At 31.7% G+C, this 144,179-nt stretch overlaps 2 protein-coding genes across 2 annotated transcripts; one reads left to right on the top strand and one right to left on the bottom strand.

The window, feature by feature from the left end:
- Positions 1 to 32,231: 32,231 nt before the first annotated feature.
- On the top strand, positions 32,232 to 110,811 carry LOC135143768 (transcription factor hamlet-like). The gene is made up of 2 exons (XM_064075710.1): positions 32,232 to 32,670; positions 106,605 to 110,811. Exon 2 carries the CDS (start codon positions 106,624 to 106,626, stop codon positions 107,965 to 107,967), a length of 1,344 nt encoding a protein of 447 aa, XP_063931780.1. The 5' UTR covers positions 32,232 to 32,670; positions 106,605 to 106,623; the 3' UTR covers positions 107,968 to 110,811.
- On the bottom strand, positions 44,217 to 48,580 carry LOC135143762 (uncharacterized protein DDB_G0284459-like). Its single transcript, XM_064075701.1, has 5 exons — positions 48,203 to 48,580; positions 47,858 to 48,146; positions 46,789 to 46,912; positions 44,339 to 44,462; positions 44,217 to 44,267 (listed from the first exon to the last, which is right to left on the bottom strand). The coding sequence occupies exons 1-5, from the start codon at positions 48,578 to 48,580 to the stop codon at positions 44,217 to 44,219; spliced, it is 966 nt and encodes a 321-aa protein (XP_063931771.1).
- Positions 110,812 to 144,179: the final 33,368 nt, after the last annotated feature.

The raw sequence follows: 144,179 nt of genomic DNA, 5'->3' as shown, positions 1-144,179 counted from the left end.
ATTTTTCAATTTTGCGGAATGTAAATTCTTCGATTTTTCAGTGCACTGATTTTCCAATTTTTGAGAATAATTTTTTGACTTTTAAAATTACTGATTTTGCGACTTTTCAATTTTTCTATTTTCCGATTTTTTATATTTTAAGTTTTTCAATTTTTCAATAACTAACGTTTCGATTTTCTATTTCTCCATTTCTCTATGTTTCTATTTCTCAATGTTTTAATTTATTAGTGATTTCCCCCTTTTTCGATTTTTAAAATATTTTAACCTTTCGATTTTTCGATTTTCCAAATTTACGATTTCTCAGTTTTTCAACATTTTTTTTTTATTGGAATTTCGATGTTTCGATTATTCCATTGCTCAATTTTCCGATTAAATTATATTTTTCGGTTTATCGGTTTTTTTCATTTTTTGATGTTTCGATTTCCTGATTTTTAAACTTTTTGTTATTCCAAGCTCGACATTTCGATTTTTCAATTTTTTGTAATTTTTTGAATTTTCAATTTTTGGTTTCCCGATTTTTCTATTTTCAACGTTTCAATTTTGGTAATGTTTTATTTTTTCACGGTATTTTAATTTTTCGAGTTTTTAAGTTATAGGTTTTTCGATTTTTTGATCTTTCGTTTTTTGCGATTTAGATTTTGTGGTTTTCGATTTTTCAAATTTTAGATTTTTCAATTTTCCGGAATGTAAATTCTTCGATTTTCCAGTGCATTGATTTTCCAATTTTTGAGAATAATTTTTTGACTTTTAAAATTTCTGATTTTGTGACTTTTCAATTTTTCCATTATTTATATTTTAAGTTTTTCAATTTTTCAATAACTAACGTTTCGATTTTCTACTTCTCCATTTCTCAATGTTTTAATTTATTAGTGATTTCCCGCTTTTTCGATTTTTAAAATATTTTAACATTTCGATTTTTCGATTTTCCAAATTTACAGTTTCTCAGTTTTTCAACATTTTTTTTTTATTGGAATTTTTCAATTTTTCGATAGTATTTTTTCGATTTTGCGATTTTTTGATCTTTCGATTTTTCAATTGTTCAATTCTTTAATTTTTCTTTCTTTCCAGTTTTCAAATTTAAGATTTTTCAATTTTTTGATGTGCCGATTTCTCGATTTTCGGGCGATTTCAATTTCTCGATCTTTTCATGTTCCGAATTTTCAGTTTTTCAATTTCCCCATATTTCGATAACTTATCTCAGAGATTTTTCAGTTTTTCGTTTTCATTTTTTTTTTTTTCTTAAAATTTACATTTTTCGGTTTTTGGGTTTTCTGATTTTTTGATATTTCGATTTCCCGATTTTTAATTTTTTTGATATTTCAAGCTCGACATTTCGGTTTTTCAATTTTTAAAATTTTTCGATTTTTTGGTTTCTCGATTTTTAATATTTCAATTTTGGTAATTTTTCATTTTTTGGTGGTATTTTTCGAGTCTTTAAGTTTTAGGTTTTTCGATTTTTCAAATTTTCGGTTTTTCAATTTTCCGGGATGTCGATTCTTCGATTCAAGATGGATGCCAATAGTAGTAGTCAGTCCGGTTCGTCTGCACAAATCTGCAGAAAATGTAAATCAAAAGTTGTCAGTGCATTAAAATGTATATCGTGTGATAATGTGTACCACCTTAGTTGTGCCAAGAGTGTATCTTATATAAAGATTTTGGACAGTAAGTCTCTAGTTTGCTGTGATAAAGTGAAAATGTCTCCTGTTGTGTGCGAAGATTCTGAGTTTTTTGAAGCAATGGAACAAATGTGTGGTCCTGAGAAAAAGGTTGATATTACTGTTTTCAATTATATTATTAAACAAAAAGACGAAATTATAAAGGAGCTAAGGGATCGTGTAAAAACGCAAAGTGAGATGATAGACATTTTGATAAAAAGTTCGAACAACTTGGGAGGCTCCACTGATTGTAGTTTATCATCAATGGACGCTTTTTCGAGTAAGTTAATGAATAAAAACGTGAGTGGTGTGGAAGTAAGAAAAGTGGTAAACAAAAGTGAACCTGAAATACGGAACACTATTATAAATCCTAATACGAATTTATGTAATGAAGTTGATCTAAAAAATTCTTCAGACAATGGTAAAAATCCTTCTGAGAAGGTGGAAACAGGTGATACTTTAAAACGTCGGCCGAAAGTAAGCAAGTTAATTATTGGCTCAGCAGATATAGCTTCTAGTTCAGGTTCGTCAGATTTGTCATCGAGTGATCATGATTTCATAGCTGTTACCAGAAAAAAAAGCAGTCACATACATATTACAAGAGTAAACCCTAATGTTGATGTAAACAAGATCACTGATTATATCAAATTTAAGTTAAAATCCCATGAAGAAGTGCTGAAAAGTGAACGTCTTCCTGACTTTAAGCTTATTAAATTGGACTCTAAATTTCCTGAGTTATATAGTTCTTTCAAACTTACTATTGATTTTGTATATCAAAATGATATTCTGGCTGCATCTTTTTGGCCCAAGGGTGTAGCGGTAAGGAAGTTTTTTCAAGCGAAATCCATACATTTTCGGCAAAATCAGGTAACATTAGAAAACACTTAGACATATTCTATCAAAATACACGTGGTCTTAGGACAAAAATTAGTGAATTTAACTCTAGTGTATTGTGCAGTGATCATGAAGTAATCGCTCTAACTGAAACGTGGTTGGTTGACAATATTTTTAATAATGAACTTTTTGATGATAGATATGTGGTTTACCGGAAAGATCGATCTCCGATAGTTACTGCCAAATCAAGAGGTGGTGGTGTTTTGTTGGCTGTAAACAAAGATATCCCCTCTCGTGAACTTATTATTGATGTAGAAAATCGTGAAGAACTCTGGGTTTTATTAAGCTTAGCTAATTTAAATCTTATGTTATGTGTTGTGTATTTTCCACCTGGTTCAACATACGAAGATTATATAAGTCATGTTGACACTGTAGTATCTCTCTCCTCTGCTTATTTTGATCATTGCATTTGTATAATTGGTGATTTTAATCTTCCAAATTTAAATTGGTCATATGACTCAAACCATGACTATCTGGTACCGACAAATGCAATATCGTCAACTGATATATATATTTGTGATAATTTTGCGGAAATGAATGTCCAACAGTATAATTCCATATCTAACTCTTATAACTCCTTATTGGATTTATGTTTTTGTAATACTAGATTAGATATAAAAAAATGTAATTCTCTTGTTTCTGAAGATTCTTATCATCCAGCGTTGGTTATCCGACTCCTTGATTTGTTTATTGATTATTTAAAAAATGATGTTTCTCCTAGATTTTTCTATGAATTTGGAAATGCTCCATATGAGCTAATAAATACCCATTTAAGTCTTATAGATTGGTCACAAATGAACGCGATGGAAAAGTTGTCGGATGCTATATATTTTTTTTACTCTAAAATAAATTCATTAATTCTTGAGTATGTTCCTTATAAAGTACAATCATGTTCAAATAGGGGAAACTTTCCTTTGTGGATAGATAAACAAACAAAATTATTGATTTTTGAAAAAAAGAATGCTCATAAGAGGTATAAAAAGAGTAACCTTTATTCGGACTATTTAAAATTTTGTAATTTAAGAACCATATGCAAAAAAGCACTTACTTCTTGCCGAAAGAGATATATACTTAATATAGAAAAAAATATTTGCTCAAATAGCAAGTATTTTTGGAATTTTATAAATTCAAATCGTTTAAATCATAATGGTTTTCCCAGTACAATGTATTATAATAATAAAAATGAAACTTCCATTCAGGGTATTGTAAATCTTTTTGCTGAATTCTTTCAAGAAGTGTATGTTTCTAGTTCAAATCACAAAAAATCTGTTAACATCATGAAATCTGTTTTGGATCTAAATGATATATTTATTTCAGATGAAATTATTTTAGACAAATTATTAAAATTGAAATCTTCAAATGCATCTAGTCCGGATGGGATTCCTGCTAGTTTTGTTAAAAATTGTGCTCAAAATCTTTGCTTTCCGCTAAATGTATTATTTACAAAATCTATCTATGAAGGTGAGGTTCCCGACATTTGGAAATTATCATTTCTTAAGCCTATTTTTAAAAAAGGATGTAAGAGTGATGTATCAAATTATAGAGGTGTTTCTATTGCGTCACCTATAGCTAAAATATTAGATAACATAGTAACAGATTCTTTCTCTTATCATGTTAAGCAATTTATAGTAAACGAGCAGCATGGGTTCCTAAAAGGCCGTTCCACTGAAACAAATTTATTTGTGTTTACTGATTTTATTGTAAATAATTTAGAGTTAGGTAAGGAAGTTGATTGTATTTTTACTGACATGAAAAAGGCATTTGATCGGGTGGATATAACATTGCTTCTGGTAAAACTGTCTGAGCTTGGTATTGGAAATCCTTTATTAAATTGGTTAAGTTCATTCTTGAATGACAGAAAACAAGTAGTCGTTATAAAAGAAGTAAAATCTTGTAATATAAACGTAACGTCTGGTGTTCCCCAAGGATCACATTTGGGTCCAGTTTTGTTCTCTTTATTTATAAATGATGTAATAAATGTTGTTAAACACAGCAATATTTTACTTTTTGCCGATGACATAAAAATATTTCGATTGATTTCTAGTACGGGTGATTGCAGTTATCTTCAATCTGATTTGGATAGATTCTATAATTGGTGTATAAATAATAAGATAGAATTAAGCATTTCAAAATGTAACAGTATTAGATTTAGCAAGAAAATAGAGACAAATTTATTTGATTATTTTATTTCGAATTACAAGTTAAATCAGGTTTGCCAGATTCGTGATTTAGGTGTGATTCTTGACTCAAGACTACTCTACTCTGTTCATATTAATGAAATTATTTTAAAAGCTAATAAATTATTAGGTTTCATTATACGTAGTTGCAAAGAATTCAATGATGTTCGCCCGTTGTTAATCTTATTTAATTCATTAGTTCGCCCTATTGTCGAATATTGCTGTGTCATATGGTGTCCTTTTTATCAAGTGTTTATAAATAGATTAGAAAATATTCAAAAAAAGTTTGTGAGATTTTTGTGCTTCAAATTTAATGTGTTATATTCTAGAGTAAATTACTTAAATATTCTTATTTATTTTGGTCTATGGCCATTAGAATTACGTAGGTTAATGTTTGATGTGTTTTTTTGTTTTAAAATTTTAAATTCTTTGATTACGTGTCCACCTTTGTTGGAATTATTCTCATTGTATGTTCCGCAACGAAATGTAAGATCTACTCATCTGCTGAGCATTCCATTCCATCGCACTTTGTATGGTAGGGAATCAGCTCGTAGCAGGATCAGTAAAAGTACCTTAACACTAAGAGATATTGATATTGTGGGTGTCCCTTTTGTATCGTTTAAACGTAATTTGAAAAATGTTCTGTTAGATAAAGTACATATGTAATTTCTCCATTTATAATTGTTAGTTTATTGATATTTGTAAAAGGTACAACAATACCGTTAATAAAGTACATACATACATACATACATACATACATACATTTTTCAGTGCACTGATTTTCCAATTTTTTTATTTTTCTCTTCATGATCTGACAAGCATCATCAGATCATCGCTTTAAGTGCGAGGGACGTACCGTATACATTTTTAGGTCGATTTTGATTCATTTTGAAAGAGAAGGATTGGAATAGAAAGAAAATTTCATCAACTTTGTGGTCTTCAGAATTTTGGAAAATAGATTTCAAAATGTGTCCAAAATACCCAAAATGTGAGCTTAAAATTTGATTACTTAAAATTAACGTTAGACAATTCTGTCAGCATTGCCACCGGTGTTAAAACTTCGGTATCCGACCAGCTAGGATTTAGAAATCAATACGGTGTTAGCTAGTGTAAAAAAATTCCATGCACCAATTCGGTAACGACTTTGAAAAAACTCGTCAACTTAGCATACAGAACTGAGCAGCGTCCAGCTGCTCGGCTAATTTATAGCATTGGTCTCAATTCGTGTAACAAGCCGTCATTTTCCGGCTACTTAGTATTCAATAAGTGCGACCGTAAAGGAAATAATCAGATTATAACACCGTAAATAAATCCCTCGCGGGCATGCGTTACGTGAATTGTTCGTAATTTAGCAATTTGAATCTTAGATCGGCTAATGAACATAATAGCGCCAGTTTCTGGACCACCTGTGGATTCGCGCACCTCGGGCGCATCCAAGCCCCGACCGCAAGGCTTAAGTCATAAGACTTAAGTCGGTCCATATTTGCTCAACCCGGTTGCACAAGACCCAATTAAGAAGCCCACTGCGTACAACAAATTACGAATAATGATACCCCGATTAGACTCGTTTAAATCCATCGGACGGCTCCGGCTTGCGAAACACCTCATGAATAGCGATGAGATGGTAGCGTAGGGTGTCATCTTCGCTTCTGTGTACCAACACCCAGCACACGTCTTGTAAATCAATCCGTTGCGAAAGAAGCGCGCTAGTTCTTCGGAAGCCGCCGGGAGTGCTGGGTGTGGTACCAGCGCTACCACGGCACCCAGCGGGTGTCGTTCGCGTTTATGGGCGAAAACGCCAACTTGCTTATTTGCAGTAAGTCACGGAAAGCGGATGCAGAGGTGGGAGGCGGCGAGTTATGAAGCCGTAAAGTACGGGCTGGAGCCAGGGGAGGCGGCGAGGACCCGTGATTCATCGACGGGGTTATTTCAGAAAAATTACATTTTTACATAACGATACAGTTTTTTTGATGTTACAATTAACAATCAGATGTTTTTGTATGAAAAAAACTTCTTTCCCCATCAACATATATAATTATCTAATTGATGTTTACCTCAAAGCACTAATATAATCCGGACCTAATTCTACATTAATATCATGTACTAATTCGCCACTTCAAATTAAACTGATGTTTTCTAGGACCTTGTAATCAGAGTTTTCTGTAATTAAATTTTCCAGTTCTTCTGTTTCTCAGTTTTTTTTGATTTCTCTATTTTTCAAGTTTCCGATTTTTCGGTTTTTCAACACCTCAATTTTGAGAATTTTTCAATTTTTTGTTTTGATTGTTCGATTTTTCGATTTTCCGGCTTGGCGGATTAGATTTATCGGTTTTTCAATTCTTCAATTCTTCGATTTCTCAATTTTCCGATATTTTAGTTTAGCAATGTTTCAATTTTCTGATTTGCCATTTTGCGACTTAAATTTTTCGAATTTTCAATTTTTCAATTTTTGGCGTTCCTAAGTTTTTGATTTCTCGATTACACGATGCATCGATTTTTGATTTCTCGATTTCTCGACTTTTCACTGTTCAATTTCGCTACTTCACGATTTCCCGATTTGTCGGATTTTCAGTTCTTCAATTTTTCGATTTTTTAATTTCTCAGGTTTTTGAGTTTACAATTATTCGATTTTTCGACTTCTCGATTTCTCAACTTTTTAAAGTTTCAATATTGAGATTTTTTTAAATTTCACCTTTTGGATTTTAAATTTTTGGATTTTTTGATGCTTCCATTTTCCTGTTTTGAATTTTTCGATTGTTCAGTTTTTCGATACATATTTTATTGTTTCGACTTTTTGAATTTTTGATTTTCAATTTTTCGTTTTTCAGTTCTCTGATTTTTGTATTTGTCGAATTTTCCAATTTTTAAATCTTGTATTTTTCATTTTTTTTTCGGTTTCTCGATCTTTCGATTTTTCAACTTTTCGGTTTTAGATCTTTCTTAAATTAATTTTTTAAATTTCCGATTTTCGACTTTTTGATTTCCCAATTTTTAAATTTTGTACTTTTCAATTCTTTGATATTTAGATTTCTCGATCTTTCGATTTTTTAACTTCTCGGTTTTGATGTTTAAATTCTTTAATTTTTCAATTTTTTTGATTTTACAATTTTTCGATTTTTCAATTTCTCAGGTTTTTGAGTATACGGTTGTTCGATTTTTTCAAATTTTCGATTTTTTGGCTTCTCGATTTCTCAATTTTTTAAAATTTTATACTTTTCGATCTTAAATTTTTGGATTTTTTGATGCTTCCATTTTCCAGTTTTGAATTTTTCGATTGTTCAGTTTTTTGATACATATTTTATTTTTTCGATTTTTTTAATTTTTGATTTTCAATTGTTCGTTTTTCAGTTCTCTGATTTTTGTATTTGTCAAATTTTCCAATTTTTATATTTTGTATTTTTCATTTTTTTTTTCGGTTTCTCGATCTTTCGATTTTTCGACTTTTCGGTTTTAGATCTTTCTTAGATTATTTTTTTAAATTTCCGATTTTCGACTTTTTGATTTCCCAATTTTTAAATTTTGTACTTTTCAATTCTTTAGTGTTTAGATTTCTCGATCTTTCGATTTTTTAACTTCTGGGCTTTGATGTTTAAATTTTTAATTTTTCAATTTTTTGATTTTACAATTTTTCGATTTTTCAATTTCTCAGGTTTTTGAGTTTACGGTTATTCGATTTTTTCAAATTTTCGATTTTAGGACTTCTCGATTTCTCAATTTTTTAAAGTTTCAATATTGAAATTTTTTAAAATTTTATACTTTTCGATTTTAAATTTTTGGATTTTTTGATGCTTCGATTTTCCAGTTTTGAATTTTTCCGTTGTTCAACTTTTCGATACATATTTTATTGTTTCGATTTTTTTAATTTTTGATTTTCAATTTTTCGTTTTTCAGTTCTCTGATTTTTGTATTTGTCGAATTTTCCAATTTTTAAATTTTGTATTTTTCATTTTTTTTTCGGTTTCTCAATCTTTCGATTTTTCAACTTTTCGGTTTTAGATCTTTCTTAGATTAATTTTTTAAATTTCCGATTTTCGACTTTTTGATTATTATTAAATTTTTAAATTTTGTACTTTTCAATTCTTTGATTTTTAGATTTCTCGATCTTTCGATTTTTTAACTTCTCGGTTTTGATGTCTAAATTTTTTAATTTTTCAATTTTTTTGATTTTACAATTTTTCGATTTTTCAATTTCTCAGGTTTTCGAGTTTACGGTTATTCGATTTTTTCAAATTTTCGATTTTTCGGCTTCTCGATTTCTCAATTTTTTAAAGTTTCAATTTGTAAATTTTTTAAAATTTTATACTTTTCACTTTTAAATTTTTGGATTGTTTGATGCTTTGATTTTCCAGTTTTGAATTTTTCCATTGTTCAACTTTTCGATACATATTTTATTTTTTCGATTTTTTTAATTTTTTGATTTTCAATTTTTCGTTTTTCAGTTCTCTGATTTTTGTATTTGTCGAATTTTTCAATTTTTAAATTTTGTATTTTTCATTTTTTTTTCGGTTTCTCGAACTTTCGATTTTTCTTTCGACTTTTCGGTTTTAGATCTTTCTTAGATTAATTTTTTAAATTTCCGATTTTCGACTTTTTGATTTCCCAATTTTTAAATTTTGCACTTTTGAATTCTCTAATGTTTAGATTTCTCGATCTTTCGATTTTTTAACTTCTCGGTTTTGATGTTTAAATTTTTAATTTTTCAATTTTTTGATTTTACAATTTTTCGATTTTTCAATTTCTCAGGTTTTTGAGTTTACGGTTATTCGATTTTTTAAAATTTTCGATTTTTCGGCTTCTCGATTTCTCAATTTTTTAAAGTTTGAATATTGAGATTTTTTAAAATTCTATACTTTTCACTTTTAAATTTTTGGATTGTTTGATGCTTCGATTTTCCAGTTTTGAATTTTTCCATTGTTCAACTTTTCGATACATATTTTATTTTTTCGATTTTTTTAATTTTTGATTTTCAATTTTTCGTTTTTCAGTTCTCTGATTTTTGTATTTGTCGAATTTTCCTATTTTTAAATTTTGTATATTTCATTTTTTTTGGATTTCTCGAACTTTCGATTTTTCGACTTTTCGGTTTTAGATCTTAGATTAATTTTTTGATTTTTCGAGTTTTCAATTTTTCGGTTTCTCAAGTTTTTAATTTTTCAATTTATTTATTTTTTAAATTTCTGATTTTAGATTTTTTGATTTCCCAATTTATCAATTTTTCGATTTTTCAGTTGGATTTTTCTACTTTTCAATTCTTTGATGTTTCGATTTCTCAATCTTTCGATTTTTCAACTTCTCGGTTCTGATGTTTAAATTTTTTAATTTTTCAATTATTTGATTTTACAATTTTTCAATTTTGTTATTTCTCGATTTATTGAGATTTCGATGTTTCGATTTTTCAATTGTTCAATTTTCTGACTTTTCGATTTTTCAGTTCTCAGATTTTCCAGTTTATCGATTTTTTATATTTTAAATTTTTCAATTTTGGACTATAAGTATTTCGATCTTTCGATCTTTCGACTCTTGGATTTCTTGATTTATCGATCTTTTATGTTCCTAAATATTTCTGGCTGTTTTAATTTTTGTAATTTCTCGGTTTTTCGATTTTTCAGTATTTCGATTTTACAATTGTTCTGGTGTCGATTTCTCATGTTGGTTTTTCGATTTTTAAAATTTTTGGACTTTTATATTTTTCACGTTTTTGGATTTTTCAAGTTTTCATTATTCTTGATATTTCGGTTTCTCGAACTTTTGACTTTTCGGATTTCGATATTTCAGTTTTGTGCTTAATCGATTTTTTGATTTATCAATGTATCAATTTTTAGATATGTATTTCAATTTTGGGATTTTTCAATACATTTCCAATTTTAAAAATTTTTCGATTTTTCAATTAATCTGTTACTCGATTCCTTTGTTTCAGTTTTAGGATTTTTCAAAATTCTGAATTTTTTCATTTGAAATTTTTGATCTTAAATTCTTCGATTTTTTAGTCTTAAATTCTTCGATTTTTTGATCTTTCGCTTCTTCAATTTTTCAATTTTATTGTTCTCGATATTTTCAGTTTTTACCGTTCCCAAGTTTTATATCTTTCGATTTCGTGATTAATCCATTTTTCGACTTCTCGATTTTTCGACTTTTTGTTTTATCTATTTTTTATCTTCCTAGTTCTCGATTTTTAGACTTTTCAATGTTGGATTTCTCGACTTCACGATTCTTCTATTTCTCAGGTTTTCAATTTTTTTTTTTAGATTTTCAATTTTTTAACTTCGCAATTTTTTAGGTTTTTGATTTTACAATTTTTCCACTTTTTGATTTCTTGATTTCTTAATTTTTCAATGTTTCAGTGTTCAATTTTTCGATATTTTAGTTTTGGAATTTTTCTGGTGTCGATTTCTCATGTTGGTTTTTCGATTTTTAAAATTTTTATACTTTTATATTTTTCAATTGTGACAGTTTTTGGATTTTTCAAGTTTTCGTTATTTTAATTTTTCGATTTGTTGAGATTTCGGTTTCTCAAACTTTTGACTTTTCGGATTTCGATATTTCAGTTTTGTACTTAATCAATTGTTAAATCGATTTCTCAGTTTTTCAATTTTTCAAAAAAAAAAATGTTTCCCTTGGTTATCTATTCTAAATGTATTGCATATGGGATTTTTTGGGCTGCACTTCAGGGACGAGAGAACATAACCTTCATCACTTAAATAACCTACTAGATTACATTGGTAACGCCCACAAGCATCGGAAGTTTCGTCCACTACAATATAAGTATATATTAAAACCTCCCCAAACTGAAATATGGAAAAACGCATAAATCAATAAATAAATCGAAAAATCAAAATTGGAACAATGAAGAATTAAGAAATTGAAAAATCGAAAATCCGAAAAATCAAAAATTTCGAAAGTCAAAAACTCGAGAAATCAAAAAAATTGAAAAATTGATAAATCGAAAATTCAGAAATTTAAAAATCGAGTATTGGAAAAACCAAAAAAACAATAAATCGAAAAGTCTACACTAAAAAATTATTACCTGCTAAGATAAAACTGATTTTGGCAAATCAGATACCCTCTAAGAAAAGAGAGGGTGGGTGGGCGGGGCTAATACCTGCTAAGGTAAAACTGATTTTGGCAAATGACATACCTTCTAAGAAAAGAGAGGGTGGGTGGGCGGGGCTAGTATCTGCTAAAATAAGACTGATTTTGGCAAATCACATGCCCTCCAAAAAAATACAGGGCGGGTGGGCGGGGCTAGAATTTGAATAAGATAAAACTGATTTTGGCAAATGAGATACTTTCTAATAGAGGCTGGGTGGGCGGGGCTAGTATTTGATAAGATAAGACTGATTTTGGCTAATGAGATACCCTCTAAAAAAAGAGAGGGTGGGTGGAGCTAGTAGCTGCTAAGATACAGTTTCTTTAATACTAGCAATAGTGTCATTGAAAGCGTCGGCGTCGGGTACAAAATTTTTTCTCAGCGTTTTTTAAAAACGCTTTGAAACAAATAAATTGCATCTTTTTAAGAGGAATCTTTTTCTTTGAATTTCCGGCAAGAGATTGTTTCAAGGAAATTTGCGACCTTAAAAAAGTTAAAAAAGTATTAACAATATGTAATATTCATTTAAAAAAAAGCACTTTTTTCGCAGAAAACAATTTCGTCAGTTGAAACAAGTCCAGGATAATCTTTTATTCACAATTTTATTAAAGTTGTTTTCACTTTGGGCATTTTTCACAAAATTTACTACCACCGGCCTTCTTCAATGTCTCGTTATGAATCTTTATCTTGTCAGTCAATGTCAGGAATGTAATAGTGTATGCTCAGTTGACATATGCCTAATTAAAAAAGAATAATTCAGATATATACTAAAGCATTTATTTGTCATATCTAAAATGCGGAATTTTCTTAAATCACTTCAAATTTTTAAGAACTTTTTACTAACCTGCGCAAAATAATAATGCAACAATTTAATGGTCCGCGTGCACTGGTCACAAAAACACGTAATTATATAATTAAAAAGTGGATAAAAATAGTAACAAGCAGCAAATAATAAAAACCGAATTTATAGTAAACAACGTAGAAATCGGCGTTCAAAAGTGAAACATTCCTCGGACTTTTTCCTGTGAAACGCGTTCTTATCTTCTAAGAATCTAAATAAGCTCTACTTGATCGATCAGTTTGTGTGAGGTACGTACGAGAAATGGGTCATGGACTCGCCAAATGGTTTATCGAGCTGTCATGGGACAATTTGCGCGGCGGGTGGTATTAATATGGGTTGTTAATTGGTGGTAATTACAAGTAAGAGCAGCTGCACCTAGACACGTTCGTGCTTCGCCTCAGAATCGTTTTTATCGGTGTAAGTTTAGGATTTTCAGGCCGATTTTTCCCTTCTTGGAATTCAAGGTTTTTTTAAAAGCCTTGAGAGCCGATATTAAGTCCACGTGTTCCTCGTTTCGTCCGAATTTGCATAACTGCTGCAGCTTCCAAAGCGAGTAACATCGATAAGAGTTTACGATCTTATTAAAGCGACAACATTTGAATAAAATCATTTTCGATAACCTTAAAATGCGACTGGAATTTTTCGGCAGCTCGAATCTAGTGCGATATTCCGAGAACCTGTTTATTAATGAAATTTCTCCGCGTGGCGACCGATCGCTCCCTTTTTGCCGCGAAAATTTTCGTTTATTTGTTAAAAATTTTCAGTCTCTAATCTGAGCATAAAATCGTTAAAAAATGCAGTCCAGCGCTGATGCTTTTTCTGAATCACCAGTAGAAAGCAAGCCAATCAACCAAAAAGCTGGCAACACGGAGGAAGTTCTTTTCAAAATTTCAATAAACGTAGTAAATACACCCACCGAAAAACTTAATTGTTTTCCGTTTTCTCCGAGAAAGAACGCGAACATTAACACCGCCAATCCCTAATTGAGCAATTAACCATCGCTCATTATGTCAGCGAATTAGCAACGCAACGAAGGCCCCTCGAGTGGGAGGAAACGTCGGAACATTAATCAAAATAACAAATTTTAATAAACCGCGATGGAGCAGAACGCGAAACCCACCGAAAGATGTTATCTGTTATCTAAGTCCTCGTTACGTGGTCCTTTCTTCAATGGAGCAATTAATCACCGATGGTGTCGATCTACCAGCGATATGCCCCAATTCTCGGTGACCAGTCCTTTTGGTCAACGTACTCGTACGGTTTATTGCTCCGCTATTTTTCTAATAGTCTAACTTATTGGCTTTTTTGCCGGCGCGTGTGAAAGTGAGATGGTTTCTTCTTGTTAACGATTTTCCTCAGGGGGATCGCTTGCTCAATGGGAAGGCGGGCATCCTTTTACTACATTTAAAACGAAACGAGAAAAACTCCCCCACCCCGACTATCCCACCCAGGGGGCACAACTATTTTTAATGCCTAGGATTGTACAAACTAAACAAACCAAAAAGATGGGAAAAGTAGGTTTTATTATATGGTGACGCCTTCGAAAATTTTCAGAAAATCTACAGGGGTAGACTTCAATCCAGAGAAATAGTTTTCGATATCGAGCTTCTGAAATTTCGCCTATTTTTTAAAATATCATACTAAAACCAATTTAACAAAATTTTGAGCTAGAAAATCTCAAGTTTGAAAAATCATATTTCTTCTTGTTGTCGAATTAAGTCTACACATACTAAGAAAAAAAGGCAAAATGTAGCCCCGCCCACCCGCCCTATCTCAATTGTGATGATTTTTTTTATTCGACGTGAGCCAACGGAACGGAGCTTAACTGCAAAACCCTTGTTTCTCTTTGAGGAATTAAAAACATACTCTTAAGTATTGTGTTGATCAAAGAACACTATGTATATTGAGAAAAAAATAAAGCCCCGCCCATACCTCGTTGTCACATCGAGGGGCGGGGCTTAATTGCAAGATCGATATTTGTCTACAAGAATTTACCATTTTAAACTTGTGTTAATTGTGATGATTTTTTTATAATCGTCGAGAGCCAAAGGAGCGGAATTTAAATCCAAAATTCTTATTATTTCTCTCTCTACAAGAAATTACCATGTAAGACATTTTTTTGAGTATCGTGTTATTCAAAGGATACTACGTATATTAAGAAAAATTAAAGCCAAAGATCAAGTCCCACCTATAAGTGGCCTGATCTAAATAGTATTGAAGTTTTCATTCGTTGACAGACCTAGGGGTGAAGTCTAAATGCAAAATTCATATTTCCTTATAAAAAATTACCATTTTAAATGTGATTTAAGCATCTAAAAAAAAATCATTACAATTGAGATGGGGCGGGTGGGCGTTATTTATATATTGCCTTTTTTTCTTAATATACATAGTATTCTTTGAACAACACGATGCTCAAAAACATGTTTTTAGGTTTTATACGATTTTTTCCTGATTTTTTAATTTTTATGTCAATTTTTCGATTCTTTAGTTTTACATACAAAGAGTAATCACTGGAATGAAGAGTGGGTAGGTGGGCGGGGCTATTGTTTGCTTATACAAGAATCTGTAAGAATAAGTTATCCTTACTACCGCCCACCCACCCCTTCTCTCATTTTTTTTAATAAGATATAAATCTTTCAGCAAATAATATAACAAAAATTAAGTAACTGCTTAGTACTTTCTAAGATAAGACTGACCGTAAAATTACATACCCTCTGAAAAAATAGAAGGGCGGGTGGGCGGGGCTAGTATTTCTTAAGATAAGACTGATTTTGGTAAATGACTGAAAAATAGTAAGAATAATCACTGGAATGAAAAGGAGGTGGATGGGCGGGGCTATTGCTGGCTTATAAAGGACGCTGTAAGAGAAAGTTAAACTTAGCCCCGCCCACCCACACGTTCTGTAGTTTGTTTCTTCTAAAATAAGAAATAAATGTTACAGCATATTTTATAACAAAAAAATACGACTAGCGCTTTTTTTAACAGCCTACATTTTATTAATTCCCATTCACACTCTAAAAAAGGACATATAACTAACCCCGCCCACCCGCCCCGCCTTAATTTCAGTGAATCATTTTCTCTAGTCCGAATGAAAGATTGATCTCATACTGAACAGAAATAAAACCGTAAGAATGAGAACAACGCGGGTGGGCGGGGCTAGTACCTGACAAGATAAGACTGACTTTAATAAGTGACTTAATCCCTAAGAAACTAAAGGGTGGGTGGGCGGGGCTAGTATTTCTTAAGATAAGGCTGATTTTGGTAAATGACTGAACAGTGTCAGAGTGATCACCGGAATGAAGAAGGGGTGGGTGGGCGGGGCTATTGCCTGTTTATAAAAGACCCTGTGGAAAAAGTTAGACTTAGTATTTGCTCAGATTAGACTAATTTTGGCAAATGCCATACCCTCTGAGAAAATAGAGGGCGGGTGGGCGGCGATAATACTTGCGAAGATAAGACTGGTTTGGGCCAGTGCCATACCTTCTGAGAAAACAGATTTATTTTTTATTATAATTTGACAACAATCGGCCCAGTATTTTCGGAGATGATCTGTCTAATAAAAATCCGGGACGCCAGACAGACGGACGGAGAGACGGAAGCGGGAAACCTATTTCTTCGTACTCTAGGGGTCACGAAAGGTCAAGAAAACGTAAAAGTAGAGAGTCGGTCGACGGACTCGCTTACGCTCGGGAAGTAAAAATGCTATTGAATTTGAATGTGTTCGGAATTTTAGAAAAGTAAGGAATTTCCATATGTTGAAAATCTTAAATATCTCAAAAATTTAAAAAATACAAAGATTTTTGAATGCAGCGACCAGAATTTAAAAATTTAAAATTACTTTAAAATGGTAAATTTTTATAAAGAAATATGGATTTTTCATTTAGGCTTTACCCCTCGGTCTGCCAACGAATGAAAACTTCATTATTATTTAGATCAGGACAGGTAATTTTTTCTTAATATAATTAGTAGGTATTCTTCGAATAACACGTTACTCAAAACATGTCTAACATCGTAATTTCTTCTAGAGAAATAGCAAGGATTTTGCAATTAAATTTCGCTTCTGTTGGCTCTCGACAATAAAAAATATTAAAATATTGTAAATTGAGATAGGGCGGGAGGTCGAGACTTATATTTTGCCTTTTTTCTTTTTTCTTTCCCAAATCTTTGACTTAATTTTTTTCTTAATATGTAATATACATAGTATTTTTTGAACATTACGTTACCCACAAATATATTTTAAATTTCTCGTAGAGAAATAAGTATTTTGCAGTTAAGCCCTTGGTTCACGGCGAATAAAAAAAATCATTACAATTGAGATAGGGCGGGTGGGTGGGCTTACATTTTGTATAAGGAAATACCGATTTTTGCAATTAGGCTGCGCCCCATAATTGCAAAACCCATATTTCCTTGCGTAAACCATTGTAACCATGTTTTAATTTTCTTTTTATGAAAAGATTGCCATGTATATAAAATAAAAGACAAAATATCCGTCGGCCGACTCTCTACTTTTACATTTTCTCGACCTTTCATATCCCCTAGAGTACGAAGAAATGGGTCTCCCGTTTCCGTCTGTCTGTTTACCTGTGTGTCCGTCTGTCTGCCGTCCCATTTTTTTTGTAGGTTTTTCCAGAGTGATTCTTCTGTAAGTATTATCTGGTTGTGCGATTGAGTTGTCGTTGTCATCCCTTGGTGCTTGGTAACAGGGGCGGGTAGCGCCCACCACCCCCCCCCTTTACGCCGCCACTGGGACTGACACATACATTTTTCGAATGGGTGGAATTCGATCCAGATAAATGATGTCCGATGCTGACTTCTGAAATTTCGCCTATTTTCCGAAATATCCTATAAAACCAATTTAATAGAACTTTGAGCTTGAAACCCTCAAGCTTGAAAAATCATATTTTTGAAATGGACACTCAGATTTCAAAGGGACTTGATTTTTATGAAAATCGTAACTTTTTTATGTTAAAGAAAAATCCAAGTCTCCATACGAACCGGGGTTTCCTCTGGGCACAAGTGAAAGTATCACAGTTTAAGTCCAGCTCAAAATTTGCTCAAATTTTTCATCTGATTCGGTTCGTGGGTTTAGAAAATCTTTGAAACCTATAAAAATCGGTTCCTTTAGACGAAAAACACTATAACAACAAGTTTTATACATTCCAAACGATTTGGAAAATGACATTTTTGTACTTCTTCCAACGTAAATACTCAAAAGCATTGAGATATAAAATATTCAAATGCTTTCGAAATTTCTCAGAAAACTTGCAGGGGTAGAATTCCATCTAAAGGAACAATTTCCGCCATCGGGCTTCTGAGATTTTGCCTATTTTATCGTACGAAAACGAATTTAACAAAATTTTAAGCTAGAAAACCCCAAGTTCAAAAATTTTATTTTCCGAATCGGTGCTCCGATTTCGAAGGGGTTCGATTTTCTTGATAATCGCAACCTTTCTGTGTTCAAAGAAAAATCCAAGTCTTCCTAAGATCAGGAGTTTCTTCTGATCACAACTGAAATTACCATCGTGCAGCTCCAGCTCAAAATTTGCTCAAATTTTTTATTTGATTCGGTTCCTGACTTTAGAAAGTCATTGACACCTGTAAAATGGGCTTCCTCTAGTCCCAAAACAGTAATATCCCAAGTTTTTGTACATTTTGACCTTCTAGTTTGGAAAATTATGTTTTTGTATTTCTTCCAATGTTAAGGAAGGACGTTTTAAATTTCTTGTTGTCGAAATAAGTCCACATATTATACTGTGAAAAACAGGCAAAATGTAGCCCCGTCCACCAACCCTATCTCATTTGTGACGACTTTTTTTATTCGTCGTGAGGCAAGGGGACGGATCTTAACTGCAAAATCCTTATTTCTCTACGAGAAATTAAAAAAAGGTTTTGGTGTTTCGTATTGTACAAATAAGAATACTATGTATATTAAGAAAAAACTAAAGCCGAAGATTAGGCCTCATCCATACCCGCCCCCGACATCAATTCTCAATTGTGACGAATTTTTCATTCGTTGTCAGATCGAAGGGCGGGGCTTAACTGCAAGATCGATATTTGTCTACAAGAATTTACCATTTTAAACTTGTGTTAAGTTGTTTGTTCTGAAAAGACAACTACGTATATTAAGAAAAAAGGCAAAATATAAGTCCCGCCCACCCGCCCTATCTCAATTGTGATGATTTTTTTATATTCATCGAGAGCCAAAGGAGCGGAATTTAAATCTAAAATTATTTTTATCTCTTTACAAGAAATTACCACGTAAGACATTTTTTTAGTATCTTGTTATTCAAAGGATATTAAGAAAAATTAAAGCCAAATATCAAGTCCCACTCATAACTGTTCTCATCTAAATAGTAATGAAGTTTTCATTCGTTGGCCGACCTAGGGGCGGGGCCTATTTGCAAAGTCCATATTTCCTTACAAAAATTTGCCATTTTAAACGTGTTTTAAGTTTCTAAGAATAAAAAAATCATGACAATTGAGATCGGGTGGGTGGGCGGGACTTATATTTTGCCCTATTTTCTTAATATACATAGTATTTTTTGAACAACACGATACTCAAAAACATATTTTTAATTTATTGTAAAGAAATAAATATTCTACAGTTAACCTGAGTCCCCTTGGTTCAAGGTGAATGAAAAAAATCTTCACAATTGATATAGGGCGGGTGGGCGGGCTTACATTTTGTATAAGAAAATATCAATTGTGCCTCTAGGTCTGCCAACGAATGAAAACTTCATTATTATTTAGATCAGGACAGGTATGGGTGGGCCTTAATTTTTGGCTTTAATTTGTTCTTAATATACATAGTATTCTTTGAATAACACATCGTAATTTCTTCTAAAGAAATAGTAAGCATTTTGCAATTAAATTTCGCTCCTGTTGGTTCTCGACGATAAAAAAAAATCATCACAATTAAGATAGGGCGGGTGGGCGGTGCTTATATTTTGCCTTTTTTCTTAATATACGTAGTCCTTCTTTCAGAACAAGAAACTTAAAACATGTTTAAAATGGTAAATTCTTCTAGACAAATATTGATCTTTCAATTAAGCCCCGCCCCTCGATATGACAGCAAATGAAAAATACATAAAAATTGTGAATTGAGATCGGGGTGGGTATGGGTGGGTCCCAAATCTTTGGCATTATTTTTTTCTTAATATATAATATACATAGTATTTTTTGAACATTACGTTACCCAAAAATATATTTTACATTTTTTGTAGAGAAATAAGTATTTTGCAGTTAAGATCCAACCCCTTGGTTCACGGTGAATAAAAAAAATCATTACAATTGAGATAGGGTGGGTGGGTGGGCTTACATTTTGTATAAGGAAATATCGATTTTTGCAATTAGGCTGCGCCCCATAATTGCAAAACCCATATTTCCTTGCATAAAAAAAGGCAAAATATTAGGAAGTATTGTAATGAAGTCCGCCGGCCGACTCTCCACTTTTACACGTTCTCGACCTTTCATGACCCTTACATTACGAAGAAATGGGTCTCCCGATTCCGTCTGTCTGTCTATCTGTCTGTCCGTCTGCCTGCGTTCCCGATTTTTTTTTTTGTATGTTTTTGCAGAGTGATACCTTCTGTGAGTATTTTCTGGCTGTGCGAGTGAGTTGTCGATGTCACCCCTTGGTACCCCCCCCCCCTATACGCCGCCACTGGGACTAATACATAAATTTTTCAAATGCCTTCGAAAGTTCTCCAGAAAATTCCACGAATGGAATTCGATCCAAAGAAACGATTTTAAAATAAAAAAATTAATTTTTTTCTTTTTTTTTTTTTTTTTTTAAAATCGAAAAAAATCTTCAAACTGTAAGTTGAAAAAATGAAATATCCAGAAATTGAGAAATTCGTATCTAGAAATTGAAAATTCCAATGAATGAAAATGTTTTAAAAACCAATATATATATCTGAAAAATTCTAAAATTGAAAAAAACAAAAAAATTGGATAAGCGAAAAACTGGGAAAGCGACAAATTGCACATTAAAAAAAATGGAAAATGGGAAAATTTAAAATCAAACGAAAAATTGAAACACTGAAAAAATAAAAATCAACAAACTTAAAAATCGAAAAATTCGGAAGAAGAAAAAATAAGCGAGCGAATCGAAAAACTGTAAAATTGAAAAAGTGGAACACTGAAATATGGAAAAATTGAAAAATAAAATGTCAGAGAGCCAAAGGAGCGGAATTTAAATCTAAAATTATTTTTATCTCTTTACAAGAAATTACCACGTAAGACATTTTTTTAGTATCTTGTTATTCAAAGGATATTAAGAAAAATTAAAGCCAAATATCAAGTCCCACTCATAACTGTTCTCATCTAAATAGTAATGAAGTTTTCATTCGTTGGCCGACCTAGGGGCGGGGCCTATTTGCAAAGTCCATATTTCCTTACAAAAATTTGCCATTTTAAACGTGTTTTAAGTTTCTAAGAATAAAAAAATCATGACAATTGAGATCGGGTGGGTGGGCGGGACTTATATTTTGCCCTATTTTCTTAATATACATAGTATTTTTTGAACAACACGATACTCAAAAACATATTTTTAATTTATTGTAAAGAAATAAATATTCTACAGTTAACCTGAGTCCCCTTGGTTCAAGGTGAATGAAAAAAATCTTCACAATTGATATAGGGCGGGTGGGCGGGCTTACATTTTGTATAAGAAAATATCAATTGTGCCTCTAGGTCTGCCAACGAATGAAAACTTCATTATTATTTAGATCAGGACAGGTATTGGGCCTTAATTTTTGGCTTTAATTTGTTCTTAATATACATAGTATTCTTTGAATAACACATCGTAATTTCTTCTAAAGAAATAGTAAGCATTTTGCAATTAAATTTCGCTCCTGTTGGTTCTCGACGATAAAAAAAAATCATCACAATTAAGATAGGGCGGGTGGGCGGTGCTTATATTTTGCCTTTTTTCTTAATATACGTAGTCCTTCTTTCAGAACAAGAAACTTAAAACATGTTTAAAATGGTAAATTCTTCTAGACAAATATTGATCTTTCAATTAAGCCCCGCCCCTCGATATGACAGCAAATGAAAAATACATAAAAATTGTGAATTGAGATCGGGGTGGGTATGGGTGGGTCCCAAATCTTTGGCATTATTTTTTTCTTAATATATAATATACATAGTATTTTTTGAACATTACGTTACCCAAAAATATATTTTACATTTTTTGTAGAGAAATAAGTATTTTGCAGTTAAGATCCAACCCCTTGGTTCACGGTGAATAAAAAAAATCATTACAATTGAGATAGGGTGGGTGGGTGGGCTTACATTTTGTATAAGGAAATATCGATTTTTGCAATTAGGCTGCGCCCCATAATTGCAAAACCCATATTTCCTTGCATAAAAAAAGGCAAAATATTAGGAAGTATTGTAATGAAGTCCGCCGGCCGACTCTCCACTTTTACACGTTCTCGACCTTTCATGACCCTTACATTACGAAGAAATGGGTCTCCCGATTCCGTCTGTCTGTCTATCTGTCTGTCCGTCTGCCTGCGTTCCCGATTTTTTTTTTTGTATGTTTTTGCAGAGTGATACCTTCTGTGAGTATTTTCTGGCTGTGCGAGTGAGTTGTCGATGTCACCCCTTGGTACCCCCCCCCCCTATACGCCGCCACTGGGACTAATACATAAATTTTTCAAATGCCTTCGAAAGTTCTCCAGAAAATTCCACGAATGGAATTCGATCCAAAGAAACGATTTTAAAATAAAAAAATTAATTTTTTTCTTTTTTTTTTTTTTTTTTTAAAATCGAAAAAAATCTTCAAACTGTAAGTTGAAAAAATGAAATATCCAGAAATTGAGAAATTCGTATCTAGAAATTGAAAATTCCAATGAATGAAAATGTTTTAAAAACCAATATATATATCTGAAAAATTCTAAAATTGAAAAAAACAAAAAAATTGGATAAGCGAAAAACTGGGAAAGCGACAAATTGCACATTAAAAAAAATGGAAAATGGGAAAATTTAAAATCAAACGAAAAATTGAAACACTGAAAAAATAAAAATCAACAAACTTAAAAATCGAAAAATTCGGAAGAAGAAAAAATAAGCGAGCGAATCGAAAAACTGTAAAATTGAAAAAGTGGAACACTGAAATATGGAAAAATTGAAAAATAAAATGTCAGAGAGCCAAAGGAGCGGAATTTAAATCTAAAATTATTTTTATCTCTTTACAAGAAATTACCACGTAAGACATTTTTTTAGTATCTTGTTATTCAAAGGATATTAAGAAAAATTAAAGCCAAATATCAAGTCCCACTCATAACTGTTCTCATCTAAATAGTAATGAAGTTTTCATTCGTTGGCCGACCTAGGGGCGGGGCCTATTTGCAAAGTCCATATTTCCTTACAAAAATTTGCCATTTTAAACGTGTTTTAAGTTTCTAAGAATAAAAAAATCATGACAATTGAGATCGGGTGGGTGGGCGGGACTTATATTTTGCCCTATTTTCTTAATATACATAGTATTTTTTGAACAACACGATACTCAAAAACATATTTTTAATTTATTGTAAAGAAATAAATATTCTACAGTTAACCTGAGTCCCCTTGGTTCAAGGTGAATGAAAAAAATCTTCACAATTGATATAGGGCGGGTGGGCGGGCTTACATTTTGTATAAGAAAATATCAATTGTGCCTCTAGGTCTGCCAACGAATGAAAACTTCATTATTATTTAGATCAGGACAGGTATTGGGCCTTAATTTTTGGCTTTAATTTGTTCTTAATATACATAGTATTCTTTGAATAACACATCGTAATTTCTTCTAAAGAAATAGTAAGCATTTTGCAATTAAATTTCGCTCCTGTTGGTTCTCGACGATAAAAAAAAATCATCACAATTAAGATAGGGCGGGTGGGCGGTGCTTATATTTTGCCTTTTTTCTTAATATACGTAGTCCTTCTTTCAGAACAAGAAACTTAAAACATGTTTAAAATGGTAAATTCTTCTAGACAAATATTGATCTTTCAATTAAGCCCCGCCCCTCGATATGACAGCAAATGAAAAATACATAAAAATTGTGAATTGAGATCGGGGTGGGTATGGGTGGGTCCCAAATCTTTGGCATTATTTTTTTCTTAATATATAATATACATAGTATTTTTTGAACATTACGTTACCCAAAAATATATTTTACATTTTTTGTAGAGAAATAAGTATTTTGCAGTTAAGATCCAACCCCTTGGTTCACGGTGAATAAAAAAAATCATTACAATTGAGATAGGGTGGGTGGGTGGGCTTACATTTTGTATAAGGAAATATCGATTTTTGCAATTAGGCTGCGCCCCATAATTGCAAAACCCATATTTCCTTGCATAAAAAAAGGCAAAATATTAGGAAGTATTGTAATGAAGTCCGCCGGCCGACTCTCCACTTTTACACGTTCTCGACCTTTCATGACCCTTACATTACGAAGAAATGGGTCTCCCGATTCCGTCTGTCTGTCTATCTGTCTGTCCGTCTGCCTGCGTTCCCGATTTTTTTTTTTGTATGTTTTTGCAGAGTGATACCTTCTGTGAGTATTTTCTGGCTGTGCGAGTGAGTTGTCGATGTCACCCCTTGGTACCCCCCCCCCCCTATACGCCGCCACTGGGACTAATACATAAATTTTTCAAATGCCTTCGAAAGTTCTCCAGAAAATTCCACGAATGGAATTCGATCCAAAGAAACGATTTCCAATACTGACTTCTAAAATTTCATCTATTTTTGGAAATATCCTACTAAAACTAGTTTAACAAAACTTTGAGCTGGAAAATCTTAAGTTTGAAAAATCATATTTTTCGAATGGGCACTCAGATTTCAAAGGAACTTGATTTTTCTGAAAATGGTAACTTTTCTGTGATTAAAGTAAAATCCAAGTCTCCATACGCACCGGGGTTTCATCTGGGCACAACTGAAAGTACCATCCTGTAAGTCCAGCTCAAAATTTGCTCAAATTTTTCACTTGATTCAGTTCGTGGGTTTAGAAGGTCTTTGAAACCTATAAAAATTGATTTCTGTACACACAAAATACTAAAATATACCAAGTTTTACACATTTCAACATTCCGACTTGGAAGAGCACATTTTTGTACTTCTTCCAACGTAAACACTCAAGAGTACTTAAAATATAAAATTTTCAAACGCTTTCGAATATTCTCAGAAAATTGGCAGGGGTAGAATTCGATGCAGACAAACAATTTCGGATAACAGGCTTCTGAAATTTCGCCTATTTTTTTAAATACCGTACGAAAACGAATTCAACAAAATTTTCAGCTAGAAAACCCCAAGTTTCAAAAATTTTATTTTTCAATCTGGTACTCCGATTTCGAAGGGATTCGATTTTCTTGAGAATCACAACTTTTTTGTGTCAAAGAAAAATCCAAGTCGCTCTAAGATTAGGAGTTTCTTCTGATCACAACTGAAAGTGTCATCGTTTAGCTTCAACTCAAAATTTGCTCAACTTTTTTATTTGATTGGGTTCGTCGCTTTAGGAAGTTGTTGACACCAACAAAAAAACCAACCTTCCGATTTGGAAAATTATATTTTTGTATTTCTTCCAACATTAACATTCAGAGGGAGGACTGAGACATGAATTTTTCAAATGCCTTCGAAATTTCTCAAAAAAATTACATCCGTGGAATTCGAACCAGAGAAATGGTTTGCGTTGGTGGACTTTTGAAATTTCGGCCTAATTTTTAAAATATCGTACTAAAACCAATTTAACCAAACCTTGAGCTATAATTAAAACGCCAAGTTTCAAAAATCAGATGTATTTTTCAAATGGGCACTTAGATTTCGAAGAAACTTGATTTTTGTGAAAACTGCACCTTCCCTGGATGGATTTTGTTGACACCACTTTATTGATAGCTTTCATCATCTCGTGAATAAACGTATGCTTAATTTACTTGTTGTATAATATTTATACTTATTAAAAAAAAATCAATTTTTCTCGGAGTGATTTAAATTGACTTCGATCTTTCTATGTAACGGTGCTCCCCATTTCTACTTTTTTTTTCTTTCTGTGCTTTACACTTGATAGCAAAAACTGGCTAGTTAAGCATATGAAAATTCGGCTGAAGACTCGAAGAGAAAAAAGTGATGATATCATAACAGTTAAAAGAAATCGCCCACACCATCCAACGTGACAATTTTTGAGCCTTCCGATTTCTTTTAAAATTTACGACCTATTATCGCAAAATTCAGGCCAAGAAAGTTCGACGTGAATATCAAAGAGGTGAACGGGTTAAAAAAGCCTTCCCAACTGCTTAAACAAAACTATCTATTTTGAAAAAAAAAATTATTAACTAACTGAATTTGTTAAATCTTGAATTCGGTTTCGACCCGAATCGACTCAAAATTTGCATACTTTCTTTTACATTTTGATCAGTTTGTCGCTTCCTGCAATTTTAATTTTTGCATCAAGCATAATCAAAAGTTGAATGCCCTGCTGCATATTCGTTCTTTTTGTGTTTTCGTTCGTGATGAGGTGGCATTCTTCTGCGATTGACTCAAAGACACATTTATAACTCCGCAATTTCAAAATAATATTGTCATTGTTTCTTGCTGAATTATCGTCACACAAATTACAAAAACGCCTCAATTGTTACCGCACTTTCGAGCTCTTTTCACCGCAACAACTGGTTTGGTTTTATGACAGATGATTCACTTTGGGTTTAAGAGGTGATGGGTGTTGGTGGAAAAAATCGGTGGCGAGGAAAAGGAAGCACGTTGGCAGCGAGATAAATTTGTCGCGGAATTGCTTGCATTGAGCGGAGCGCAGGAACACGATTTCCTGGGTTTTGTGCGGGGACAAAAGTTAATTTATGGGTGGAGGATAGCAGTGACCTGATAAAGAGGTTTAGAGGAACTGCCAAGCTCGCAAACAATGAGTTATGAAGAATGAGATTTATTTAGTACGGAAGTTTAGATCTGGTTTCAAAGTGACCATGATTAGGATTAAACCAAAAAGATGCGAAAATTAGGTCGACGCCACACAAGTTAAGGTTTTATTGTAAAGTGAGGTGTAACATGTTCTACCGAATGTTCTAGTACCAAAAAGGTAATTAGCGCCATCTGTCGAGTGTTCTGCAAATAACCAGTTGAAAAATCGAAAAACTAAAAATACGGGACAAAATTGAAAAATCGAAAAACTGAAAAAACGACAAATTCAAAGAAGTGGAAAATGGAAAAATTGAAACCTTGAAAATCTAAAAATCAAAAACCGGAACATTGGAGAATCGAAAAATTGAAAACTGAAATATCGAGAAATTAAGAAATTAAAAGTCTAAAAATTGGAGAATCGAATAACTGAAAAACAGATGTAAAATCCAATATTTGAAAAATGGAAAAATTCTAAAATCGTAAAATTGAAAAAGTGAAAATATTTTAAAATTCTAATGGTTATACAGGATGCTAAAAAAATGGTGGACCAACTCTACGATACATTATTAAGTACACAAGTCTAAGTTCGGGAAAAATCATTAAAAAATTCCTTACGTCGATTTGACGTTCACTTACAGAAACAAAATATCGATTCAGATCGATAAATCAAAAAATTAAATCCACTTTTCCAATTCCCCCTAAACAATTTTTAACTGATTTCATATATCGAACACTAAGTAGTGAATTAGAATATGGTGAAATATTGAAAGTAAAAGTCAAATCTTGAAAAGCTATATTTTCTACATTTGTGCCCAAGAATTTTTTAAATTATTTTTTCTCTGTTCTATAAACAGTCCTCAATAATGTATACTTAAAATGAAAACTAAAAAAATTGCATATCAGAAATTGGAAAAACGAAAAATTAAAAAATTGAAAAAAATTGAAAAATCGAAAAGCTGAAAAAACGACAAATTGCAAAATCAAAGAAGTGGAAAATGGAAAAATTTCAAAACAAACGAAAAATTAAAATACTGGAAAACTAAAAAATCGAAAAAACTAATGAATAGAAAAATTAGAAAGAAGAAAAAACAAACGAATCGAATCGAAAAATTCTAAAACCAGAAACTGTAAAATCGAAAAAAATCTTCAAACTGTAAGTTGAAAAAATGAAATATCCAGAAATTGAGAAATTCGTATCTAGAAATTGAAAATTCCAATGAATGAAAATGTTTTAAAAACCAATATATATATCTGAAAAATTCTAAAATTGAAAAAAACAAAAAAATTGGATAAGCGAAAAACTGGGAAAGCGACAAATTGCACATTAAAAAAAATGGAAAATGGGAAAATTTAAAATCAAACGAAAAATTGAAACACTGAAAAAATAAAAATCAACAAACTTAAAAATCGAAAAATTCGGAAGAAGAAAAAATAAGCGAGCGAATCGAAAAACTGTAAAATTGAAAAAGTGGAACACTGAAATATGGAAAAATTGAAAAATAAAATGTCGAGAAAAAGAAATTAAAAATCTAAAAATTGAAAACTGGAATAAATAAAAAGTTTAAAAATCCAATATTTGAAAAATGGAAACATTCTAAAATCATAAAATTGAAAAAGTATTTTTTTTAATTTATACTCTTAATTGTTATATATTCAAAATAAAAACTAAAAAAATTGCATATCAAAAATTGAAGAAACGAAAAATCGAAATTGAAGATTCTAAAAGTGAAAAAACGAAACTTAAAAAATAACAAAAAATTGGCATCGAAAAGCTGAAAAAACGACAAATTACAAAATCAAAGAAGTGGACATTGGGAAAATTTCAAATCAAACAAAAAATTGAAACACTAAAAAACTAAAAATCGACAAACTTAAAAATTGAAAAACTAATGAATCGAAAAATTCGAAAGAAAACAAATGAATCGAATCGAAAAATTGAAAAACCCAAAAATTGTAAAATCGAAAAATTATAGTATCTTTAAAACTGTAAAGTTAAAAAAATGGAACACTGAAAGATGGAAAAATTGAAAAATTAAATGCACAGAAATTGAGAAATTCAAAATCTAAAAATTGAAAATTCCAATGAATGGAAATATTTTAAAAACCAATACATATTTGAAAAATATGTATTGGTTTTTAAAAAAAGTTGGTTGTGCTTGAGTACCTGTTGGAAACAAAGTTTATTTATTTATTAAAAAATGGAAATTTTCTAAAATCGTGATATTGAAAAGTGAAAAATTTGAAAAGACTCAAAATCCTAAAATTGAAAAAAACAAAAAAATTGCAAAATCAAAAAAGTGGAAAATGGGAAAATTTTAAATCAAACGAAAAATTGAAACACTGAAAAACTAAAAATCAACAAACTTAAAAATCGAAAAAACTAATGAATCGAAAAATTCGAAGGAAGAAAAAATAAGCGAACGAATCGAAAAACTGTAAAATTGAAAAAATTGAACACTGAAAGATGGAAAAATTGAAAAATCGAATAAATAAAAAAGTTTAACAAGTCCAATATTTGCAAAATGGAAATATTCTAAAATCATAAAATTGAAAAAGTGATTTTTCTTAATTATACTCTTAATTGTTATATATTCAAAGTGAAAACTAAAAAAATTGCATATCAAAAATTAAAGAAATGAAAAGTCGAAATATTGAAATTGAAGAATCTTAAAATTGAAAAAATGAAAAATTAAAAAACTTGGAAAATCGAAAAGCTGAAAAAACGAGAAATTGCAAAATCAAAGGAGAGGACATTGAGAAAATTTCAAATGAAACAAAAAACTTAAAAATTGAAAAATTAAAAAAAAAAAACAAATGAATCGGAATTGAAAAATTGAAAACCCCAAAAATTGTAGAATCTTTAAAACTGTGAAGTTGAAAAAATGGAACACTAAAAGATGGAAAAACTGAAAAATTAAATATCCAGAAAATTAGAAATTAAAAATCTGAAAATTGAAAAATCTAATAAATGATAAAAAGTTTTAAAATCCCATATTTGAAAAATGGAAAAATTTTAAAATCGTAAACTTGAAAAACTGAAAAAATTTTAAAATTATGCTCCTAATTGTTATATATTTAAAATGAGAACTAAAAGAATTACACATCAAATATTGAGGAAACGAAAAATCGAAATTGAAAAATCTAAAATTGAAAAAAAGAAAAATTAAAAAATCTAGAAAAATATGGAAAATCGAAAGCTGAAAAAACGACAAATTGCAAAATCAAAGAAGTGGAAAATGGGAAAATTTCATATCAAACGAAAAGTTGAAACACTGAAAAACTAAAAATCGACAAATATAAAAAATCAAAAAACTAATGAATCAAAAAATTCGAAAAAAAACAAACGGATAGAATAGAAAAATTGAGAAACCCAAAAACTGTACAATCTAAAAATTACAGAATCTTCAAAAATGTAAAGTTGAAAAAGTGGAACACTGAAAGATGGAAAAGTTGAAAAATATCGAGAAATTTAGAAACTAAAAATCTAAAGAAGCATTGAAAAATCGAAAAACTGAAAAAACGACAAATTGCAATTAAACGAAAAATTAAAACATTGCATTGATTAATAAGACATTTATAAATTATAAACAAAAAGAAAACAACAAAAGAAAAATCCATTGAATCCTAGCCAACTAATTCCTGCCTTCTGTATATGAAAGCTAGTCATGTTTTCAAATTTTTATAATTTTTTGTAAAAGTTAGTCATCAGTACTTGCTACGATAAAACTGATTTTGGCAAATGACATATCCTGTAAGAAAAGGGAGGGGCGGTGGGCGGGGCTAGTACTTGCTAAGGTAAAACTGATTTTGTCCAATCACATAACATCCAAGAAAACAGAGGGTGGGTGGGCGGCGCTAGTACCTTCTAAAATAAGACCGATTTTGGCAAATGACATACTCTCCAAGAAAAAAGAGGGTGGGTGGTACCTGTTAAGACTAATTTTAACAAATGACGTATTCTCTAAGAAATTTAATTAAATTATTATAAGAAAAGACACTAGAGGCTTCAAAGCACATTCAAATTATTTCCAAACAGGAATACCTACAACCTCAAGATTGTTTTAAAATTTTCAAAAAAAGAACGGGGTCCCAAAATGAACTCAAAAACACCAAAGTTCCCCAAAATTCTTTCAAATAATTTATAAAAAAAGTATCCATGGTCTTCCCACTGCGGTATTCAAGACTTTTTCAAATTCGCAAAAAGTAAAACACTAAAAGCTCAAAAGAAGAAGACAAAATTGAAAAAACGAAAAATTAAAAAATTCGAAAATTGAAAAATTTGGCTTTAAAAAAGAAAAATTATTACAAACTCCAAACAAAAATTTGCTTTTGTAAAGTTATATAATTCTGGTAGGAACTATTTACCAATTCTTTGTCTTTAGGTTTGAATATCGGTATGTCAATTTCTAACGTAGGATGATAATCATCTTCTGTTAGACGTGTGTTTCTCGTATTTAGTAACCTTAGTATCCTGTTTGTTGTCGAATACCAAATACAATAATCTATCCATTTTGTTCATAACTGAATTCAATTCCATTAAATTAAAAAACCACATAAACAATGAATAATAATGAAAGACTGAAGAATTTGGTAGCTAATAGGACCAATTTATAAATTCAGGAAAAGTAAAATTACCTAAGATAAGCAAATCAGAACCATACAGACGGTAGACAGTAATGATTCAAAAAAATGTTAGTTTATTTTTTAGCTGAAAGTATTTTAATAGGTAGATTACATTGAGTAGAATCAGTACAAATGTGCATATTTAGATTAGTTAAATAAGAAAACAGTTTGACTTTTTCCAGGTAGGGTCTAACAAGAAAAAAGGACTGTTGATTTTCAAGTCGAACTTTAATTTTGTTAAAATCCCCCAGCATTAAGCTTGAAGCAATCTATTTTTACAATTTTAAAATTTGACCATCCTTAACATTCGTTGAATCAAAGATTAAGATTTGTGCACATTAGTCTAACTGAAATATCGAATCCACATTAACATCTCCAGAAACACCTAGAGTGTATTCCTCTTTTGTTGCCTTCTCTTAAAACATCCTTTTATAACATTGAAAATAGCTGATGTGACGTCTCTACAGAAGTATCTAGTAATTTTGAGGTAAGTATAATCAGTGAGTTGAGATAAAATCCTGTATTAAGGACCAACAGTGACTAGTTTTCCCTAGTTTACTTAAATGATTATTTGAAAAAAAGGTCCTGACGTGATGGAAACGAATGGTTAAAAAAATGGAAATCTTACTGAGACGTACGTGTTATTAATCGTGTTATTAATTTCCATCTAGAAATCGAATCAATTGATCTTTATTAAAAAAAATAATAATAAAAGCTGCACCTGCAGTGCAATTTCAGTGCTTACGATGAATTCTCGTAAATCTACAACGTCCTTCCTGCTCCGTTGATAACTCCAGTCTCGTTGTAATTTAAACCAACACACGTAACACCCAATCCCATTACTTTGCTAAATCAATCAAACGGCGAAAAAGTCGATACGCCGCAAAACGCCTCGACTTTCCCTAATTTTTTCATCCAAAGCGCTGCCGTATTTTTCGAATTCCTGCACCACTCACGCCAGCCCACATCCCGCAATTACTACCATTTCCCGAGAAACCGTTAAACAGCAGGAACGGCGCGAGTCCGGCAGCAGCAGCGGCAGCGGCAGGGCGTGTCCACTTTTACTATCTCAATTCCTGCGAAGGGTTCGTCGCTCGACCCAGCATCCAAGTCTCCTTCCGAGCGCTCGCGATCCTGCGGCCGCCGCATCGAACCAGGAACTGGTCAGTCCACCCAAGAAAACGGTATCAAGTGAGGTCCATCCGCAAAACACTTTCGATCTCGAGACAGCAGAACTAGAGCAATATCTTGTATAAGCCGCTAGATATCGAGAGCTGCGGACCAGTGCTCAGTCGGACGTCGGTGGGAACGCACGCTTAGCGCTTTTCGCGATCCTGCACACGTGTGTACCATCAGAGTACCATCGGACCATGAGATGGTAGTGCGTCTTGTGCCGGCGTCGGATTCTCGCAGTGACTAAAGTGTCGGATTTTCAGTGAGTGGAGATGGGATTTGTGCTCCTGCTGAAATTTTGAAAAGTGTTTGTGAATACGTACGGAGTAAGGTCAGTACAATTGTAACCTTCGGAGATTAATTAATTAGCTGCTAATTAAGATGGCTGAGTGATGACACCGTGTGAAACATCGCTGAAAAAGCTCGACAAGGAATGGCCGATCTATTATCCTTTTACAACCAAAGTGTCGTAAATTGCGTCTAACAAGCGTAATAACCACTTAAAGACTCTTTAATTGCTCGACTGACGCTTAGCGACGTTTCAGCGAATTTCTTCATTATTCGACGCGAAACTGAAACCGAAAACCCAATTTTACGAGAAACCTGAAGTCGGAAAGCCGACTTTTCACATTTGTAAAACAGCCGGGGTCATTATGAGGACGATTTAAGTCGGAGTGTAATTCCACACTTTCGGTTAAGGTTAAAGGTGCCTCGGAACACTTGGAATAAAAATAAATGAAGTGTTTGTTGAAGAAATCGTGTTGGTACGAGCTGGTTAATTGTAACACCTGTTGTTGAGTCGGTTCATAATTGAGCATAAATCATCAGAGCTCGAGAAAAACAGTTTTCTTTTTGTTGTTTAATTGCGATTTTCGTTGTGCGAGAGACGTAGTGAATTTTTGCAAGATTTTGAGGCTTAGTTCGAGTGGATGGCGGACAGGTGGCGCTTGAGCTTTGTGTGCTTTAGCGACGATTTTAATCTGATTTTAAAGGCCAAGTTTCGCTTCAGAAAGCCGAAAATTAGAATCTTAGGAAATTTTATGAAATTTTCAGAATTGGCCATTTTAAGAAAATTAATACTAGTAGAACGATATTACAGACAAATCTAATTTTATTTAATATACTGAAGTGTACCTTCAACATGTCAGGCTAAGTTTAATAGAATGAGCTTTTGCGTTGTATTGTATTATAATTTTCGAATTTTCTTCTTACATATGTATCTACATTTTGTTGTTACAAGGTCAAGTTTTTAGCTGTAATTTTAAATTGTTTTATTTTTCAAGAAAATGAAACTCCTGAACCGGTCAGTTTTTCGTGTTTATAAATTTTTATTTGTACTAAATTATTTAGATTGTCTTAAATAACGCCCCCTTCAGAGAATTTAATTTTACTCATTCTTACTGTAACAAAAATGTTCTTGAAAATAAGGTATTAGTAAATAATAGGAGTAAGTTTTTTCTAAAATGATTTAAGTGGTTCTGATTAACTGTGACATAAAAAGAAGCTGATTTTTGGAAATTATTTTGTGTTTTCCCTCGTTTTAAATGTATAGAATTGTCTTAATGACAAGTCTACTTTGAATAAGTTCCAAAACTTATTTTTTTTTTTTTAATTCTGGAGAGTTTAAAAATTTCCTGAAAGCACTGTTAACTGAAATTTCGGTCATTTTTCATCAAACTGAGTTTCTCTGTTGCAAAATCATTTGTTCAAAAGTTTTTTAATGAATTATTGAAACCCTGAAATTGTTTATTTAATTTTCTTACATAATTACAAATGAAATTTAGAATTCGTAAAAATAATAAAATAAAGGATTAATTTGATTTTAGACTAGAACCTTACGCTTCTAAGAAAAATTATCTCTTTTTAAATTTTTAGGAATTATTTTGTGTATGTAAGAATTTAATTCCAATTTAGATCCATGTTTATCCTCGTTTTAAAGGCATAGAATTAAAAAAGTCCACTCTGAGTAAGTTGCAAAACTTAAAAGTTCTTTTTTTTTTAATTCTGGAGAGTTTAAAAATTTCCTTTTCTGAATAAAAATGTTAAATTCAAATTTAGTTAAAATTTAAATCAGTTTAAAGAATTAATTTAATTTTCGACTAGAACGTTGGAAAATGTAAGAGCTGAACTTTTAACGAACAGCGTAGCTGCCTATAAGGACTGCCCATATTGTTCTAGTTTTCTCTTCTCCTCGCCAATCGCCTGAACCTTTTTTGCCTCCCGTATCTGTGCCATCGAGTCAAGGTCCGTTGAAAATTTCAATTTTCGTCGACAGACTCCGATTTTCCGCTTCTTGAGCATCGTCCGAACGAACGATTAGCGTAGAAAGCGAGTATCCTCTAATCAAGTAGGCCGATGTCACAGCCACAGCCGTCTCCGATACGTCCGCCCGCAATCCGCCACGGAAAAAATTGCATCAAGTCGAAAGCCATCAGTCATCATTAGTGGTCTATTCGAAAAGCTGGAACGATGCTATTTTGTAACCGCCTCAATACCACCGTGCAAATACGACGGCGAAATTTACATGAAAAGAACGCATTTCTCATAGTTATAAAGACGTTGTTGCGACACTGGATAAACGACGAACAATACGGTTGCCTCACTGGGAGGATCGATCTGATACGGACGAAAACACAATACGAGCCGGCTTTCTGAGATTTTCGGACACTTACATGCGCCCCCGCGGGTCGAACACATACATTTCGGTCCTTCGAGCCGGATTCTCTTGCACATTGCTCCTTCGAGCCGGATCGTTAATTACCCGTTGCGCCACCGCCCGCACGTTTCGGTCGCTTATGGCTCGTGCCGTCCCGCGTCACGTGCGACCCGCGACCCGTGACGTCAGCCACCCCATTGCCCCATCGTTCTTTCACCTGCTGTCGCAAGCCCCCGCGGAGCGTCGTTTAATTGCTTTCCTGGCACACGACAATAATGCAGCAATTATCGTCCTGCAGCCTCAGCGCCGCAACCTTGCTCCACAAACTCCAAGTGTAATGGCTCGTTAGTGGTATTGTTGGGTTAATGTTGCGTTACGTAACAATGGCGGGAAAAATCCGATGGGTTCCGAGCAGATAGCGGCGGCGAATTGGGCAAGTGCGTTATTGTTTTGGGGTAATTAAAAGGTGATCGGATGGTTCAGGGTCGGACGGCGGCTGCGCGGCTACCGGGAGGGTGCGGGCTTTCTAATTAAAGCGTTTGGAGGATTATGGGTGTGGAAAGCCCGGATGGGTGCTGATTTATGGCGCAGAAAACAAACTAATTTGAAAAGTCCAGATTTCGCAAGTCAGCTTTTACGTGGCGTCATTAGAGAGCGAAACGTGCGAGACACCTCTGCAGGATTGGAAGAGCACGAAAGCTCGCCGGTGGCGCAACCTTTGCAGGAATAATTAAGTCGAGTTTGGTCGTGAAAAGCTCCCGTTGGTTTATGCGTGACCATGATTTTGCTATTAAATCAATTAGTGAAATGTTGTGCAAAAACGAGAAGGATATAGGCAGCTTTCGGGGAGTTAGCAAAAATAACGATTTGAGATTTTAATATTTTTTTAAGTTAAATTGCCAAAAGGTAAAAAATTGAAAATTATTGTTTTAATCAAATAAAAACAACGTTTTTACAATTACTATGAATCGTTTTAAAACTTGAACAAGAATTATTAGAAGGCATTTTAAAACTTGAACAAGAATTATTAGAAGGCATTGTTAAAATTTTATTTTAAATTACTAACAAACTAAGGGATTCCTCGTATCTTAAATTTGATATTGATATCCTGTTGTAAACTAGCAAAATTTTGCATTTCTAATGAGTGTATTTACATTGTAGTGAAATTACTGATGGCAAAGAAAGATTAAAACTACGAACTATGCGTACCTACCTAAACGAAGGAATGGGGCAATAATTCCATTATTATTTAACATGTTAAAGTTTGATATAGTAATATTTATCTAAACTGACAACAAAATAAACAAAATGAGTGTAATCTTAGAAGAGAGTGGAAAAATGACTGAAAAAAATTATCAACATCGGAACACAAATATTACCTTGCGAAGATTTGAAAATAAACGAAGACAAACTGCATTTTGTGTCAAGCTAAAACAAATACAAAAGTAGATATCGTGATAAAATAGAAAAAACTAAAGCTTATTTGTGAATACTGAAACTTAAAAATGTTTAGAACCGCTGCCTAATTAAATTTATCGAACATAATTTAAGTTATCAGATTTAAACATATATACAGGAATTGTATGCAGGTTAAATTTAATATTTACGTGTTATTTAGTTTAATCCTAAATTAGACTTTTAAGTTCCTGGAAGCACAAGAGTAAATTCAGAGGTGCCATTTTAATTTTTTTTTTTTTTTATTCTAAATTTTATTTTTTATTTACTTTGTTTTCTGAAGGAAGAAAACACAAAAAATAAAGAAACAATATGATAGTAAAACTTGAAAGTATAAAGAAGTCTTAAATTTTTCTATAGTGTAGTGTCGAGAACTTGAAATTCGTGAATTCTTTTTTGAAAATTAATTAATATTTTAGAACCGGATTTATAACATGAGGAGGAACCCGGAAACAGTTATTTTTGTTAAAAGTGCCTAAAATACAGTTTTTACGGACAAATTGTTGCTATTTATGGCTCCAAAATAGCTCATGAAACCGCAAAAACTTTTTTAGACATTTATTAGTTAGAGCAGCAACGATTAGTTCGTAAAAATTGCATTTTAGTTACTAGTCCGAAAAATAACTATTTTTTGGATCGAGTCTGAAAAGGAGTCATTCTACGAACATACATGAGTCTGTAAAATAGCTATTTTTGGGACCAGATTTTTTAAGTTTTATGTTTTCGAAAGTATTCACATTTCAACGTTCAAAAATATTTCACAATTTATGGTAAAAAAAATTAAGCAACATATACAGGGTGAGTCACTCCTCAATAACTCATTAATTATGACTAAAGGCATAAAAAAGTTAGGTACGAACTTGACGAGTTCCTTGACTTTGACATTCGACTATGCAGAGTATTTTGTTTTTGGGTAACAGCACACAACTTAGTTTTTTTTATAGAACACCCTGTATATTTTTATATATTCTCATGCCTTACAATCAGAGTTTATTTTTGGAATTCCGATAGGACGTTGTCAAAGCTTCCTTTTATTCCAGTTTATGGAAATATAAATACAGTCTTAACATACATACATACTTTGTATGGAGTACACCCTGTATTTAATTACATGTCGTTGTGTCTCATATAAAAAATGCAATAACCATCAACTTCAAATATAGAAAATACTTGACAAAAAAGAAAGAGGGAAAAAGCAGAATGGTGGTAATAAAATACGAGGTGTTCTATTTGAAAAAACTGAAATATGTATATCTTCTAATAAATTCTTTTTTATAAACACATCGTCCGCGATGTTTTTGATATTTCAAAAATAACCTGTGAATATAAACCCAATTAGAATATCTAAAAATATATAGGATATTCCTTTTGAAAAAACTAAGTTGTGTGTTAATTCTTAAAAACGGAACACTCTGTGTAGTTGAAAATCATTTGGGTGCATGGTCCTCCAACTTTAGAATTTAAATCTTTTTTTCTGTTCCTAATAATTGAGATGGAGGAGCGCGCTCTCAGTGAATCACCCTGTATATGTTAGAACTCAAACCCTAAATAGTATAATTTTCATTATTTTTTTAAAAGTTATTAAATGTATTGTTTTTCAATAAAACAGAACACCAAAACACTGTTGAGAAAATATATGAAAATGTAAATGTAAAAGAAAAATGAAACAACAAAAAAAATTGATATATGTATATCTTCTTTGACTTCTTCTTAAGTTTCAGTCATACGCAATGTTGCCATTTTTAAGATCTGTGTTGCAATAGTTTATGAAGAAATAAATAGAGGTGCGCGCGTTGTTGTATCCATTTAATAAAATTTTAATATACAGAGTGTTTAAAATAAACTCAAAACGTTACAGTTTTTAAATATTATATTTTTTGTTCCCCTTCCTTCAATATGTCGGTGTCTCTTGAAAAGAAAAAAATCGCAATAACCATCAACTTTAATTGTAGAAAATATTTAACAAAAAAAAGAGAAAACAACAAACAGAATAATAGGGGGTACAACATACAGGGTGTATTTGAAAAAACTGAAATATCGAAAATAATTTGGGCGGGTAATTTGGTACTTTACATCGTTTTGTTGCCGAAAAACTGAAGAATCGAAAAATTTCAAAAACCTGAGAAATGGCAACATCAAAAAATTGAAAAATCAAAAAACTGAAAAATCGGAAAGATAAAAATTTAAAAAATCTAAAAATTAAAACGAAAAATTGAAAAATATTGAAAAAAAATCCAATACTGTAATCGATTAATCGCGAAGATGAAAACTTAGAATCGCCAAAAATTGAAAAATCGAAAAATTGAAGAACTGAAAACTTGAAAAATCCCGAACCGGAAATATAGGAAAATTGAGGAAACGAAAATTGATAAAATGGAAAAATCGAAAAATCAGGAAATCGAAACAACAAAAAATCGAAAAATATTGAAATATACCAAAACTGATATTAAAACATTGATAAATCGAAAAATCTAAAAACTGAAACATCGAAGAAAAATTGAAGAATCGCAATAAACATTAACTTTAATTATAGAAAATACTTAACAAAAAAAAAAGAGAAACCAAAAAACACAATAATAGACGATAATAAAATACAGGGTGTTGTATTTGAAAAAACTGAAATATCGAAAATAATTTGGGTGGGTAATTTGGTACTTTATACATCGTTTTGTTGCCGAAAAACTGAAGAATCGAAAAATTTCAAAAACCTGAGAAATGGCAACATCAAAAAACTGAAAAATCAAAAAACTGAAAAATCGAAAAGATAAAAATTTTAAAAATCTAAAAATTAAAACGAAAAATTGAAAAATATTGAAAAAAAATCCAATACTGTAATCGATTAATCGCGAAGATGAAAACTTAGAATCGCCAAAAATTGAAAAATCGAAAAATTGAAGAACTGAAAACTTGAAAAATCCCGAACCGGAAATATAGGAAAATTGAGGAAACGAAAATTGATAAAATGGAAAAATCGAAAAATCAGGAAATCGAAACAACAAAAAATCGAAAAATATTGAAATATACCAAAACTGATATTAAAACATTGATAAATCGATAAATCGAAAAATCGGAAAACTGAAACATCGAAGAAAAATTGAAGAATCGCAATAAACATTAACTTTAATTATAGAAAATGCTTAACAAAAAAAAAAGAGAAAACAAAAAACACAATAATAGACGATAATAAAATACAAGGTGTTGTAATTGAAAAAATTGAAATAATTTAGGTTTAAGGTCCTTCTGTTTCTAATAATTAAGATATGGAGGAGGCGTAGACTTGTAAATTCTGATTTTTTTTGCAATTATTGTGAAAAAGGACAATGTTCTAACAATTCCCTATCAAGATCTAAACAATAAAAATTAGTGAACACAAAACCAAGATTGTGGCAATAGACAAATTGTAAAAGGTAGAAACGCTGATCTAAAACGAGAAACTAGAACTAAAATGCATAAATTTATTTTTACGAATATTCGCGGAACTTTACGTCGTTGTTTTGTTCGCTCTACAAACAACACTCTTAATGGGTTTGAACAGTGTAGATTTATTCACTCCGTACGTCAAGCGTTTTGATTTTCTTCTCGGCATCTGCGTGTTATTTATTCGCAGCTTTCAATAAGTCTTGTTAAGCCCATCGCCGTAATTCCCATTTGCAACATTGTGGTCGTGCACGCGGCTATTTTACCAGTCGACTTAGCCGTAATTTATGCTGAAAACTCCTCTTCCTTTCAGGTCAGATAAGCTCGACCATCAACCGGTTTTTCATCCACTCGACTCGCTTTCAACCCAGAAAATCGCCCAAACCGAGCAATTAAAGCCGCCGATTTCGCAACAATGCCCGATCGTGATCGGTCCCGAAATTCCTCCGGTTTACGCATGCAGAAGAACTTTCTACCGATTTTATCACTTTACGAACTCACAAACTAATCGATTAATTAATAAATAACGAACGGTACTTTCGCTACCGATGGCCGAGGAGGAAAAACGTGAACTTTTAGACCTCTTGATCTGTGACAAAACGTTTTGAGCGGATAATCTCGACTTGCTACACTTTCTAAATAATTACGTGTTGACATGTCGTCAAAAATTACCTATTTGCGACCGTTTAGCGAAAGTCGCTATTATTCGAGAAAAAATACGGACGTCGGCCGACAAAAAAGGGTCCGGATTTCGACCCGAATATTTCAGATAATGGTAAAAACGAAATCGCGACTCCTTTTGTCTGGGGGACAATGCAGACGACAGTCTACTTCCCATGGCGTATTAAGTAATTCACTTTTCATATTCCCAGCGGGATGAATGGACATGTTAGCATAAATGATATCGTAAAAATTTCGTGTTGTTGGAGATAAATGGAAGAATGCGGGAGTGAGGCAATCGGACGAGGAATTTTGCTCTTTACGCATCTTGATAAATGGTGAAACTTTTCGGCGCAACGTTGCCATTGCAGGAGTCGGATTGAGGATAACGGCGCAAAAAATGCCGCAGGTTTTATCGGAACGGATCGGACGGTGGTTCTACGCAACGAGAAAGTTAACTCCAAAATTGTGTAACGGCGTTAGTTTGCAAAAGTGAGAGATTATTCGATTCTTGTCGATCCACACCATGCTCCAGAATCAATGGAAGTGTTATAAGTTATAAGTAACATGAAGTATATTTAAAGCAGATACCCAACGGGGAAAATCCAAAGATCGAATAATAATCGAAACTAAAAAAAAAATTTAAATATCTACAATTTAAAAAAATAGACGAATTGAAAAATTTGGAAATTGAAAAATGCTCAAAACTGAAATCTCGAAAAATTGGAAGATCGATAAATCGAGATAACATAAAATCGAAAATTCGGGAAATTAAAAAAATCGAAACATCGAAATCTCTATAAATCCAGAAATCGTAAACTTGAAAGCTCGATAAATCGAAAAGCTGAAAAGTTGAAAAATCGAAACATCTACAAATTGAAACATCAAGAAATCAAAACATCAAAAAAAGATCGAGAAATTGGGAAATCGAAAGGAAGAAAAGTCGAAAAACCGAAAAATCGAGAAATCAAAATAGCATAAAAATAAATAAATTACGGAAAAATTAAAAATTTAAGATTAAAAAAAGGATAAATCGAAAAATGAGAAAATTTAAAAATTGAGAACTTAAAAGTAGAAAAATTTTAGAACAAAAAAATTGAAAAATCGGAAATTCAATTATTTTAAAAATCGAAAATTTGAAAAATTGAAAAATTTTAAACCGAGAAGTCGATAAATCGAAAGAGAAAAATGGGAACATCGAGAATTGAAAATGAAAATGCGGAAAAATTGAACAATCGAAAAATTTTAAAACAAAGCTCAGTAATCGAAGAATTGAGGTCAAAAATCTAGAAATGGGAAAATTAAAAAATCGAAAATTTTAAAAATTAATTAACTTGAATAAACTGAAAATTTAAAAACACCTAAAATTGATTAATTGAAAAATCGAAAAATTGAAGAACCGAAAGCTTGAAAAAGCGCAATCGAAAATATCGTAAAATTGAGAAATCGAAAAATGAAAAAACGCAAATTAACAAAATCGAAAAATTAAAAAATTGAGAAACAGAAACATCAAGAAACCGAAAATTTGAGAAACTACAAATTGAAAATTCGAAAAATCGAAAAATTTAAGAATCTAAAATTTAAAAAATGGAAAATTAAAATACCAAAAATTGAAGAATCGAAAAATTGAAAAATCGAGAATTCGCAACATCAGTAAATCGAAAAACTGAAAACTCGAGAAGCTAAAAAATAATAAAAAATCCAAAAATAGAAACGGAAAATCGAAGAATGTTGGAAAATTCGAAAACTGACAAATTTAAGAGAAACTGATTCCAAAAATTGTGAGACTGCGAAGACAGAAACTCGAAAAAGCGAAAACTTTAAAAATCGCAAAATTGGAAAAACAGAAACCTGAATAATCAAAAAACTGAAAAATTGAAAAACTGAAAAATCGAGAAATCGAGAGGTCGAAGAATCGAGAAATGGAAAAATTAAAAAATCAAAAAATCTAACAGTGGAAAACTCAAAAAATCGAGGAACAAATTTAGGATCGCCAAAAATTAAAAAATTGGAAAACCGAAAAATTAAAGAACCGAAAAATTGAAGAAATGGAAAAATAAAAAATCGAAAATAAACAAAATGGGAAAAATTGAAAAATCAGAAAATCGAAACATCAAAAAATTGAAAAACTGAAACATCGAAACGAAAAATTAAAAAATTTAAGAATCGAAATGTTAAAAAATCTAATATTGGAAAAATCGAAAATTTGCAAAATCTAAGATTAAAATGCTGCGAAAATGAAGAATCGTAAAAGTAAAAAAAAAAAAACGAGAAATCACAACATGAAAAAATCGGGAAAGTAAAAAATCGAGAAAGGAAAATATTGAAAAATCCAAAAATCGAAAACTGAAAAATCTAAGAAAAATTGAATCGAAAAATTGAAAGAATGAGAAATCGAAAAATCGGAAATTTTAACAATTGAAAAAACGAAAACCTAAACAATCGAAGAATTGAGAAATTCATACATTGAAAAACTGAAAAATCGATATTTCGAAACGTCAAGAATGGGAAAATTAAAAAATAGAAAAGTCGCAAACTCAAAAAAACGAGAAATCGAAAATTAGCAAAATGTAAAAAATAAAAAATCGAGAAATCGAAACGAAAAACTGAAAAATTTAAAAATCGAAATGTTAAAAAATCCCAAAACTGAAATATGAAAGAATTAGAAGTAAATCGATACATCGAAAAACTGAAAAATCGGAGCAAAATTGAAGAAATGAAAAATTGAAAGAATAAAAAATCGAAAATATCGAGAAATTCAAAAATCGAAAACCTAAAAAATCAAAAAATTGAAAACTCGCGAAACGGAAATACCGGAAAAATAAAATTCCAGAAATTGAAATTTTTAATCAAAACGAGAAATTGCCAATTAATAGTTTCAAATTATTTAAATGGAGCACATGTATTTTCTAGCAGTTTTCAGCTTTCTGCTTGTACCAATTTTTTTGAGGTTTTTTGAAATTAATCTTGGGGTAAACTTCAGAAATCTGGTTTTAAAATAAAGCTTGTGTAGATAAAAATTAGGAGTAAAATTTTGTGAATTACAGCATGTCGCGTTTTTTGAAAAAGATGAACCGACAAATTTAATCAAATTAATTTTATAAATTTTTAGATACAATAATGCAATTTTTTTATAAAAATCCATACCGATTTTTCCTTTGTTCGAAAGATTCTAGGTCTGTTAAAGTAAATCTTATTGCGTTAGCTTTAAAATAATAGTAAAATTTGTTCAATAGTTCATACAATAAATACAATTTTGATTTTTCTACCCGATATCTAGATGTCTAGGGTGAATTTTAAAGATGACTTCATCCAATTGATGGTGGGGACGATGAGCCAAAATGTCAACATCTATATTTGAATATCCAGTTTCATTTTCACAATAACTCCTGGGCGTTTTTCCCGTCGCGCGAGAAAGTATAAAAAAAGTTGTGCAACGCCGTTCTTTGGCAAAAATCCGAGATTTATCGATAATCCTTCGCGATATTTCATCCGGTAAACGCCTGTCACATCACACCGTGATTAAGCGAGCATAGGAAAGTAAATCTTGTAGCTCAGAACTAACATTTATCTGAAAATGGAGTGGGTGTGCCATTGTGATACCCAGCGTTGTGGAAAAACATGTAGCGAATTGACCAACTGACCTAGAGAAGCTGGCAAAAAAGCCCAACCGAAAAAAACACAAAGAGTTACTTTTCAACAGCCTCCAGCACGCGCACCGTCCTTGACAAATACTCTTGCTGGAACGCCCAAACGTGAAAGAATCTCTGCATTATCGCAAGGCGTACTGTCCAAAATCGAGGTTAATTACGGCCGGCATGAGTAAGCACAAGAGTCGAATCTTCGTCAAAACGGCCCCAATTAGAGCGGATTTATGGAGGAAGTCGTAACGTTCGGAAAAGCAGAAAACGGCCGCAATTCGTGTCACCGCCAACCTACGTGACAAAACTGGTTAATTTTGTCGCAATTAGCTAATTCGGAATTCGTTTCGGATATTGCGAAGCTCGAAACTCGAATTAAGCGACTAAAATGCTAATAGATGCGCCTACGCCCACACGCCATTCTGCTAAAACGTCCATGAATCATGTTCCGATGGAACATTAAACAGGCATAAAAAAGAGATTTGTTTAAATAAATATTTGCAATAGAGATTCAGATTACAATAAAAGATGTCGGCTTTTAATCGGCGCGATTAATCAGGGCTACGCCCCTGAAATTCCTAGCGTCGATATACAGGGTGGTCTTGCGGGGACGACTAACTAGGTTAATTTCTGGCTGACTTATAAGTACGGTTGGTACTGAGGCCATCGAAGCAAAGTTCAAGCGAGCAAAAGGTGACAACAGTGGCGTGAAACTGCATTCAATTGTGAAAGGTTTGTGTCATTTTATTAATGTAACAATTTTGTTTAATGTTGGGTAGGATTTATATCGTGTAAGTGGTTCTAGCTTAACGATGCAAATAAATTTGAAGCGTCATCTGGACCATGACTTATAATATTACTCCGAGGCGAGATTTATAGGCTCGTAAGCGGTGTTTGTTACAGATTCGGAGCGATTTTTGCCGAGATTCAACTCGAGAAAACATTAAATTTATTGCAAAAATCCCATTAACCTGGTATTTTTGGTTAACTTTTTTATGGCTTATATGCGCTCTTAATCAAATGTATGTAATACATTATGACAAGAATAATATCCACAGCAACTGCGAGTCGAAAAGTTATCTCTCCATACAAGCTTAAGTATTTAAAATGTAATCAATTTACACTTTTTGAACGAGACATTGGAGAAAGGCCAAAGATTAGAAATTAAAATTGTACCGCTTAAAATTTTAATGTATTAAGTAGATGTTAATTTTCTGCATTTAGTTTGTTTTATTAGTGAATTTATACAAATTAACAGTTAAAAAAAGAAATACCCTGAGAATATTGAATTTTTGTTTATATTTGTAAAAATTCTATAACAACACCGCGCTTATTTTTCATTCCCTTTAACACTTATAATATTTTCAGCACTTTTATTGGATACTTGTTGTCTTTTTTTTTTCTTCTATTTAAATTTCTTCTCTCCACTTTATTTGTTCTCTTCGTTCTTTCTGTTCGCATTATTCTCATTGTTCTGTCCCTCTATGCTCCCTGTTCCCACTATTTTCTCTGTATTATTTGTTCTCATTGGTTTCTCTATTCTCTCGGTTCCCCGTTTTCTATGTTCCTCTTGTTCCTTCCAATCAATCCATTCTCTATGTTCGTAGTGTTCCTTCTATTTTTGCCACTCTCTCTATTCTCTCCGTCCTCTTTGCATTCTCTGTTCTCTCCATTCTTTCTACTCCCTCCGTTCTCCCCGTTTACTCTATTTGCATTTTTCTCATTGTTATCTCTGTGCTTTCCGTTCTCTCTGTTTTCTCCCCGTTATCTCTTTGTATTCTGTTCGTTCTTTTCGCATTGTTCTCTCTATTCTTTCCATTCTATCCGTTCTCTTTGTTCCTTCGTTTTCTCCTTTCTCTTTGATCGCATTATTCTCGTTGTTATTTCTATGCTTTATGTTTTCTGTGTTCGAAGTGTTGTTACTCTTTTCTCTGTTCTCTTTCTTCTAGCTTATTTCTCTATCTCTCTGTTCTCTTTCTCCTCTTGATTTTCGCCGTTATCTCTGTCCTCTCTGTTGTCTTCTATTAGTGTTATTGTCGTTGTTACTTCAGTGCTTTCTGTCCTCTTTGCTCTTTCTCTATTCTCTCCATTATCTTTGTGCTTTCCGTGCCTTCTCTTTCTTTGCACTGTTCTCTCTGTTCTAACCGTTCTGTCCATTCTTTCCGTTCTGTCCATTCTTTCCGTTATCTCTGTGCTCTTTATCCTCTCTGTTCTCTCTGTTCTTTCCGTTATCTCTATGCTTTCTGTCCTTTCTCTTGGTTTTGTTTTCTAAAGTGATCTCTGTTGTCCCCATTCTCTCTGTTTCCTCTGTTTTTCCATTCTCTCCGTTCTCTCTTTTCCCTGTGCTCTGTGTTGTTTCTGCCCTCTCTGCACTCTCTGTTCTCCCCGTTCCCTCCTTTTTGTCTGTTCTCTCTCTTCACATTCTCATTGCTAACTCTGTATTCTATCTGTGTTGTCAGTGCTATCTCTTCTCACTCTTTCCTTTCTCCTTTTTGTTCTCACTGGTTCCTCTGTTTCTTCTGTTCACTTTATACTCCCTGTCTTTGCACTCTGTGTTCTCTCCGTTATCTCTTTGTGTCCTGTTCTTTTCACATTGTTCTTTCTGTTTTTTCCGTCCTACCCGTTCTCTCTGTTCTCTCTGTCCTTTTTATCCTCTCTGTTCTCTTCGTTTTCTATGTTCTCTCTGTCCTCTTTGTTCTCAACGGCTTCTCTATTCTCTCTGTGCTGTCTGTCCTCTTTGCCCCCTGTATTGTTTCCGTTATCGCTGTGCTTTCTGTTGTCTCTATTTGCACTGTTATTTCTATCCTTTTTATTCTATCTGTCCTCTCTCTTATCTATGTCCTTTCTATCCTCCTTATTCTTCATTCTCTCCGTTCTCTTTGTTCGCATTGTTCTCGTTATTATTTCTGTGCTTTATGTAATCACTAATTTTCTGTTTACTCTCTTCTCTTCATTTTCGCCGTTATCTCTGTTCTCTCTGTTGTCTTTGCCTCCTCGGTTCTATCCCTTCTCTCTGTTCCCTTCGTTCTCCGTTTTTCTCTATTCCTTCCGTACTCTCCGTTTTCTCTGTTCGCTTTGTTCTCATTCTTATCTCTGTGATCCTTATTCTCTCCGTTCTCGGTTTTCTCTGTTCTCCCTGTTCCATCCGATGTATCCGTCCTTTGGGTTCATAGATTTTCCTCTGTTTTCTCTGTGCTCTCTGTTCTCGCTCTTTTCTATATTCTCTTTGTTCTCTCTGTTCTCTTCGCAATCTCTGTTCTCTCCATTCTTTTCATTCTATCCATTTCCTCCATTTTCTCTGCTTACATTTTTCTTATTGTTAACTCTGTGCTTTCTGTTCTCTCCGTTTGCTTGTTTTCTCCGTTCTCTGTGTCCTTTGTAATCGCAGGCCTCTCTATTCTCTCCGTTATCTCTGTGCTTTCTGCCCTCTTTCTTCGCATTGTTGTTTAGTTGCTCTCTGTTCCCCACTCTCTGTTAATCCTTTTTTTCCATTCTCTCCGTTTTCTCTTTTCTCTTTATGCTCTCTATCGTTTCTGCACTCTCTGTACTCTCTGTTCTCCATTATTTCTGCCCCCTCCGTTCCCTCATTTCTCTCTGTTCTCTTTCTTCACATTCTCATTGTTAATTCTGAACTCTGTTTGCTGTGTTCTCAGTGTTCTCTCTGTTTTGTCTGTGTTCTCGCTTCTTACTCTTTCCTCTCTTCTTTTTGTTCTCACTGATTTCTCTGTTTATTGTCTCTATTCTCCTTGTCCTCACCGTCATCTCTCTCCTCTTTATCTTCTTTCTATTCCCTCTATTCTGTACGTTTTCCCTATTGGTATTGTCGTCATTATTATTTCTGTGCTTTCTGTACTCTCTGTCCTCTTTGCACTCTCTGTTTTTTCTTATTCTCTCCGTTCTCTGCGTCCCTTTCTGTGCTCTGTTTTCTGTGTTCGAAATGTTGTCATTCTTTTCTCTGTTCTCTCTGTTCTCTTTCTTCTTTTATTATACACTATCGTTTCTGCCGTTATTTCTGTCCTTTCTGCCGTCTTTACCCGTTCTGTTTTCACCTTTCTCTGTGTCCTCTCTATTTCCTCCATTCTTTTCGTCTTCTTTGTTTGATTTATTCTCATTGTTACCTCTGTGCTCTCTGCTCTCTCTGTTCTCATTGTCTTCTCCATTCTCTCTGTCCTTTCCGCTCTCTCCGTCATTCCCGTTCTCTTTGTTTTTCCTGTCCTCTCAGTTTTCTCGGTCCCCTTTGCTCTCTCCGCTGTTTCTGTCCTTGTGTTCTCTCCGTTACTTCTATTAGCATGGTTCTCATTGTTATTTCCGTGCTCTGTGTTCTTTGTCTTCGCAACGTTTTCTGTTTTCTCTCTGCTCCCTCTTCTCGCTCTTTTCCCTGTTCTTTCTGTTCTCTTCCTCCTCGTCGTCATATCTATCCTCTCTCTTCCCTCTGTTCTCTCCGTTGTTTCTGTTCTTTCTGTGCCCTTTGTTCCCTCAGTTTTAAACTTCTATTTTTAATATTTTGATATGTACAGAGTGAGTCATCTAAAAGGGGATACCTCGAATATTTTTTTTTATTTATTAGGCAAAAGTAAGAAATACCAGAATTACCAGAACTTAACTTTTTTTTTCAGATTTTGCAAATTTTTATCTAAATGTAAAAATGAGCTTTATTATTAGCTTCATTATTTAATATTCGTAAATTATTAAAATTTTTCTTAAAAAAAAAACAATTAATTTTCTGACTAAAATTTGATAAAATGTTGGATTAGATTGTTTAGGAAAGCATAACAAATCAAAAAATTTCATTCATCTCAAAAATAAAAGTTTCATTACTTAAGTAAAAACATGTTTAGAAAATAAAGCACAGCAAATACTTTAAGAAAACATCATTTTACAAAGGCAAATAATGCAGAGTATTTTTTTTCAGTCTTATGGAAAAATAAAAATTCAGATTATCAAATTTAAAAAATGCTGATTTTTTAATATTATTATTATTATTATGGTTTCTCTCAAATTTTTCACGCTGTTGAAGTGCATACGTAAAAGTTATTCAAAGTGTTCCTTTTTGGCTAACTCACCCTTTATTTTTAATTATGGGTTATACCGAGCGTTTGGTCTCGTCGTATTACTGTGCGTTTATATTTATGTGGATGACCAAAATAAATTAAAATTAATTAACCAGGAAAACGTCGGTCTCCACACATTGTTTGTTAACTTAGAGACATGTTTCGGAAGACAGTCCTCCAATCTTCAGCCTACGCCTTGTATATTGAAAATTTATGAGATGCGAAGACAGAACGGCGACGTTATTTTCTCCTTGGCGACACGCGTTGGAATTGACGTCTTCTTTGTTGTAAACATTTTTGGAAAGACCGAACTGAAGATTTCCCTCAGCGCGCTGTTTTCGTCACTTTTCTTTATAAACCGCCCATTCCGTCCCATCCGTTGCAACAATTTGCGGCACATGCACCCATCTCCGTTGCATCTTTATTGCACTCCGATGCATCCTTATGCAAATCGAGCTCACCATTTCTCCGCAACATCCTCCATCCATCCAATTTGGAACGGAATTACGAACACGTCTCAGATATGTGGATACCATGTAAAACACGTTCGTGCACAAAGATGTATTGCACTGCTAGATATTAACGCTGTATAATCCTGCCCAGGATATAAATACTCCGACTACGCGATATCTAGATCTAGTAACCTATGACCCGCGTACACCTGTCACTATTTATTACGTAAGAGCACGTTGGCGCAACGCAACGGAATCCCGATAGGTGTCGCTGGGATGATTCGCAGAAATAGAAATCTGGACGCGATTTGAATATAATCGTGGATTAACATATGTGGGTGTCCATTGTGATGGCACAATGGCGGTCTGTCCTACCATGGCCTTTCCCAAAAGCGCCTAACTGTACCTAAACCCGGAAAAAAGAAGTGTCAAATGGGTTTTTGTCGCTCGAGAATTTCTTGATTACGTTCTACATAGCTGCGTGGAAAAAGCCACTTAATAAATAGCAATTAAGTAGATTGAGCGTTTCGCTGCTCGGATTTAATAGAATGTTACAAAGTTGACTTGCGACGTGGACGTTATTGTCGTCTGAGTACTCGCTCGATTTATTTAACGAGAAAAGTGACAATAACAGCACCGTAAAACGTCATTGTTGAAGTCGTATCCCTGGCAAACGGCGCCGTAAATTCTAACCTCAAATCCTCGACATAACCTCTAATTAGAGGCACGATTTACGCAGCCGAAACGTCAGGGTAGTCGCCACGGTTGCCAATAACGGAACTTAATTAGGTTGGTATCACCGCTTAATCGCCTCGTTAAACCTAACTAATGGTAATCGCCTCTCTTACTTCCCTAATTAATCCTAATAGCGGCTGCGCGATCTGGGTGGCATATGTAAATCGGGCTTTAACAAATGTCAAAAAACGCCCCGTGCGACACCGGGCGACAAACCATTAGTCGCCCGAAAAGTACACAGTAGTGGCCCGTTGCAGCGGCCTGCGGCGCGCCGCCCGGCGTCCCTCAAGGCTCCGTCCAGTTCACTGAACCTCAATTAAGCCGGCGTTTGTCACTAGTTCCTGCAAGAAAATCGCTTAATATGTCAGTCACTCGCGGCCGCCATTTAATTGCAGATGACAGCTGCATATCTCGGATCTGAGACTTTGATGTTAATGTATGCAAGATAGCATGTCCGTATTTATGGGTTCGGTGCGCAGCGAGCGATTTGTATGCGAAGAAGGCGAAGGTTTTTTCAGAAGTTTGTCTCCAATTTCGAGGAGGGTGGTGGTAGTACCGAATATGTCGACGGTGTTGTTGGTTAATTGGTGGAGTTATAATGGGCGATAATTATAGCTGCTGTGTGTGGAGAGGATTTGTCGGGTCGATTATGGTTAATTAATTTAAGTGTGAGGAATTAGGTATGCAAATTTGGAGGTTGTGAGGTGCGATATAAGGTGGTTCGGTGTTGCGCAAGGGTTCTGAAATTTAAAACTTTTGACTGAATCTTGAAACCTTGAGGTCTAAACTTAAAAGAAATTAAGACCTTAGAACTTAGTGTCTTGAACAAAGAAGACAAAGTGTAGGTAGAAGAAAATATATTAATGATAATAATTAGCCCATTCAGGTTTCCATGTTTTCGAAACAACTAACACCAAACCAACTAAAAAACACCTATTCATAAAAAACCCGAATCATCTATGTGACTAATCTCAGGACCCATCCACGCCCATCGAAAGCGTTTTCTCCTGTCGTCGATTTTTTGCCTCGTCCATCCTAAAACAGCAAAGATCCATCAAACCGGCAGCCGGTAGAAACGAGATGACAGCTAGTACCGAGTGATAGTACCATAAACTAGATCAGATCGAGATTTAGCGGCGACGAACTTAGCCATCGATGTCCAGTTTCTCTTTCTGATCAGGATGCGTACGAAAGTGGATCACGCATGCCGTAAGCATGTGATTGTGGTGTTTTAGTCCGGTCTTATTAATGTAACGAGCCATAAAAGTCGGCGGTAGCGTGGCGGTAAATCCGTTCGGTAAACAGCACATTTACGACTTTGATTGGCACCCGTGAGCGCGATTGATGGATGGACGGACGGAGCGAAGAGCGAGGCTGCGGAGGCGATGGCCCGGAGATTAACGAATTTGGAGGAAAGAAGGCAAGTTCGAGCAACTTGTTCTTTGTTCAGCACTATTCTGTGGAAGAGTTAGACAGAGTTTCAATAAATGCGTCTCCCAGGATTTTTCTTCGTTGACTTTGGGTTTCCGTCTGATCTCGATATCGCTTGAAAAAAAATACATATATTTCGAATTAACAAATTTGAGTCCAAGGATCCTCCTCAAAAAATATTAAAACGCTCTTGCAAAGAAGTGAAAATTTTGAAAATTTTTTTCAAATTTTGAAACAAGTGAATAATGTTATAAAAAATACGATCATTGAAAAAAAAAGTGAAAACAGTTCAAAATTATTAAAACAATTTTCAGAAAAAATTTGAAACACGGAAAATAAAGTCGGGATTTCAGAAAAAATTTAATTTTAGGGTGTTAAAAAATATTTTACAAAATAAATAAATAAAATAAAATTTTGAAGTGAAATTTCGAGAAAATATAATCCTAAAAATGAAAAGAAGCAATAAACCAAAATGAAAACTTTTGACTGGATCTTAAAATCTTGAAGTCTAAACTTTTGAAAAAGAGCCAAAATTTTGAAAAATAAATTCTATATAGTAATCTTATGAAAAATATGATCATCAAAAATAGAAATTTTTGAAAAAAAACTGAACTTCCAACGACAGATTCTAAGTGATGAAAGGCTAAAAACTGAAAAAAGATCTTCAGAAAAAATGTGAAACACGAAAAATAAAGACTAGATTTAAAAAAATCTAAATTTTAGGTTGTTAAAAGAGAAATATTTCAAAAAATGAAAAAGAAATTGAAGTTAAACTCCAGAAAAAATGTTAAAATGCTAGAAAAATAATGGGGAGATGTTGAACAATAAATCAAAACGAAAATATTTTATTCATTCTTAAAATTTTGAAGTCTAAACTTAAATTAATTTAATGAGATCTTAGAATTTGATGACTTGAACTGTAAACATATCTAAAGGCTCTTGAAAAGAAGTAAAGATTTTCAGAATTGAATTCAAAATTTTGAAAAAAGCATCCAATGTTTTGAAAAATATGGTCATTTAAAAAGCAAATTCTAGAAAAAGATCCGAACTGTTAGGGGCAGACTCGAAGTAATGAAAAGTTCAAAATAAATAAAGAAATCTTCAGAAACAAATTGGAACACGAGAAATGAAGACACGATTTAAGAAAAAACCTCAAAATTTTAGGTTGCTAAAAGCCAAGTATTTCAAAAAATTAAATAAAATAAACTTTTGAAGTGAAATTTCGAAAAAAAAATATTAAAATGCTAGAAAAACAAAATAGAAGATGTTGAACAATAAATCAAGAAGAACATTTTAGCTTTTTAAAAGACAAATATTTCAAAAAATAAAATAAAATAAAGTTTTGAAGTAAAATTTGCAGAAAAAAGGTTCAATTGCTAAAAAAATTATGGGAATCAGAAGAAAACTTTTGAATGGTTCTTAAAATTTTGAAGTCTAAACTTGAAGAAATTTGACTAAACCGACTTAAACAAAAATATCTAAAGGGTGTTGAAAAGAATTAAATATTTTGAGAATTACATTCAAATTTTGAAAAAAAAACTATAAGCTTATGAAAAATATGATCATTTAAAAATCAAATTCTAGAAAAAAATCAAAAATGTTGGGGGCAGACTCGAAGTGATGAAGAGTTCAAAATTAATAAACAAATCTTCAGAAAAAAATTGAAACACGAAAAATAACGACGCGAATTTGAAAAAAAAAGTGTAATTTCGAGAAAAGAATATTAAAAAAGAGAAGATGTTGAGCAATAAATCAAGACGAACATTTTCCATTGGATCTTAAAACATTGAAGTCTAAACTTAAAAGAAGTTAAGAACTTACACCTTGATGCCTTGGACAAAAATATCGAAAAGCTTTTGAAGAGAAGTTAAAATTATAAGCAACAAATTCAAATTTTGAAAAAAGCTTATAATTTTAAGAAAAATAATATCACTAAATAATAAATTTTACATAAACAATCTGCACTCTTGATGACAGACACGAAGTGATGAAAATTTTACAGTTAATAGCAAAATCTTCTGAAAAAATTTCAAACACCAAAAATAAAGATGACAATTTGAAAAAAAAGTCAAAATATAAACAATATCAAAAATTAAACAAGTAAAATACACTTTTTACGTGAAATTTCGAGAAAAAATATTAAAATGTTGTAAAAATGAAAATGGTAAGCCATGAAGCAATACGTAAACTTTTCATTGATTCTTAAGCCCTCAAGTCTAAACCTAAAGAAAGTAAAGATCTTGGAACTTGATGTCTTGGACAAAAATATTGAAACACTTTTAAAAAGTAGTGAACATTTTTGAGAAACATTCAAATTTTGAAACACGGAAAATAAAGGCCAGATTTCAAAAAATAACAAAATTTTAGGTTGTTAAAAGCCAAATATTTCAAAAAATAAAACAAAAAAAATTTTGCAGTGAAATTTCGAGAAAAAATACTACAATTATATAAAATTGAAAACAATATGTTGTTAAAACTATCGAAAGACCCTTGAAAAGAAACCAAAATTAAACGAGATTTTAAAAAGAAAGTAAAAATTTTAGCTTGTTAGAAGCCAAATATTTCAAAAAGAAAATTAAATTAAATTTTTAAGTGAAATTTTGAGAAACATTTTTTTATTGATCATATTTTAAATTGTGTATCGAAAGCCTTCAAAAACTATGACTTCATTGTTAATTGCAGAGAATTAACCAGTGCTCTTCAAGATTATTATAACATTATTTTGTTAAATGACGTTCCAATTATTGTAATTATTTAATTATTTATTGTACTATTTTGCAGAGTTCGTTTTTTCATTTTTCTATTTTCATTTTGTAATTAAATTATTTCCTGTAGTTGGGTTTATAGATTACCCATTGGAAATAAATTAATTAATTAATTAGTTTTTATGTGCGTACAGTTTGATAACATATTGCCAAAAAAAATCTATGATAGGTGATGCCGTTGAAATTCAGATAGAACGCTTACGGTTTTAATAATGAAAATGTCGAACAAAAGAATTTATAGTCATAACTGTTGTACGCCTAATAAAGATTCTTGTAATTTTCTAAATTAATATAAAGCTATTTAATTCAGGTCATTGATCATAATCAATTCAGTTATTGTAATAAATTATTGCTTATTATTATTTTAAATTTTTTAAACTCATTTAGGTTTGTAATAATAAACGTGAGAATTTTTGGTTAAACAATTTAACCAATATCGAAAAATAATAAAATCCAGGTAACTGGGTAGTTGTAAAAGTAGCACATTATTCTCGTACCTACAGTTCGGAATAGACATCGCCTCTCGGGCCTTTAGAGTGGACTTTCCTAAAGTGCTAAAACTGTCCTTAAAAACACCCGACGCAGACGAGATTGTCAAGTCGTGAGAAAAAGCTCATTTTGAACGCAAGACAGGAGTAATTTTTTTCAAACGGTACAACAAAAGGACACTCGTAAGAGTCTTAGTCATCGGGTACCACTTCAACTTTCCTTATTTATCATAGAAAAATTAATCCCGATTTGTACCGGTCGCACGACATCGCCAACAAAATGCACATGGGAACGCCGGAGGAATAAATTAAAAATTCCGGCTGATGTAACAGCTTCCAACATGTCATTTTCGTAGATGTTGTTCGAATTTAACACGTCCACTATCATAAATCCATTATAAACAGACATCTTTATAAGAGCCGGTCACAAATTTCATGTAGGTAGTCGAAATAATTTCACTCCGAGTGGATTTTACAAGAGATTAAGATTTTTATTCGGACGATTTCGTACCGGATTACCATAATAATGATGGGTGCGTTATTGAGACATCCATCGGGTGTTTTGGAAGGCGAGATCGTGCCGCAACGGGGAGATGAAGACATAATTCGGTGAATTTTCTGATTCGGGCGAAGATTAGGTCTAAATGTCGGAACGAGGTAAAGTACTATGTAGAGAGCCATAAAGCGAAATAACAACAACTCCTATCGCAATAAATAACTTAATAAAATTACCATAAAAATGATTGTTTTAATAACCGCACCCACGGAAACGGCCGCTGGTAGGTTTTTCATCGACGTTTTGACATTTATGCAGTCGGTGGTACTATTTCCAGAACAATCGCGCATACAAATTGCATTAATTACACCGACTAACGACAACCGAGTGAATGTCATCCTGGGATGTAAATGTGCGTCTCGTATCGAGTAGGCCATGACGAGGTTAGGGCTGAATCACACCTAGTATTGTTATTAAATAAGAATAATAACATATTATATGTTAATGCAATCCATACGCCGTTTGAAATGTGACATCCTAGACTGTTTAAATTAACATTTGATTTAGGCGTCGACTCGGCTATGGGCTGAACGAAAATCATTGTTCATATGATAATGCGAGGTTATGTAATTTGAGTTTTTACGCTATCGCGCAACGAAAAAACGAACGAAAGTGTGCGCCGACCCTTAGATCATCCGCTTAATGTTAAGCACGCCTCACGGAAAAAACGCAGACAATGCACACGTTGATAAAGAGATAAGGAGACGAAGTGGCCCCTGGCGGACACGACCTCCGAATCTCCGATTCTCCGACTTTTCGAACGAACTTTTTCGATCGATGAAGATGTCACGAGGACAATTAAATTTTGTTTGTATTCAACGAGGGACGCATTATTCAAATTAGGGCAATTATGCGGAGATTACGACATCATCGTGTAATTATGTAAAAATTATCGGAGCGGAGGATCAACCTGTCCTCCTAACGTTCGTCGAGCTCCAGCTTCGGGTGGAGCGAGTTCGGGCTTCTAATTTGCACCTGAAGAGGTCGGAGATTAGTGAGTGTCAAATTTTAATTGAAACATTACGACACCGATTGCGGTGGGGCGTCGAAAAAATGTGATGCGAGATTTCTTGGAATTCTTGGGTTGTTTTAACACGCTTTTACCACTAACTGTAACTCGACGCGTGGAATCAAAACGAACCGAGGCCTTCGCCGAGGGCGGATTTTATCTTGTGGTTTATTTAATGTCTGCATCACGTTGGAAACAGCGTTGTTCAGCGAAGATGAATAAGAATGGAGTTTGAATAACCTTCAGGATCAAGATTTAGACGAATCGACATGAAACGAAACAAAAAGCTGAACCACTTCTAACCAGATATGAGACTGAATAAAAAAACACTTTCGTCATATCACAAGTCATTTTCGAGATTTTTTTCGACTAACCTCTGCCTCGATTGCTGCGGTCTTTTCTTTGACTGATTTTCTCTTTTTCCAACTAACGAGTGATAAAAAAAGCGTTTAGTGACGTGTTGATCGTCTTTTGTCAGGAAAACGTATGTCTGCATTTAAATCGACACGGTATTTAAAAAAAATACGGAAATACAAACGATAGATGTAACAGATGACGATGAATCTGTATACATTTGGTGGTACAAACAAAATTTTATTGAAAATTGCCAAAAAATTTGGTCTGTTGAGGAAAACTCAAAGTGGTGAAAAGTTCATAATTAATAAAAAAAATATTCAGAAAAAATTGAAAACACGAAAAATAAATCGAGATTGTGAAAGAAAGTCAAAATTTTAGGTTATTAAAAGCCAAATATTATTTCGAAAATAAAATACAATTTTGGAGTGAAATTTCAAGAAAAAATATTAAAATGCTAGAAAAGTAAATTGTTGAGCTATAAATCAAAACGAAAATTTTTATTGGTTCTTTCTTAAAACCTTGAAGTCTAAATTTGAAGGAAGTTTAAGCTCTTAAATGTCAAAAACCTTTTGAAAAAAATGAAAATTTTGAGAAACACTTTCAAATTTCGAAAAACGCGGATAATTTTATGAAAAATATGATCATTTTAAAAGAAATTTTAGAAAAAATCTGAACTCTTGAGGCCAGATTCGAAGTGAAATTTTTCGAAAATCTTTGTCAAGGGCCATTAGCAATGTTTCGTGATTACGAGAATTAAAAAAAAATATATTTTCAAAGCGAATTTTTAGAAAATCTTATTCGGGGACCATTATTAACACTTTGCATCCCAGATTTTTTTGAAGATTTCTAAGCAATTTTTCAAAAATTTTAATTTTTCAAGAGCTCCTACGTATGAATTTTTTGACAATTTTTCGTGATTACGAGATATTTAAAAAATAAAATCATTTTCAGGCCGAATTTTATTCGGGGAACATTATTAACACTTAAAAGTTATCAATAAAAAAATCTGCATGAAAGATTTGAAACACAAAAAATAACAACGAAATTAAACACAATATTAGGTTTTTAAAAGCCAAATATTTCAAGAATAAAACAAAATAAAAATTTGAAATGAGATTTTCAGAAAAAACACTAAATTCTAGAAAAATAAAGAGATGCTGAACAATAAATCAAAATGAAAATTTTTGATTGGTTCTTAAAACCAATGTTGAGGACGGACTCGAAGTGATGAAAAGTTCAAAATTAATTAAAAATCTTCGAAAGAAAAAATTAAACACCAAAAATTAAGACGAAATTAAAAAAAAGTCAAAATTTTAGATTGTTATAAAACCCAAATATTTCAAAAGTAAAAAGAATAAAATTTTGAAGTGAAATTGGGAAAAAAAGTATTAAAATTCTAGAATCTAAAATCTTGAAATCTAAACTTACAGGAAGTTAAGATCGTAAAACTTGATATCTTGGACAAAAATATCGATAGGCGTTTGAAAAATACGTCAAAATTTTGAGAAATAAATTCAAATTTTGGAAAAAGCGTATAATCTTATAAAAAATATTGTCATTAAAAAAAAAATTAGAAAAAAATCTGAATTCTTGAGGACAGATTCGAAGAGTTGAAAAGTTTAAAATACAAAAATCTTCAGGAAAGATTTGAAACTCAAAAAATAACAACGAAATTTTGAGAAAAAAATATTAGGCTGTTAAAAGCCAAACATCTCAAAAATAAAATAAAATAAAAATTTGACACGAAATTAAAAAAAAACATTGAAATCTGATGCTGAGAAATAAATCAAAAGGAAAATTTTTGATTCGTTCTTAAAGCCATTGTTGAAGACCGACTCGAAATAATGAAAAGTTCAAAATTAATTAAAAATCTTCAGAAAAGAAAGTGAAACACGAAAAATAAAGACGAGATTAAAAAAATCAAAATTGTACATTGTAGAAACCCAAATATTTCAAAAGTAAAAAAAAACAAAATTTTGAAATAAAATTTGGAAAAAAGTATTGAAATTGTAGAAAAATAAAACGAAGATGTTGAGCAATAAATCAAAACTTTTCATGCGATTTTCTTGATCCTGAAATCTAAACTTAAAGGAAGTTAAGGTCGTAAAACTAGATGTTTTGGACAAAAATATCGAAAAACTTTTGAAAATAAATTATCATTTTGAAAAAAATATAAACATATTATGAAGAATATGATCATTAGAAAAAAAATTAGAAAAAATCTGAACTCTTGAGGACAGATTCGAAGCAATGAAAAGTTTAATATAACAAAAAATCTTCAAGAACGAAATTTTGAAAAAAAAAATACTAGGTAGTTTGTTAAAATGCAAATATTTCAAAAATAAAGTAAAATAAAAATTTTTTACTGATGCTTAAAACCTTGAAGTCTAGACTTAAAAGTTTAGATCTTAAAACTTGATGTCTTGGACAAAAATATCGAAAGGCCATTGAAAGGAAGTCAAAAAAGTAAATAATCTTATGAAAATCATGATCATTAAAAAACAAATTTTAGAAAAAAATCTGAACTGTTGAGGACGGACTCGAAGTGATGAAAAAATCAAAATAATTCAAAATCTTCAGAAAAAACATGAGCCACGAAAAATAAAGACAAAATTTAAAAAAAGTCGAAATTTTAGGTTGTTAAAACCCAAATAAGTATTTCAAAAATAAAAATTTGAAGTGAAATTTCAAGAAAAAATATTTAAATTCTAGAAAAATAAAGAGATGTTAAGCAATAAATCAAAATGAAAATTTTTGATTGGCTCTTAAAACCAATGCTGAAAAGTGATGAAAAGTTCAAAATTAATTACAAAATCTTCAGAAAAAAAGAATGAAATACGAAAAATAAGGACGAGATTAAAGAAAAAGTCAAACTTTTACATTGTTAAAACCCAAATATTGCAAACATTTAAAAAAACAAAATTTTAAAGTGAAATTTGGAAAAAAGCATAAAAAATTCTATAAAAATAAAACGAAGATGTTGAGCAAAAAATCAAAACTTTTGATCCTTTTTTAAAATCTTGAAATCCAAACTTAAAGGAAGTTATGATCTTAAAACTTGATGTCTTAGACAAAAATATCGAAAGGCTTTGAACAGAGGTGAAAATTTTGAGAAATAAATTCAAATTTTGAAAAAAGCCTATAATCTTATGAAAAATATGATTTTATAAAAATTTTAGGGAAATATTTGAACTCTTGAGAACAGATTCGAAGTGATGAAAAGTTTAAAATAAAAAAAAATCATCAGGAAAAATTTGAAACTCAAAAAATAACGAAATTTTGAAAAAAAAATTAGGTTGTTAAAAGCCAAATATTTAAAAAATAAACATTGAAATGTTAAAAAATAAAGAGATGTTGAGCAATAAATCAAATTGAAAATTTTTGATTGGTTCTTAAAACCTGATGTCTTGGACAAAAATATTGAACGGCTCTTGAAAGGAAGTCATAAAAGCAAATAATTTTATCAAAAACATGATCATTAAAAATAAATTTGAGGAAAATGTCTGAACTATTGAGGGGACTAGATTTAAAAAAGTCAAAATTTTACATTGTTAAAACCCAAATATTTCAAGAGTAAAAAAATAAAATTTTGAAGTGAAATTTGGAAAAAAAACTATTCAAATTTTAAAAAAATAAAAGGAAGATATTGAGTAAAAAATCAAAACTTTTGTTCCGTTTTTAAAATACATATTGAAATCTAAACTTAAAGGAAATTAAGATCGTAAGACTTGATGTCTTGGACAAAAATATCGAAAGGCTTTGGAAAAATATGATCAAAGAAAATTTTGTTTAAATCTGAACTATTGAGGATAGATTCAAAGTAATGAAAAGTTCATAATTAATTAAAAATCTTCAGAAAAACAAAGAAACACAAAAAATAAAGACGTATTTTTACAAAAAGTCAAAATTTTACATTGTTAAAACCCAAATATTTCAAAAGTAAAAAAAATAAAATTTTAAAGTGAAATTTGGAAAAAAGCAATGAAAGTCTAGAAAAATAAGACGAAGATGTTGAGCAATAAATCAAAGCTTTTGATCCGTTTTTAAAATCTTGAAATTTAAACTTAAAGGAAGTTAAGATCATAAAAATTGATGTCTTGGATAAAAATATCGAAAAGATTAAGAAGATAAATAAAATAATTAAAAATGTTTTGAAAAAAATCTGAACTTTAGAGTACAGATTCGAAATCATGAAAAGTTTAAAATAAAAAAAAAATCTTCAGGAACGAAATTAAAAAAAAAAATACTAGGTAGTTTGTTAAAATCGAAATATTTCAAAAATAAAATGAAATAAACATTTTTGATTGGTTCTTAAAACTTTGAAATCTAAACTTAAAGGTAGTTTGAATCTTAAAAATCGATGTCTTGGCAAAAAATATCGAAAGGCTATTGAAAGGAAGTCAAAAAAGCAAATAATCTTATGAAAAACATGATCATTAGAAAACAAATTTTAGAAAAAAATCTGAACTGTCGCGGACGGTCTCGAAGTGATGAAAAAATCAAAATTAATTCAAAATCTTCAAAAAAAAAAAATGAACCACGAAAAATAAAGACTAGATTTAAAAAAAAAAGTCAAAATTTTACGTTGTTAAAACCCAAATATTTCAAAAATAAAACAAACTAAAAATTTGAAGTAAAACATTTAATTCTAGAAAAATAAAGAGATATTGAGCAATAAATCAAAATAAAATTTTTGATTGGTTCTTGAAACCAATGCTGAAAAGTGATGAAAAGTTCAAAATTAATTACAAAATCTTCAGGAAAAAAAAGAATGAAATACGAAAAATAAGGACGAGATTAAAGAAAGAGTCAAACTTTTACATTGTTAAAACCCAAATATTGCAAACATTTAAAAAAAAACAAAATTTTAAAGTGAAATTTGGAAAAAAGTATAAAAAATTCTATAAAAATAAAACGAAGATGTTGAGCAAAAAATCAAAAACTTTTGATCCATTTTTAAAATCTTGAAATCCAAACTTAAAGGAAGTTATGATCTTAAAACTTGATGTCTTAGACAAAAATATCGAAAGGCTTTGAACAGAAGTGAAAATTTTGAGAAATAATGAAAATTTTTGATTGGTTCTTAAAACCTTGAAGTTTATTTAGAGGAAGTTCAGATCTTAAAATCTGATGTCTTGGACAAAAATATTGAAAGGCTCTTGAAAGGAAATCATAAAAGCAAAAACATGATCATTAAAAAACAAATTTGAGGACAATTTCTGAACTGTTGAGACTAGATTTAAAAAAAAGTCAAAATTTTACATTGTTAAAATTCTAAAAAAATAAAAGGAAGATATTAAGCAATAAATCAAAACTTTTGTTCCGCTTTTAAAATATTGAAATCTAAACTTAAAGGAAATTAAGATCGTAAAACTTGAAATCTTGGACAAAAATATCGAAAGGGTTTGGAAAATAAGTCAAAACTTTGAGAAATAAATTCAAATTTTGAAAGAAGCGAATAATGTTATGAAAAATATGCTCAAAAAATTTTTTTTTAAGTCTGAACTCTTGAGGATAGATTCAAAGCGATGAAAAGTTCAAAATTAATTAAAAATCTTCAGAAAAAGAAAGAAACACGAAAAATAAAGACGAGATTTAAAAAAAAAGTCAAAATTTTACATTGTTAAAACCCAAATATTTCAAAAGTAAAAAAAATAAAATTTTAAAGTGAAATTTGGAAAAAAGCAATAAAAGTCTAGAAAAATAAGACGAAGATGTTGAGCAATTAACCAAAACTTTTAATGCGTTTTTAAAATCTTGAAATCGAACCTTACAGGAAGTTAATATCATAAAAATTGATCTCTTGGATAAAAATATCGAAAGAATTTTGAAAATAAGCCAAAATTTTGAGAAACAAATTCAGATTTTGAAAAAAGCGTTGAATCTTATGAAAAATATGATCATTAAAAAAATGTTTTGAAAAAAATCTGAACTTTAGAGGACAGATTCGAAATCATGAAAAGTTTAAAGCTAATAAAAAAATCTTCAGGAAAATTTGAAACCCAATAAGGACGAAATTTTGAAAAAAAAATTAGGTTGTTAAAAACCAAATATTTTAAAAATAAACTAAAATAAAATGTTTAAGTGAAATTTAAAAAAAACATAAAAACGCTAGAAAAATAAAGAAATGTTTGGCAATAAATCAAAATGAAAATTTTTGATTGATTCTTAAAACCTTAAGTCTAGACTTAAAAGAAGTTTAGATCTTAAAACTTGATGTCTTGAACATAAATATTGAAAGGAACAAAAGTTCAAAATTAATTCAAAATCTTCAGAAAAAAATTTGTGAAAAATATGATCATTAAAAAAAATTTTTAGAAAAAAATCTCACCTCTTGGGAACAGATTCGAAGTTATGAAAAGTTTAAAATTAATAAAAAAATGTCCAGGAAAAATTTGAAACACGATAAATAGCAACGAAATTTTGAAAAAAAATTAATAAAATGTTAGAAGCGAAATATTTCAAAAATCAAAAAAAAAAATAAAATTTGATTTATGACACCTACTTTTAAAACACATAAAAATTATTCAAAGTCACCGTTTTCCAATTTTGTCCCATTTCTGAAGTACGATTCTAACAAAAAAGCTTTAATTTCGTTTGATAAAATTATTTTAAACTAACACAGACGGCTTTTCGTGGTTGGCCAACTTTGGATTTTTTGCGAAAATTTGGATATATATAGTGAAAAAAAATTAAAGCGGATTCGTAGACCACAAGTGTATAACATTTAACTCACTTTAATATATAATCTTTCGAGATGACGTCATCAAATTTTTGGTGGAGATGATTTGCCAAATTTTGGTTAGGGTTTTACCATCTACATGATATTCCTAATACACATCAAAAATTTGGTCACACTCGGTCTAGTAATTTTTAGTAACTGTATATCTAATAAAACTTTCAAGTCTCGATTACTATACTAAATTTTGCTAAACCTATTATGTTACTTATTAATTATTATTATATTAATAAACGATAAATTTCCGTTAAGATTTAGTATTTTGATTGTCTTTATGAATGTATTTTTTTGTTCCAGGTAATGGTCCAGCCCTCAATCGGGTCTTTTCCCACTGCAGCATCCTCCAACACCCACCTGCCACCTCTGGTAATATTCTAACGCCACACCGAAAAAACCGACTTTTAAATCCCCATCTAATTATACGTCTCCGTCCAGCTGCGGGTATCCACCGATAAATTAATGACCTAACTGTATTGTCTCCATCTGGGTGTTTCCGTTTGCATATCGGCAATAATAGCCTCTCCACCGTTGCAAATAAATATCATCTCTCGTTCTCGTTAGCTGGATCAAAAGGCTCGCTTCCGCTATCGAACCTCTGCGTCTAACAAGATAATTCATTACGTGACCCCTCCTTCCTGCCATTATATCTGGCATTTAAAAATAGCAATTAACCGAATATCATCTAAAGGTTGCAGTAGCCTCAGCTCCCCATTACCAACCGATAATTTCAGCCACGAAAAAAACGCGCCTCTTGTATGTACCGTTCGAGGAAGACTTTTCCGACGTGCTGCTCTCGGATGCTATTTGCTCCACTGAATCCGAGGAATTTGTTGTTATTCGTGATTAAAACTGGGCGGACTGCATAGCCATTCTATTTGCTCGCCTTCCTGTCATGTGCAACTGTTTCTTTACTTTATTAGCGTCGTAAGTCCTCTAGATAGCAAATCACGGACAGACTTCCTGCTGGATGGGAAAAAACGGCAGGACTGAGAAATGGGCTGCAGGAGAGAAAAGTTCTTCTGGGAGGGGCGAGGCATAGCGATTCCGAGAAGTGGAATTTTCTTGAAAATTTCGATTCATGTTTTCTGAACGTAAGCTAACATAGTATTGCAATCGAGTCCATTGGACGAATCGCTACTTATATGGTTTCTCGACGTTTGATGACCCCTAGAGCAAAAAAATAGGTCTCCCGTTTCTGTCTGTCTGTCTGTCGTCTATTAGAAGTTTTATTAGCCAGATACTCTCCGAAACTACTGGACCGGATAAACATCCCCACCAACAATTGGATGACGTCATCTCCAAAATTTATGTTAGTAAATATTTCAATTTTATAAAATAAGATACTCCTTCACATGTGGTTTATGAATCCGGCTTCAGATTTTTCGAAAACAAAATCAAAATTTTATAACATTTTGCAAATTGACGTTGAAACTGCAGAAATGTTCTAAAATCTTGCAAATATTTTCATAGTTGGTCACAATTTATTCCTTTATCCCTTTCCAAAAATTGATGACGTCACCACAAATTTTTTTGTAGGAAAAACTCAGCTGAGACTTTAAGATTACATACCTACATATTTTTATTTCAACTTATAACGGTTATAAAAAAATAAAATTTGCAAAATCAAATCTTATGATTTTTCGAAAAATATAGATTTATTTACCTTAGACCAATATTTTGATAACTATTACAATTTTTCTGTTTTTCATTTTTTTATTTTTTCAATTTTTCAATTTCTCGACTTACAAATATTTCAGTTTTTCGTTTCTTCAATTTTTTGATGTTCCTGATTTTTATCTTTCGTTTACCTGATTTCTTGATTTCATTTTCTCGATTTTATATCACAATTTTTCATTCTTTTATTTGCTTTATTTTTTTTTGAGTGTTTATTTCCATTTTATAATTTTTTTGTTTTGTTTTTCAATTTCTTGATATTACAATTTTTCATTTCTCGATTACTCAGTTTCTCAATTTTTGATTTTTCGATTTTTCAACTTTTCTTTCCTCAGTTTGTCAAGTTTCTGATTTTTATTTTTCATCTTCCCAATTTTTTAATTTTCATTTTCTCGATTTTATTTCACATTTCTTCGTTTTTTCATTTCCTTGAGTTTTTCAATGTTTCTTTCGATTTTATAATTTTTCGTTTATTCAATTTTTCTAAATTTCAATTTTTGATGCTTTAATTCCTCGATTTTCCAATATTAAAATTTTTTTTTTCCAATTTTGCACCTTTTCGATTTTTAAATTTCTCAAACTTTAACCTCTCGATTTTTAAATTTTTCAATTTACAATTGTTCAATTTTGAAATTTCTCAAAATTATAATTTTTCAGTTTTTCGCTTCCTCAGTTTTTCAAGTTCTTGACATTTATTGTTCATCTTTACGATTTTTTTGATTTTCATTTTCTCACTTTTATGACAATTTTTCGTGTTTTCATTTCTTTTATTTTTTCAATGTTTCTTTCGATAATTTTAAGTTTATCCAATTTTGCAAAATTTCAATTTTTTATGTTTTAATTCCTCAATTTTGAAATTTTTTAACCTTTCGATTTTACAATTTCTCCATATTACAATTTTTCATTTTGCGATTTTTCGTTGTCTACACTTTTAATGTTTCAGTTTTTCAGTTTTTGTTTCATTTCCTCAATTTTTTAAGTTCCTGATTTTTTATTTTTCTTTTCCCGATTTTTTTTTTTTTATTTTTATTTTCTCGATTTTGTATCATAAGTTTTTACATTTCATTTATTTTTCTTTTTTACGATTGTATATATTTTCGTCTGTTTAATTTTTCTCAATTTCAACCTTTGATGTTTTTTGGAGTTATCGATTATCCGATTTTCCGATTTCTTTAATTTTTGAATATTTTGATTTATCAATATTTCGTTTTTCGATTTTTCAAGTTCTTGTTTCCCAATTTTTAGACATTTGAAATTTTTCATTTTATACTTTTTCGTTTTGTCAAATAGGAAAACTAAAAAATCGGAAAAAATTGAAAAAGCAAAATACCGAAAAGACGAGAAATTGGAAATTCGAAAAATTAGAAAATCGAAAAATTGCAAATCGAAGAACTGAAGAAACGAAGAACTAAAAATCCAGAAAATCGAAAAAATTAATGAACCGAAAAATTGGAAAGAAGAAAAAAGAATCGAATGGAAAAATAAGAAAACCCAAAAATTGAAAAATCGAAAAATTATGGAATCGTCAAAATTGTAAACTCGAAAAACTGGAATCTTGGAAGATCGAAAAATTGGAAAATTAAGTATGGAGAAATTGAAAAATTAAAAATCGAAAATTTGAAAAATTGAAAAATTGGAAGTCGAAAAGTTAAAAAATCCAAAAACCGAAAAATTTCGCACGAAGAAATAAAAAATTGAAACTTTCGAAAGTTGGAACATGGAAAAATGAAAAATATAAAAATGAAAACTCGAAGAGTTGCATATCGTAAAGCTGTAGAAATAAAAAAAACTAAAAACTGAAAAATTGCAAATCAAAAAATTCAAAAAAATAAAATTAAAAAAAAAAACAAAAAATTATAAGATGAGAATAATGAAAAATCGAAATTTTGAAAAAAATGAGAAATTGAGTAGTCGAAAACTTGATAAATTAAATACTGAACACTAGAAAGAAAAAAGAAGAAAAATAATTACTGTAAAATTGAAAAATTCAAAATTTAGAAGAGTCGGAATATTGAAAAATCAAAATTTCTATAAATCAGTAAATCGAAAAATTCAAAAACTGAAAAATTTAAAAACCGACACATTGAAAACTCGAAACGAAACATCATAACATCCAGAAATCGAGAAATCGAAAAACCAAGAATTCGAAAATTTGAAAAATCGAGATATCAAAATTGGATAAAATCGAAAAATTAAAAACTGAAAAATAGATAAATTGGAAAATTGAATAATCGAAAAATCGAAACATCAAAATGTCTATAAATCCTGAAATCGAAAAATTGGAGAATTGGAAAACTGAAAAATTAAAAAAATTAAATCCGAGAAGTCGAAAAATTGAAAGATCAAGCAATCGTAACATCAAAAAATCGAAAAATTTAAAAACCAAAAAATCTAGAACCGAAAAGTCGAAAAATCGGGAAATCGAAACAGCAAAAATTGAGAAATCTGAAATTAAATGGAAACATTTTAAAAACTATAAATTATTATTACGTATTTCAAATGGAAACTAGAAAATTTGCAAATCAAAGACTAAAGAAACAAAAAATTACAAAATCGAGAAACTGCAAATCTAAATTTGAAAAAATGAAAAATGAAAAATTTAAATACTGAATAATCGAAAACCGAAAAATCTCAAATCGAGAAACTGAAAAATCCAAAAACTGAAAAATTTGACATTGAAAAAAGAACAATTTTATTATAAAATCAGAACAATGAAAAACCGAAATTTTAAAAAATAAAAAATAAAAAAACGAAACTAAAATTTGAAATAAAAAAAATTGAAGATATAAAAAATAGAAAAATCTAAAAATTGAACACTCTTAAAACTGCGAAAAATCGCAAAATGCAAAAATTGACATTCAAAAGTTGGAAAATCGGAAAATTGAAAAATTTTAAAACAAAAACGGCATATCGTACAATTGAAGACACAAAAAATAGAAAAAATGAAATCGAAAAAACAAAAATTAGAAAATCGAAAGATTGAAAAAACGAAAATTTGTAAAAATAAGAAAGAATGCCGAAACGAAAAACAGTCGAAAAATTGAAAAATGAAAAAGTGAAGAACAAAAAAAAAAGGAAACAAATTGCAAATCGAAAAACTGAAGAAACGAAAATTTGAAAAAACGAAAAATTGAAGAAATAAAAAATTGAAGAAACGAAAAATGAGAAAAACGCAAACCGAAAAATTGAAGAAACGAAAAATTGAAAAAATAAATAAAACAAAAAATTGCAAATCGAAAAATTGGAAAATTATAAATCCTAAATTTGAGAAACTTCAAACGAAAAATTGCAAAATCTAAAATTTGAAAAATTCAAAAATTGAAAAAAAGAGAAGCGTTCTTTGTTCGACCAATTTTTTCCAACAGGATATACAGTCTCCGTACCGGGCGTTCTCAAAACTAGAACGGAAAAGCGTTCAGGATTGCGAAACGATCCTGCAGGGATTATGCGGTGTCGTATATGATGAGATTAGACACACTTTCATCTCTGCCACATGACAAATTGACTATTAGCGGCCGGATAATGGACGGATTAATGCAGCCGCGCTTCGAGGTACTACCTCGGACGAAATTTAAATTAAGAATCCGGCCCGGGCAGAAGTAGAAAGTGCACTATTAAGATACTAACAGAGGAAATAATTAATTCTCGAGATTTGCTCAGTTAATTTGGCGTTACGGATCCATCGATGTTCCGAAATTTAATCACCGGAGGAATTTCATCACAGCACCTCGGTACCGCCCGACAAGGATTCTGCTTTTTACGCGTCGCGGTGATTGTAACAGATCCACTTTCTCATTGTTAAAATACACACATGTATCTATAACATATGATGCGACGCTTGATGTAAATGGAAGCACTTTCTCTGCAATATATAACAAGTACCGAGTATCTGCTGACCATTAGCTGGAACAAACGCTGATTTGTGGCCACGAACACTAACTTGTACAGTTACCTGCTCACCGGAGACTATTGTCAGCCCGAGAAATTAGATTAAAAGCACTCCTATACAAGTTATTTGCTCACTAGATCACCGATCTAAACAACGAAGAGCAAAGGGTAAGCCGGAATTTCTGCAGTACACAACAAAAAAACTGCGACCCATCAGAGCACGAAAACGCTTCATTTCGCCAATTCAAAAGAACCAAACCGTTTGAAGCCAACCCAATTTTCCAATACGTGTCAGCTTATTGGAGCAGAGAACCACTACCCGTGGTGCACATCAAGCTCATCATCTCCTACATAAACAAGCCATTTTTTAATAACTCTATTAAGATCGGATTCCGCGAAAGAACAGAACACTTTGCCGGTCCAGCGACAAACTTCTTCGGAGCGCGGAAAAAACAACCATCGCTAAACAAACACTTCACAGTTATCTGTCCATCCGTAAGTTAAAGGATGCGTAAATTTTGAAGAATCAGATGAGTCAATTCGGTGAATTCATCTACATTTCATTATCTTCTTGATCGAGCATTTAGTGAAGCAAATGGTCTTTTTCGGTGGCCATATGCTGGGCTAAAGCGCGGCCTGACAGAAGTAATTCTTGGTTTTTGGTTGGATTGTTTGGATGACTAAGTTATTATAGACAGCGTTGCGAACTTGGAATGATGGTAAAAGCGGAGGTTGACGGTGAATTAGAGTTGGGCAGAGTGCATAAAAGTCAGTAAATTTGATCGAGACTAACAAATACCGACCCGGATGTCGAAGTAACTTGGAAGAAGATTGTGAATTAGTCTTGGTAAAGAAAAAACGAAATAACCATGAACAACTAGGTCTTGGTGTTTTGAAAAACTACAAACAAATGGAGGTACTCAGCCACAAAAACTAAACATTTTTTGTCTTTGAAATTGAGTTTTCATGACTTCACAAATATAAAAAGTGCAGAAAAAGCGAAAAAATTTGAAATTTGAAATGTTAGAAATACTAAAAATATGTAAATTTTCCAGTTAAATTCAGGTTTAAATTTACTTATTATACGAATATGACATAATTAAATTTCTTTACTTAGAAACATAAACCTGAAAAATATTAAAGGTATTAGACCATAAGAACTAGGCCCGCCCACCCGCCCCCTATTTTCTCAGTGGGTATGTAATTTGCCGAAATAAGTCTTATCTTAGCACGTACTAGTACATAAATACTAAAATTGTGGTAAAAATAAAAAAACAGAAATATTTTATGATAATAAGAATTCCGAGTACCTAATATAAATTTGCTGTTGGGGACTCTCCGAAATAATTGTTTGTCAAATATTGAGTTTTAACATATTAGATTTTTTTTTATTTTTAAAACTGCAGAATTATCACAACTACTAGAAGTTTAGTATTGTTAGATGATGAGTTTAGATTTGTCTATTATAATGCCAACCTGATTGGCGAAACGCGTCGACACTTTTTTTTGTGTTTTCTGTGTTGTTGGAATAAACGTAATATAGTATTTATGAGGTAACAACAGTTAAAAATTTTATAAATTCAGGAATCTAAGAAGTCAATTTGAGTAATTTTTTAAAAGTTACAGTTGGGGCAAATTATACAGGATGAGTCACTATTAGACAAAAAAAGTTGTACGGTTCTTCAGTTGTTGAAGCATAACACACAACACACAACTTAGTTTTTTTTTTAATGATACACCCTACATATTTTTAAATATTCTCATTAACCTTTCCCTAGGCTTCATAACCATAATTTATTCTTGAAATTCCAATGCCAGGTTACCACGTGATTTCAATTTTCTTTTTTTGTTTTTGTTGTGGCACCAATTAAATTAAATTTTAATATACAGGTGTTGATAAAAAATTCTAAAACTTTACAATTTTCACATATGAATATTTAAGTTTTTTTCAAATAGAACATCCTGTAGTTCAAATTTTCGACTATTTTTCGTTTCGGCTTTCTTTCTTTATTTTTACAATCTTCCGATTTTATAATTTTTGTTTTTTCAATTTAATTTTTTTTTTATTTTTCGTTTATTATATTTTTTCCCATTTGTCAGTTTTTCACGTGTCTTCAATTGTACGATATACAGTTTTCATTTTAAAATTCTTCAATTTTTCGTTTTTCCAACTTTTGAATGTCATTTTTTAGATTTTCCTATTTTTTGTTTCTTCAATTTTTCAATTTGAAATTTTGGTTTCTTGAATGTTTCGCTTTTTCAGTTTTTCTTTCTTCAATTTTTCGATTTGCGTTTTTTCCATTTCGCATTTCTTCAATTTTTCGTTTCTTCAATTCCTGGCTTCTTCAATTTTCCGTTTCTTCAAGTTTTCATTTCTTCAATTTTTCGTTATTTCAAAATTTTCTTTTTTTAATTTTTCGATTTGCAATTTTTTTTTGTTTTTCGTGTTCTTCAAATTTTAATTTTTCAATTTTTCGACTATTTTTCGTTTTCCGATTTCTTCGTTTATTTTTACAGTTTTTCGTTTTTTCAGTCTTCCGATTTAATAATTTTTGTTTTTTCAATTTCATTTTTTCTATTCTTCGTTTATCGTATTTTTCGATTACCAATTTGTCAGTTTTTCATGTGTCTTCAATTGTACGATATGCAGTTTTCATTTTAAAATTTTTCAATTTTTCGATTTTCCAACTTTTGAAAGTCAATTTTTAGATTTTTCTATTTTTTATTTCTTCAGTTTTTCAATTTGAAATTTTTTGTTTAGATTTTTCATTTCTTATTTTCAAATTTTCGGTTTTTTATTGTTCTGATTTTTATAATAAAATTGTTCCTTTTTCAGTGTGAAATTTTTCAGTTTTTAAATTTTTTAATTTTTCATTTTTTCAAATTTAGATTTTCAGTTTCTCGATTTTTCAATTTTTTGTTTTTTTAGTCTTTTCTAGCTCTCATTTGAAATACATAATAATAATCATAATTTGTAAAATGTTTCCATTTTTTCAATTATAATATTTTAAAACTTTTTCATTTTTCAAATTTTCGATTTTTAATTTTTCAATTTCTCGATACTTATTTTTTTAATTCTTCGATCTCTCAATAATCCTGCTTTACAATTTTGACAATTTTTGATTTTACAATTTTTGAGTTTTCCAATTTTCGATTCGATTCATTTTTTCTTCCTATTTTTCAATTTTTTAAATTTTTTCGATTTTTAAGTTCTTCGATTTTTAGGTTTTCAATGTTTCAATTCTTCGATTTGCAATTTTTCAATTTTTCGATTTTGCAATTTTTCGTTTTTTCAGTGTCATTTTTCAACTGTTCATGGCTAAAAAATTTCAAGAAAATGGAAATAAAATGTCAACGTCATGTCGGAATTTCAGAAATAAATTGTGGTTGTAAAACCTAAGAAGAGATCGATTAGAACATATGAAAATATACAGGTGTTCCACTTAAATAAATAAGTTGTATCACTCTTTAAAACCGGAACATCCTGTATAGCTGAAAATAATTTTACAGTATAGTCCTGAAAGGGCCATACAACTTTGATTTTTGACTTTTTTTTATTGTAATAAGTAATGAGATAGCAGGAACTGCGCGCTTAGTGACTCACCCTGTATATTATTACTCCTTTCAAAAGTTCAAAATTTGTGAAACCTGAACGGTGTTAAAGGCGCTAGAAAACGCAAATTTTGGACTTGAAGATATTGGAAAGAAGTCTTGCAAAATCCAGAAATGTGAGAAACTTGAAAACTTAAAACAACTGAAAATTGATATCTAAATACTGTAACTCTAAGAAACTCATGAAAATTTAAGAAAATGTAGGAAATTTTTATAATTCTCGAACTGTGAAAATAATAAAATCGTCGGAAAAAGACCTAAAAATATTGGATAACAAGAATAATTCGGAGTATCAGAAATTTGCCGTTGGGTATCATACGTATCAAAAATTTCTGATGTGGCTACACTCATACAAAATAAATAGAAAGTAACAAACTCTTTGTTTAGAAAATGACAAAATAATTTTAACTATAGAAATACGAACACTAAAAAATAAAAATGTAAAGTCTACAAAATATTTTCATTGTCCCACACGGTTCTAAAGTGTAAATAATAATTTAAAGCCAAACTAAGAAAACCTAAAAATCGAAAAGTGTTAAAAGCACTAGAACCCGGAAGCTCCAAAACAATGATTTTTAAAATATCCAGTTTGAAAGTCGAAAATACTGAAAATGTTGAACATTCTGGCACTCGTAAAAGGCTAAAAACAGTTGATCTCAAAATTTTAGAATATCAGGACTACTAGAAGTTTCCTGTGAGGTGAAAAGTTAGAATCTTGTGTAAATTTAGGAATCTAAGAACTTAATTTTTTTAAATATTTATATAAATTTGAACTCCAAAATATTGAAGTTGTTCGAAAATTAAATGAAAACAAAAACGTTAGACTTAAAAAATTCGAAAAAATTTTACAATTATAGTGAAAATAGGAAGAATCCCAAGCAAAGTACAAGGGGGCGCAGCTTGGCTGCAAAATACTTATATCTTTACAAGACATTAAAAACATGTTTTTGAGTATCGTGTTTGTCAAAGAATACTATGTATATTAAGAAAAAAAAGCAAACTATATACCCCGCCCACCCACCCCGTCTCAATTGTGACAATTTTTTTATTCTTAGAAACTTAAAACACGTTTAAAATGGCAAATTCTTGTCGATAAATAAGGATTTTACAATTAAGCTTCGACCCTCGGCTTACGATGAATAAGAAAAATGATCAGAATCGAGATAGGGCGGGTGGGCGGGGCTTATATTTTCCTTTTTTTTTTCTTAATATACATAGCCATCTTTTCGCAACAAGAAACTTAGAACATGGTTAAAATAATACATTTTAAAAAACGAAGTTGTGTACTATGCCTCATGCTTAGTGACTCACCCTGTATTTTTTACTTCTAACATATATTTCAAAGTTTTAATTTTTAACTCTACTTTTCTGCTAAACTTCCCATTAAATCTGACTTAACACCCCAACAAGATTTTTCTTTCAATTTTTAGTTATTTAGATTTTATGTCGTTTGTCATTAATTTTCTCCATCTTTTTTGTTATGCAACCCCTACATCAAGCTACATTTTCGTATATATAAAAATAAACTTCATCAAATAATCCTATAAAAATTATAGCGTCTCATTTAAGAAAAAGTCAATGATGACGTCATAACTTTTACAAATTTGACGTAATTTTTTTTGACGCATATCAAAATCCAGAAAGATAACGAAATTCAGCCGAGTTCAGAATTTTTGCCCTTTGCGATTTCCATACCGCCTCGCACCAGAACCCGTTCCGGAGCAGCGTTTTGACGTCTCTATCCTTCTTGGCGAAGTCGTCGACGCACCGCTTGTTCTTTCTTCGTACAAGCTCTCCTTTCTCGAAAGCCAGCAGCGCCGCTCCTTTCCATATTTTTTCCTCGTTTAGGCTCGCGAAAAATGCACGCAGTCCAAAGAACCAGTCGCCGGTGATCTCTCGGAAATAGTTAATTGAAATTCGGGAATCCACCATTAAATGTTATTATTTCAGCGAAAGACGTCGCGAGCGGGCGCGCATCCACGACCACTCCACCTCTGATAAAAACGCGCATGCCGACATGAAATCAATAATAAAATCGATCCTGCGGCGTGTTATTAAGACCGGAATAATTGCGTACTCCTTAACCATGAGTACAATTAATCCCGGCGAAAAAGTCGCTGGAAAATCAGGAAACCGGAGGAATGCGCTCGGGCCACACCTGCTAATCAGTTTTCAGAAGCACCAGCTTGTGGCAACAATGCCGTAATGGCTGTGTGCGATCAGATATAATAAACTGCGGACGATTACTCGTAATGATAGTAATTAAAACGGGGGAAGCGGACGGCCGGTGCGTTTATGGCGATGGGCCTGGCGGCGGCCGGGGCGGCGAGGATCGTGCGTGCGGAGCGGCTTCCGTCCACGGAGAAATTTAGGAAATCGGTTAACACGCGCGGAGAACTCGATCACGGCGTGTGTTCTGGGACTAATGGGGCTATTATTGATAATTCACAGTTAAGATGTCGTGACGCGAGGAAGCGGGACCGTGGACGATGGTAATTCCTTTGTTCGGGGTCTGGGTGAACGGTTGAGCGGGCGCGAAACAGATGGTTCGAGCTTAACCGAATTAGTTACAATTTTAATTCCGAGTGTTGTTTGCAGGAAAAAAACATATTCTGAAGAAAGGTAGACATTTCACCGGCGTTCCTACCACGAAAATTACGATTAATTTATTACTTTGTGAGCGTGAACTCAAACACCCATTCTGTTTTTTGCTAAATTCAGGATTGTCCTGAAAAACTACGTTGTTTTTTCTACTTTTATGTTTCCTGTTTCGTAGCTCTGGAGTATATAAGAGTAGATCCCCCGTTTCCGCGGTCCGTCTGTCTTCTGTCGTCTGTTGTTACGAATATCGTCTAGAGCAGAACACTAACCAAAATTCACACACACATATTTAAAGAAACTAAATAATATTTAAAAAATCTGAAATATTTAATTTTATTATTTTTTTTACCGGCGATATCCTAAAGAATCTCAGAGGCCTCTGGTGTTTTGTTTTTGAAAGAAATTGAAAGTCTCAGATCTACTTTATGAAAGAATTCTAATGAATATCAGGACTTCCGGGTGGTTTGTTTTTGCAAGAATCTTAGGCACCCTTGATATTTCCAGGGGACCTGGTGTTTTTTCTTTATTATTATTATTGTTATTATTATTATTATTCTAGTGACTCTCAAGGAACCCTGCTGTTTTGTTTTTGAAAGCAAATTTTAGAAACTTAACGCAATTTGCCTTTCAAAGAATTTAAAATAATCCTGGGGGACTCTGGAGTCTACTTTTGAAAGAATTCGAAGGAATCTCCGGTATCCTTTGAGATTTTTGAGAGAATTTGAAAGAATCTTCGGAGCCCCTAGTGTTTTATTTTGGGCTTCCGACATTTGGAAATATCTTGGGACATCTGATGTTTCATTAAAAAAAATCTAATGAATCTCAGGGACTCCCGATGTTTTGTTCTTAAAAGGATCGTGGGGTCCCTTGATGTTTTAATACTGAAAGAATTTAAAAACTCTTAGGGGATCTCAGTGTTTTATTTTTGATAGAATTTTAAACAATCTTAGTGGCCCCTAGTGTTTTAATTCTCAAAGAACCCTGAAGAATCTTAGAAATTTTACGCAATTTGCCTTTAAAAGAATTTAAAATAATCTTAATGGACTCTGATGTTTCATTTTTGAAAGAATTCGAAAGAATCTCAGGTACTCTTTGCGTTTCTGAAAGAGTTTGAAAGAATCTTGGGAGCCCCTAGAGTTTGGTTTTGAAAGGATTTTAAAGAATGTTGTGGGCCCCTGTTCCTTATTTTTAAAAGAATTCTACATAATTTTAAGAGCTTCCGCCTTTTTGTTTTTGGAAAAATCTTGGTGTCTTCTTAAAAAAAATAAATATCAGGTGACGGTGTTTTATTTTTTATAGAATTTTAAACAATCTTAGCGTCCTCTAGTACTTCAATTCTGAAAGAACGGTAAAGGATCTTAGAAATTTCTCTCAATTTCCTTTTGAAGGGAAATAATCATTTTTGAAAAAAATTTAAAAATCTCTGGGGTTTATTTTTTAAAGAATTCTAACATGTCTTGAGGTCCCCAATTTTTGAAAGAATTCTAATGAATCTCGGAGGTCTCTGATGTTTTGCTTTTTAAAAGGATCTTGAGGGCTATTGGTTTCTTATTTTCTAAAAAATTCCACAGAATTTTAGGGGCTGCCAGCTTCCGTTTTTGAAAGAAATTAAAAGAATCTTGCGAGTCCCTAATTTAATTTTTGAAAGAATTCACATGAATATCAAAGTTCCTGGTCTTTAGTTTTTAAAAGAATCTTGGGAATCCTTGGTGTTTATTTTTTAAAGAATTCTAAGGAGTCTCAACCATTATTCACGGTTTGTTTTTAAAAAAATTTGAAAAAATCTTGAGACACCTAGGGTTCTCTTTTGAAAGAATTGTAAAGAAACTTGAAAGCCCCTGGTGCCTTTTTTTAAAGAATTCTACAAAATTTTAGGAGCTTCAGGTGTTTTGTTTTTGACAGAATATCGAGGGTCTCAGATTCAATTTTTGAAAGAATTCTAATGAATCTCAGAGGTTTTTGAAAGAATCTTGAAGGCCTGTGGTCACTTATTTTTTAAAGAATTCTGCAGAATTTTAGAGGTTCCCGACTATCATTTTTAAAAGAAATTAAAATAATGATGAGAGTTTCTGATTTAATTTTTGATAGACTTCACATGAATGTCAGGAGTCCCTGATGTTTTGTTTTTGAATAGATCTTGGGGATTCTTGATGTTTCGAGGGTACCTGGTGTTTTATTTTTTAAAGAATTCTAAGGAGTCTCAGCTATTCTTCGAGGTTTGTTTTTGAAAGAAGTTGAAACAATTTTGAAGCCCCTAGTGTTTTCTTTTGAAAGAAAAATTCTAGTGAATCTTAGGGGCTCTCGGTGTTTTATTTTTGATAGAATTTTAAACAATTTTAATGGTCCCTGGTGTTTTATTTTTGAAAGAATTCGAAGGAATCTCAAGTACTCTTAGCCATTTTTGAAAGAATTTGAAAGAATCTTAGGAACTTCTAGTGTTTTGTTTTCAAAGAATTCTAAAATATCTTGAGGGCCCATGGTCCTCATTTTTGAAAGAGCTTTTCGGAATTTTAATGCCTGAAACATTTTCCTTTCGGAAAAATCTTCGAAATCCCTGATATTTCATAAAAAAAATCTAAAAAGCCCCAGGTCATCCTGATGTTTTACATTTGAAAGAATTCTGCAGAATTTTAAGGACTCCCAGCTTTTATTTTTTATGGAATTATAGGGTCCTCTGGTGTTTTATTTTTGGAAAAATATTCTAGAGATTCTCAGAGTGTCTGATACTTTTGAAAGAATTGTAATGAATCTCAGGATTCCTTGGTGTTTGGTTTTTGACAGAGTCTTGGAGGCCCTTAGCGTTTCGGTACTGAAAGAATTAAAAAAATCTTAGATTCTTGATGTTTTACATATTTTTGTTAGAATTTTCAACAATCTTAGAGGCCCCTAGTGTTTTAATTTTGAAAAAACCCTAAAGAATCTTAGAAATCTTGATTTTGAAAGAATTTAAAATAATTTTGCTGAACTCTGATGTTTTATTTTTGGAAAAAATTAAAGAATCTAGGGAGTCCCTGGTGTTTTATTTAGAAAAAATTCGAAGGAATGTCAGGTAATCTTTCCGATTTTTAAGGGAATTTGAAAGCATCTTGGAAACTCCTAGTGTTTTGTTTTGAAAGAACCCTAAAGATTCTTAGAAATTTCTCACAATTTGCAAATGACAGAATTTAAAAATCTTGGGGACTCTGATGTTTCATTTTTGAAAGAATTCGAAAGAATCTCAGGTACTCTTTGCGGTTTCTGAAAAAGTTTGAAAGAATCTTGGGAGCCCCTAGAGTTTGGTTTTGAAAGGATTTTAAAGACTGTTGAGGGCCCCTGTTCCTTATTTTTGAAAGAATTCTACATAATTTTAAGTGATTCCGCCTTTTGTTTTGGAAAAATCTTGGGACATCTGGTGTCTTCTTAAAAAAAATAAATCTCAGGTGTCGGTGTTTTATTTTTTATAGAATTTTAAACAATCTTAGCGTCCTCTAGTACTTCAATTCTGAAAGAACGGTAAAGGATCTTAGAAATTTCTCTCAATTTCCTCTTGAAGGGATTTAAAATAATAATTTTTGAAAAAAATTTAAAAATCTCTGGGGTCTCTGGTGTTTTATTTTTGAAAGAAATTGAAAGTCTCTGATCTACTTTATGAAAGAATTCTAATGAATATCAGGACTTTCGGGTGGTTTGTTTTTGCAAGAATCTTAGGCACCCTTGGTATTTCCAGGGGACCTGGTGTTTTTTCTTTATTATTATTATTATTCTAGTGACTCTCAAGGGACCCTGCTGTTTTGTTTTTGAAAGGATCTTGAGGACCCTCAGTGTTTCGGTACTGAAAGAATTTAATATAATCTTGGGGGACTCTGGAGTCTACTTTTGAAAGAATTCGAAGGAATCTCAGGTACCCTTTGCGATTTTTGAGAGAATTTGAAAGAATCTTGGGAGCCCCTAGTGTTTTATTTTGGGCTTCCGACATTTGGAAATATCTTGGGACATCTGATGTTTTATTAAAAAAAAATCCTATGAATCTCAGGGACTCCTGATGTTTTGTTTTTAAAAGGATTGTGGGGTTTCTTGATGTTTTAATAACGACAGAATTTAAAAACTCTTAAGGGATCTCAGTGTTTTATTTTTGATAGAATTTTAAACAATCTTAGTGGCCCCTAGTGTTTTAATTCTTAAATAACCCTAAAGAATCTTAGAAACTTTACGCAATTTGCCTTTAAAAAAATTTAAAATAATCTTAATGGACTCTGATGTTTCATTTTTGAAAGAATTCGAAAGAATCTCAGGTACTCTTTGCGGTTTCTGAAAGAGTTTGAAAGAATCTTGGGAGCCCCTAGAGTTTGGTTTTGAAAGGATTTTAAAGAATCTTGAGGGAGCCCTGATGTTTCATTTTTGAAAAAAAAATCTAAAGAATCCCTGATGGCCCCGGTGTCTTACATTTGGAATACATTGAAAAAATCACGAGAGTTGCCGATTCAATTTTTGTTTTTGGAAGGATCTTGAGGGCTCTGGGTTTCTTATTTTTTAAAGAATTCTACAAAATTTTAGGGGCTTCCAGCTTCCGTTTTTGAAAGAAATTGAAAGACTTGAGAGTCTCTGATCTAATTTTTGAAAGAATTCACCCTAATCTCAGGAACCCCTGGTGTTTTGTTTTTGAAAAAATTTTAATCAATTTTAGTGGCCCCTAGTGTTTTAATTCTAAAAGAACCCTAAAGAATCTTGGAAACTTCTCGCAATTTGCTTTTGTAAAAATTTAAAATAATCTTGGAAGACTCGGATGTTTAATTTTTGAAAAATATTTAAAAATGTCGGGGGTCCCTTAATTTTTGAAACAATTTCAAGGAATCTTAGGTACCCTCAACGGTTTTTGAAAGAATTTGGGACAATCTTGGGAGCCCCTAGTGTTTTATTTCAAAAGAATTCTACACTATCTTGAGAACCTCTGGTCCCCTATTTTTGAAAGAATTTTACAGAATTTTAGGGGCTTCAGGCGTTTTGTTTTTGGTAGAATCTCGAGGGCCTCTGATTCAATTTTTGAAAAAATTCTAATGAATCTCAGAGGTTCCTGGTGTTTCGTTTTTTAAAGAGTCTTGAGCGCCCTTTGTCACTTATTTTTGAAACAACTATACAGAATTTTGGGGGAGCCCGGCTATCGTTTTTAAAAGAAATTGAAAAAATCTTGCGAGTCCCTAATTTAATTTTTGAAAGAATGCACATGAATATCTGAAGTTTCTCCTGGTCTTTTGTTTTTGAAAGAATCTTGGGGACCCTTGGTGTTTAGAGGGGGCGTGATGTTTTATTTTTTAAAGAATTCTAAGAAGTCTCAACCATTATTCACGGTTTGTTTTTGAAAGAATTTGAAAGAATCTTGAGGCACCTAGTGTTTTTTGTTTTTTTGAAAGAATTGTAAAGAAACTTGAAAGTCCCTGGTGCCTTTTTTTAAGAATTCTACAAAATTTTAGGGGCATCAAGTGTTTTGTTTTTGACAGAATCTCGAGAGTCTCTGATTCAATTTTTTAAAGAATTCTAATAAATCTCAGAGGTTTTTGAAAGAATCTTGAAGGCCCTTGGTCACTTATTTTTTAAAGAATTCTGCAGCATTTTAGAGGTTCCCAACTATCGTTTTTAAAAGAAATTGATAGAATCTTGAGAATCTCTCATCTAATTCTTGATAGAATTCACATGAATGTCAGGAGTTCCTGCTCTTTTGTTTTTGAATAAATCTTGGGGACCCTTGATATTTCGAAGGAACCTGGTGTTTTATTTTTTAAAGAATTCTAAAGAGTCTCAGCTATTCTTCAAGGTTTGTTTTTGAGAGAATTTGAAAGAATCTTCAGGCCCCTCGTGTTTTCTTTTGAAAGAATTTTAAACAATTTTAATGGTCCCTGGTGTTTTAATTCTGAAAGAACCCCAAAGAATCTTAGAAACTCCTCGCAATTTGCTTTTGAAAGAAATTGGGGACTCTGATGTTTTATTTTTGAAAGAATTCAAAGGAATCTCAGGTACTCTTAGCCGTTTTTGAGAGAATTTGAAAGAATCTTAGGAACTTCTAGTGTTTTGTTTTCAAAGAATTCTAAAATATATTTTTGAAATAATTTTTTAGAATTTTATGGCCTGAAACGTTGTGCTTCCCAGGTAATCCTGATGTTTTATTTTTGAAAGAATTCTGGGAAGTTTTAGGGACTCCCAGCTTTTATTTTTTTATGGAATTATGGGGTCCTCGGGTTTATTTTTGGAAAAAAATTCAAAAAAATCTCGGGGATCTCTGATGTTTCGTTTTTAAAAGAAATTGAAAGAATCTTGAAAATCTCTGATTTACTTTTTGAAAGAATTGTAATGAATCTCAGGATTCCTTGGTGTTTTCTTTTTGAAAGAATATTGGAGGCCCTTAGTGTTTCGATACTGAAAGAATTCCAAAAATCTTGGAGTTCTTGGTGTTTTATTTTTATTAGAATTTTAAACAATCTTAGTGGCCTCTGGTCTTTTTAATTTTGAAAAAACCCTAAAGAATCTTCGAAATCTTGATTTTGAAAAAATTTATAATCATTTTGGAGGACTCTGATGTTTTATTTTTGGAAAAATTAAAGAATCTAGGGAGTCCCTGGTGATTTATTTTTGAAAGAATTCGAAGGAATCTCAGGTAATCTTCGCGATTTTTGAGGCAATTTGAAAGAATCTTGGAAACCCCTAATGTTTTGTTCTGAAAAAACCCTAAAGAAACTTCTCACAATTTGCAATTCACAGAATTTAAATAATCTTGGGGAGTCTGATGTTTTATTTTTGAAAGGTACTTTTTGCGGCTTTTGAGAGAATTTGAAAGAATTTTGGGATCCCCCAGTACTTTTGGCGTTTTGTTTTTGGAAAAATCTTCGGGACCCCTGGTTTTTCATTTTTGAAAAAAAAATCTAAAGAATCCCAGGCGCCCTTGGTGTTTTATTTTTGAAAGAATCTTGAGTATTTCTGATCTAATTTTTGAAAGAATCCTGCAGAATTTTAGGGTCTCCCAATGTTTCGTTTTTGAAAGAATCACAGTCCTCTGATGTTTTATTTTTTAAAAAGAATTCTAAAAAAATCTCAAGGGTTCATGCTGTTTTGTTTTTGAAAAAAATTGAAAGAATGTCAAGGGGGCCTGTTCTAATTTTTTTGAAAAAAATGTTAAAAATCTTGTAGACTCCTAGTGTTTTCCACATTGTTCAAATAATTCTACAGAATTTTAGGGGATTCTAGAATTTTTTACTTGGAATTAATAATCTTGGAGACCCTTGGTATTTCATTAAAAAAAAAAATCCCAGGGGCCCCTCATGTTTTGTTCTGAAAGGAAATCAAAGCATATCTAGCGTCTCTAAAGTAATTTTTGAGCGCAACAGCTACTTTCATGTTTTCTATTTCGTAGCTCTGAAATATATAAAAGTAGATCCTCCGTTTCCGTCTATCCGTCTGTCTTGTGTCGTCTGTTGTTGTAACACATTTGACGATGTCACCTCAAAACTTTAGAAATAATATTTAAAAATTGAAAATCGCACACACAACTTTAATAACATACAAAAATTGGAAATATTTAATTTTGTTATTTTTTTGTTCCAATTCGATATTTCAGTTCTTTAACTGTTTTTATGCATAAAAATTAATAAGCATATTCGCATTTCGCCATCAAGTTGACAATTACTTCACCTCCACCGCGCTCTCTGATTCCACATAATAATCTTGCATGCGTAATGTAACGATTTCCTCTTTCCACGACGTCAACCCACTTTTTGTCTTTTCTTTCCGAACCCCAATTATCCATGCCAGCCCATTAAACCCAAACGAGTTACGAAAATCCCTGCGACTCAGTTCAGGCCCGGCAGGCGGCCGCTCCCACTGAAAAAATGGCATCACTGGGAATGAAGACGTCTAATTTCGTTATGAGAGTCTAATAATCACGAATTAATCACCGGTTACGCTTTTAAGCGGATAAGAAGCGATCTAACGATGTCGTGCAGCGCATTAAGGTCTCGTTTATTACGGACTCGTTATGGCACACATGGAAAAAACTCGTAAATAAGCTTTCATTATTTTTAATAAAATCCGCTAGAATGGGAATTTTCTCACTTCGGATAGCGTACTGTTTTTCTAGCTTCCCAGACTGTTAGCGGTAATGAAGTTCTAAGTGGAACTGGCGGTGTCGGGTCGAAAAAGGCATATAATTGATTTCTTGCTGTCGGTCAACATAGCATCAAACTCGGATTTTTTAGGCGGCTCTTGCGAACAGAATAGTCGATAAATCTATTCAGTTGTAAACATGCAATAAATATGACACGTCGAAGCGGCACTAACAATCGCCATCATACATTTAAATGAATTCAGCACGTGGTTGTTTAATTTAATTATTCCCAGCACTATTTGTCCCATCTGCTGCGTGGGACGGCTTGAATCTATAAAGAACAGCTTTATTACGAATTAAGATTAGCATAGGGTCGAGTTCCGTGAATATCTCGATGTAATTACATGTAATTTTATGACCTAAAAATGAGAGATGTGTTATTATTGTACCTTATTATTTACATTTTGTTTCAGTTAATATGATGAGATTTCGCCATTGTATCACCCACGGATAGTCGGACAAAAAAAGGTCGAAAATATGAAATCGCAGTGAAGGGGACTTTAAAAAATATTTAATTGCTGTTTTGCGGTCTCATTTATCTGTCGTTATGAGTCTTGTTGTATTTCGCTATTTGTTTTGAATGAGATCAGCACCACTAATAGCTGGCATTTTAATTTTTAATGTGCAGATCATACACTCCTAGAAACACGATTAAAACATGCTCGAGATATTTTTTACTTTATGATAGCAAGCTAAGGTGTAGAGAATGAGGAGGAGAGAGTAGAATACGAAAAAATTTGTCTCCCGTTTCCCTCTATCTGTCTGTCTGTCTGTCTGTCAGACGTCTGTACGGATTTGGATAAACATCCCACCAATAATAAGATGATCTCATCTCCAAAATTTACATTAGTAAATATTATTTCAGTTTTATAAAATAAGAAAACCCTTAAACATTCAGATTGTTAGGAAAAAAATCAAAATTTCATAACAACATTGAGCAATTTAACTTTGGAACTGACATATCAAATGCTCTTAAATCTTGAAATGTTTTAAGGTTATCGTACTCGTGGTAAATTGTTACTCAAAATTTATTCGTTTATACTGTTCTAAAAAATTGATGACGTCATCTCAAAATTTTGCCTTTATAAGAGTTATCTGGACCTTCGACCAATTTTTTGATATCACAATTCTCCTTTCTTCATTTTCTTTCTTTGTTTCCATTTTTTAATGTTTTCGTGTCAGAATTTTTCGTTTTTTCAACTTTAATTTTTTCAATTTTTCAATTTCTCCACTTCCAAATTTTGTCAATTTTTCGATTCGAATCGTTTAATTTTGCAGTTTTTAATTTTCCGATTTCTCAGTTTTTCAATTTTCGTTCCGTCAATTTTTCAAGTTCTTGATTTTTATTTTTCATTTTCCGGTTTTTTCATTTTCGTTCTCTCGATTTTGTACCACAGTTTTTCTTTTCTTCATTTCCTTCCTTGTTTCTTTCGATTTTATCATTTTTCCTTTATTCAGTTTTTCAAATTTTCAGTCTTTGATTTTTCAATTTCTCGATTTTCCAATTTTTGGATTTCAAATCCAATCTTCCGATTTCTATAACTTTCAATATTTCGATTTTACAATATTTCGTTTTTTCGATTTTTAAGTGTCTCAATTTTTATTAATCTTTGTATTTTTCAATTTTTCGTTTCTTCAATTTTCCAAATTCTTGATTTCCAATTTTTAGATTTTTCAAAGTTTTCATTTTAAACTATTTTGTTTTTTTTATTTTTGACTTCTCAGTTTCAAATTTTTCAATTTTTCCATTCCAAAAACTGAAGGATCGGAAAAATTTTAATATCGAAAAATTGAGAAAACGACAAATTGCTAAATTGGAGAAGTGGAAAATCGAAAAATTGCAAATAGAAGAACTGAAACATTAACAAACTAAAAATCTAGAAACTTGAAATTAAAAAAAAAAAGGATAAATAACGAATCCAAAAATTGTAAATTTGAAAAACTGTAACATTGGAAAATTGAAAATTTAAATATCGAAAAATTAAAAATTAAAAAATCGAATAAATGAAAAAGGTTCAAAATCCAATAATTGAAAAATGGATAAATTCCAAAGTTGTAAAATTGAAAAAGTGATTGTTTTTAATTACTATCATTACATATTTAAAATGAAAACTAGAAAAATTGCAAATCAAAAACTGAAGAAATGAAAAATTGAAAAATATAAAACTGAAAAAAAAAAAATTTAAAAATCTAAATGTCGAAAAATTGGGAAATTCAAAAACTTAAAAATTTCGCATGAAGAAAAGGAAACTTATAAAATAAGAACACTGAAAAACCGAAAAATTGAAAAAATAAGAAAATATAAATTCGAAACGAAATATTGCAAATTAAAAAATTTGAAGAAATGAAAAATTGAATAATCAAAAAGTTGAAAAATTAAAAATTGCGAAAAATTTAAATATCTAAAAATTGAAACATTCGAAAGTTGGAACATGGAAAAACTGTAGAAATAAAAGAAAATAACAACTCAAAATTGAAAAAAAATTAAATTAACGGAACAAAAAATTATAAATTCGGAATAATGAAAAATTGAAAAATTGTAAAAATAGAGAAAATAAAAAACTGAAACAAAAAATTGCAAATCGAAAATTTGAAAAAATGGAAAATTGATTAGTCGAAAACTTAATAAATAAAAAAAAAATTATCGAAAAATTGCAAAAGAAAATAAAAGAAAAAAAACTGAAAAATTGAAAAATTCAAAATTCAGAATAATCGAGAACTCGAAATGTGGACATCAACAATCCAAAAATCGAAATTTCGAGAAATTGAAAAACCGAAAATAGAAAACTCGAAAAATAAAAACATTTAAAAATCAGAAATTGAAAAATCAAAAACCGACAGGTCGAAAAATCGAAAGATCGAGGAATGGAAACATTAAAACATTGAAAAATCTGAAAATTTTAAAAATCTAAAAATTGAAAAATTCCCAAAATTGAAACGTTGGAAAATCAAAATGAAACATCATAACATCCAGAAATGGAGAGATCGAAATTCCAAAAATTCGAAAATTTGAAAAATCAAAATTGCATAAAATCGAAAAATTAAAAATCGAAAAATAGATAAATCCAGAAATCGACACATTGGAAACTTGAAAAATTAGAAAACCCAAAAATTTTAAATATCGAAAAATCTAAAAGTCAAAACTCGAAAAAACGTAAACTTGAATCCAAAAAATCGAAAAATTGGGAAATCGAAACATTAAAAAATTGATAAATCTTAAATTTAAAAATCGAAAATTCGATTGTAAAATAAAATTGGTTGAAAAATAATGTGGTAAATTTGCAATTCAAAAATTCAAACGTCGAAAGACTGAAAAATCGAAAGACTTAAATACCAAATAATTCAAAATGATAAAAAACCTCAGACCGAGAAATCGAAACAAAGAATCGAAAAATTGAAAAAATAAAAGATCTAAAACTCAATGATAGAAAAAATAAAAAACCGAAAAATCAGGTAGTCTAAAAACAAAAAAATTGACGGATCGAAATAGATATTGAAAAATTGAAGAAACAGATAATTGAAAAAATTAAAATTTAAAAAGCAAAAAGTACGATGTGGAAACAATGAAAAACTGAAAAACGAAAAATTGAAAAGTTGGAAAATTTATAAACTGAATACTGTAAACTTGAAAACTCGAAAAATCGAAAAAGTAAAAACAAAAAAATAAAATCCGAACATTGAAAAATCGAAAAATTGTAAAAGCTAAAAATTGAAAAAACAAAAATCGAAATATAGAAAAATTCAATAATTGAAAAAATGATGAATATAAACACCGAAACGAAAAATTGAAAAAGTAAAAATTTAAAAGTCGAGTAATTTTAAATCGAAATATTACGAAATCTAAAAACTGAAAAATTCAAAAGTTGTAAAATTGAAAAACTGAAAATTTGAAACTTGAAAACTCGAAACATTGCAAATCGAAAAGCTGAAGAAACAAAAAAAACGAAAACTTGAGGAATTGCAAACCGAAAAATTGGAGAAACGAAAGAATTGTAAGAATTGAAAATGAAAAAGCAAAAAATTATGAAATCCAAAAATTGTAAAAAACGAAAACAGCAAATCAAAATTTTGAAGAAATGAAAAATTAAAGAGTCGAAAAATTGAAGAATTAAAAGTTGATAACTGGAAAAATTTTAAATCAAAATTTGCAAAACTAAAAACTGAAGAAACGAAAAAGTGAATAATTGAAACGTCGCAAGTCGAAAAGTGGAAGAAATGAAAAATTGAAAAATTAAAAATTGAAAACGCAGAAAATTTGAAAGCGAAAAATTGCAAAAAGTAAAAAAATCAAATTTGTAAAATTGAAAAACTGAAAACTTTTAACTTGAAAACTCGGAAAATTGCTAATCGAAAGACTGAAGAAACAAAAAATTAAAAAATGTAAGACAAAAAAGCTGAAGAAGTGTTATTTTCGCCAGTGGTTTTAACTTTATACAGGTCATAAGAAAACAAAAATCGCAATTTTTTTTAACATTTTTTAGAGAAGCTGGGTATGTTGTATTGCATTACTTTTATATGAATTAATCCCCTCCGAAAAATGTGTGACGTCATTCCAAGCAATCGTTACGTGGACTCTATCCGATAACAACAGTATTTCGCGCTTTCCATACAAGTGTCAGATTTATCTAAAAATCCATCACCAAAACTTCCGCCATAGATCGCCTCTCAATCAGCTCCAGCCGAACTTTTTGCACGACTGCTTCCATAATTTATTCATCTCGGAAAACAAAAACCACGTCGACCACAACAACAGCATAATTCGCTCATTATCTCGAAGATTTACAGCACCTAAACCCTTTGTCCGGACCCAACTCAGCCTAGAAACCCAGCAGAAAAGGAATCCGCTCCGGCGACAAAAATCAATTCTGTTTGCTCTATTTCGTCCAGTGTGTAAAGAATTCACGCAGCTCGAGGCAAAGAAAGTTATGCCACTCTAATAATTATGTGATAAACTACGATTTCGATCAGTGTAATAATGACATCTTATACGTTTATTCCACGTGCCGAAGACTGTGGGCGATCCAAACAAATCCTTTCACTCTCCTTTTACAGGCTGCTCGGCTACGAAGAGATGCTCGATAAAGCGCTTATTTATTTCGGTGGAGCGGAGTCGGGCTTTTCCGGGACCGGGATCGGGTGATTTATGGGCCGATTTGAATCACAATGGCAAAGCCGACAAATTGACTCGATGGGTTTTTGGGTGTTATTAATTTCGAATAAATTACGGTGTTTGGAGAGCTGGTTGGATAATAAACGACGAAGTTTACACGGACGGAGCGAGCGTAAATTAGTTTGGACGTGGTGGACAGAAGGACTAGGCGAGGTGTAAATTACGGGAGATGGGGCGTGGGAAAGGATTAAATGGGTCGGTTTGATAACAGAAGATTGTGACTGGAACGGCTACTTTTAAACATTTATTTATTGCAGTGCTTGATTACTCAATCCGGATAGGAGTGCAGTTAGAGTTATGGATTACTTTTTCCGCAAAGTGATTCATTAGTTCGTGTTTTTTTACATTTTATTATTTACGTAAAATAAAAGAGAGTTTCCCACTTTACGCTCGTTTCATCACTTAATAACCGCATTTGAACGAATTTCAATTGTAAGTAACACAATTTTTTTTAAATATGTACCTTTGTTCTTTTTCGAGGAGAATTTCTACTGAATTATTTATGTTTTATTATATCAGAAATTTTACAAATATTGTTAAAGAAAACTGATGTTACTAAAATTTCTGAAGCAGAATTTAAACGGCTTCAACATTACCATGCAGATTTTTGGAAAAAAATCCCAACTTTATCACAAGAATTTGCAATTTAACTTTAAAAGTGCAAAACGAATGTTCTGAATACTTCCAAACGTTGTCAGGTTATCGTAATCACCGTAAATTGTTAATCAAAATTATTTGTTTATCCCCTAAAATGTAGATTTACTGCACTGTACTTCTGAGACGAGGGAAGTTCTGTCGAAATAGATTTCGACCAATTTTGCGATTTTTCAGTTTTTCAATTTTACAATTTTTTAACTTTTGTCTTTCCTCATTTTCGATTTCTCGATTTTTTCAGTTTTCGACTTTTAGATTTTTCGATTTTTTGGTTTTCCCATTTCTCGATGTCTCAATTTCTCGACTTTTCGATGATTTGATTGCTCGACGTCTGGACTTATAGATTTTTCAGTTTTTCTATTCTTCAATTCAGTTTTTCGATTTTTCAGGTCCTTGATTTTTCAATTTTTCGATTTTTTAAATTTTCGATCCTTCGACTTTTCGATTTCTTATGTTTTTCGATTTTTCAGTTAATGAATTTTTCGATAGGTAGTTCAGTTTTGCGATTGTTTAGCATTTCGATTCTAAAATTTTTCAATTTTTCGATTTTTTGATACTTTGATTTCGCAATTTTTAAATTTTTTCATTTATTTAGTTTCTGATTTTTATTTTTCTGTATCTTAATTTTCTGATGTTTCCATTTTTCGATTTTTCAAATTTTCGGTTTTTGATTGTTCCATTTTTCGCATTTCTAAATTTTCGATTTCTCGATAAATCGATTTTTCACTGTTCGATTTTTCGATTTTTTGACTTCGCCTTTTAGATTATTCGATTTTTTTATTTCCCCATTTCAGGATAATGGAACTTTGCGATATTTCCATATTTGTCGTTTTTCAGATTTTCAGTTCTGCGGTTTTTCAGGTTTTTAATTTTTCAATTTTTCGATTTTTAAAAATTTCGAGTTTTCAGCGTTGCGATTTCTCGCTTTCAATTCGTTTCGACTTTTCAGTTTTCCGATTTTTTTATTTATCCATTTATTAATTTTTCGATAGTTCAGTTTTGGGACTTTTGGACATTTCTATTCATATATTTTTCAATTTTTCATTTCGATTTTTGGATTTATTTTATTCTTTCAATTTTCCCATTTTTTTAATTTTCGAATTTTTCTTTTCTTTTTCTCAATTTTCCCATATTTCCGTTTTATGTTTTTTTTATATTTCGATTGATTTTTTATTACCTAAAATTTTCAATTTTGGCGTTTCTAAATTTTGTATTTCTCGATTTTTTTGACATTTCGACTTGTGGGTTTTTGGATTTTTTTAATTTCCTTGACGTCTCAATTTCTCGGTTTTTCAGTTTGTCAATTTTTCAGTATTTTTGTTTCTTCGATTTATCAGGTTTTTGATTTTTCAATTTTTTGATTTTCAAAGTTTTCGATTTTTCAATTTTTTGATTTCTGGTTGTTTCAATGTTTCGATCTTCAGATTTTCTTCGATTTCTCAAGTTTTCAAGTTTGTATTCACATATTTATCAATTTTTTGAAATTTCAATTTTTCGCTTTTTTTATTTTTCAATTTTTCCATTTTTTAATTTTCGAATTTTTATTTTTCCATTTCTCAATTTTCCTATACATATTTCTGTTTTATGATTTTTCAAATTTTTGATTGATTTTTAATTTTTCAATTTTTCAATTTTTGACGTTTTTGAGTTTTCGATTTTTCAATGAATGGTTTTTCCAGCTTCGATTTCTCGACTTTTCGATGTTTCAATTACTTGACGTCTCGATTTCTCGGTTTTTTAGTTTTTCAATTTTCGATTCCTCATATTTTTGATTTTCCAATTTTTCGATTTTCAAAGTTCTCGATTTTTCGACTTTTCGATTTTTAGATGTTTCAATGCTTCGATTCGTCAGTTTTTGTCGATTTTTGCCATTTTTCGTTTCAATTTTTCGATGTTTACCTTTCCATTTTTAAATGTTTTGATTTTTGAATTATTCAAATTTTAGATATTTTTCGAATTTTTATCTTGGGATTTTTCTATTTTTGAATTTTTCGACATATTAGAGAAATTTCATTTCTCTAAATATTTTCCTATTTTTCTCCTTGTCAATTTCTCGAATTTTTAAATTTTAGATTTTTCAACTTTTCGCCTTTCCGATTTTTCTATTTTTGGGAATATCCAAAATTTCTAAAATTGTTAAATTTTTCGACTGGATCTTTCGATTTTTCGACTTCTCGGTTTTAAATTTTTGTTTTTTTATATATTTTTAAATTTTATGAATTATCGATTTTTAAATTTTTGATTTTAAATTTTTCGATTTTTCAATTTCCCAATTTTCCTATTTCTGGATTTATGGAGATTTCCATCTTTAGATTTTTTTAATTCTTCAGTTTCCCGATGTTTTTATTTTTCGATTTACTGTTCTTTTTAAGTTTTCCACACTTTCAATTTTTAAATTTTCTGTTTGCTGCTATTTTGATTTTTCAATTTTTAGATTTCCCAATTTTTCGAGATTTTAGTTTCTACTTTTTCTCGATTTTCAGTTTTTTATGGAGATTTCGATATTTAGATTTTCTGATTGTTCAATTTCCAGATTTTTCGATTTTCAATTCTTTTATTTTGCGATTTATTGACTTTTTAAAATTTCCCCAATTTTCAATTTTTAAATTTTCGATTTGCTGCTATTTTGCTAATTTTTCGAGATTTCAATTTGGGATTTTTCGATTTCTGGATTTTCAGTTTTTCGATTCTTCAATTTTAACGATTTTTTGATCTTTCGATTTAATTTTTAATACTTCAGTTTTTTGATGTTTAGACATCCCTGCTTTTTGATTTTAAAAATTTTTCGATTTTTCAACATTTCAATTATATGAATATGTATATCAAATTTCTGATTTTCCAATTTTTCGATATTTTAATTGGTCAATTTTTTGATTTTTCAATTTCTGGATTTATAGAGACTTCAATGTTTTTATTTATTCACTTTGAAGGGAAACCAGAGTAGACTTCAATGTTTGGATTTTTCGATTGTTCAATTTTTCGATTTTTCAATTTTGGCCTATTTCAATTGCCCGATTTTTTTAAATTATTCAATTTTTCGATTTTTGGATTTATTGAAGCCTCAATGTTTCGATTTTCGGTTTTGAGCTGGTCCAACTGCCCGATTTTTCGTTTTTCAATATTTTAATTCTTCGATTTTCCGATTTTTTAACTTGCGATTTATCAAATTTTAAATTTTTTCGTTTCTTGAATTTTCGATTTTTTAGTTTTTAGATTTTTAATTTTATGATGTTTCGATTCTTAAATTTTCCGGTTTTCCAATTTCCCAAGTTTTTTTTTCAATTTTTCAAGATTTCAATTTTAGAAAGTGATTAGTTTCTGGATTTGTCGATTTTTCCATGTTCGATTTTTCAATTTTGGGTTGTTTCATTTACCCGATTTTTTAATTTTTTTAAATATTCCAATCTTTAAATTTTTTGATTTTTCGATTTAATGTTTCAATTTCTCTAAGTTTCCATTTTTCGATCTTTCGATTTTCCGATTTCCAGGCTTTTCCAGGTTTCAACTTAACAATTTTGCAATTTTTTGGTGTTTTGATTTAGCTATCGGCTGCAGGGAAGTTCTATGGAAATAACTTTGGACCAAAGTTTATTATTTTCTCCCTGATATTTAGTTAACACATAAATATATTTAGATAAAATTAGTCGACTTTTAATTTTACAAATACTTAAACAGAATTGAATTCGTAAGTAGCAATTCCTAATAATTGTACGTTATCTAAAAGGTAGATTATGTGTTAATTTCCAAGACAAGAAAGTACTTAAAATGAAATAAAATTGAAATAAATGGCTCTTATAGCACAAAATAGAAGACAAAAGAAAATATTGTTCCAAGTACTACTTTAAAAGCGGCAGAGTCGGTGGAGAAACAAAATATTTTAGCTGTTACTGCACTCAAAGCTGGAAAGAAATTGCGATCGAAAGTTGTTTACCACCTGTTGCTGATTTGATAAACACAACCTTAATAAAGTTGATCCGAAAACGAAACGACCAGAAACGATTACAACTTTCAGTAAACATCAACGAAAAAACTTTTGATTTGACCAAGATAAATAATTTTATTTAAGACAAATATTGTTTCGAACGCAGAATCACGTTGAAGATGCTCCTACCAGTTGCAGCGATGTTAAGGTGCGTGACGACCAAGAAGAATGGTATCGTGCAATTAAGGAGGAGTTAGATTCGTCGGAAAAGAATAAACATGGACATCTAAGCGCTACCAGAAGGAACCATTTAAAAATTGTGGGTATTTCGAATTCTACAAGTGTTTGACTTCAAAATCAAACAAAATTTTAAAAATTACGACCAACAGTTTTCTTAGTATGAATATGTAGGTAGTTATTAATCAAAAACCCATAAATCTCGACTCGGTTATCTTGGCAGAACATTGATAGGACGTGTTTTGAATATTAAATTTGAGAAAATAAATTTTCAGAAGTAAAAAAAAATATACATATTGTGTGACTAATGTATCTAAGTACTTGTATATAGCAGACCGTGTTGAATTCCTAATGAGGAAAATATCTTACGTCATACCTTCGATTTGGGTGTATTTATGTAGCTCGCTACCGTTCGGAGCAAGAATGGAAAGAATTTGTGTTCGGTGCTGGCGGCGAGAATTTTGTATACAAAGATAAATATGGTTTTTAAGTAGTTACACCACGAATCCGTGTTATGGCCGGTAAAACCGTAATTTATGGTACTCAACTACCAATTTGTTATCCACACAGCGTCTAATTTACGATTTGTTTTTTTCTCGATTCTCGGTAGATCCCGCGATAAGAGCACCACTTCTTCCTCAATTAATTTAATGCGTCCACTCTCTCAGAAAAACTCCCACTTCCATCAATAATAATCCGAACAATTAAAGTTTAAGCGCTCGTTCAGCGTCTCCCGGATTATAACAATATCGTAAACAAGCTCTAAACGCGCATTTGTAATCCGCGTCCGTCGCCGCGTCTTCGTTAAATTTTTTCCTGCAAAAGTCCGTGTAACGCGTAAACTAGATTACCATCGCAATTCTGCGCAGACGGCGTAAAAAAGCGCAATTAGAAGGCGTAACTGTGCTTATTGGTTCTTCCTGAGATTTAGTAGGCACTTTAGTTTCCTACCAGGGAGACAATAACTTACTGTCGCCGCTTATACGGACAACACGTCAATTAGTGGCTGGGATTCCGAGCTGCCGACACGTACGTGGTGTTTTCCAAATTGATGCTTTTTCTGAAGCGCAGCTTCCTGCAGACGCCCGGACCCCCGGACCCCAATTAGCGCTGGGCGGCTCATCGATCGTCGAAGTCTCCGGGTCGGGGCGACGAGATACAGCAAATGAGCGCACTTTTTAACGACTAATAACTCGGTTGTGAACTAAGGTACCAGTGTGAGGTGGAAGCTAAGTTTAACGACAAGTTGAGTAACATAATATAAAAAAAGCAATGCTGCCAGATGTTTACAAGAGACGAGAAGAGAAGAAAAGGGAAGAATTGAGATAGAAAATGTAAAAAAAAATGATCTAAAGAATTTATACAGTACTTTCCTCACAGTCAGAACGATGACCTGATGCTTGTCAGGTCATGGCGGGTCAGGTCAGGTCAGATCCACATTTTAGAAAAAAAATTGTACAACAACATTTTACAATTTAACTTTGAAATTGCGAAATCGAATGCTTTGAAATCTTGCAAACGTGTTAAGGTTATCGAAAGCATGGTAAATCGTTAATCCAAATGTATCCGTTCATGCTCCCCCTAGGAATTTATGATGTCATCTTACAATTTTGGCAAATAAATGTTATTTGAATGTTAAAAAGTAACATAGTCTTGACCTTGTGATTTATGATTCCATGTTCTAGACATCATAATCATTCAAAATTTCAATTTCTTGATTCTCAATTTTCAATATATTCGTTTTGCAATTTTTAAATTATTTATTTGCTTTCCTAACTCTGGATTTTAAATTTTTGATTTTTTGTTGACTCGGATTTCTGGATTTTTAGCTCTTTCGATTCTTCAGTTTTTCGATGTTTTAAATGTTTTTAGATTTTTCGATTTTTCAATTCTTCAATTTTTTTGTTTGTCAATTTTACCAATCTTTACGGTTTAAATTTTGAATTTTTCAAATTTCCTATATTTCAGTTTTGCTATCATTCAATTTTTCGATTAATCGATTTTTTGATTTTCCCATTTCTGGATTTTTCGACTTTTCGTTTTCTCGATTTCTCAGTTATTCAGAGTTTCAGTTTTGGGATTATTTGATGTTTCGATTTCTTATTCTTTCGATTCTTCAATTTTTTGGTACCTTAATTTTCAGTTTTTTGAATTTTAAATTTTTCAGTTTCCCGATTTTTCAGTTTTTCGGTTTTTCTGTTTGTCAATTTTTCCAATTAATAAATTTAAACTTTTCAAATTTTATGATGCTTCGATTTCTCAGTTTTCCGATATTTCACTTTTGCAATTTTTCACTCCTTTGATTCAATTTTTGTATTCTTAAGTTTCGATTTTAAATTTTTGATATTTATCAATTTTTCCAGTTTTTGAAGTTTAAATTTTTGATTTTTTGATGCTTCGATTTGTTAAAGTTTGAGATTCTTAAATTTTTCAAATTTCAATTTTTCAGTTTTTCGGTATTTCAGGTTTGGGAATTTTCGGGTTTTGATTCTTTAATTTTTTAATTTGTCAAATTCTCCATTTTCACTATTTCAGTTCCTTGATTTTCAATTTCGCAGATTATTTCAGTTTTGTGATTTTCTAATTTTTTGTTTCTTGAATTTTTCGATTTGAAAATTTTTGAATTTTTCAAATTTTCAATTTTTGTCTTTCCTTAGTTTTCCATTTTTCGATTTCTCGCATAATCGATTTCTCGATTTATCGGTTATTTTATTTTCCCACTTCTCCATTTTTCGACTTTTCGATTCCTCGATATCTGAGTTATATTCAAAGTTCCAGTTTTGAGGCTTTTCAATATTTCCTTGTTTCTATTCAGCAATTTATCAATTTTTCGATATTTCAGTTTTCGGATTTTTCAGTATTTCGATTTTTTAATTATAGATTTTTCAATTTTAAAGATTGATTATTCGAATTTTTGATGTTTCGATTTCTCGATTTCCTAATCTTTCGATTCTTCAATTTTTTGGTACCTTAATTTTCAGTTTTTTGAATTTTAGATTTTTCAGAGTCCCGATTTTTCAGTTTTTCGATTTTTCTGTTTGTCAATTTTTCCAATTAATAAATTTAAACTTTTCAAATTTTATGATGCTTCGATTTCTCAGTTTTCCGATACTTCAGTTTTGCAATTTTTCACTCCTTTGATTCAGTTTTTATATTCGTAAGTTTCGATTTTAAATTTTTGATATTTATCAATTTTTCCAATTTTTGAAGTTTAAATTTTTGATTTTTTGATGCTTCGATTTGGTAAAGTGTGAGATTCTTAAATTTTTCAAATTTCAATTTCTCAATTTTTCAGTTTTTCGGTATTTCAGGTTTGGGAATTTTCGGTTTTTGATTCTTTAATTTTTTAATTTGTCAAATTCTCCATTTTCACTATTTCAGTTCCTTGATTTTCAATTTCGCAGATTATTTCAGTTTTGTGATTTTGTAATTTTTTGTTTCTTGAATTTTTCGATTTGAAAATTTTTGAATTTTTCAAATTTTGTCTTTCCTTAGTTTTCCATTTTTCGATTTCTCGCATAATCGATTTCTCGATTTATCGGTTATTTTATTATCCCACTTTTCCATTTTTCGACTTTTCGATTCTTCGATATCTGAGTTATATTCAAAGTTCCAGTTTTGAGACTTTTCAATATTTCTATTTTTCTATTCAGCAATTTATCAATTTTTCGATATTTCAGTTTTCGGATTTTTCAGTATTTCGATTTTTTAATTATAGATTTTTCGATTTTAAAGATTGATTATTCGAATTTTTGATGTTTCGATTTCTCGATTTCTCAGTCTTCCGATTCTTTAATTTTTCGATATCTTAATTTTTCTTTTTTTTTGAATTTTTGATTTTTCATTTTTTCTATTTTTGAGTTTTTCGATTTTTCAATTCTTCGATATGTTAATTGTTCGATTTTTTAAATTTTAGATTTTTCTGTTCTTCGATTTTTCTCTTTACCAATTTTTACAATTTTTGAAGTTTAAATTTTTGATTTTTTGATGCTTCGATTTCTCAATTTTTTGATATTTCATAATTTTGGAATTTTTCAGTTTTTTGATTCTTAAATTTTTCAAATCTAAATTTCTCGATTTTTCAATTTTTCGGTATTTCAGGTTTGGGAATTTTCGGTTGTTTCATTCTTTAATTTTTTTAATTTGACAAATTCTCCATTTTTCAGTATTTCAAATTCTGAATTTTCAATTTCGCAATTTATTTCTATTTTTTATTTCTTCAATTTTTCGATTTTAAAATTTAATTTGATTTTTTCAAGTTTTCAGTTTTTGGTTTTCCTTAGTTTTCCATTTTTCAATTTCCCGATTTATCGATTTTTGGATTTATCGATTTTTTTGACTTTCCAATTTCTCCATTTTTCGACTTTCCGATTCTTCGATTTCTCAGTTAATTAAAAAATTTCAATTTTGGGACTTTTCAAAAGTTCCATTTATCGATTTATCAATTTTTCGATGTTTCAGTTTTGGGATTTTTCAATATTTCGATTTTTTACTTTTACATTGTTCGATGTTTCGATTTCTCGATTTTTTAAACTTTTGATTCTTCAATTTTTCGATATTTTAACTTTTTTAATTTTTTTAATTTTGAATTTTTCGATTTATTGATTTTTCAGTTTTTCGATTTTTTTGTTTGTCATTTTTCCCAATTTTTCATGTACGATTTCTCAATTTTCCGTTATTTCAGTTTTGCCATTTTCAATTTTTTTAATTTTCAATTTGGCCTTAACTTTTCGATTTTTCAATTAACCAATTTTTCGATTTTTTGTTTTTCATTTCTCCATTTTTCGACTTTTAGATTTCTCAATTTCTTAGTAATTCAAAGTTTCAGTTTTGGGATTTTTCAACATTTCTATTCTTAAATGTCGATTTTTTTACATTTAAAATTTTCGATTTTAAAGTTTTGATTTTTGGATCTTTTGATGTTTCGATTTCTCGATTTTTCGACCTTTTGATTTTTTAATTTTCCAATATTTTAATTTTTCAATTTTTTGCTTTTTGAATTTTTCGATTTCTCGATTTTTCGATATTTCCATTTTTTAAATTTTAGATTTTTCGATTATTTGATAGTTCGATTTGTAGATTTTTCAATTTGTCGATTTTTTAAATTTTAAATTTTTCGATTTCTTGATTTTTCAGTTCCTCGATTTTTCTATTTGGCAATTTTTCCATTTTTGAATTTCTAATTTTTTAAAGTTTTGATACTTCGATTTCACGACTTTTTATGTTTCGATTTCTTGGTGTTGCAATTTTTCAATTTCTAAGTTTGTCGATATTTCAACATTTTGGCTTTTCGATTTTTCAATTTTACAATTTTGAATGTTACGATTTTTTAATTTTTGGCTTCCTTAAATTTTTACATTTTGTAATAGGTTAATTTTTTCATAGTAATTTACCTTAACAGAGAAATCCTGATAAATCATAATAATAAAAACTAAACAGGTTTGCGGACCGTTTTATCCTAAATATTTTTATGACCCTAAATATTAATAATTAAAAAAGAACATTAAGAATGCGAAAATTATTCGTCGGTGTCACTGGGAAGCAAAATGAATAAATAATAATCAGAAATTTTTTAGTGTCCAAAGAAAGTGAATCTTGAGAATGTTTGTGAGTACTAAATCGGAAAGACCCCTCAAATTTTCAGATTCTCAAATGTTCAAAATATTTAATCCTCAAATCCTCAAAATCGTCAAACCCTCAAATTCTCAAAAATCTCGAAATTCTTAAATCATTAACTCCTTAAATCCTCAAAATCGCCAAATTCTCAAATCCTCAAATCACCAAATCTTCACCAGATGCTCATATATTAATGATCTAGGTAATTTACATTTTACAGCTATGTAAATGATCAGGTAGCAATGACCACTAGAATCCTTGGTGTTATTCAAAGAAACTGTAAAGATTTTTGCGGTAATAAAACCTTAACAGAATTCTTTAAACGACACTATGTTTGAGAATCCTCAAAATCCTCAAATCCTCAAAAATGCGCTGAGATTCTTTCTTAGTCGCTTCTATGAAACTAAACTGCAAAAAAAAAACGCTTGGAAGACGAGCGCAGCGAGCTTAATTATTAACAAAAAATGTATTCATCTGTGTAAGTAATTATAAAAAATAAGAATGAATTTATAAACTACAAGTAATACAATACTCGTCCGATATTACAATACTTCCTCAGCTTACACTCGGAAAGTAAAAACGGATGAAAGATAGAAAAACAAGTAAAAATAGAATTAGAAAAAAGAAAAGAACGAGATTGCGTGAGAAGATAGAAACGATCACTAGAAGTAACCAAAATATATTCTATAAAGTATTGAAGAATATGAGAAAGGAAAAGGATGTGGATATTATACAAATAAACGAAAAAGAAACAAATCTAATAGCACAAAAAGGTGGAAAGAATGTTTTCCGGGAAACTTTGAGATAAATGATGTAAATGAATGTGAATATGTAAAGCAAATTGAGTTAGTTAAACACAGCAGTGTAACAGTGGAAAAAGTAGTATATGCAATCAAAAAAACTATGGACTATAAAAAGGATATGTAAAAGACGTAGACGTAGACCTAAGAAAACGTGAAGAAATTAGAATCTAGTATTGTACGTGGTACCTTTAACAACGCTTAGTGACGCTATTACACCGACCAACAAATTGCAGGTCCTTAATTATTAATCGCTCTCGTCCTTATCTCTCATTGAAATCTCACGCATGGCGAAGCAGCGGCACGCACAAAGCTCTCTCGGCCCTAATCTCCGATCACCGATGTAACAATAGACCCGAGATAAATTATTGGCACTTCAATTATTTATATTGATGGGAGACGCAGGTCGAAAAAAGCCCGGACGAGTTTTCAGCGCCTTCAGGACATCGTTGCGATCTCGAACATGAAGAACACGCCCCGCAACAGATCGAGATCTAGATAAATCAAGCAATTTCAGTTTGATGCGAAAGTAAAAATCCGGTAGCGCAAAAAACGGAGATTTGTAGAGTAAAAGTGGTGGTTCTTTCTCGAAAAAATTACTCTCACATGTCAGGAAAGAGCGTAATCGGAACTCGACGCGCGCTCTGGCATCATCGCCGATGATAAATTGACGCAGCGTCACGCGGAGAAACATATATCAAGATCCAATTAACGTTTCGAGAGCAATCGAAGACGAGCCGATTTTCTGCAGTTGGCTCACTCGAGAGGAATGCTCAATGTCAGAAGCGGCGATTTCGCAACGACGAGGAATTTCAGATTTTTCGGCTTCATTTGCATGTGGCTGCAATTACGTGCTGTGTCTTTCGAGCGCGTTATCTTTAGATCAGGGACGTGCGTCTAACGGGGACCGACAATTTGTCTATGTAGGTCTATGGTAGTCACGACTTCGGTATATTGGACGTTCAGCCACCAGCGATGGGTGTGGGTGCCTTGACAACGCGATTTATGGGGGACTTCCGTGTGTTGCAAATCGGACAAAAGTCCACCACGGAACTCATATTCGCGAAATTGAAGTTTTTGATTTTACTTCCCGAGCGAAAGCTAAGGAAGTATTGTAATCGAGGCACTTCAGGAGCGAGGGAAGTTCTGTGGAAACAACCTTCGACCAATTTTTTAACATAATAGCACACTCGTAAATTAACATATCCAGCATTTCCTGCACTCTTATCTCGCTTGGTCTTAATTTAATTATAGCCGAAGCTGGAACCCAAATTTATCTAATATTAAATCTCGCTCCACAAAAACAAAATTTTGAAGAAAGCGTCGGCACTTTTTTCGAAATGCCCTCATACATCATCGCGCTCGTCGAAAGTCGCCTCACCGGTAGCTAATTAAACCTCTCCCATAAATCAAAAATTGACAAATATTCCGGTCCCAGCTTAAATATTTGGACAAGCGATGAATCTTTCCTCGGAATTTTATGAAATAATTTATGAAATCCGTCAGTTTGTTTCATTTTTTAATAAATTCCAGTGAAATGCGACAAAAAACGTGTTTACACGGCGATTACGCAAGCGTCCGAATTCATACCGAGCTCGAATTCATTAATTAACACATCCATTCCGACGAGAAAAGTTCCTGCTTTTTCTTCTTGTTGGAATCGAAACAACAATGCTAATCTGATATCGATATCCTTGAATACACAAAATTATAGTCTTCGGGTTTAAACTGACGAACGTAAACAAGCGCAAACCTCAATGACGCTTTTTTTTGTGTGTAGAGCGTCATATAATTAGCAGCAGCCACACCCGAATCTCGGATTCGATCACTTTCTCAGCAGGAAAATCGTTGCGTTTCCACGCTGTAATGAAAAAATCCAGTTTCACAATTCAAGTGTGAAGAAACAATAAACGCTATCTGACAGCTTTGTTCCCAGACTTTTCCGGTATTATCAGAGATTTAGCTGCCGCAACAATAAAATAAAGCTTCTTGCGGTGCACATATCTCTCGGACGTGACACAGAAGACATAATGCGCCAGATAACAACACTATAGTGTCTCTGGAACAGCGCGTTTACATGTCTTTACCGACGCGCAGATAGAGCCGTCAGGTTTTTACAAGAGGCGAACGTATTTTTCTGGTTATTATTTGTGATTGTTTGAACTGCGGAAACGACAAATGCTCAGCTGTGCAGCTGTGCTTAAAAGCTACTCCGAACTACTGGTGGTAGCCTATTTGGACTGCTTTGCTGCTTTGTAATTATTATTAATTGCTTTATTGTCTTCTGGCAATTATTATTTTTTTCTCTAAATTATTTAAAACAATTTTGGGGGATTTTGGTGTTCTATTTTTGGAAAATTCTGACCTGATCTGTTTTGGGTTAATTTTGGTCCCATTTTTTTTTTTTTTTTTGAAACATTGAAAAAAATCTTGAAGTTCTAGGTATTCCTGTTTGGAAAGAATTTGAAAGTGCTTTGGAGTCTCTACTGTCTTTTCCTCTAATAATTCAATTAAATTTCTTAGACGATACGTCATTTGCTGAAATTACTCTTACCTGAGCAGATACTAGCCCCGCCCACCCACCCACCCTTTCTTTTCTTAGACGATATACCATTTACCAAAATCAGTCTTATCTTAGCAAGTACTGGTGACTCACTTTTACAAAAAATGATCAAAATTTGGAAACATTCCGATTTCTATCTAACATTACCAATCTAGAGACTTGTTTCAGTTCCACATCGTTGATGGCTAACTACAAATCCGCCTTATCTTTGCCTTCTTCTTCGCTCCATAGAGCTAGCGCTGGTTTCATTTTTGCCTTTAACTTGTTGTTATAGCTACATTGTATGAAGATGACAACCAACCGACCCATGACTATTTTCTTGAAGAGTTTAAACCCGTCCAGCAAATTGCGGCTTCCTCCCGTTCTTATCGTGTTATCATGTCCGTTTTAAAAATTGGCATCTTATGGGTGTGCGCAGCGCCCGTGGCCATCACGTCTTCCCATTATAATTAATGGAAGACGGGCATCGATACGAGCGCCGCATCCATCAAGTTAGCGGTGCTACCATTGCCGACCAGCATGTCTTTACTTTATGTACTAGGAAATTTGATCACAGAACTTGTTCTCCATTCATTTCTTCTTGTTGGTCACTTCTCTGATTATATCGTTAGCGCAAGTAATTATGCGGATAGAAAGCTCCAATTGACGCAAAAAAATCACATAAATTAGTTCACATTTGTAGGCAGATTAATTAATTCGAAATTAAACGCGCTCGCTTAATTTATGGTTGCGAGGTCTCGAAAAATTGCACATGCGAATTAGCGCTTTTTTATTTTGGTCGTGGTTTTTGCCAAGTCGGGCGATCGAAAAAATAGGCGCACGAGAAACGAGATGATTTATGCGGGATTTGGTAGTGAAATCGAGAAGTGGCAAGATTTATGCTTGTCGTAAATTTTCGCGTCGGGCTTGGTGAAGCTTTTACGCGACGATGGGGATTTACAAGGACCAAGTGTCAATAGGATCTTCATATGTCAGCGCACGACATGAAACAGGTTCAAAGAAGTTCAATTTTTAACTGAGACTGGACGAACAAATAATTCCAAACTCTTCGAAGAGGTTGATCGAGCAAGTGGCATCGCCTCGGGCAATACTACCACGAGAAGATTTAACCACCTTTCAGTCTAAAGTTTCTAGGACAAATCCGTCTCAAACCATCTTTTTTTTTCTTTAACACCTACACTGGTTACGCTTTTACTATGAGCGGATCTGTCGGTACCCAGGAGTGTAATATACAGAGAACCGTATGTAAGAAACAGTATTTATATTTTAGGTATAATTTTTATTAACACCGACAAAGGACCTATTTTAACTTCTTCCACTTAAAAAAAAATCGATTCGATATACTGACTGGAAAAGACAACCTTGCCGGTTTTCCAAATTTGAAAGGTTTGAGGGCAAAAGTAAATGAGCTCCCGGCTATCAAAAAGTGGATTGAAATTCGACCAAAAACTGAAATGTAGCTGAGTTTACTCTTTTTTTGACTTTATCAGAAAAGGTGAACATATTTTGTGACTTTCGCTCGATAATTCCATGATAAGTGTTGATAAGATGATATTATTCAATTTGTTTTTTTGTTATCATTAAAAAATATATTGCGAATATTGTTTGTTATTGAATAAAATTATCTGCATTTAAATTTTTGTTATTTCTTTTATCGTAAATTATACAACCTATGTATACAACATATTGACTACAATGTACCCTTTTTACTTCCCGAGCGTAAGCGAGGGAAGTACAGTATAACCTCTATAATCCGAACCCACGATTATCCGAACATCCAATAATCCGAACAGAGGCTAGTTGAAGTCGATATCTCTTTAAACCGAACGAAAACTCTGCAATCCGAACTGAATTTGAAAACATGACTCATTTTGGCAAATTAGTTTTATTATTAGTATATAATTTGCCAAAATCAGTTTTATCGTAACGAGTACTACTAGATTGTTCAATTTTTCGATTTTTCAGCTTTCGAATTATTCAATTTCCCGCTTTTTAAATTTTCAATTTTTTGATCTGTCTTTCGATTTTTGATTTCTCTGGGCAACTGAAAAAATGTCCGATTTTTTAATTTTACAATTGTGGCAGTTTTTTGTACAAATAAAGAAAATGAAAAACTGAAACGAAAAATTGCACATGGAAAAATTAAAAATTGAAAACTCGAGAAACTCAAATCGAAAAATGCAAAATCTAGAAATTGAACTGAAAAGTTGGAAAATTGAAAAATTTGAACTTGAAAACTAGAAAAAATGCAAATCGAAATAATTAGGAACAAAAAAAAATTAAAATTGACGCCACTGATTTTTATCTTATAAAGATTAGAAAGCAAAAAAATGATTTATTTGGCTGTACTTCAAGGGCGAGCAAAGTTCTGTTGGAATAACGTTCGACCAATTTTGTTTTAATGTAAAACCTTCTGGGGAGCCCCAAATCTCTTTTTTATGTGAAACTTTCTCGGAGTCCCAACTGTTTTTTTACAAATGTAACAACTTCTCGGGGCCCCAAATGCCTTTTGACTTCTCGAACGTAAATGAATTATAATATTCAGAATATTTTATTTAATTGTGGTTTAATTAATATATAATTTTAGTCCTGTGTTTTGAGAAGACAAACTCATTCAAATTAAACAAATTTCTACGTGACATTCTTTCGATATATAAACATAAACAATCGAAGTTAAGCATGTACACTGATAATAATACATTCTTTACAGTTGGCTGTATATATTTAAATTTAATTTATGTTTTATGTTACTAATTTTCCCAGCCTTATAAATCATGTATGATTTAAATAAGTGAATAAAAATTATTATTATTATTATTATTATTATTATTATTATTATGTACTTCAAGAGCGACGTAATATCTGTCGAAGTAAACTTTGACCAATTTTTTTAAGAAGGTGAAACCTCAGGGGTCGCAACTGGCTTTTTTAAAAATGTAAAACATTCTCGGAGGCCCCAGATGTATTTTTTTTTAATGTGAAACTTCGGGGGCCCCACTTGTCCTTTTTAAAAATATAAAACCTTCTCGGGTGCCCCATATATCTTTTTTTTTTAATGTGAAACTTTCGTGGGGTACCAATTTTCCTTTTTAAAAAAAGGCGAAATCTTCTTGGGGTTGCCAACTGTCTATTTTAAAAATATAAAACCTTCTCGGGGGCCCCAAATATATTTTCTTTTTAAGTGAAACCTTCTCGGGGGTCCTACTTATCTATTCTAAAATGTAAAACCTTCTCGGGGCTCCCAAATATCTTTTTTTAATGTGAAACCTTCTCGGGAGTCCCAACTGTCCTTTTTAAAAATGTAAAACCTTCTCGTGGGACCCAAATATATTTTCTTTTTAATGTAAACCCATCTCAGGGATCCCAACTGTATTTTCTAAAAATGTAAAACCTTCTCGGAAGTCCCAACTGTTTTTTTTTAATGTAAAACCTTCTCGGGGGTTACAAATATATTTTCTTTTTAATGTGAAACCTTCTCGGGGGTCCCAACCGTTTTTTTTTTTTTTTAATATAAAACCTCCTGGTTCCCATGTATATGTTAAACCCTCTCCGATGTCCCAAATATCTTTTGTTTGAAATGTGAAACCTTCTCGGGGATCCCAACTGTCTATTCTAAAATGTAAAACCTTCTCGGGGCTCCCAAATACCTCTTTTTTTAATGTGAAACCTTCTCGGCAGTCCCAACTGTCTTTTTTAAAAATGTAAAACCTTCTCGGGGCCCCAAATATATTTTCTTTTTAATGCGAAACCTTCTCGGGGGTCCCAACTGTCTATTCTAAAATGTAAAACCTTCTCGGGGGTCCCAAATATGTTTTTTTTTAATGTGAAACCTTCTCGGGGGAGAACCGTATGTAAGAAACAGTATTTATATTTTAGGTATAATTTTTATTAACACCGACAAATGACCTATTTTAACTCTTCCACTTTAAAAAAATTCGAATTTGTGTTTGGAAGTCGGTATATATTTTGACGTTTTGTTCTTTTGCAGACGGACCCTCCGAATTCCCATGAGTGTGGTAGACACGGGCCTCCCTTGGCTTCGGTACTTGCCCCCGCTGCCCCTCAGCCTGCCGCTCACCATGCGCGAAAAGGACTCCTCCCCCCGCAAGATGCTGGTGGCCTCCGGCGGCCACAGCTCGCCCAAGCAGGCCGCCGTCTACCCGCTGTCCGTGCGAGTTCCTCCGGGGGACGAGATGCCCTTCGACCTGTCCCGCAACACCCGGTCCCCGGGCCCCCACATGTCGCCCGCCGGGCGGCCGCCCCCGGGCCCCCAGGACGGTGACGATCAGCCCCTCGACTTGCGCGTCGAGCACAAGAAGCTGTCGCTCATGATCATCCGGAGGCAGGTGGAGGACGAGAACCGCAACCTGATCTCGCCCGCCGTGAGCGTGAGCAGCGACAAGGACGACGTCATCGTGGACGAGGGCGGCGCCGCGGCCAAGGCGTTCAGCCCGCAGATCCCCGGCTACCCGGGCATGCTGTTCCCGCCGCAGCCCATCCACCCCATGATGCTCGAGGCCATGTACCGGGCGCAGGGCGAGAAGGTGCCGCGGCTGCCCATCCCGTATCCCAGCTCGCCGCCCGGCTACCACCAGCGGTACCCGTTCCTGAGCCCGTCCATGCTCAGTCCCCCGGTGAACCAAGTTCCTTTCGACATGCTGAGGACGAGCGCTCCTCAGGCGCCCAAAGTCTTCGACGCCGCCGGCGGCAAGATGAAGGACAGGTACGCTTGTAAGTTCTGTGGTAAAGTTTTCCCGAGGTCGGCGAATCTGACGCGGCATTTGAGGACGCACACGGGGGAGCAGCCCTACAAGTGCCGGTACTGTGAGCGCTCGTTTAGTATCTCGAGTAATCTTCAGAGACACGTGAGGAACATTCATAACAAGGAGAAGCCGTTCAAGTGTCCGTTGTGCGAGCGGTGTTTCGGGCAGCAGACGAACCTCGACAGACATTTGAAGAAGCACGAGGCCGACGGGCCGACGATACTCGACGAACGCAACCTCCAGAGACGGACCATGACGCCGAGGAACATGAGCGAGGAGTCGTACTTCGAGGAGATCCGGTCGTTCATGGGCAAGGTGACCGACGGGCGGTTGCTGCAGCACCTGCAGCCCCCCAAGCAGATGGCGAACTTCCCGATCGCGCTGCCGCCGAAGCTGTTCGACGGGCAGGGCCAGGAGAAGCCGACGAGTCCCGACGACGCCAAAAGAGACTCCTCCTACTTCTCGGACAAGGACAACTTCTCGTCGCGGTCGTCGAGCAGCTCGGAGAAGGACGACGAAGACAAGAACCAGGACAAGAGCGAGGAGTGCGCGAAGATGGACGAAGACATCAGCAACAACAACACATGATCGACGGTAAAATTGTGATACGCGTTTGTGTCCGGTTCGGCCGGCGCATCCGTTCGATTTTGGTACAAATGAAAGTGAACCGAATCAAATTGTAATTTATCGATTAAAGCGGTGCCAATTGACGATCAAGTCCGACGGCACTCCCGAAGAAAGCTCACGTGGTTCGCCACTCAGATTGTGATTATACGTATTACAAAACCAAATTGTTGTTCACATTCTCGCTCACACTTAATGAGGAGTTTATTCTCGAATCGATTACGCAATCGCCGCGTTCAGAGAGACCAATTAAATCAAAAGAAGATGCCGTATTTTATGCGGACTTTTATATCCTAATTTGTTTTGGGGGCACCGCCCGACCGACGTTTCTAAATTTACGAACGACCATTTTCTCGCAGTGTACCTATGTGTCGCGACGCGAAAATCGAATCCTTATGGCCTCGTTCGCTTTTCCAAAAACCGACCAGGAAGTGTCCCAACGCCACCACACACACAAGAATCCGAAACCTGCAACACCAGTCTTAATTAAGAACGGAAATCGACGCGAATTAACCATAAACGTAGGCAATTAAGAGTGATAGTTGAGACACAAATTACCCGTTTCGTATATTTTAAAGTAAATCGCGTCGTTTTCCTAATTGAATCATAGAAGAAAGTTCGGTACGACTTTCCAGAAAAACCTTTTTTTCCTCGCTCGCAACCAGTTATTGGAAAGATGCGTATCGGATGGGAACGGATGTCAAGAGCGCTTCACAATGTAAAAGCGGCTCATATATTCCATAAATTTTAGAGTTTTTTGCGAATCGCAGCGATTTATGGGTGGAAAATATGGAGTTATGGTCATACCGTGGAAGTAACGTTACGCAGCGGACGATAACGATTATTCCAGTACGGCCCTGGAGCGTTCTAATCTACAATAATCTAAGACATGTTCCTCGTGTTGCTACAACAATTCAGAATCGAGATAATGGCTTTAATCAAATAAATGTCTATATTTATGGCTTTGGGCGAAAACATGTTGTGTTTTCAACGGTTCTTCTTCGATTTAGAAATAGTGCAGTGGCGTAACAGAGCTCGAGGGCCACATCTCCACAAAAATGAGGGCAAGGCTCGGACTTTTAATTATCGGGCAAAAATTTGCACCAAGTTCACTTCGTCGCCTTGCCTGCGGTCGACTTTTTTCCGAAGCTCTCTTTGTCTTCGCGACTTTCACACAATTCATTTTTCGCTAATGAATATTGATGACCCGCGAACTAATCTCCGGATTGCCCAATTTCCCGGGCCCACCTCTCGAATCCATCACCATCCAGCGCTTTTTTCGCTGCAGCGCGACCATCTGCTCCTGCATTTTGCATGAGGTCATCTCGAGATTAGTACCTCGGAGTAAAATAAAATTCAAACTAGTTCAGTTTCTTCTCGGCAAGGAAGTGGGTGGAACTAACAGCGTCCAAGCCCGAAGGCATCTCTTTAACTGACTCCGTAAACGATACGCTCGCGAGATTTAACATAGATAAATCCGTTTTGAAAGAATAACAGGCTGCTTTACGCCGGACAATAAATTATGCGGAACGGTACCGGTGCGGGCTAGGGTGGAGCTAGATGGACATGTGCGAAGAGATGGGAGATTTTTATCAAGGCGGTGTTAAGTGAATTTGGCGGCGGGAAGAGCCGTTAGACGGGCTTTGATTTAGAGACGGCGATGCATAAAATCTTTCTTGGGAGAACGGCTAGAGCTTTTTTTAATTAGCGGCGTTTTTGGTGATTGCGTCTGTGCTTTTTCACTCTTTTCCTTTCCCCAGTGAGGTCAGTCGACTTAGACACCACAAAATTCTGTCATCTCCTCTCCTTTCACACGCTTCTCACAACACACAAACCGTTTAACGACCATCTCACACTCTTTAACGTCCTCATCAACGCATTATCCGCTACTGTGCCATCCAGCCCGTCATCATCTCTGTAATTGCTTCCAGACGCTACTAATGACACATCGACTACACAACAATCTATTATTTGTTTAACCTTTCGCCACGACACCGATTCATGTCATCATCTATTACGCATGATCGATATTAACACATGCCAGAAAAATCCATCGACATGGGTACCATACCTACCATGGCATTCTAATTTAATTGTGAATGTTGTTTTCGCACAATACCATCATTCATTGCTGTCGTTTGAACTAATATGTTGGAGCTGATTTTCCTGCAGCATCATTCGTCATGGATCGAGATTTGCATAAAAATTCTAGCGGAGATTACACGTGGTTGGAAGGTGATCATTAATTATGGGTTTGGTGTTGGAGGTGTTGGGGATTTTGTGTCTTCTAATTGAAAAATGTTTACTATATGTTTTCATCTTTTACTCATTTCTTTTTTCTTTCTTACTGTTAAAAAAATATTCTTATAATTTATTTTGCATTATAAATCTGGCTACTTTCTGGTAACTTTGTACATCTTTTTCTTTCTTTTCTTCATTCTTTTTCATCTTTATTGCTTTGAGCTTTTGATCTTCTTATCATTTTTGTACAACTGAAGCAAATATCAAAATTTGAAACATACTAAAGTGGAAAAAAAGATAACCATAATATTTTAATGTCTTATTTCAATGTGTGGTGTCAAAAATTGCCATTTCGTAAAGCGAAAAAAGCTCACTACATTGTGGAAATTGATTAAAATTGTATGAAAAGGTCGAGAGTTCTGTGAATTAATTTCCTCAAAAAATTTTAAACAAAAGAAAATTTTGAATGTTCCTTCTGAGAAAAAAGTAGAAACTGAAATGTTTTCTTCATTTTAGCCTGCCACTGAAAAACATGTACTGAAAAATATAAAAACTCTGAAAATACAATAAATTTACTCAAAACATACATTATACTATGTTCAGATTAATGAAATGGCTAATTGAAAAATTTAACGAAACATTTTTTTAACAGTTTTCTGATACTTTTTCATTAATTCTTTTGTTATAGTTTTCTATTTTCTCAATTTTTCATTTTCCTCATCTTTTATTCATTTCTTTGTATCCTTATAGATCTGTTTCTACTATTAATCATTCTCGCAGCTTTTTACACCTTTTTTCTGTTATTATCTTTCACCTTATTTCTCTGACATTTTTACAACTTTCAAACTAGAATTAGAATTCGGCAATTTGTTAAAATGCAAAAAATCATGTTTCCACTTTCTTAATGTAAAAGTTAAAAATATAGTAAATAAAAAACTCGCTGCATTATCGAAATTAATCAAACTGGTACGAAAAATTCGAAAATTCTATGAACATTTAATTTTTCAAAAATTTTAAACAAAAAGAGAATTCTGAATGTCTTTCCGATAAAAAAGTAGAAATTGAAATATTTTCTTCATTTTAGCTTGCCAATGAAAAAGACAAGATAAATTTTACATGTCCTGAAAAATGTAACAACTCTGAAAACATAATAAATAAACAAATTTATTTAAAAAAAAAAACACTTTATACTATGTATTTATTTAATGAAATAGCTAATTGAAAAATTTAAAGAAATATCTTCTTTTTACAGTTTTCTGATACTTTTTCATTCCTGTTCTTCCTTTTTACTTTTTCTTACTTATCCTTCTTTTCTTATTTCTTTCTGTACTCCCAATTCTTCCATTTTCTTCATCTTTCACTCATTTCTTAGATCTGTCTCTGCTGTTAATCATTGTTGCAACCTTTTATATCTTATTCTTTTTCTTCGTTCTTTTTTTCATCTTTATTTCTCTAATATTTTTGTAAAAAATGCAAAATATTCTTTGGATCCTCATTATTTTTGACAACTTATGCAAACCCAAAAGCTTAATATATAGTAAATAAAAAGCTCAATACATTATCGAAATTAATCAAATTGCTATGAAAAGTTCGAGATTTCTATGAGGTGAAGCTTTCATTTTCCCAAAAATTTTAAACAAAAAAAAAGAGTCTTTCCAAGAAAAAGTAGAAACTGAAATATTTCCTTCATTTTAGCTAGCTAGTAAAAATCATAAGGTACATTTTACATGTCCTGAAAAATGTAACAACTGTAAATTTATACAATGTATGTTTTGATTTAATGAAATGGCTAATTGAAAAATTTTTTTAAAAATGTCTTTTTACAATTTTCTGGTACTTTTTCATTCCTGTTCTTCCTTTATACTTTAGTCTATTTTTCTTACTTATCCCCTCTTTTGTTATTTCTTTCTATACTCCCAATTCTTTCATTTTCTTCACTTTTCACTCATTTCTTTTATCATTATAAATCTGCCTCTGCTATTAAACATTGTCGCAACTTTTTATATCTTATTCTTCTTCTTCGTCCTTCTTTTTCATCTTTATTTCTCTGATATTTTTGCAACTTTCAAACCAGAATTAAATTTCTACAGTTCATTATTTTTGCACAACTTTTGCAAAGATAAAAGTTTACAACATATAAATAAAAAGCTCACTACATTGTCGAAATTAATCAATATGATATGAAAAGTTCGAGAGTTCTGTGAATTTTTAATTTTCTGGAAAAACTTAAACAGAAAGAAAATTCTGAGTTCCTTCCGAGAAAAGCGCAGGAACTGAAATATTTTCTTCATTTTAGCCTGTTGGTGACATAAGGTAAATTTTACGTGTCCTGAAAAATGTAACAATTCTGAAAATATAATAAATGCACAATTTACCAAAAAAAAAATTTTATACATACTATGTACTGATTTAATGAAATGGCTAATTAAAAAATTTATAGAAATATTTTTTTCTACATATAGTTTTCTGGTACTTTTTCATTCCTGTTCTTGCTTTCTTACTTTCCTCTCTTTTATTATTCCTTTCCATACTTTCAATTCTTTCATTTCTTCATCTGTCACTCATTTTTTTGTATCATTATAAATCTGCCTCTGCTATTAATCATTCTCGCACTTTTACATTTTTTTTTCGCTATTCTTTTTCATCTTCATTTCTCGAATACTTTTACTACTTTGAAACTATAATAAACTTCAATAAAATACAATGAAAAGATTTGTGAACCTTTAATTTTCTCAAATTTTAAACAAAAAAATATCTTTTCGAGAAAAAAGTTCAAACTGAAGTATTTTTTTCATTTAAGCCTACCATTCAAGAACCTAAGGTAAATTTTACGTGTCTTGAAAAATGTAGCAATTCCGAAAATGCAATAATTGCAGAATTTACTCAAAAAAAAACTTTATAAGAAAAATGTAAAAATTGTTTTTTTTTTCAGGTTTCTGGTACTTTTTCATTAATGTTATTTCTTTCTTACTGGCTCTGTCTTCTTTATTCCTTTCTATACTCTCAATTCTTACATTTCCTTCATCTTTCACTAATTTTTGTATCATTATAAATCTGCCTCTGCCATTAATCATTCTTTTTTACATCTATTTCTTTTTTTCGTCATTCTTTTTCATCTTTATTTTTCCAATTTTCAAACTAGAACCAAAATTCTGCAAAATGCACACAAAGTTCGAGAGTTCTAAATTTTCTCAAAAATTTTAAATAAAAAGAAAGTTGCCTGTGTTCCTTCCGAAAAAAAAAAATAAAAACTGAAATATTTCCTTCATAAAACTAAATAAATAAAAAAACTTAACAATTACTTTTTTGTTTTAATTTAATTATTTTGACAAATATAAAATTTCAAAAAAAATTAAATCCTTCCCTTAATGTACTTCTTTTTTCGCTAGTTTTACATTTTTACAACTATATCCACTTTGCAGTGTTTATTTTAAGTGTATATTTCACATAATTTTTTTTGTGAAAATCTTTGTTAAACGTTTATTGAAGGCGAAATAAACTCATAAAGAACAATTTACAAGTTCAAAAAAAATAAAAACAGACTTCCTTTTGTCTTTTCTTTCTTCTTTTAATGTTTCGTTTTCATTTCGTTTCTTTCTGGGCTGTGGTGATGGAATTTTTAAACTCATCATTACAAAACTAATTTGGAAAAATTGTTAACTAAGATCTTCCGAAAATCAACTTTCTCCTGAATGAAGACAATTTAAAATTGTAAAAAAAATTAAAAAATGAGTCGTCTCGAAAATTTTCAATATTCCAGAGATCATAAACAGAGAATTTAAAGGAAAAAGAAATTTAAGAATACAAAATCCTTAAAATAACAAACTAGGTGACTGATCATTTTCAATACATTACTCATTAATTAAATAAATAAACTGTTATAAAAAGCATGAATTCTTAGACAACAAAAAACCAGTGCGAAAACCACAAGAACGTGTAGACGCAAACTTAATTAATAAATCCATTAATTACGATACACATGCAATCTAGTTCCTCGTCTTTTTTCAATGACTTCTCCATTCAGGATGTCCTTACACGTACACAAGAGAAAAAAGACATCCCGTATTCAGTCCGCAACCCAAAATAAAATAAAACGTTCTCAATTAAGTGCACCATTAGAAAAAAGAATCGTGACATAAAAAACTCCGATTTCAGTTTTAACGTTGACTTACTGCTTTAAGCCAGTGTAACACATTTCCGCCGTAGCAACAAAAAATAAACGTCTAACTATAGCCGAACAATTTACTTCCTAGATGACGTTTCAGCTTAATGTATCAAGCTTCAATCACGGACCGAAACGCTCTGATTTATGTTTCCTGTTTTAATTAAATTTTGACACTTCATCCTCCTCAGTGAAAGTATCACCCAATTTCCTAACTTATCCCTTCACACTTTTACTCAACACATCTTCATTTTGCCATCTTTTTATTTATTAGCGTTAATCGAAAACTAATCCATCGCACTTTCTCTCTCTGTTCTGGAACGATTCCTCCACCGATGACGTCAAGTTGTTAATCGCGGAATGTCGTAATCCCCGAAAAAACCTCGTACATCGTATGACTAATCCTCAAAAATTTCAACACAGTAGTCCTTGATTCGCAGGAATTCGGCCGAAATTCATTTCGGGAGCCCAGGGCGAAAATGCTAATTCCCGCCCGATTTGCATACCGACCGTCTTTTGTCTTTTTCGAGCGTTTAGAGATCGCACTTTCATCAAACTGGAGCGACTTTCTTTTGCTATAAATAATAATTTTATAAATTTTTCTAATTAACGGTGACAGTTTCACTTTTATCGCGAGAAATTCAATTCCGACTTTTTCGACGCAAACAACTTTTTGTTGTACCGTTCGAAGCTCGGCGTTAGGACATAAATCTCACACAATGGCCGTGTTCGGAATTAACATAAATGCGTTGTAGCTATTTCACGCAGATTAACTTTAAGAGCTTATCGCTAAATTAATATTTAATCTTGCGTTTGTTGTGGCTGCTTTATCTGATCGGCTTTTCGCGGCGTTCGTCGCGTGATCTACCGTTGAAATCGCGACGAGAATGGACGGAAAATGTGGTAGCGAGGACGAGCCGAGGAGGAATTTAACAGAATTCCGAAATACGGAGAGTGTAATAATGTTGTGGATTTATAACGCTTTTTGTGTCTTGTGGCATTTTTATTTAATTGATGGTTTCATAAATAAACAGAGTCATTAACATTTCATTCCTCAAGTTTCTATGAATATTTACCATTTTTGGCATAGAATGCTTCAGTCGTAATTATGTGAATGAGATAATTTTCTTTGAAAGGCTAAAAGCTTTTAGAAGAAGTGGCAGATGAAAGTTATTATTATGGGATTTTTTTTTTTAATATTGTTACGAACGCTTTTGGGACAACTGTGAAAGCACAAATCACCATAAAAGTGGTCTATCCTAGTCTTCCGCATTTTACCTTCTTCTTCTTCCTAGAACTTCCCTTTTTTTACACTGATTCTTCCAAATTTCTTCTTTTTTATTCTCTAAATACTTTACACCGTTTTTCTACTCTTTTATAAACTCGTTTTCTTTTCGCATTACTTTGTTTTATTTTTTATAAGCACTTCACACTTCTCTCTCTATCTATCCTTCCTTTTTCTCTCTCTCTCTCTGTCCTGTGTGTCTTTCTCTTCCTATCTTACTTTCTCTTCTTCTTATTCTCTGTTCTCAAATTTCTCGCTCCCTTTATTCTTTTCCTTTATTATTCTCTCATCTTTCTTACCTTGCCTTAATTCTTTTTTCTTTTTTTACGTTTCGTTCTTTCTTTCTATGTCTCTCTATTATTTAAATTTCTTCTTTTCTACTGTTTCTTATTCGATTTTATATTTCTCCACTGTCATTTTTCGCTACCAAATTTTATCATTCTCTTAACTCTTTCATCTTTTTCACTTACTTTTCTACGATATTTACTCCGTTTTCACTCTCATATTTCTTTTTTCATTCTACTATTCATTCTTCCTTTCATTATTATCTCTTCTCTCGTTCTCTTTCTTCTTTCTATAACTTTAACTCACTGTTTTCTCCTCCTACTTCTTCTATCCTTGACTAATGAAAAAAATGTGTTTCTAAAGAAGAATGGTACATTTTTTCAAAATTTGTTGATATTTTATAAATATTTTATGTCTAGCAGAGGTATTGAGGACTTGTGGACTTAAAAAAATATTTAAATTTTCAAAAAAAATAGATGTATGTATATTTAAAAATAAAAATTTTGAAACCATGATAGTCTCAAAATTTAGGAAAGAATCTAGAATAAATTGTAGAAAAAAACAATTTCAGAATTTCTTAAATTTTTCACATCACGAAAGAAAATCTGTAATTATGAAATTTCCAGAAGTTCGTATATGTGAAAATACGAAACAAAAAAATCACATTTTTTCAACAAAAACTTAAAATTTGGAAAAACTACATCGTAAAAAGGATTTTTAGGAATTAAATTCCGTATAATATTTATATTTTATAAAATTTTTATTAATCCTTAAAAAACTAATTTGTTTTTTGCTTTTCCAATTACAATTGTTAAACATCTAAGTAAAGTTTCCTGATTAAGCTAATGATCACATTACAACCAGATCGAACCAAACATCACGAAAGGAAATGTACAATTTTAAAATTTCTAAAACTTTGAAAGGAATTTAATTCCGTATTTACAGTTAACTACCTTTAGGATTTTTTTTTAATAAAAAAATTTAACACAAAAATTAAACCTGAAAGAAAATTTACAAAAATCACGAATATGCAAAAAAACAAATTTATTTTCAAAAATGCAGATCATTATAGATAAAAATAACTGACGCACAGCATGTGTACAAAATAAAATCAGTTAACATTAACACATAAGTGCAACTAAACACTTCTTTGGCCAAAAAACCAAGAAAGATTTCTTGTGATGGCGTGCTTTGTTCGCTCTTACGCCATTAACCATAATTCGCCCATTACTTCTTCTTGTCCCATTTCCATTCCCCATAAATCTTCCGTTTTTCCTTTACCTAATTGAATTTTAATTAATTTATTGCTTTACTTTTTTCCTAACTATTTTTCCACCTTCCCAAACCGGTTTCTAGCACACTATGCAATCCAATAATAAACCAACCGACTTCTTGCTCGCTCAAATTATCGACCCGCAAGCCGCTAATTCGACATTTATTTATCCAACACCCCAAAGGTCACCTCCGCAAGTAATCCATCTCGCCCATCGGAACCCATTAGACCCATTCAATTTTTCACTATCTGACATTTAGCCAGGCGTTGTCAATATAATACCCGGCGGAGCCTTGAACTCGTCCGCAGGCCCACCGTTTAAAATTACACATTCCTGCGAGGGATGGGCCTACGTTGTGCAAATGTCAGATAACACATGCCTACCGCGATCAATCTCGTAGGCGAATGCAGAACGCGATGGCAAGCGCGATAAGTCGACCGGATTAAATAACTTTTATTTAACAGATTCTAGACGGCGGCGACTTATCGAAATGAAGATCGCATGCGAGAGTCGAAACGTCTCGCAAATTTCTCAATTTTTCTTAACACGGCTTTTGTGATGCAAATGCGGCCATAAGGAAACACATTCACGCCTACGATACATGCAACGCGCTCGAGATTTATCTTTATTATTATTTTTATTGTTTTACTTCCTTTGGAGAAGTCGGGCGGTGCTCGGTGTCGTGATGCAGTGATCTCTCGTTTTTTTTTTGTGTTTTTTTTTTGAATCAGTATTTAACAACAATTTGTTCCTCTTTATGTTACTTTACTTTTTGTAGCAACTATTTCCGTAAGTGTGCACCCAACTAATGTAACTGCACAGCCTAACCTAAGAATAAGTTGAAACTAATTTCCTATTTCTGCAATTTTGTTGTTGTGTTCCTATAGAGAAGTTTATTTAAGTGCAATTGCGTGTTAGTTACCTTTAGGTGTAAGTAGGGTAGTGAATTTGTAAATTATTTTTGTACAATTCCATGGAAAGACTTGACGAGTTCAAACTGTAAGCCATAAATTTTACGGATTTTGTAGATTTTTTAGTCAGAAATGGTTACCAAGTTAGTCCTTGAAATTTGTTCGCTCAGAGCGGCCATTTAGTCAATTGTTACAATTGTACATATTGGGACCAACGAAATGGTGTGTATAGATGTGGTGTAATGCAATATTTAATCTGTATATTTGTACTTTTTTAAATGTAATTATATTATTAATAAAACATGCAATTTGAATTTAAACCGTGTTTTTATTGTGGACGAGACAACCTCGTACATGTATTACTGGTTGTCCACGTTTCTAAGCTAAAAGAATGTTAATTTCTCCTCATTTTATAACGGCAATCTTAGGCGAAGCCAACAATTAGTGCTCCTTCGAGCCGGATATGTGATACTAAACTTCGAAGAATAAAGAATTCAAAAATCAAAAAAGTCACACAGTGTCCTAAGATTCAAAGTATAACAACATCAAAATAAAATCTAGAAGAAATTTAATAAAATTTGGAATTTCAAAAACTATGAAATTTTTGTAAAATCTAAAACTACAATTTCTGGGCGACAAATATGTAAATTTATAAAGAAGATTATTTTGTTGGTAACCAACTCTGCTATATACTGCTGACTTCTGTAGTTATGAAGGTAAGTAACAATACACTTACAAAACTTATTAATTATTAACAGGATTTTTAATAAAATTCAGTGGTAGACACTTTCATTAAATTCATAAAAGTTGAACAACCCCACCAACATTGGAATGACGTCATTTAACAAAATTTTACAATAGTAAATGTTACTTACATTTTGTAAAATAACATACTCCTTCACTTGTGGTTTATGAATCCGTATTAAATTTTTACCATAGGTATCCAAATTTTTGAAAAAAAAAACGAAATTATCTAAAACATTTTACAATTTGAAATTGCAAAATGGAATGCTTTGAAATCTTGAACCGTTTTAAGACTATCGGAAGCGTGGTAAACCGTTAATCAAAATTGTAGAAGAATTTTTCCACTTTTTAAAATTTTCGATTTTTCGGTTATATGATTTTTTAATTTCTCAATTTTTCAAATTTCGATTTATCAACTTTTCGGCATTCCAATTTTGACTTTTCAGCTTTTTGATTCTTCAATTTTTCAATTTTTTGAATTTCTAATTTTTCGAAAAAATTGAGTTTTGGAAATAAATTTAAGTTAGATAACTATTTTTCGATTTTACGATTTCTCGATTTTTTAACTTTCGATTTCCAAATTCTTCAATATTTCACTTTTTTGGTTCTTTACTTTTTCAATTTTCCAATTTCTTGATTTTTCAGTTCCTCGATTTTCAATTTTTCCATTTCTCAATTTTCCGATATTTCAGTCTTGCGACTTTTCAATTTTTCGATTCTTCAATTTTTTTTATTCTTCAATTTTTCGATTCCTCATTTTTTCGTTTCTTCAATTTTTCGATTATATTTTTAAATTTTGCGCTTTTTCAATTTATCCATGTTTGGCGTTCCTAAGTTTCTGATTAATTAATTTCTCTATTTTTCAAAAAAATTTTAATGTTTCTTTGGAATTTTTCAATTTTTCGATTTATCGATTCATCAAATTTTCGTTATTTCAGTTTTGTGATTATTCAATTTTTCGTTTTTAAATTTTAGATTTTATGATTTTAAATTTTTGATTCTTCGATTTTTTGACGTTTCGATTTCACAATCTTCACTTTTTCGTTATTTTTATTTTTTTATTTTCGAGTTCTCGATTTTTCAGTTCTTCGATTTTTTTATCAATTTTTACTTTTCTTAATTTTTTTTTGCTTCAATTTCTCTATTTTTTTTAATTTTCAAATTCTCGATTTTAGATTTTTCAATTTTAGGATTTCTAAAATTCATTATTTTTCGAATTTTCAATTTTTCGGTTTTTAGATTTTCAGTTTTCGATTTTTAAGTTTTTCCATTTTTCAATTTATCAAGATGTTTCGACTTATCGATTTTGTTAAATTCAAAATTTTTCAATTCTTAATTTTCCGATATTTCGATTTTTTGACTTCCCGATTTTTCGCAAAGTTTCAATTTATGGATGGCTCGGTTTTTCGATTTTTCGATTGTTCAATTTTTCGATTTTCCAATTTTTTAACAATTCAGTTTGGAAATTTTTCAGTTTCTTGTTTTCTCATTTTTTTTTATTTTTCAGTTTTTCGCTTTTTCAATTTTTCGATTTCTTATATTTTACATTTTTTGATGTTTTAATTTTTCTATTTTAATTTTCTTTGATATTTCGACTTTCCGATTTTTAAATTTTTTAGTACATAAATTTTTAGTTTTTCGAATTTTAGATTTCTGGACTTCTCGGTTCTTCAATTTTAAAAATTTTTCGGCTTTTAGATTTTTCTATTTCTCGATTGTAAATTTTTCAATTTTGTGATTTTTTAAAATTCATGACTTCGAATTTTAAATGTTTCGTTTTTTACATTTTTCAGTTTTTCGACATTTTAAATTTAATTTTTCGAGTTGTCGATTTTTCAGTTATTCGATTTTTCTGCCAATTTTTCCAATTTGTGAATTTAAAAATTTTTTTTGCTTCAATTTCTCCATTTTTCGATTTTTCAATTTCTCGATTTTAGATTTTTCAATTATATGATTTTTAAAATTCATGATTTTTCGAATTTTCAATTTTTCGATTTTTTAGTTTTTCAATGTTTCATTGTATCAAGATTTTTCAATGTTTCGACTAATCGATTTTGTTAAATTTTTAATTTTCCGATTTTGAGCTTTTTCAATTTCTCGATATTTCCATTTTTCGACTTGCTGATTTTTCAATTTTTCGATTTTTTAATTTTTCGATTTCCCAATTTTCAGAAAATTCAGTTTGGGGAGTTTTCAATTTCCCGATTTCTCTTTTTTTTATTTTTCAGTTTATCGGTTTTTCAATTTATCGACTTCTTATCTTTTATATTTTTTGATGTGTTAATTTTTCGATTTTAAGATTTTTTGATATTTCGATTTCCCGATTTTAAAATTTTTCAATTTTTTGGTTTGTAGATTTTTCAGTTTTTCAAATTTTCGATTTTTCCGTTATTTGATTTTTGATTTCTCAGTGTTTCAATTTTCAATTTTTCGGTTATTGAATTTTTTGATTTCTCAGTTTTTCAACTTTCGATTTCCCAATTATTCATTTACGGATTTTTTAGTTTTTTAATTCTTCAATTTTTCGATTTTTAAAATTTTTCAATTAGGCCTGCTCGATTTTCGATTTTCCGATTACTCAACTTTTGGACTGTAGCGATTTTTGATTTCTTCCAGTTGTCGATTTTTCAAATTTCGTTTTTTCATTTTTTTCCATTTCCTAATTATCCGATATTTCAAATTTTCGGTTCCTCAATTTTTCGATCTTTAAATTTTTCCGTTTTTCAGTTTTCAATTTTTGGCGTTTCTGAGTTTGGGATTTATGGATTTCTCGAATTTTTTGACTTTTTGATTTATTATCGATTTTTTATTTTCCCGTTTCTCTATTTCTAGACCTTTCAATGTTCGATTTCTCTTTCTTAATTTTTAATTTTTTCAATATTTCAATTTTTTGAATTTCCAATTTTTCGAAATAATCTAAATTTTTGGAAAAATAAAAATTGTGTAACAGTTTTTCGATTTTCAGTTTCTTGACTTTATAACTTTCGATTTCTCAATTTTCCGATATTTCAGTTTTGCGACTTTTGAATTTTTTTATTCAATTTTTTATTTTTAAATTTTCCGATTTTTCAATTTTTCAATTTTTGGCATTCCAAAGTTTTTGGTTTTTCGATTTCTCGATTTTTCGATTAATCGATTTACCGATTTCTCAATTTTCGACTCTTCAACTCAGTTTTGGATTTTTGTATTTCTCACTGTTTCAGTTTTCGGATTCATCAATTTTTTGATATTGTAGTTTCAGGATTTTTCACCATTTCATTTTTTTTTATTTAAAATTTAAAATTTTTGATTTTTTGAATTTAGATTTCTCGAGCTCTCGACTTTTCAGTTCCTAGATGTTTCTATTTGCCAATTTTTCCAATTTTTAAGTTTTCAGTTCTGATTATTAAAAGTTTTGATTTTTCAAATTTTCGAATTTGGGCTTTTTCAATTTCCCGACTTTTTCGATTTCTGGACATCTCGGGTTTTGATTTTTAAAACCTTTCAGCTTTTCATTTTTTAGATTTCTCGATTCTTCAAGTTTTCGATTTCTTAGTTTACCACAAACATTTCAATTTTGAGAATTTTTCAATTTCTGGATTTTTCAATTCCTCGATATTTTAATTTTTCTATTTTTGATGTTTCGGTTGCTGGGTCTTTGGATTTTTCCATTTTTCGGATTTCGATTTTTCGGTAGTATTTCAGTTTTTAAAATTTTTATTTTATTTAGAATTGTTCAGGTTGTGTTTTTGTAAACCCTATTATTTTTTTATACCTAACAGTACTCTCACTACATAATAAAAAACTCAAAATAAAATGAATTATCGCCAACACCTGAAAAACCTAAGGTAGTTTCTATATTTCTTAAATTCAGAGAATAAAATTTTCACAATTAGCTGTGTCCTAGAGTTGCAAGAACAATAATAACCAAGAAATAGTAAGTACAATACCGGAATTTGTAAAAGCGTAAAACACGGTATCTAAATTGTAGATATAAATCAATAAAAATTTTGACACTTTTACTGACACTATAAAGAATGCTGCAATAAATTATGTTTCATCACAATGTACACCCACCAGACACAATACTTTCCTTACTATAACTTTGTAAAAATCTGAGACACTGAAAATATCATTGCCACAACCAAAAAAAAAAATATATTAATCGTAGTCCACAAGATTAAAAAAAAAATCGAATTTTTGCCCACTCCAAAAATATGTGAAAAGAAAGGCCTGTCATAATTAATGTTCCAAGATTGCGACTAACCATATTTAATACTCACCACACGTCCCAAAACAAATTAAAATGTCTTTGTAAATTGATCATCCTACGTATAAACACCAATAAATATTCTTTCCGTAAAGTATGTATTAGCACCGAAATGACTTACGATTATTTGTTGACATCTCCAATTTCCACACTTTTCACGAAATCTGATTTATCGTACGTATCCCATTCGGCCAAATGTTGTTTACAAAAAAGTTTAATAATTGCCGTGTAATCAAACGATTTCACCATAAATCTAACCCTACGTCGTGGGTGACTTAGCCATCGATTCCTGTGTATTACAACATCTGAATCATAATTTGGTTGTCATCGCGAATAAATTTATTTGAAGAAAAAAATAGAAAAGGTAATGTCATCATTATTTTGCGATGACGTGATTGAAAAGAAATCCGCAACGAATTTGGACCGTTACGTTGCACTGATTTACTTTATCAGCCAGTTATCATAATTCATAAATTTTTACCGTTAGACACGTTGTTATATCTTTATAATTAACAAAAACTGGCGGATAACCGTTGTAACCGGAATGCTGCGATTTTTCGAAAATTTCTACATAAAGGATTAGAGTTTTGCCGTCACCTAGTAACTTTTGCGTAAAGTCCAGGGATTCACCTTTCAAAACTACTGTTCATCTTTTAAATTATTGCCGCATAAATTTTGTAATGCGAAATATTTTAGCTGGAAGGTTAACTTAAATCCGACGTTTTCAGAAAAAAATTACAACGAATTGTGGCTGCTTTTGTTGTGCAAGTCTTTCTGAGAAGATTCTGGTAGCTTTTTTAGTTGTAAATTTTCCGAGGCATAAATTAGGAACGTAATTATGTAATCGACCCGACACGTGCTTATAATGTATAAAGATGAATAGAATTTGTGAAAATTAATTACTTTTTTCTGTGTCTGCCGGGATAATTTATTTTGCAAATTTAACTCGGTGCCTATAAATATTTAAATAGGAAATTAATAAACACATTAAGATAGTAAAAGCTGTTTATTTAACGAAATGATAGTTCTGCTCTTCGCTTTTACAGAATTACAAGAAGATATCGTTTGTTCTTATAACTGTTATTATTGTTTTACGATCATCATAGTAATTATAACTTCTACGTTTAATTTGGGTTCGTTTCAATTTCGAGTGTATTTGTGGAAGGTCACTTTCACTTACGTGTTTCTCTTACTTAAAAATAATAGTTTAATTTAGTAAAAATTAATTGTTACGAGCTACAAAGTGTACTACAGGGTTAGTGACGATTATAAAATTACCAGTTCCAGTTAGTTTTCGATGACAATATGTAAGTATAATAAATCAGTGAATTGAGGCCGACACTGAAACTTTAAAACTACTTCTCTGCTGGCACGAGATCATGTCTATTACTGGTGTCATTTAGGATCTGTTTACACAGTTATTACCGTCATTAACTTCAAACGGCTATAAAATTTTAATGGATAATAACAATAACATGCCGTGCTGTGTTAAATTTACAAAGAAATATGCACTCGTTTGAAAAATAAGTAAATAAATTACCAAAACATACAATTATTGGAAAGTTCTATGCATCGAGCAATATTGAAAAAACTCATCAAAGCTCCGGAAAACATTTTCAGTTAAAGACCATTCGGTTAATTCTTATGGATTATAAAAGTACTGTGTGGTAAAACATTATAAAACTTGATACAGTAATAAAATGTGCTATTTCTACTTATGGTTGATTTAAGGAAGTCTGTCTTAACTGCACGCTTAATACCCGGAGCACGATTTTAGAAAAAAAATCGTATTAAAAAAGTGAGCTTTTGCAAAAATTGTCTAAAAAAGTTCTAAAAAATAGATATACGGTTTGAAATTCAATTTCTTTTTTAAACCTAAAAATTTACTCATTAAAAGATTCGTGATAAGGACAGGAGATTTTTTATAGTATATAGAGTTAGAAGTCAAATGCATCTGAATCTCTCTTGGCATTGATAAATTGAGCTTTTGAGAAAGTTGGCTAAAAATCCACGAAAACTTTCTAAAAATTATTTCTTCTCTTTGGAATTTAACATCTACTTTTAAAATTTTGTAAATCCATGACGATGAAAAATGCAAGTCATGTCATTAAATCGAGCTTTTATGACAGCCAAAAACTACACTTTGTAATTGTCAATATGCCTGAATGATTTTTTATAAGTGTTAATGTCATGGACTTGGATATGATGGTAAAACTGAAGATAACCACTAGCGTAAATAACACTCTCACAAATTTTTTTGACTAGAATTTTTAGGTTTTTTTTCTTTTTTTTTTGTTTACTTCAGTTTTTCTGTTTGCCAGTTTTCATTTCGGTTTTTTATTTTCTTTATTTCTTTCAATTTTGCGGCTTTTCAATGTCCTGATTTTATAATGTTTCTTTACAATGTGACATTTTTCACCTTTTGGATTTTTCACTTTCTCGGTTTTTCAATTTTTCTTTATTTTATTTTTTGTTTACAATTTTACTAGTTTCCATTTTAATTATGTAATAATTATATAATTTTTAAAATTATTCACTTTTTCAATTTTACAGTTTTAGAATTTTTCCGTTTTTAAATTATTGGATTTTAAAAGATTTCATTTGTTCGATTTTTGGATAGTTCAATCTTAAAGTTTTTCCACTTTACAATTTCGACGATTCTATAATTTTTCGATTTCCAATCTTTCCAATTTATCGATTCATTCATTAATTTTTTCCCATTTTTAAGTTTCTCGTTTTTTAGTTTTTCGATGTTCGAATTTTTCGTTTCTCCAGTTCTTCGATTTTGCAATTTCTCGTTTTTTCACTTTTTCGATTTCTCAATGTTTTCTTATTTTTTGTTTTTCGGATTTCAATTTTGGGATTTTTCAGTTTTTCGATTTTGCAACTTCTCGAATTAAAAAATGAAAAATTGTTAAATTGACTAATCAAAAATGAAAAAACGAAAAAGTAAAAATAACACTGGAAAATCTGAAAATTGAAAAATTTTAGAAACGAAAAATTCAAAAATCGAAAGATTAAAATGGAGAAACTTAAATTAAAATTCGAAAAGAATACGAAATAGAAAAAAACAAATTTGTAAATCAAAATATTGAAATTGAAGAAATCGGAAAGTCGGATAACTGAGAAATCCAAAATTTAAAAATCGGAAAATCGAAGAATTGAAATATCAGATATTGAATCCGGGTGTAATTAACCGAGATAAGGAGTAAATTCGAAAATTTTGACCGGAATATCACCGGGAAAATTGCCCAAAAAATAAACATCTGTCAATCTGCCTGAAATCAAGTTTCTAGGCTAATTTTGTCCAACAACGATGTTAAAAAAGCACTTAACATCGGTTGTCGAAATTTTTCACTATTTTAAGCGAAATCCTCGTTTAACCAAAACTCAAAAAACCAAATTATGAGTTGACGGTCCATAACTTTTGAACAGACAAAGAGTGCAGATTCCGGTTTTTATCATTGGATTCCCTAGAGTTTTCTGGATATAGAAGCGTATTTTAAGCCAGGTATCTATGTCCGTTTAGAATCTAGGTACACATTTACCTGATGGTGTCATTGTTGGAGACTTGAAAATTAAAAAAAAAATCAAAAGCTCTTTTATAATTTTTTTGATGCCAGAGTCTTATTCAGGACGTTCGAATTAGGGAAACAAGCAATTTTCAGACAAATCCAGGTATGTTTGAGCGAGATATAGACTAAATTCAAAAATTTTGACCGGAAAAATTGTCCAAAAAATTAATATGTCTCAATCTGCCTGAAATCAAGTTTCTAGAGCAATTTTGTCCTGCTGAGTGCTTTTTTAGCATTGGTTGTTGAAACTTTTCACTATTTTAAACGAAATCCTCCTTTAACCAAAATTCAAAAAACCCAATTGTAAATTTGACGGTCCATAACTTTTAAACGGATAAAGAGAGCAGATTTCGGTTTATATCACTCGTGTCCTTTGAGTTTTTTGTACACGAACCTGATATCTATATCGGTTTAGAACCTAGGTACCTACACATATATCGGATGGTGTCATTTTCGGGGACTCGAATATAAAAAAATAATAAAAAAATAAAAAAAAATCAAGAGCTCTTCTATAATTTTTTTAGTTCCAGATTCTTATTCAGGATGTTGGAATTCAAGAAACGAGTAATTTTCAGACAAATCCAGGTATGTTTAAGCGAGATATAGACTACATTCGAAAATTTTGAACGAAATATTTCCGGAAAAATTTTCCAAAAAATAAACATATGTCCATCTGCCTGAAATCAAGTTTCTAAACTAATTTTGTCCAACTGAGTGGTTTTTTAGCATCGGTCGGCGAAAATTTTCACTATTTTAAATGAAATCCTCCTTTAACCAAAACTCAAAAAACCAAATTATGAGTTGACGGTTCATAACTTTTGAACGGACAAAGAGCAGATTCCGGTTTTTATCATTCTATTCCCTAGAGTTTTTTGAACATAGAAGCTAATTTTGAGTCAAGTATCTACATCCGTTTAGAGTCTAGGTACACATTTAGCGGATGGTGTAATTTTTGGAATCTCGAATATTAAAAAATAAAAAAATTAAGAGCTCTTCTACATTTTTTTTTGGTCCCAGATTCTTATTCAGGATGTTCGAATTAGGGAAAGGAGTAATTTTCAGACAAATCCAGGTACGCGTTTAACCGTGATATGGTTTAAATTCGAAAATTTTGACCGGAATATCTTCCGAAAAATTATCCAAATAATAAACATGTCGCAATCTGCCTGAAATCAAATTTCTAGACTAATATTGCCCAGCTGGATGCTTCTTTAGCATCGATTGTCGAAAATTTACTATTTTAAACGATATCTTCTTTTAACGAAAACTCAAAAAACCAAATTGTTATTTGACGGCCCATAACTTTTAAACGGATAAAGAAAGTAGATTCCGGTTTTTATCAGTAGATTCCCTAGAGTTTTATAGATATTACTGTAAATTTTGAGCCACGTATTAATGTCCGTTTAGAATCTATATATACATTTATCGAATGGTGTCATTTTGGGAGATTCGAATATTAATTTAAAAAATATATAAAAAAAATCAAGCGCTCTTCTACAATTGTTCTGGTCTCAAAAATTGAATAAAGGAAGAATTATAAAACCGAAAAAAACATTGAAAACTAAAGGAAATGAAAGAACGAGAAATTGTGATATAAGATCGAGAAAATAAAAATTAAAAAATCGGGAAAATAAAAATAATAAAACAAAAAATTCAATGACTGAGGAAACCAAAAATTGAAAGATCGAAAAATTAAAAACTGAGAAACTGAAAAATCGAAAAATGAAAAATTATAATATCGAAAAATTATAAAACTGAAAAACTGCAAATCGAAAAATTGAAAAAATTTAAGTTGAAAACCGAAAAATTATGAAATAAAAACATCGAAAATGGAAGAATTAAAAAAATTAGAAAAAAGAAAAAAAGAAAAATTGTCATATCAAAAAAAAATTTAAATCAAAGAGAAAGCTAAAACGAAAAATTGTGATCTCAAAAAATTGGTCGATGTGAATAAATCTAAATTTTTCAAAAGATTACAAGATTTAATTTTGCAAATTTTTCAAAAAATTACAAGATTTAATTTTGCAAATTTTATTTTTTTGCTTATAAAAATTTACTTGGAGAAATGGAGTGGGTCGTTTTCGATTTTAATCAATATAAAAAATTGCCTCATTTTTTTGAGTCACCCTGTATAAGTACTCTTAAAATCTATGAGTGCCTTGATACACAATTGTAGAGTCATAATAGTTTGCATATTTTAGAAACGATTTATTTATTCCACAAAGTTTTGAGATGACGTCATCAATTTTTGGACAGGGATAAGCGAATAAATTTTGATTAACGATTTACCATGACGATAATCTGAAAACTTTTGCAAGACCAGAGTGTTCAATGGACTCAATTACAATACTTCCTTAGGTTAAGCTCAGGGAGTAAAAAATCGATATTATTAGTGAATATTATTTAAAATTTATAAAATAAGATACTCCTACACTTCTGGTTTATGAATCCGTGTTGAGTTTCTTCCCTAGGGATCCAGGTTTTTGGAAAAAAAAAATCAAAAACATATAACTACGTTTGACAATAATTTACCTTTGAAAGTGCAAAAACCGAATAAGGTTATTGGAAGCATGGATGGTTAAGTAATTAAACAGTCATCCTTGTAATCTGAACGCCCTAATAGTCGAATTTTTTAAAAATATAAACATAAACATTTGAAGTTAAAGATGTTCTGAAAAATTGAGAAAAATTCTAATTTTCAAGTTGGTTGCCACAAAATTATCTTTTCTTTATTCCAAAATTTCCCTTTTCCCTTTTTTGTCATTTCTTCTTCCTTGCCCTTGTATGCTGATTTCTAAGGGTAAATAATCGGATTCTGTCATATCTCCCACTCGAAACGGTTTTATTTCTTGCCATTCTTTCTCAATTACGATTCCATAATCATTCCCATTCTTTTTGTTTCTAGAAAATATCTTATTTTTATTTTCTTTGTTGTTTTTTGTTTTTCTTTTTGTTTCTCTTTCTTCATCGTCTGTTATTCTAGTCCAGTTCTAGCATTAAATCCTTAAATGTAATCTTTCTTAGTTTCTTTTATTTCTTTTTAATACTATCTTTTCCATTATTCCGTTTTCTTTAACTGTTGTATTTATTATTTCCGTTTTGAGTGCTCGTTTCACTTGTTTCTTGCTAATTATTTCTCTTCGTTCCTTTCTTTTCTTCCACTCTTTTTGTGTTACGTATTCTCTTAAGAATTCCCAAAAAAAATGTATCTATTCTCTTCTTTATTCATTTTTGTATTCTTTTTCCTTTTCTTATTATTACAATCTTTCCTCCTTTATTGAAAAACCTTTACTACCCTCTCCCGTTTGCTGCTGTTATATCAATAATAATAATAATCTTTATTTGCGGAGGATTCCTTTTACCTTATTATTATATACAGGATGAGCAATAATTTCTTAATATGTGTAGTCTTCTTTTCACAACAATAAAGGTAAAACATGGTTAAAATGGTAAATTTTGACTAAGTATCCTGTTGTTTAAAGAATACGTAAAATGTATATTAAGAAAAAAATACTGCCAAAAATTACTTAAGAACATATTTCACATGTAATTTCTCGCAGAAAAAATAAGGATTTTACAATTAAGCTCCGCCCCTCGGTGTACAACGAATAAAAAAAATTATCAGAATTGAGATAGGGCGGGTGGGCGGGGCTTATATTTTGCCTTTTTTTCCTAATATACACAGCATATTTTCACAATAAGAAACTTAGAACATGTTTAAAATGGTACGTTTTAGCAAGCAAATATGGATTTTGCAGTTATGGGGCGGAGCCTAATTGCAAAGACGATATTTCGTTATACAAATTTTCCATTTTAAACATGTTTTAAGTTTCATGTTGTGAAAAAAAGTCTACGCATATTAAAATAAAAAGACAAAATGTAAGCCCGCCCACCCGCCCTATCTCGATTGTAATTATTCTTTTTTATTAGTCGTCGACCAAGGGGGCGGAGCTTAGCTGCAAAATACTTAATTCTATATAAGAAATCAAAAACATGTTTTTGAGTATTGTGTTGTTCAAAGAATACTATGTAAATTAAGAAAAAACGAAAAATATAAACCCCCCCCCACCCATCCCGTCTCAACTGTGATGATTTTTTATTCTTAGATAAAGATTTTGCAGTTAAATTCCGCTAATTTAACTCTTGACGATTAAAAAAAATATGAGAGGGTGGGTGGGAGGGGCTTACATTTTGCCTTTTTTCTTAATATACGTAGTCATCTTTTCAGAACAAGAAACTTAAAACATGTTGAAAATGGTAAATTCTTGTAGACAAATATGGATCTTGCAATTAAGCCCCGCCCCTCGATCTGACAACGAATGAACAATTCATCACAATTGAGAATTGAGATCAGGACGGGTATGGATGGGGCCTAATCTTTGGCTTTATTTTTCTTAATTGACATAGTATTCTTTGAACAACATGATACTCAAAAACATGGTATTAATTCCTCGTAAAGAAATAAGTATGTTGCAGTTAAGCTCCGCCTTCTTGGCTCACGACGAATAAAAAAAATAATCACAATTGCGAGGGGGCGTGCTTTGTTTTCTTAGTATGTGTAGACTTATTTCCACAACAAGAAACTTAAAATATGTTTAAAATAGTAATTTTTTTAGTAATCAACATAAATAAATCCTCCACTTTTCTTCTACAACCCCTTTAAATGTGGCAAAAGTTGAACATCAAAGTTACTATCAACTTGGCAACGGAGTTTATAAATGATAACTCTCAGCTCTAAAAGCAACGTCAGCGGGAACAGCAACTGCACTATGACTTGATTACCACAAATTTTCTGACTAAGACAAACAAGTCTGTAATTTTTTTTTTAAATCATATCTTTGACGATCCTGGACGTTTCAAGCGACAAACAATTTGTTTTCGCGACATTTTCCTGCGAAACCCGTGACTCATTCCACGCTCGCTGCCCACACGCTTCCCTCCTGAAACCTTGCCGCGTCCTTTTTCCATCTTTCCCCATTTTTCCTCGGCAAACAATCATTTATGAGTAATAATCCGGTAAAAGGAGGTTAAGCCAGCAGAGGATGAGTTATTTATAGCCGACTGTCAAAACCCGCAAACTTCATCTTTCAGGGTTAGCACGACAGTCAGCTCAAAGAACTAATCAGATTTTGAAACGGGCGTGTCGAAATTTTTTGCGTATTGTTGCTCAAAGAGATCGAAGGCACGCCAAGGCGAGAGGGCAATTATAATTGGGGGTCATTTGCTATACAAACACGAATATTTGCTCCGACCTCTGATCTTTGGGATTGTTTTTCTCCAGTTCGCGATTATTCATTGTTGTGCTGAAGAAACTTCTGAAGTAGCCGATTATGCAAGAAACCGCTAATTGTGCCGAGAACCGTGAAAACCTGCACCGATTCGTGGATTTTTATTATGTGGACGTCTGACTGGCAGGATTAAATTGCTAATTTTATCACGTGGAGCGGTCTCAGGTTTCGTGCTTTTACGGTTACGCACAATATTTCTATAAAATGCGGCGGGGTCTATTGTTATGGTTATTATTCGGATGTGGATGCTGGTCACCTTCGATTTGACGGATTTGGGTTACTATTACGCGTGTATTGTTGAAACTGGGAGCTTTTTGCTCAAGCTGACCACAAAGTTGCATTAGTTTAAATGGATTCGTGGCACTCTGACAATCAGTGTCATTTATAGTTATCTACGGCATGATTTCGATATTTTTGCCGTAGATTGCGGCTGTGAAAGATCGGGAATGTTGATAATCATGGGCAGTCACTCGACACAGTCTTGCTTATTTTTCGTTTCTTTGCATATTTCAATATCTGTTGTGTTTCTAAAAATTGGTTGAAAGTTATTTCGACAGAATTTCTCTTGCTCCTAAAAAGCGACCCAACAAATCCCGCTTCTTCGAAAAATTGTAAAAAATTGAAAAACTGAAAAACCGAAAAAGTTTTCACTTTTTCGGTTTTTCAAAAAATTGAAGTATCCAAAGATTGAAAAATTTCCTAAACTGAAATTATGAAAAATCAAAAATCGAAAGTTCGGAAAATTTAAAAATCGAAAAACTGTAACATCAAAGAAAAAATTAATTGAAAAATTCCCAAACTGAATTTTCGAAAAATTGAAAAATTTAAAAACCGAAAATTTGAAAGCTTGAAAAATAAAAATTTTAAATTTGAAAAATCTATGTTCTGGAAGTCGGAAAATCGAAAGATCGAGAAATCGAAACGTCAAAAAGTTGAATATTCCAAAATTCAATTGAAAAATTGAAAAATTGAAAAATCCAGAAACTGAACAATTCCGAAAATTGAAATGTTGAAAAATTGAGAAATCCAATATAGACAAATCGAGAAATCGAGAAACCGAACAATCGAAAAGTCGAATTATTTCAAAAATCAAGAAACGGAGATGTTGAGAAATCGAAATTTCGAAAAGTCGAAAAATTGAAATATTAAAAAGTTTAAAAATCGGAAAATCGGAACAACAAAAAATCGTAAAATTGGAAAAGTGAAACATCGAAAAATGTAAAATTTAAGAAATCGAAAAACTGAAAAATCAAAAAATCGAGAAACCGAAAAATTGGAAATTCAAAACATTGAAAAATTTGAAAATAGAAAAACTGAAGCCGAAATATCGAAAAATTGAAACGTTGAGAAATAGAAACGCAAAATATCGACAAATCGAGAAGTCGAAAAAACAAAAAATCGAAAAATTAATAATTGAAAATTTTAAAATTTAAAAGGATCGAGAAATCGAAAAATCATAAAATTGAAAAATCGAGAAACCGGTAAATGAGCAATCAAAAAATCTCAATAAACCTAGAAATCGAAAAATTGAAAAATTGAAAAAACGAAAAACTGAGTAATCCAAATATTTAAAAACCGAAAAACTGAAAACTCGAAAAAAATTATAAAATGAAAAATCTAAAACTGAGAACTAGAAAATCGAAAAATTGAAAAGTCAAAACTTTTAAAAATCGAGGAATTGAAAAATCGAAAAATTCAAATTTCCGAAAGTTGAAAAATTCTGAAATTGAAAAATTCCCAAAACTGAAATTTTGAAAATTCAAAAATCGAAAGGTTGAAAATTTTCAAAAATCGAAATACTGCAATGTCCAGAAATCGGAAATTGGAAAAATTGAAAAATCGAAAAAGTGTAGAATCAAAAAAAAATGAGACATTGAAAAATTTCCAAACTGAATTTTCGAAAAATTGGGAAATCAAAAAATCGAAAAGCCGAAAAGTCGAAAAACCGAAAACAGAAACATCGAGAATTCGAAACAAAAATATCGAGCAATCGAGAAGTCGAAAAACCAAAAATTGAAACCTCTCTAAAACGAAAAATTAATCATTGAAAAATTGAAAAATTTAAAATTTAAAAGAATAGAGAAAAATCGGAAAATTGAAAAATCGTGAAATTGGGAAATTGAACATTCGAAAAAGCGAAATCTCGTTAAATCTAGAAATCAAAAAATTGAAAAATTGAAAAAACGAAAAACTGAAAACTCAAAAAATCATAAAATGAAAAATCTAAAACTGAGAACTCGAAAAATCGAAACATTGAGAAATCGAAACATCAAGAAATTGAAATATTCCCAAAAATTAATGAGAAAAATTGAGAAACCGTAATCGAAAAATGAAAAAATCGGAAAACGTAAAATTTAACTAATAGAAAAATTGTAAAAAAGAAAAACTAAAAAATAAAAAAAAAGATGTATCTCAAAAAATTGAATCATTGAGAAACTGAAACATTAAAGATGGAGAAATTTGGAAAATCGAGAAACTGAAGAAACCCAGAATCGAAAAATTAATAAATGAAGAATTTGAAAAGTTTAACAATTTCCATAAATCGGAAAATTGAAAAATTGAAGAATCGAAAAATTAAGAATTCGAAAAACGAAAACATCGAAAATCTTGATTTAAATAGAGAAATAAAAGAATTGAACAACTGAAAAACCAAAAATCCGAAAAACTGAAAAATCAAAAACCGAGAAATCGAAAAAGAAGAATTGAAGGATCAAAAAATTGAAAAATAAAAAAATTGAAGTATCCAAAGGTTAAAAAATTTCCTACACTGAAATTATGAAAAATCAAAAATCGAAAGTTCGGAAAATTTAAAAATCGAAAAACTGTAGCATTAAAAAAAATAAATTGAAAAATTCCCTAACTGCATTTTCGAAAAATTGAAAAATTTAAAAACCGAAAATTTGAAGGCTTGAAAAATAAAAATTTTAAATTTGAAAAATCTTTGTTCGGGAAGTCGGAAAATCGAAAGCTCGAGAAATCGAAACGTCAAAAAGTTGAATATTCTAAAATTCACAAAATTGAAAAATTGAAAAACCCAGAAACTGAAAAATTCCGAAAATTGAAATGTTGAAAAATTGAGAAATCCAATATAGATAAATCGAGAAATCGAGAAACCGAAAAATCGAAAAGTCGAATTATTTCAATAATCAAGAAACGGAGATGTTGAGAAATCGAAATTTCGAAAAGTCGAAAAATTGAAATATTAAAAAGTTTAAAAATCGGAAAATCGGAACAACAAAAAATCGTAAAGTTGGAAAAGTGAAACATCGAAAAATGTAAAATTTAAGAAGTCGAAAAACTAAAAAACTGGAAAACTGACAAATAAAAAAATTGAGAAACCGAAAAATTGAAAAAACTCCAAACTGAATTCTCGAAAAATTTTCAAATCGAAAAATTGGAAAAACAAAACACTGAAAAATTTGAAAATAGAAAAACTGAAGCCGAAATATCGAAAAATTGAGTAGTCGAAAAACCGAGAAATTGAAAGTGCTCAAAATCGAAAAATTAATAATTGAAAAATTGAAAAATCTGAAATTTAAAAGAATCGAGAAATCCAAAAATCAGAAAATTGAAAAATCGGGAAACCGGGAAATGAGCAGTCAAAAAACCTCGATAATGCTAGAAAACGAAAATTTGAAAAATTAAAAACACAAAAAACTGAGTAATTGAAATATTTAGAAACTGAAAACTCGAAAATCGAAAAATTGAAAAGTCAAAACTTTTAAAAATCGAGAAATTGAAAAATCGAAAAATTCAAATATTCGAAAGTTGAAAAATTCCCAAAACTGAAATTTTGAAAATTCAAACTTCGAAAGGTCGAAATTTTTCAAAAATCGAAATACTAAGATGTCCAGAAATCGAAAATTGGGAAAATTGAAAAATCGAAAAAGTGTAAAATAAAAAAAAGTGGGAAATTGAAAAATTCAAAAAATTAATTTTCGAAAAATTAGGAAATCAAAAAATCGAAAAGCCGAAAAGTCGAAACACTGAAAAATAGAAACATCGAGAATTCGTAACAAAAAAGATCGAGCAATCGAGAAGTTGAAAAAACCGAAAATTGCTACAGCGCTAAAACGAAAAATTAATAATTGAAAAATTTAAAACTTAAAAGAATCGATAAAACGAAAAATCGAAAAATTAATCATTGAAGAATTGAAAAATGTAAAATTAAAAAAATCGAGAAATCGGAAAATTGAAAAATCGTAACACTGGGAAACTGAACAATCGAAAAATCGAAATCTCCTTAAATCTAGAAATCGAAAACTTGGAAAATTGAAAAAACGAAAAACTTAAAACTCAATAAATCAAAGATTTTAAAAATCATAAAATGAAAAATCTAAAAGTGAGAACTCGAAAAATCGAAACATCAAGAAATTAAACACCCAGAAATTTAAAATTCCCAAAATTTAATGAGAAAAACTGAGCAACGGAAAAGTTGAAAATTTGAACAATTTTAAAAGGTCTAAAACCGTAAAATCTAAAAATTAAAAAATCGAAAAACGTAAAATCTAACTAATCGAAAAATTGAAAAAAGGCAAAACTTAAAATATAAAAAAATGTGTCTCAAAAAATTGAAACATTGAGAAATCGAAACATTGAAGATGGAGAAATTTGGAAAATCGAGAAACTGAAGAAGTCCAGAAACGAAAAATTAATAAATGAAGAATTGGAAAAGTTTAGCAATTTCGATAAATCGGAAAATTGCAAAATTAAAGAACCGGAAAATGAAGAATTCGAAAAATGGAAACATCGAAAAATCTTGATAAACAGAGAAATAAAAAAATCTAAAATTTAAAAAATAGAAATATTGAAAAAAATCCAAAACTGGAATATCGGAAAATTGATAAATTGATAAATCGAAAAATTGAAAAATCCAAAAACCGAAACATTGAAAAATTGAGAAATCGAGAATTCGAAAAACCGCGAAATTTAAAGTGCCCAAAGTCGAAAAATTACTAATAGAAAAATTTAAAATTTGAAAGTATCAAGAAAACGGAAAAATCTTTTTTGAAAAACCGAAACGCCGAAAAACGGAAAAATCTAAAACCGAGAAATCGAAAAACAAGAATTGAAGCATCAAAAAATTGAAAAATCAAAAATTTAAAAAATTGAAATAATTTACAAAAAATCGAGAATTGGAAAAGTTTAACAATTTCGAAATATCGGAAAATTGATAAATCGATAAATCGAAAAGTCGAAAAATCGAGAAATGGATATAAATAAATATATAACCAGAATTCGAGAAATCCAAAAAGCGAAAACTTAAGTACGTCAAAATTGAAAAGTTGATAAGATCGGAAGATTTAAAATTGAAAAATTGGAGAATAAAAAACAGAAAAATCGCAAAACTGAAATATTGGAAAATTGAAAACCAAGAAATATAAAATTTAAAAAATTAGCGAAATTGTCAAAAAAAATCGAAAAACTGAATAACGGAAAAATCGAAAAACCTAAAATTTAAAAATCAAAAAAATAAACTATCGAAAAATTGAAAGATTGAAAAACGTCAAAAAATCTAAAATTAAAAACATTGAGAAATCTACAATTAAAAAAATCGATAATTTCCAAAACTGAAATATCGAAAAATTGACAACTCTATAAATCGAAAAACTGATAAATCGTAAAATCGAAACACTAAAAAATCCCAAAACTGGAAGTGGAAAAATTGGGAAACAGAAATGAAAAAGTCGAAAAATCAAGAAATGGGAAAATGGAAAAGTCGATGAATTGAGAAATTGAAAAATCAATTAATCGAGAAGTCGAAAAATTGAAAACTTGGGAACGTCAAAAATTAAAAAATTGATAAAGTTAAAAAAAATTTAAATCGAAAAATTGAAGAATGAAAAAAATTGAAAAATTGCAAAACTGAATTATCAAAAAATTGGCAAGTCGAAAAATTACAATTCAAGAAATTGAAAATTTGAAAAATCGAGAAGCTGAAAAATTGGAAAATTGAGAAATCGAAGGTTGAAAAGTCGAAAAATTGAAACCAGTTCTATTGTAATTACTATTTTAAAATTTTGACATGACGTCATTTTGTTAGTGTGGAGATAATCAGATAAATTTTGGTTAATGTTGACAGACAAATTGACGGCAACAGAAGCCCTATTTTTTGCGTCTGTAGGAGTCATGAAATGTCTAAAAAGCATGAAAGTAGCCAGTCGTTTGATGGGCTCGTTTACAATACTTCCTTAGCTTACGTCGGCAAGTAAACATGTACCAAAAATAATGAAACAAATATAAAAACTACTATTAAATTATAAACAAACGAAAAGTTTTATGGATCCGAACCAACAAAGAAACAATGGCCAGGAAGAGGACAAGCGCAAGGTGGTCACCAAGCTCAGCAGTTTTCTAACTGTACGTGGCAGATGTTTAAGAAGCAGCTTACACCAGAACAAAGTGGAGTGATCGTCATGAAGAGAGCGTTGACGACGCAGCCAAAGTCGAGACTTCCAAAGAAATTAGACACGAGGTCGAGGATTACAAATAGGTCCGAGGCGGAGCCGAGGGTTGCAAAAATATTGACAGTAATTGCTGAGTTTTCGACATTTTAAATGTGCTTTCAATTTTCATAGTCAGTTGACAATATGGTGAAATTAAATAGACAAACAAAAAATAGAGAGCACTAGCAACAGCGTCAAATAAATCGGGAAAAAACGATTTTGGTTGTCGACCACAATATCTTCCAAATAAAAAATAGAGGACTTGAATGCGTTTCGTACTGTTTATGTTTCAGCTGTCACAAAGCAGGCCAAATTTTCCGGTGTCCGACCACGATGTCACAATTTGACGAAAATCACGTACAATCCGCCTTAGAAAATATCTCTCGTAAATCTTGGGCAATTCATCTGTCCCGAAACTGATAATGAAAGTCGGAAGAAGATCTTTCACGCTCTGACTGATCCGAGCACCGCGAAACCTGAGCAAACTATAAACACAACAACAATCAACAAAGTGTTTGTGGTTATCCAGCTGGTTATCCAGCTGTTAAAAAGCGAATTTTTTGTCAAGACTGTGGTGGATGGTCGCACGTAAGTTGCGCAGAGAAGAAAAAATGTTGCGAGCAAAATGTACTTATCCCTGTGCCCGATGATGATGACAAAATACCCGCAAAATTTTTACTTGAAACTATCAATGAATTATCTGCTACGGTTCATGGGATGAAAAAAGTAATCGAGGAACTGATTACTGAAAACAAAAAGCTACGTGTGGAGATAGAGGACATGAGGGGGAAAAAGAGGGAAAGTAATATTGAAATGAGTCGTGTTGATGATGATGCTGTTGTAGAAGAAGCCATGGATAGAATCTATCGCTCTAACAATGTTATTGTCCAGGGTCTTCAGGAACCTCATGGTGATGATGTACAACGGAAACGAGCTGATGAAGATGCAGTTAAGAATCTTATAGGCCCAGTTATTGAAGGTAATCAGGAATATCAGATTTTGTCTGTAATTCGCTTAGGAAAACCAAATCAAGAACGTTCTCGTATGGTTAAGGTTGTCCTCAATAGTCCAGCTGTGGTTAAAAAATTGGTACGCCATCGATTCAGCAACAATATTTTCTGCAATGTTGATCTTACACCTCGTCAACAGACTAAGGCTTATGCTATTAGAAAAGAATTTAGAAGTCGGCGCAACAATGGTGAGGAAGACATAAGACTAAAATACACAAATGGTGTGCCAAAAATCGTCAGTACAAAAAATGTGTAGATTTCCAGCAGGCAAGATTTCCTCGTTCACGTACATCTTTAAGTGGAAACATTGTTTATCAAAATGTGCGAGGTCTAAATACTAAAATTACGGATTTTTATGTGAATTGCTCTTCATTGGATGCTGACGTTGTTATTCTAAGCGAAACATGGCTTACCAGCAATGTTAGTTCAAGTGAGTTATTTCCTTGCTTTTTTAATGTATATCGATCCGATAGAATTACTGGTCGTGGTGGAGGAGTTTTGGTGGCAGTGAGGAACCAGTATGTTGTAAACAAGCTTGATGTTAGCTCACCGGTACCATCTGTTCAACTTTTAGGCATAAGAATTTCTATAAGCAGTAGACATATTATTATTCTTGCCATGTACATTCCTCCTTCACTCAGTCTTGATGTTTACACTTCTATCTTTGACTACTTGGAAAGTGCCATAGACTTCTCAGTTCCCGTCATGTTATGTGGCGACTTTAATATCCCGGAAATTTCTGAATGTGTGACAGGTACAAGGACAACCCAATTATTTAACATCTACACACAGTTTCTGGCGTTAAATAACTTGGTTCAACACAACAGCATTCTCAATCGCAACAACAGAATATTAGATTTAGTTCTGACGACAGAAAGTTTAACAGTAACTGTAGACAAACAGGAGTTGACATTAGTTACAGAGGATAATCATCATCCTGCTCTAAATATACAACTGGAATTAGTGAACCTGGATAGTGTACCATTTGTACATGGGACTGATGACTTGAGATTTAACTTTCACAGAGGTAATCTGGAAGGGCTCTACCTATCACTTGCTGGGACTGACTGGTTGCCAGTTTTAGATGCTGCTGATCCTACTCTGGCCTGTGAGAAATTCAATGAAATCATTTTTACCAACATCTCCCAATATGTACCAATTTCAAAGTCCTTTGGTCAGCGGGAAAATTACCCTGTTTGGTATACTAGATCTGTTATCAACAAAATCAAAACAAAGAATAGACATTGGGATATTTATAGAAAAACCAAGTCAGTATATCATCTTGATAAAGTGAAGAAGTTACGCTGTGAAATCAGAAAAGACATTAGGTACACATATTATGAGTTTATAAGAAAATCTGAAACTTCTCTACAAAGCCATCCGAAAAAATTTTGGTCGTTTGTTAATGAAAAAAAGAAAGCCACGAATGTTCCTGGTCTCATGACCTTTGAGAATCATACCTTGACATCTCAACAAGATATAGTCAACACATTTGCTAGTCACTTTAAAAGTATGTACAACTGCGATAACGAGAACCATGTCTGCGATGTAATATGCCGTGATAATTGTGAAAATATCTGTGATAACTGTTTTAAATATTGTTGTCCATCTTTTGATGTTAGAGTAGACTGTGTAAAAAATGTTATTTTAAATAGGTTCTCTATAAGTGACAACGACATTCTTAAGGCTGTAAAGGGTATAAAAGCGAATAATGTCTGTGGTGCTGATAATATACCGGCATTTTTGATTGTGGATTGCATAAGTTGTTTTCTATCTCCACTTTGTCATATATTTAATCGGATATTAATATCTTCACAGTATCCAACAGTATGGAAAACGTCAAATGTTGTGCCAATTTTTAAGTCGGGTGACAAGTCGAACATTAAGAACTATAGGCCCATATCTCTCATCCCAAATTTTGCTAAATTGTTTGAGTGCATATTAACAGATGCTATCTATGCCCATGTGAAATCTGATATTATAACTGAACAACATGGTTTTGTCAAGGGCCGCTCCACTACAACTAACTTATGCGAATTCACGCAGTTTGTCTCAAATGCTTTAGATAAAAGATCACAAGTTGATGCTATATATACCGACTTATCTAAAGCATTTGACAAAGTTAATCACTGTATTTTATTAAAAAAGTTGGAAAGTTTTGGCTTATGCGATAATTTAATATCTGTTCTTAAATCTTGGTTAACTGATAGGCAACAACGAGTTTTGTGTAAAGGATTTAGATCGTCGATATATAAAGTTAACAGTGGAGTTCAAGGATCAAATTTAGGTCCTCTTCTTTTTATTATATTTTACAACGACGTCGTAAAAGACTTGGGATGTAGGGCATTTGTATACGCCGATGACTTAAAACTGGCAAAAGTTGTCAATAGGGCTGAGGACTGTTATGAGCTACAAACCAGTTTAGAAAAGTTACTGCATTGGTGTAATAGTAATAAGTTTGAAATTAACAAAAGTAAATGTAAAAAGATTACCTTCTTTCGTACACGTGAACCTATTACCTATTATTACAATTTAGATGGTTATGTACTTGAGAATTGTCAACAGATATCTGATTTAGGTGTTGTTATGGACTGTAGTTTGTCATTTGCCCCACACATCCTGCATGTCACCAAGACTGCTATGCAACAGCTAGGATTTATTCGTCGTAACACCATGGATTTTGTTAACATACAATGTATCAAAATACTTTTTTATGCTTTAGTAAGGTCAAGAATGGAATATTGTTGCATTGTGTGGAAGCCGTATTACCAAAAATATATTGACTTGTTAGAGAATGTCTTGCGCAAATTTGCAAAGTATTTATTTTTAAAAATGTATAATAGGTATCCAAGCAGACATTGTGATCAATCTAGCTTATTGTCTATTGTCAATGAACAATCTTTAATAAGAAGAAGAAATGCAGCTAGTTTAATTTTTCTACAAAAACTCACTTTAGGTCAGATATGTTGTCAGGAGCTTCTCCATGAAATCAAATTCAACATCCCAAGACAAATTAGCCGATGTCCAAAGTTATTTTATTTTGCTATACCCAATACTTTTCATCATTATAACTGTCCATTGATATATGCTTTTCGCTTATATAATTCTGTTTGTGATGGTCGTCTAGATATATTTTTTCATAATTTTAGTAAAGCTAATGTAAGGAAACAATTGTTGGAATTGAATCATGTGTAAGTGTACCAATGTTGTGAGCATTATGTATTTATTGTAAATTTAATATTGTTTATGTGTTTATTGTAAATTTAATATTGTTCCTGTGGTTGTATCCACTATGGACTATATATTAGTCTGCTGGATAAATAAATATATTATTATTATTATTATTAACAATCGTCGTTTCTATTAGCCGCCCTTTTAATTCTTATGTAAACTAGTTTACCCGAGAAAGTCATATTCATAACGAGCGCAAGCAAATAAAAACTCCGACTTAATCTCACATAAATCAGCCGGTAAAAAGTGGAATTTCGCATTTTTTTTCGAAAAATTACCGTTTCCGCCGACCAGAAGCGGCGTTGCGCAAAACCGCGACAAGAATCAAACACTGTATAAATTTTCTAATTAGCGTCGATAAGTGAACGATTTATTAAATGTTAAGGCCAAGCCACCTTCCATCAAACCGTTTCTGAAAAAATGCGTCCCGAGATTCAAGATTCCTAGCAAGGAATATCGAGAAAAGTGTATCACCTTGATTGCGAAACAGACTCAATCTAAGACAACGACCACACCTAGTCCATCACACGTGTCGGTGAGAAGCGACCTTTATCCTTTGTCCGTGGCGTCTCGGGCGAGCTATGATCTATCGGGTTTCCGATGTGACATCCTTGAGAGCGTTCGGACTTAGTTTTTGCAGCAAGTGGTGTAAACACCGAGAATAGCCTTCATGGGGATCATGTTCTAATTGAGGTTTCAAATGGACACGTTCGGGTTTTCACGGTCCGCTAAAAATTGCCAATATCATAATAATCGATTTTTAATAATGAAGCGGAGTGTTATGTAAGCGAGTGGAGTTGCCAAATCGGTCGATATCCATCCGCAGTGGCGTAACATGGGTGGGGCGAGCTGCTGTCGGACGGTAATGTGCAGGTATTCGCGTGGATCTGAATTTATCGACGCGATTAACTCGATCGCGACGTGAGAATACAGAGGAATTTGGAAACTACGCAGAGGATTATTCGATTTCGTCAAAGATCTGGGGACCGGTTCTACATTTTGTCAAGATTATTTTTATGCAAAATTTTGTCGATGAAAAATACAGTTTTCAGTGAGTTTGCATAATAATTCTAAGTGAAGGAATGGAAAGAAAGATTAAAGCAGTAATTCGCGGTAAGAATAAGTTTTCCAAGAACGGGAAGATTGGCTCCTAAGACCTGGAGTACTATTTAGGATCCAGTAGAACTATCTGAGCTGCTTTGGATGAGAACCCTTGAAGTCCTTGAACGTAGAATCTCGACGAGTACGATTTGTCGCCGAATATGATCATTTGGATGATTCTCGTATCGTCCTTATTTTCGTTCTCTGACACGACTACATAAAGCCACTAGACTACAACTGCAGTCGAGGTAGATAACGCTGAGACATTGAGTCTTTATCTCTATCTTAACTTATAAGGGTTATCCAGGTCATTACGTCGTTCCTCCTCACAGCAATTAATTTGCGTCATCAATCTCATTGGACAGTTTATTATG

Source organism: Zophobas morio, unplaced genomic scaffold (assembly GCF_036711695.1).
Source record: "Zophobas morio isolate AGI-343-1 ecotype UQ-CSIRO unplaced genomic scaffold, CSIRO_AGI_Zmor_V1 ptg000075l, whole genome shotgun sequence".
NCBI lineage: Eukaryota > Metazoa > Arthropoda > Insecta > Coleoptera > Tenebrionidae > Zophobas > Zophobas morio.
This window is presented reverse-complemented; position numbering and strand designations above follow the sequence as displayed.

Bases quoted from the DNA above. Each gene is read 5' to 3' on its own strand.
- LOC135143762 (XM_064075701.1), bottom strand. From the start codon at position 48,580: ATGACGACGAGGAGGAAGAGAACAGAAAGAACAGGGAAAAGAGCGAGA. The intron at 48,147-48,202 runs GTAAAGACGGCA...GTATAATAAAAG, and splicing joins GAAAGGTGAAAACAGAACGG to AAGAAAGAGAACAGAGAGAA. The intron at 46,913-47,857 runs GTAAGAAGCGAG...GAAACAATACAG, and splicing joins CAAAAAGAAGAGAGGAAAGA to GGGGCAAAGAGGACAGACAG.
- LOC135143768 (XM_064075710.1), top strand. From the start codon at position 106,624: ATGAGTGTGGTAGACACGGGCCTCCCTTGGCTTCGGTACTTGCCCCCG.